The sequence below is a fragment of the Oncorhynchus kisutch genome, linkage group LG6, assembly GCF_002021735.2.
Source record: "Oncorhynchus kisutch isolate 150728-3 linkage group LG6, Okis_V2, whole genome shotgun sequence".
NCBI classification, from domain to species: Eukaryota; Metazoa; Chordata; class Actinopteri; order Salmoniformes; family Salmonidae; genus Oncorhynchus; species Oncorhynchus kisutch.
In genome coordinates, this window is record NC_034179.2 from 52,505,258 (window position 1) to 52,649,436 (window position 144,179).

Here is a 144,179-nt window from a genome sequence, read left to right on the forward strand (position 1 = left end):
ACCTGCTTTAAAAAAATATTTGCTCATTTACAAAAAGTAGAAATACCTTATTTACATAAGTATTCAGACCATTTGCTATGGGACTCAGGTGCATGCTGTTTCCATTGATCATGCTTGAGATTATTCTCCAACTTGATTGGTAAATTGAATTGATTGGACATGATTTGGAAAGGCACACACCTGTCTATATAAGGTCCCACAGTTGACAGTGCATGTTAGAGCAAAAACCAGGCCATGAGGTCGAAGGAAGAGCTCCGAGACAGGATTGTGTTGAGGCACAGATCTGGAGAAGGGTGCTAAAAAATGTCTGCAGCATTGGAGGTCCCCAAGAACACTGTGGCCTCCATCAGTCTTAAATAGAAGAAGTTTAGAACCACCAAGACTCTTCCTAGAGCTAGCAACCCGGCCAAAATGAGCAATCAGGGGAGAAGGGCCTTGGGAAGGGAGGTGACCAAGAATCCAATGGTGACTCTGAAAGAGCTCCAGAGTTCCTCTGTGGAGATGGGAGAACATTCCAGAAGGACAACCATATCAAATCAAATCAAATTCAAATCAAATTTTATTGGTCACATACACATGGTTAGCAGATGTTATTGCGAGTGTAGCTAAGATCTTGTGCTTCTAGTTCTGACAGTGCAGCAATATCTAACAAGTAATCTAACAATTCCACAACAACTATCTAATACACACAAATCTAAGTAAAGGGATGGAATAAGAATATCTACATATAAATATGGATGAGCAATGACCGAGCGGCATATGCGAGATGCAATAGATGGTATAAAATACAGTATAACCATATGGGAGGAGTGATAAAGAGATATTATTATTATTATTACATTATTAAAGTTGCATTATTAAAGTGACTAGTGATCCATTTATTAAAGTGGCCAATGATTTCAAGTCTGTAAGTAGGCAGCAGCCTCTCTGTGTTAGTGATGGCTGTTTAACAGTCTGATGGCCTTGAGATAGAAGCTATTTTTAGTCTCTCGGTAGCAGCTTTGATGCACCTGTACTGACCTCGCCTTCTGGATGGTTGTTGTCCTTGATGATCTTTTTGCCCTTCCTGTGACATCAGGTGCTGTAGGTGTCCTGGAGGGCAGGTAGTTTTCCCCCAGTGATGCGTTGTGCAGACCGCACCACCCTCTGGAGAGCCCTGCGGTTGCCATACCAGGCGGTGATACAGCCCGACAAAATGCTCTCAATTATGCATCTGTAAAAGTTTATTAGTTTGAAGAAGCGCATCTCTGCAGCACTCCACCAATCAGGCCTTTATGGTAAAGTGGCCAGACGGAAAACACTCCTCAGTAAAAGGCATATGACAGCTTGGAGTTTGCCAAAAGGCACCTAAAGACTCTCAGACCATGAGAAACAAGATATCCCACTATCCCTACGGTGAAGCATGGTGGTGGCAGCATCATGCTGTGGGGATGTTTTTCCACAGCAGGGACTGGGAGACCAGTCAGAGATCCTTGATGAAAACCTTCTCCAGAACACTCAAGAACTCAGACTGGGGCGAAGGTTCACCTTCCAACAGGACAACGACCCTAAGCACACAGCCAAGACAACGCAGGAGTGGTTTCGGAAAAACAAGTCTCTGAATGGCCTTGAGTGGCCCAGCCAGAGCCCGAACTTGAACCCGATCCAACATCTCTGGAGAGACCTGAAAATAGCTGTGCAGCAACTCTCCCCATCCAACCTCACAGAACTTGAGAGGATCTTCAGAGATGAATGGGAGAAACTCCCAAAATACAGGTGTGCCAAGCTTATAGCGTCATACCCAAGAACACTCAAGGCTGTAATCGCTGCCAAAGGTGCTTTAAACAAAGTTCAGTGTAGAGGGTCTGAATATTTATGTAAATGTGATATTTCAGATTATTTTTTAAATAAATGTGCAAAAAAACAACAACTTGTTTTTGCTTTGTCATTATGGGGTATTGTGTGTAGATTGATGGGTGGGGGAAAAAAACAGTTCAATGCATTTTAGAATAAGGCTGTAACAAAATGTGGAAAAGGTGAAGAGGTCTGAACACTTTCCCAATGCCCACAGGCACTAACTTGCAATAGCCTAAAAAGTCCTTAGATTGACACATAACATGTAAGCCAATAGTCATATGTTTGACATTTAATACAGTGATACTGCTTTTTATTAAATACAAGTCATCAGGTATTACAATGAAACACAGATTTCATGCATAACAATTGCTTAATAATTCTCTGTTAAAGGTCAATTGACGGACTGTCTATGTATTTGAATTGTTTTATCAATGTTGATTCACATTTGAATCTCAGCCTCTTGAGCCAGCGAGTGGTCTTAGTTTATGACATGGTGTCAGATTACATTACATAGCCACCACCACTGGAGACTGGAATGTCCCTCCTATTTTCTGCCTATTTCAGTCGCTGAAAGGCATATCACTTCCTGGCAAAAAAAATATGAATACGTGGCACCTGTGAAACGAAGCACAACTCTTGAAATCTATTCGCATCCACGTAAACTAGTTCTGGGATATTTCTATGACAAACACAGAAGGTTTTATATTGAATTCAAAAGAAGTGAACAGAGGGGGGGGGAGTAACACCATCATACCGGAAACCCTAGACCCACTCCAATTCGCATACCGCCCCAATAGATCCATAGATGACGCAATATCCTTCTGCAACCCGGATCCTGGACTTCCTGACTGGCCGCCTCCAGGTGTTAAGGGTAGGCAACAACATCTCTGTCACATGATCCTCAACACTGGGGCCCCTCGGGGGTGCGTGCTTAGTCCCCTCCTGTACTCCCTGTTCACCAACGACTGTGGCCAAGCACGACTCCAACACCATCATTAAGTTTGCTGACGACACAACAGTGGAAGGCCTGATCACAGACAATGATGAGACAGCCTATAGGGATTGTGGACTATATGAAAAAGAGGGCCCCCATTAACATCAACGTGGCTGTAGTGGAGCGGGTCGAGAGTTCCAAGTTCCTTGGTGTCCACATCACTAACGAACTATCATGGTCCAAACACACCAAGACAGTTGTCAAGAGGGCATGACAACATATTTTCCCCCTCAGGAGACTGAAGATATTTGGCATGGGTCCCAAGATCCTCAAAACGTTCTACAGCTGCACCATCGAGAGCATTCTGACCGGTTGTTTCACCGCCTGGTATGGCAACTGCTTGGCATCTGACCATAAGGTGCTACAGAGGGTAATGCGTACGGCCCAGTACATGACTGGTGCCAAACTTCCTGCCATCCAGGACCTATATACTATGCGGTGTCAGAGGAAGGTCAAAAAAATTGGCAAAGACTCCAGTCACCCAAGTCATAGACTGTTCTCTCTGCTACCGCACAGCAAGCTGTACCGCAGTGCTAAATCTAAGTCCAAAAGGCTCCATTGCAGATTCCACCCCCAAGCCATTCAACTGCTGAACAATTATTCAAATGGCCACCTGGAATAGTTACATTGACCCCCCCTTTGTTTTTACACTGCTGCTACTCGCTGCTTATTATCTATGCATAGTCACTTTATCTCTACCTATGTACAAATGACCTCGCACATTGACTCAGTACAGGTATCTCCTGTTTATAGCCTTGTTATTGTTGTGTCATTTTCTTGTGTTACTTTTTGAATTATTTTTTAAACTTTAGTTCATTTAGTAAATACTTTCTTAAACCTCTACGGAATCGGTGTCCCTAAACCGGGAAGGTTGTTGCTAACGTGCGTTAATGTGACTAGAATGATGTTGTAAGTAACAGCCAACTTTCCAGGACTAAGACATGTCTTATAGGTGAAGAAAGCTTACATTTTTTGTTAATCTAACTGCAGTGTCCAATTTACCCTAGCTATTACAGTGAAAAAATACCATGCTATTGTTTGAGGAGAGTAGCCACCTGGAATACTGTAGTGTATGATATAACATTTTCTACCTTTGAGTCTTTACTTTCAGTAGCAGACAGCTCAGCTGTTACTGTAGAGTCAAATGTTGTGGAGAGAGAGCGAGAGAGAGAGAGAGAGAGAGAAGAGAGAGAGAGAGAGAGAGAGAGAGCGAGAGAGAGAAGAGGAGAAAGAGCAAAGATGAGAGAGAGAAGAGGAGAAAGAGAGAGAGAGAGAGAGGTACTGCCACTGTATTGATATTTTGGCTCTATATTATATATGTAATTATAATTAGAGACATCTCAGAGGTGAGTGGAGTGGAAGGAAGGTAGAAAACAGAGAGACCCAGATGCACTGCCAGTTCCTTAATATGCTGTGCATTCGGAAAGTATTCAGACCCCTTGACTCAATATTTATTGGAAAGGAGCATCAACCTCATCACCTTGCACATTCACCACCCTGTGAAGTTTATTATAATTTATTGTAGTGCCTCCAAGTTTATTTCAGCCCAGTTGTGACTTTTTTATAGCGTCAGGTAATTAATCCACATTAAATGGTTGGAAACGTGGTTAGTGTTGTGTAAATGAACCTATGAGCCCCAGACCCAAATTAATGGAAGATGTAGGGCTCAAACAAGGATTGGGTGTTGATTCATGTAAATGGCTATAAAGTATACAAAATAAATTGTCTGTGAATGCATTCTCAGTGTGCCTCCATGCTTTGCACAAGTCATCATATTCCAAACTCAAATGATTTCTCTAACAGGTTGGGACCAACATGGTTGAGTACCTGCACCATGTGGAGGTGACCAGACCCTACCCATGTGTGTTGGCTTTTGGGGACTGCTCACATGTGTTTACAGTCATTAGTGAACAGGCATTGGAGCAAGGTACACTGCTTGGGGCACTGGATGTGTGCTTCAAGTCCTATTATGTGTTTGATATCAACTTTCCATTGGAATTGCTACAGACCATGGTGTATCAGCTGCACAGGAACAGAATCCCCTGCAGTTAGACTGTTGCAAGCATGTCTTTTTTCCACTGAACAATAGTGGATGTGTATCTGCTCGTGTATGTAACGTGAGAAGTGACAGGAGGAAGCACCTGTGTTCCTGTGAATTAATAGAAAAATGGATAGATGAGCCATGAGTGTCTCATTCCAATGATAATATGCTCTTAAGGCACTATTTCTAACTCTGATAAAAAAATTTTTTGTTTGTTTGCATCTGCGCCTTCTTTTTGCTGACAGTACTGTATGAGGCTGGTTTGTCTATAGTTCAACTACTGACGCACGTTCTGGCACGCTTTCCTTCTATCACAACAAATGATTTGAACGAAAATGGTTACATTTTGGGGATTGTGAAAAGCACTTTATGAATGAAATACAGTTGCTCATCGCTTAAGTACCGAGTCATTAGTCCGTGTCCTTAGTAGATTGACCTTCAAAATGTAATATTTTACACTAACAATGTTTGAACTCCACCCAAATGCAGACCATTTGTGTGCGTGCGCGTGTGTGTGTGTGTGTGTGTGTGTGTGTGTGTGCTATTGCTTAAGATAGCTGCAGTGTGTCAGTGAATATGAATATCTATTGGTTAGCTCTGGCACGGTATGATAGACAGATCTGTGAATAACTGAAAATAACCCAAGGATTACATAAAAAATAACCCAGCTGCTGGGTCAATAAACCAGCTGCTGGGTCAATCCCCCAACACACTGGGTTGTGTTAACCCAACAAAATATTCTCATTTACCCAGCAGTTGGATCAAGCGCTGAACCCAAGGTGCTGGGTTAGAAGCACAACCCAAACCCGCTGTGTTGGATTAACCCACTGCTGTGTTGGATTAACCCACTGGTGTGTTGGATTAACCCACTGCTGTGTTGGATTTACCCAATGCTGTGTTGGATTAACCCACTGCTGTTGTTGGATTAACCCACTGCTGTGTTGGATTAACCCAATGCTGTGTTGGATTAACCCAATGCTGTGTTGCATTAACCCAATGCTGTGTTGGATTAACCCAATGCTATATTTGTCCAATATTGACCCAGCACTGGGTCGTTGAAATGACCCAAATGTGGTTATTTTTAATCCAGCATTATTTTGGCGAACAATAATTCATTTTAGAAAAATAATATGAATTGCCATATTACGCATAACTCAATTTCTGCCTTTTATGATGCCAAAATATGAACTGTTTTCAGTATCCTAATTTAGATTGCTTTGTGTTTTCTGATTATTTCAGTGCATGCATTCAAAAAGCAGTTTAAGGCAATAGTTCTGAACTGGATTTGAAACATTGTTGTTGAAAATGTGTTAATTATCTTTTAAACTTCGATTGGTTGTAATCTATTGCTCAGTTAGCTCATGTAAATGATTCTGTAGTTATCCGTTTAAACATCCTACGGTCAATATCCCCGTAGTGTTCACATTTCTCTCATGTAAATGTATTTGGGAAATATCCAGTCTTTACAATTTTCTTCATTACCATGCTGATAATTTGAAATTGAATTTATTTTGATCAGTTAAAGACGTTTAGTACATGTTTAGTACATTTACCATATTTAGTATGTTTAGTTTTCTCTGTGAAATAAATTAATTTAAAGTTATATGTGATTTGGTTTTTGTAGATACATTTCAATGTTGTTAACACACAGTAACCAAAAACCTGATCTAACAGTAAAATGTTTGCCACAAAGTTTCCCATAATTGATTGCCAGAAGTTCACAAGTTGCCGCAAATATATCGCAACAGCTTGCTGCAAATTTGCCAAAGGTTTGCCACAGCTGTTTGCCAGAAGTCTGTTTTTCTTTTTGCAGTAAGGGAGGTACAATCGTAATATAATTATCAGCATAGTACATTACAGTAGATATACAGTACCAGTCAAAAGTTTGGCCACACCTACTCATTCAAGGGTTTTTCTTCATTTTTACTATTTTCTACAATGTAGAATAATAGTGAAAAAACACATATGGAATCATGTAGAAACCCAAAAAGTGTGAAACGAATCAAAAATATATATATGTTTATATTTGAGATTCTTCAAAGTAGCCAACCTTTGCCTTGATGACAGCTTTGCACACTCTTGGCATTCTCTCAACTAGCTTGCATTTCAATTAACAGGTTTGCCTTGTTCAAAGTTAATTTGTGACAAGGTAGGGGTGGTATACAGAAGATAGCCCCATTTGGTTCTACGGGTTCAATCCTGGGTTGGAGCCCGTTCTGCCATTCACATTACCTGAAGGTGGCACAGCCTTCCCCAGAACGTCTGCCTCAGGGAGTGAGTACGGCCTCGGATCTCTCTGCCATTCCCGCAGAGTACCATGACCTCCTGGAGGTTTTCAGCAAGGCTCGTGCTACCTCGATTCCCCCACATTGTCCTTACTATTGTGCTATTGACCTCCAGGGCACCACACCGCCTCGAGGTCGGCTGTATTCCCTGTCTGGTCCTGAGACCAAGGCCATGGAGGAGTACATCAAGGACTCTCTGGCTGTTGGGAGCGTTCATTCTTCTGCCTCTCCTGCTGGAGCAGGATTCTTCTTTGTTGGAAAAAGGACAAAACCCTGCGTCCATGCATTGATTACCGGGGCCTCAATGACATTACGATCAAAAATCGGCACCCTCTACCACTTCTCTCCTCGGCTTTCAAACCTCTCCAGAGAGCTATCATTATTTCCAAATTGGATCTTCAGAATGCCTACCACCTTGTGCGGATACGCGAAGGAGACGAGTGGAAGATGGCTTTCAACACTGCCAGTGGACACTATGAGTACCACCAACATGCCCTCTGTCTTCCAGGCGCTGGCCAACGATGTGCTCTGGGACATGTTGAATCGATGACATCCTGGTTTTCTCTCGTTCAGCCCAGTAACACATTCTCCATGTTCGACAGGTCCTTCAGCGCCTCCTGGAAAATCAGTTGTTTGTAAAAGCTGAGAAGTGCAAGTTCCACTGCTCCAATTTCTCCATTCTGGGATACATCATCGCTGAAGGGAATGTTCAGATGGATCCGGAAAAGGTGAGAGCGGTGGTGGATTCGCCCCAGCCCACGTCCAGTGTGCAGCTACAACGGTTTCTGGGGTTTGCTAATATCTACCGCGTCTGCATCTGGGTCTTGCCCTGTGTACATGTTAAGTAAATATACTTAACATGTATTAAATGACTTTAACAGAACAAAATAAATCTAATGCCATTTCAAATTATCATCATGGAAATGAAGGACATAGCAAAGACTGGATATTTCCCAATAATTTTATGTAGCTGCATCAACACTTATTTTGCCCACTACATGATTCCATATGTGTTATTTCATAGTTTTGATGTCTTCCCTATCATTCTATAATGTAGAAAATAGTCAAAATAAAGAAATACGCTTGAATGAGTAGGTGTGTCCAAACTTTTGACTGGTACTTTATATACTGTACATAGAGTATATCATACTATAGTAGACAAGCCAATTTAAAATCTATAGTTTTACCAAACGGATAAGTCATCATCAATTAAGAAATGTCGGAATAAGTAATAGCAAAATGATCTGTGTACAGTGTTGTGCTTAGAGTTGTGAAGATATACAACATACTAGTGAAGACTGCACCAAAGTGATTAAAAAAAGTGAAGGTATGTATAGAAAAGAAACAAAAAAAAGTATACACCATAATGTTACTTCAATACAAACATACAATACCCTAACACATTCACGTTATTAGAGGATCCTATAATAGAGTCTATATAGCAGTAACCTCAGCGGGTTGGGAAAGCCTTTCCAATCCAGTATAAATGTGTTAGGGGTCTAAATAGTGAGATGCCCCAAGGGTGTTATCATGGCAATAATGCTACAGTACATACCACACAAAATGAAATGCTGGACGCGGATGTCCCGGGCAGTGCAAGACAGCAGCATTAACCTAAGAGCTGCTCTACAGTGGTTGTTGCATTAGAGATAATGTTAGTCAGACAATAGATGCTGGGAAAGCCACTGTGACAGGTTTCCTCTAAATGGACTTCCCCATTGCTTGGTTGAACTTTGCACCTCATCACTATCAAATAATGAAGCAGAAAGTTGCCAACAGCAAGACTCGACAGCCTGGCGGAGAGGGTGAGGACGGGGATTAATCCGACCAGGCCATAATGATGTCATCAGCAGATTGTATGTCCTTGGTGCCTCTCATTAGAATGCATAGACCCTCTCTCACTCTGGGCCCAGTGCTTTGTTTTTGAAGTTGTCACTCGGGTCAACCTGACCGCAGGCAGATCGCATTGATCCTCTACTCAAACAACTCATCTGTTTCAACTTCCGTAATTGACTTTTGTCTCTCTGGAGAGGGAGGGGGGTTGGAGAGAGGGAGAGGAACGGAGAAGAGGGTGAGATGAAAAATGTAAATAGAGAAGGGGAAGGAATCCCTGTGCTGCAACCTGCCGTTGACTTCACATCCTGTTCAAAGAGTACTTACTTACTGTTGACTTTTTGTTACCCTTTTGTGCGAGAAAAAAAAAAGCTTGTGAGATCATGGATGTTTTTTATGTGTATGTGTGCGTGCATGGCTGTGTGTGTTGTATAATACTCATTTGTTATTTTCCCGCCATTCTGTGTGGAAAATCACTCTGGTTTTGATGTTCCATTTATGTAACCAACTATGTGGATAGGATTAGGAGTAGGCTGGGTGTGCATGGATGATGACCACTCATTTGGCTGTCGTGTACAGGAACGCTGAGAGATGGAGATAGGCGGAAGACCTTGGCATCACACCGCCCCTGCCTCCTTTGTGTCTGCATGTGGCGCATGTCACAGGCATCCATCCTCAGGGAACGATATGACACATCCATTGCTTAATTTGAGCCGTATCCTGCCGGAACAGGATCTGCCACCTCTCCGTTTTGGATTGTTTCGTTCCGGAACCTATTTGGCCGGATCTGGTACCTCTCCTGGCATGAAAATAATTGTCACTTTTTGCAATGTAAAAAAGATAATAAACACTATCAAAGTTCATTTGAGGTGCCTCTTAGTTAATTCTCCTGCCACAGAGGATAAATAGCTTATTTTAAAAGTAGCCTAGCTGTGGAGTGTAGCCCAATAACAAGGCACAGTCTACAGTCGGGAAAAAATCTGTCAGTCAACAAACAGCATGCAGATATAACTGGCCGTGTTTAAAATTATATTTAAAATAGCCTTCCTTGTGGGAAAACACAGTTTGGAAAGCAAATGGCTTCTGCTGAAAAGAGAAGACCATAATCTGTCAGCTGTAGGCTACCCAAATATTGTTTTACAAAGTAAAACAAGAGTGAGAGAGGCTTTTGGCATGAGCGCATAGGCCATCACCAGCTAGCGAGCTGCGCATCATTGGGTGAGTCAGTGAAACTGGAAAGCATTTTAAGGACTATAATTTCCTTCTCATATTGTAGCATACAATAAGTCTCTCCACACACCTAGGCCTAGGCTATTGATGGAGTCAAGACAAGGTCGTTTTCATTGATCTCAGATTCTCTGTTTGTCCGTGTCAAAGTAGCATGTCATTTCAATCATTTGTGCGGTGTTACGGTGTTTTCAACACAACTGGGAACTCTGAAATAAAAGAGGTGAAAACATGACGTCAGATATCTTCAGGTCTGAAAGTCGACGATTTAGAAAGAGGCCAGAGTTCCCCACTTGGAATTCCGAGTTGGATGACCGTTCAAAACACATTTTCCCAGTCGGAGCTTGTTTAATCCCGATTTCCCAGTTATCGTGAACGCACTGATGATATTGGAAGTCAGAGATTTTCCAGCTCAGAGTTTCCAGTTGTTTTGAAAGCTGTATTATAGAAGGTTATGCCAAAATCTCCAGTTATGTAAAATGAAATGCGTTTTATTAAAAGGACATACATTTTCAAAAGCATGTGGTGATGTCTTCACGATTATTATACAATATAGAAAATAGTCAAAACAAAGAAAAACCCTGGAATGAGTAGGTGTGTCCAAACTTTTGACTGGTACTGTATAAATGATTGTTATGTTCATTGCATTGTTGGGAAAGAGCTCTCTAGGTAAGAATTTCCACTGTACTGTTTTACACCTGTTGTATCCTGTGCAGATGGCGAATAAACTTGATACAAAAAAACTATGGGAATGGCCATTCTGTCGTCCAGGACCAGAAATATATTATTTTTGTGAGCTGCTAGACCTACGCTGTGTGTTTACAGACCATTATATAACAGAAGTTACGTAACATAATTAGAAATTCCTTCTTTTTTTAGGATCATTGCATTACATTCATTTAGTTTCCTTGTGCCAGCTGTGAATCCACAATTCGGACGTCTTGACCCCTTTCCTTGTGAACATACATCTCTAAGACAGAAGAGTAAATGTTAGGGCTTTATCTCATTAAATTGCAAGTGTAAGCGATCATGCGGATAAATAACGAATTTTCACAGTAATTGCGGCACTTTGGATACTGTGTAAAACTGTAAAATAGCACCATTTCCTTTTTTTTAATGAGGCTATTAGAACAATGCTGAACATGTTAGAGTGGTGTGACTGTTAAAGCTTGGAATACTGCACTGGGTTTTATATGTGAGTGACCAATGCCTTAAACCTGAGGGTTGTCCCACCCTCAGGGCGATACATTCGTAGAATTAGGAATTAGAATACTAGCAATAATAGTAATTTAATAGGATCTCTTTGGATATCTGACTCAGCTGGCGGGCAGTCAGCATGGGAAACGGTCGTTGGCCCAGTGCATTTGTGCAGCCTGGATCTTTAGCATGGCGGGCATGTCTGGTGTGTGTGGCCAAAGAGCTCTATTTTCATGTCACTTGACCAAAGCACAGGTTCCAAACCAAGTGCCAATGCCTTTTCGCAAACTCCAGACGTTAACATTTGTTGGATGACAACAATCTTTATTTATATAGCACATTTCAGACATGGAATGCAACATAATGTGATTCACAGGGGAGAAAATGAAGAAAAACATTAATATTTACTACACAACAAACTAAAGGCTGCCTCTCCGTGCCTCTTGGTCCTAGGCTTTGGGATACTTAAAAGGCCAGTGCCAGAGGACCTCAAGGCATGGGACTTACTGGGTACATAACTCAAAAGCATGTCTGACATGATTGGGGTTCAACAATTGTGGATTGATTTAAAAACCAATAGAATAATGTTAAGAATTATTCTAAAACTCACAGGCAGCCAGTGCAGAGACTTTAAAACCGGTGTAATGTGTGATCTCCGTCTGGTCTTGGTCAGTACCTGTGCTGCAGCATTCTGTGTGTTTTGCAGTTGATCAATAGCTTTCCTGGGTAGAACAGACAGGAGAGCGTTACAGTAGTCAAGCTTACTTGTAATAAAAGCATGAACGAGTCTCTCTGCATCAGCCTGAGAGGGAAACGGCCGCAGCTTGACAGTGTTCCTCAGATGGTAAAAAGCTATTCTGGTCACATTTCTAATGTGAGTTCAGAATCTAAAATAACACACTGTGTTTTTTACCTGGTGTTTTATCTTTATTTCTCGTGAATTAAAATGTGCGGCCAGATTATCTCAACAATAAGTACCTCGGTCTTGTCTTGTTTAAGCTGGAGGAAGTTGTGAGCCATCCAAGTATATAAATCACTAACACAGTCTAATAATTTATCCGTGGAGCAAAATTCCTCTGGTGACACAGAAATGTAAAGTTATGTATCGTGAAATTCAATAATGTGCTTTCTGATAACACTGCCGAGGGGTAACATACTATATAAACTGAACAGTATCAGACCCAAAATAAAACATAGTGGAACGCAACGTGTGATATGTATTTTCTCTGAGTCATGTTCACCAAGGGTGACAAAAAACTCTCAAATAAATAGGTCCTAAACCAATTTAGAACTGGACCGGAGAGGCCAACCCAACTCTCCAGTCTGGCCAGAAAGACATCATTGTCGCTAGTGCTGAATGCAGCACTTAAATCCAAGAACAGAGAGCTGTTTGGCGTCTGTGTTGGCTCTAAGAACATTTATCACTTTAACTAAGGTTGTCTCTGTGCTGGGCCCGAAAACCAGATTGGAATTTTTCAAAAATACAATTGGCACTTATAAAAATCATTTAGCTGTTTGAAAACCAATTTCTCCAGAAGTTTGCTTAAGAATGGAAGGTTGGAGATTGGCCGAAAATTGCTAAGAGGTGAATAATCTGAATTATTTTTCTTCAGAAGGGGTTTCACGATAGCAGCTTTCAGTGCAGTGGGGAAAGTGCCAGTGAACAGGTAGTGATTAACAACAGCTTGCACTTCTTTAGATGTGCAATTAAAAACTGTTTTGAAGAAGGTGGTGGGGATAGGATCGAGAAGGCAGGTAGAAGATTTAAGTTGTGATATCACTTTCCTCAGCATGTCTGTGTGTCAACCAGGGAAAATAAATCCATAGTGCCTTTGCTTGGTAGGCTGGGCACATGTCATCAAAATTCTCATCAGGTCTTGCTTGCCTGATACCCTAAAAAAAATGTTCATGTTATGTGATTATGCCAAGCTGCTCTCTCAGCATATCATAATGGACCTGCAACTTTGACTTTTTCCACCTCCTCTCTGCCGTTCTACAATTTCTCTGTAATTGATTTGTTTCCTCACTCATCCAAGGGACTCTCTATTTGGATGTGGCCTTTTTTGACTTTACTGGAGCTTTAGCATCAAGGGTTGCCCTTAATTTGCTATAAAAATTATCAACTAAATCCTCACAAGAGGATGGCAGAATAGGTGATGGAGTATTGTTCATACACGAAATAAAATCTTGTAACGGTTCTCTTGTGGTGAAGGAGAGTCGGACCAAAATGCGGCGTGTAGATTGCGATCCATGTTTAATAAACAAACGTAAAACACGAATCAATACAAACACTACAAAAACAAAGAACGTAACGAAAACCGAAACTTACTTGTGAAAACTAACAAAGACACTAAGGACAATCACCCACGACAAACTCAAAGAATATGGCTGCCTAAATATGGTTCCCAATCAGAGACAACGATAAACACCTGCCTCTGATTGAGAACCACTCCAGACAGCCATAGACTTTGCTAGATCACCCCACTAGCTACAATCCCAATATATACACACCACATACAAAAACCCATGCCACACCCTGGCCTGACACAATACATGAAGATAAACACAAAATACTTCGACCAGGGCGTGACAAATCTGTAGCAACTTCAGAGGTAAGATAGCGTTTCATAATAATGCGTTTCGTATTACCCTTTGATATGGGCAACAAGGTAGTAGAAAATATACAGTGTTGATCAGATAAAGCAACGTCAACAATATAGGTAGGGCAATAGAAAGCCCCTTTGTAATAACCAGGTCCAGAGTATGGCCGTTGGTAAGGTACGTTGGGAGTCGGGAAGCAAGTACAGGGAGTGCAAATGTAATAATAAATATAACATAGTACAAACAAGAAACAGGAAACGTGTACATACATGAAACAGAAACAGAGTCAACAATGCCTGAGGAAAGAACCAAGGGGAATGACAGATATTGGGGAGGTCATCGGGAAGGTGATGGAGTCCAGGTGAGTGTCATGAGGGGCAAGTGCGCGAAATGATGGTGGCAGGTGTGTGTAATGATGATACAACTGTCGACGTTGAGCGCCAGAGAGGGGGAGTGGGAGTAAACGTGACACCGCGGTTATGGGTGGGCCCAGTAACTTGTTGGATAATGTCCATAGAGTTTAAAAGATGAATAACTTCAATTGCCTTGGAGTCAGTCGCTTTGCCAACATGAATATTAAAATTGCCCAACACAATGATTTCATCATAGTTCTCTAAGAGTTTAGAGGAATCAGTAAAGAAAGTAGGGCTGTGTTTATGTGGCCTATACAGGGTTATGGCCAGCACTGGTGGCTTATAATTAAACAGTATAGCATGATGCTCAGAAGACACAAAGTCACTAAACTTGATTATCAACACATTAGTATTGAAACAGGTGTGTTAATGCTGGGCTGATATAGAGCCCTTCGCAACCAGCAGACATCCAGCAGTATTGGCCTGCTCCAATTATAATAGGTTCATATACTGAACAAAAATATAAACGCAACATGTAAAGTGTTGTTCCCATGTTTCATGATCTGAAATAAAAGATCCCAGAAATTTCTCTCAAAATGTGTGCACAAATCACTGTTAGTGAGCATTTCTCATTTGCTAAAATAATCCATCCCCCTGATAGATGTGGCATATCAAGAAGATGATTAAACAGCATGATCATTACACAAGTGCACCTTGTGCTGGGGACAATAAAAGACCACTCTAAAATGTGCAGTTTTGTCACAACACAATTCCACAAATATCTCAAGTTTTGAGGGAGCATGTAATTTGCATGATGACTGCAAGAATGTCCACCAGAGCTGTTGCCAGAGAATTTAATGTTCATTTCTGTCTAACATAAGCCGCCTCCAAGTTGGCAGTATGTCCAATCGGTCTCACAACTGCAGACCACATGTAACCACGTCAGCTCAGGACCTCCACATCCGGCTTCTTCACCTGCGGCATCGTCTGAGACAAGCCTCCCGGACAGCTGATGAATCTGTGGGTTTGCACAACCAAAGAATTTCTGCACAAACTACTAGAAACCATCTCAGCAAAGCTCATCTACGTGCTCGTTGTCCTCACCTGTGTCTTGACCTGACTACAGTTCGGCATCGTAACCACCTTCAGTGGGCAAATGTTCACCTTCGATGGCCACTAGCTCGCTGGAGAAGTGTGCTCTTCATGGATTAATCCCAGTTTAAACTGTACCGGGCAGATGGCAGACAGCATCGTGTGGGTGAGCGGTTTGCAATGTCAGCGTTGTGAACAGAGAGCCACATGGTGACGGTTAGGTTAGGCTATGGGCAAGCATGCTACGGACAACGAACAGCTGCATTTTATTGATGGCAATTTTAATGCACAGAAATACTGACGCCATCCGCCGCCATCACCTCATGTTTCCGCATGATTATGCAAGGCCAAATGTCGCAGGGATCTGTACACAATTTCTGGAAGCTGAACATGTCCCAGTCCCATGTACGGGATGCTCTGGATCGACGTGTACAGCAGCTAATACAACGTTAGCTAGCTGATTACATTTACTTCACTTAGCTAAACAGTGTGTGAAGCTGGCTAGCTAACTAGCAGCTTAGTTGAGTTAGCCTACAAAGTGGCCTACATAATGTTTTTACATGCATTTACTTACTTGAATAGGCACTCCCACTGCCTCCATTTTCTGTGCCCCTTCAAAAACTAAATAATGAGCGGTCTTCACAATGTTTTTTGTGCTAACAATGTAAAACCTGCAGCCATGCAGACGAATGGAGACAAGGAAAAAAAGTGTGTTTATCACCACAGCGGTTTAGAACGTGTTGTGACGTTTGACTTTACCAACGTAATCCACTTCCAATTTCAATAAATGTAAATCGCAGACCGTCGGCCACACTTGATAACTTCAAAACTAGCATTTGAAACTAGCATAGGCAACAACTACCCGGACGGAAAACAGTGGCGCCCATAACACTCAGAACCCCTTCTGCGGTCATGTGGGGGAGGGTTCTGGAAATGTAACAACCAGTCGACATCTTTCCGCCAACCATTCAAACTGACGTGATTTTGGAGGTGTGGCAATGCGAGACTATCTCAATATGATATTCTACCTGTGGACTCAGGGCATGAAAGCCTTGCTTATAATTTTTTTGAAGCACTGAAGCTCCAGTTGATTCAGAACACACCTTTTCTCCTTCTTCTTTTGAAGATGCAGGAACTTGGCTGGTGTTTATAAATTAGATGTAAATGAAATGTCCTCAATCACAAATCACAATTGACCCGTGTGCTCTGCTGCAGGCAAACCTTTACACACTTGCCTGTTTATGTTTATGTTATTGTTTTTTCGTCCCCCACAGACCTTTTCTTCGTCTGTTTATTTACACTGTTTGATCTGGCTCACAGCTCGCCCACCCCTGGTGTGACGACAGCCACTGAACGAGTCCGACTAGGAATCTTTAAGTCTTTATCGTGAAGCAAAAATCACATTTAGTTTGGTTGTCCTTTGACTTTGTGTGTGACGCTGTTAGAATACTGATGGCTGACTTTGAGAAGGACGCCAGTCCATATTGATTCATACCATTGCAGTTGGGTGACATCAACTCTCATAAATATTCAAATTTCAGCCGTATGACCAAACCGTTCCAACACTATTTGAGAAATGGACATTGAAAAATACTGTCGTTGAGTATTACTCAGAATGCATGGCGACCATTCCCCCTCTCTTCCACAGTTTATTACCTTTAGTGAAGGCTATGCTTTACACTGCCAAATACAAGAAACGTCGTAAGAGTGAAGTAACAAATAAAGAGGGGGAAAAAAGGCAAGTTGATGTAACAAAATGAATAGAGAGGGGGAGAAATAGGGAGAGAGAGAAATAGCAACAAATGAGGGCAGAAAAAGAGACAGAGTGCAAGAGAGAGTTTAAAAGAGTGGGAGTGCAAGAGAGAGTTTAAAAGAGTGGGAGTGCAAAAGAATGAGAAAAAGAGACGAAAGAGACAGAGGGAGCAAGAGAGAGAGAGGGGGGGGGGGGGGGCGTGGAAGAAAGAGTGGAAGAGAGAGGGAAAGAGAGGAGGAGAGAATCTCAGCAAACGCTCAATAATTCATCAGCTCATCTCACTGCAGTAAAGCCAGCAGGGGGAGTTGTTGTAATATTTGGTGGTGTGTGAAGCAATGCGTCAGGCAGGCAGACACGTACAGTCAGAGACAGCCTAGCTCCATCAATCCAGTCAATATTACCAAGCGCAGCAAGGGACTGTCAACTCAGAGGAGTTCTGTGGCAGTAAATTAACCAGGCCGTCACTGGCTGTCGTAGCTCACTGGAGATGTGCAGCCCATCTTGGCCACAGCTCCATGAAATGTTTCCTGCACTTGGAAGGCACTGACATTTTGCCTGCTATAGTTCTCTGGTCTCACAGGTGAGACTAGCTGAGAGTCTGAGCTGAGGTGTCTTTTATGCAGAGCTGTGGTGAAGGATAGCTTGGCAGTATGGATATCTGTTTGTTTGAGTTGCAGGACCGAGTTTGCGTCTGAGCTCATATGATGTGTAATTCCTTCTGTGTTCTTCTGTACCTGAATTTGGAGAAAAAGGAATTCACCCATGGTTTAGAGGAAATAGATGATATATTAATACTGCATACTGTCATGAATAACATATATTTGTGTTGTTGTTTCTTTCGGAATCATAAAAAAACATTATGCCCTGGGGTGGTTTTTGTGGGGTGATATGAAGTCTTATTTTCTATTGCATTAATAACACATGCCCAGTCTCAGGGACTCTGCTGCAAGCAGGGACTCTGCTGCTATTGCTCACTGACACTACAGCGGGAGAAGTTGATTTTTCAGCACTGAATAATGTCCCACTGCCATGTCCCAAAGGTATAATGACCACTGACATTGCTGCTTTCAACTCAATTCCAACTAAATTCAGGTCATAAGGTTTACATTGGTAAAATGTTAGCTCTAAATATTTCATTATCGCTATGAAACCTGTGAGGAGGAGACACAAATAGCCGAGTGGTGTGACGGGGAGATAACGATCTGTAAAACGCATGTGTCAAAGCTGAAATGGAGCACAAGGCTTCATTTTTAAGCCTTCCCAACACAGACTAGGCAGCAGAGTGTGTACTCAGGCTGTGGGTCCGCTGGGGCCAGACTACGGCGGGTTAGCTGCTGATTGACAGGGGATCAGATACGCCCCTGACAGGGGAGGCGAGGGCAGCGCTATCTCATGGCCCCCTCTGTTGACACGCCGCCTGTTCCCACCCAGCCCACGGAGCCGGAGATGCTAAATGCTGCACTCACCGCTGGAGTACGAGTAGTGGAGGCAGAGAGGCGGAAATATTCTAATCCAGGTTTGAACGCTCTCCATAAAAGTTCTTACCTAAATCTATTATGCTCAAGTGAGAGGGTTTCCTTTCCACTAAATTTAATCACATGGCCGAGTAATTGTTTTTTTTTCGTTGGAAAAAAGGGCCCCCTGACCGAGACAGTAGACAGCTGAGGGTTAGTCTAAGGTGTGGACCAATTAAAATAAGTGCATCTAATGCGGAGAGAAACGCTGCATATCTCAGCCAGAGCACTTTTCAACCAGACAGAGATATTGTAAATTAGGCTTAATGCATATTTGATTAACTCATAAATAACCTAATACAGCACAAATCAGAAGTTAATACACATTGCTGTCAGGGTGCATTATTTGTCATTTGTTCTGGCCAAGTACAAAAAATGACTGTGCAGCTCCAGATGTATGACTCAAACCTTCACAGTGTGAAGCTGAAATTTACCTTTACATGTGGGCATAAAAGGGGTGGTGCATAATTTAAAATCTTTCAAATCAACATTTTGGCCTTCTCAGAATTTCATTTGTAAGCATTGTGCAAATGATCATTTCTGACTCTAACAAATGGAGTCTGCCATTTATTTCTTTACTGTATCAGTACATGAATTGAAGATGAATAGAACACACTGCTAGAAAAAAAAGGTTCTAGATAGAACCAAAAAGGTTTTTATCGCTTGCTTCATTTATGGCATATATGGCACAAATGGTTCTATATAGAACCCTTTTACAGGGATCTTTGATCAGAACCCCCAGGTGTTCTTCTTCAATTAACCATATAGAACACTTGGGTTCCATATGAAACCAATTTTGGTTCTATATAGAAAACTTAAGGACGCCATAAAATATATGAAGTAAGCATAGAACCCTTTTTGGTTCTATCCAAAACATTTTTCCTAAGAGTGCAGTGTTCACTCACATTGTAAAACAATAAACACAAATGTAATATCGATGCTCTGTGCCTCAGAAGCCTTGACATGGGCTGTGCAGTTACTCAGGCACACTCCGTTAGGTGGACAGAGTCTAAATCTGAACACATGCATCACATGCCGCCTAAGGCACTTCTCCCAAATTAGACCCAACATTGTCTCGGCTTGCCAGGTGATACATGGTGGCCTGGGGTAAGGCGGCGGGCATAAAGGCACTCATCGTAACATATCTTCAACAAAGTCAAGTGCATATCTTCTCCAAAGTCAAGTTTGAGATGTGTCAAAGAATTATTAGAGGACAAACCAGTTTGTGACGCCTGGCCTTCTCAAGAGCAAAAAAAAAATCTGTCAACCTCTGTCATCTAGACGTCTAGACTTTCCATTCTCTACTGGGCCAACTAGTGTATTCAGGAGCCAGGAGGTGTATCTAAGGTCATGTCAGAGCCAGTCCTGACGTGTTCCACTTCTTCGCACCGGCACTGTAGCCAGTGATGCAGTGTTGACAGTTGGCAGGTGAAGCGAAGCCCAGGGGTTGAGGCCTCAACAAGCCAGCTTTAGCTGTACTTCTCGCATGGGGTCTTTGAAGGCCGCTGAGCACGAGGCCTAACCTTTCCCCACCTCCTGCTGCTGCACCCCCAGGGATAAAGAGCCCTTGTTACACACAGCCTAGCACATGGAGCAGCAGAGACCGAGAGAGACATACAGTATACTGCATATTTACCTAAGATGACACATTCCATTTAACTCTCTGTTTTGTAAAAAATATATATATTTGTGATTTTCTTAATTAAGTGTTTTGTGTCATGATGATGAGTAAGTAAAATAGTTGGCTTGGCAGGTAAGAAATTAAGTAATTTTGTCTGCCACCACAAAAAGAACACAACAGCTGATTATTACCTTAGCTCAAAACCCAAATCATTCCAATATGTTGTGAAACATACAAATATACATCCAACCTTGCAATTCATGAATTGAGTCCTCAAGGCGGTCTAAATTGCACTGATTAAAAATTCACATGAAAGATTATTAGAAATGCATTTTGATATTCAAAAATCAGAAATATGATGTGCCGTCTTGTGTCTCAAGATTCGATTTTTAAGAGAAAATGTTCATTTAGATTTTTTTTCTTCACATCCATTTTTTTTCTCTTCACATCCGTTAAGTGGAGACTAATATAACCTTCAACTTTTTTTCCCAGCTTTCAATATGTTTTCGGATTTAATTTCCAAAACGATTTCATGTCTGGATTTCACTTTTTTGCTGTGTTTTTGTCCTGTCTCACACCCAGACTTTTGACATTCTGCTTTGTACCCCTCTTGCAAAAATCTTGATAAATAGATATTTAATGCACCTGTTTTAAAATAAAAAGTCAAAAAAATTGAAATGATATACGTATTGAATGTGCATAAGCCATTTGTTACTTTTTTTACTCAAAATACAGTGGTCTCTAAGTATTGTGTCATTACCACCACGACAAGTAAATTACACGATAATAACCTTTTATCAAAAGTTTGTGTACTTGGTTACCATTGATATGAATAGTGACAGTGGAGCACATGGATGTCATGAAGGGAAATAAAACAATTTGCTGCCGGGATATCATAGAAAAATAAAGGTAAATAAGACCATTGTACATCATTAACAAATAGGCTATAATTTCATCAAATTATGTTAGATTTTTTTAAATTATGTTTTAATTCTGTGTATTTAGGATACATTGTATGGTAGCTGTTCAACTAGAGTTGGCATGCTGGAATCCCTACTGTTTTTTACCAAATGCCATAAGAATGTAATTCCCACCACATAATAAACTGTAATGTTAAGGACAGAATGTGGTGGTAATGGCAAAATGTATTTTTTCATACATTTTTACTTATCTTAAGGTCTGAAAAGACACACAAATGACATATACAATCATGTTGAAATGGAACACTTATTTGCTAAATAAGACCATCACATTTTGTAATATGTTAGGATGATTGAGTGATTTTAATGTCTATTTATGTGACTTACTACCTCCACTATATATATACACACTACCGTTTAAAAGTTTGGGGTCACTTAGAAATCTTGTTTTTGAAATAAAAACACTTTTTTTGTCCATTAAAAGAACATCAAATTGATCCGAAATACAATGTAGACATTGTTAATGTTGTAAATGACCAATAATGCTGGAAACGGCATATTTTTTTATGGAAAAATGTTTTTTCAAAAAGAAGGACATTTCTAAGTGACCCCAAACTTTTGAACTGTAGTGTATATACAAAACTTTGTGGACACCCCTTCAAATTTGTGTATTTGGCAGTTTCAGCCACACTCGCTGCTGAAGTTGTATAAAATTGAGCACATCGGCATGCAATCTCCATAGACAAACACTGGCAGTACTATAGCAATAATGAAGAGCTCAGTGACTTTCAACGTGGCACCGTCATAGGATGCCACCTTTCCAGCAAGTCAGTTTGTCAAATTTCTACCCTTGTAGAGCTGCCCTGGTCAACTGTAAGTGCTGTTATTGTGAAGTGGAAATGTCTTGGAGCAACATCGGCTCAGCCACAAAGTGTTAGGCCACACAAGCTCATAAAACGGGGCCTCCGAGTGCTGAAGTGCGAAACGCATAAAAATTGCCTGTACTCAGTTGCAACACTCACTACCGAGTTCCAAACTGCCTCTGGAAGCATTGTCAGCAAAATCACTGTTTGTTGGGAGCTTCATGAAATGGGTTTCCATGGCCAAGCAGCTGCACACAAGCATAAGATCCCCATGTGCAATGCCAAGGGTCAGCTGGAGTGGTGTAAAGCTAGCCGCCACAGAACTCTGGAGCAGTGGAAATGTGTTCACTGGAGTGATGAATCACGCTTCACCATCTGTCATTCCGATGGATGAATCTGGGTTTGGCAGATGCCAGGAGAAATCTACCTACTAAAATACATGAGTGCCAACTGTAAAGTTTGGTGAAGGAGGAATAATGCTATGGGGCAATTTTTCATGGTTCGTTAGTTCCAGTGAAGGGAAATCAAAACACTGTAGCATACAATGACATTCTAGACAATTCTGTGCTTCCAACTTTGTGGTAACAGTTTTGGGGAAGGCCCTTTGCTTTTTCAGCATGACAATGCCCCCATGCACAAAGCAAGGTCCTTACATAAATGGTTTGTTGAGATTGGTGTGGAAGAACTTGACTAGTCTGCAGAGAGCCCTGACCTCAACCCCATCGAACACCTTTGTGATGAATCGGAACGAATGGTCTGGTCTAAATCTTCAATAAAATTAAACATGTACAACTGTGACATTTAATGGTATTTTTCATTGGTTGTTTTATATGAAATGTAATTTCCACCACACTCTGTGTAATGGTATTTTTCATTGGTTGTTTTATATGAAATGTAATTTCCACCACACTCTGTTGAATGGTATTTTTCATTGGTTGTTTTATATGAAATGTAATTTCCACCACACTCTGTCATTACCACAAAATAAAACCATTACCAACACAGTACATATTTTTGAGGCAAAGCTGTGTTAAATTACAATTGATAGTGATGATTTTTACCATGTGTGAACATTATAATATAAGGTTCACTTGTTCAAGATAATTCCTAAAAGAACGTAAAATATTAAGATTTTGATGTGATAAATACATGTTTCTCAGTATCATCAAGGCATTTATGGACATTTAGACATTAAACATTGAATAAACATGATTAAGAAAACTTCCGAATTGTAAAAACAACAAACATGTTAAAAAAAAGCTGGTGAAATGTGATATAAAATAAATAATAAATAAATAAAATAAAATTCCTTTTCAACTAACATAGCTAATTTTAGGACATGGTGGTAATGACATTTCCCCTCAAGGTATTTGGAGAAACTGATAAACATCTTTATATTATTAAATAGCATGGTTTCAGCCACTATTAAATCCTGTTTCCAGACAGTGAAGAAAATAGTTTGATAGATAAAAAGGCGTTTCAAGAGGTTTCATTTTCAAAAACATTTCACTTCTAATTGTGCCGTATTTGCAAAATCAACCATAAATACATCTAAAGTGCCTTCAGAAAGTAGGCATTGTACGTATTCCACACTTTGTTGCATTGGAAAACCTCCATGGCCTCTGTGGTTGAATCTGTGTTTAAAATTAACTGCTCGACTGAGGGCGGGGTACAGAGATGAAGTAGTCATTCAAAAATCATGTTAACACTATTATTGCATACATACAGAGTGAGTCCATGCAATCGATTATGTTATATTATATTTAGGCTTGCCATACATAACAAAGGTGTTGAATACTAATTGACTCAAGACATTTCAGCTTTTAATTTGAACACATTTCTTCAAATTCATTCACAGTATTGTGTGTAGGCCTGTGACACACAATCTCAATTGAATCTGTTTTTGAATTCAGGCTGTAGCACAACAAAATCTGGAAAAAGTCAAGGGCTTTAAAAACGGTTTTTTATTTCATCATTTGAGTTGACCCGCTTTTCATTAAACGCTTTCTTCAAGTATTATTTTGACATAGCAGCTAAACTTTAGGATAGATCTCTATATTCAGCAGTAGAAACAGTTGTAAAAGGTTATTTATCACCTTTTTCCACTGGTGACGACAAGTGCACTCGCCTTTATCCCGTTAGTCAGGGAGAAAATGTTGGACACAAAAAAAGCTGGATGAATGAACAATTGTCGGCTGAGTAACTATTGCTGTCTGTGTTCACAGTGAGAGAAATCTATGGGTTTGGGTTAAACAAGAGTTACATAACTGCCTGATGAGAATGCAGAAAAGGCTTGGGATCTACCAAACATCTCTTGGGCAATGAATTGGATTTTCATCACATTTCTGCAGCGTTGAGAAATACTGAACACAGAGATATGTGTCATCCTCTTATTTCAAGGGCTGGTTGCCACACAGGTTGGTTGTCACAATGCTCATAACTCAACATTTGGCGGGTGCTGTGAATTGTGTGTGCCCACAGATCAGCCATGTTGGTCATGCATATCAATTTGGATAAATATTGCTGCAGAATTATTTTCCTGTTTGGAGACATGCCATGTTTATCGAAGATACTGTATTGCATCAAGACAACCCAGGGACAGCAGTGATCTGCTGACCGTTTTCTGGTGTTCTGACTTCTATGAAGGACACATTTTATTGTTATTAATTAAATGAGACACAAACAATTGCAGGCTCTACAAATTGAATTCCTCACCGTTATCTCAATGGCTTTGATGGCACATTCTGTCTTTGTACTGATTGTGGTAACATTTCAGGGCTAAATGACTTTATGATTGTCCCTCATGCATTTCCAGGCATTGGGCTCCATTTGTCATTAAAATCCAAAGCAGATGACAGTGTATGTGGGTAAATGTTCCCTGGCTATAAAAACCCAGTTACTGGCATGGGTAAAATTCATCCTCACTATTACATAAACATTAGGAAAGATCAGGGACTCATTATTTCATTTTGGTGTCATCCTACAGAATGGTGCGAAGGGTTGGAGATCATGGATTCACAAGCCAAGAGAAATCTAACTTTTCAATGATTTTTTGATGGCAGGATGCGATGTGTGAACAAGAACAAACTGTTATAGTTTCTGGAATAAATAATAGTCATTTCTGAGAGCCTTCGATATCATCCTGTCCCACTGTCAGAGGGGGTCAAGAGGTTAGTGGAGGCATGGGAGAAGAGTGGGGAAAACTAAATAATTCACCATAACTTGGCAGAGCAATACCATCTCAGAGATTGCTGCTCCAAGAAACCTGAAATGAGTCACGCTGCTCTCGAGAACTACTCTGCTGTTTTGTCGTGAATAACAACTAGGCCATACATACATGGGCACCTCATGCTCACCTCAAGAAACAGAAACATAATTATTTTACTTTAGTTTGATTGAGTTAGTTGATTAGAGACATTGACAGGGAAATTACCCTAAACCTCACTGGAACATGGCTAATTTTTTTCCATAGTAAACAGAAGTTGAAATTATATGAATTATTTTGGGCTCTCGAACCTGAGAGCAGAAATTGCATTGTACTGCCAATCTAAAAAGGTCACTGTTTTGTGTTGGTCTTGGGTATAGTCTCTATTTAAATCTGTTTGTTTGTTCTATTAGGTCTAATTGGCCCAGTCTCAGTACTTGAATGAAGCAAATACTGTACGTGGATATGAAGTTATACCTCGCATTTTCTCACTTGGTAAAGGAGTGTTGATCTTTGCAATAATCACGTATTCTTGGCAGGGGACGTCATTTTTTTCTCCAAATATCAACAGACTCCTATTTTTTACCATTTGATTAGTAACTCTTCTCATTTACATATTTATCCACATCAAACATATCTTGCTGCATGTGATGAAAGGGCAATTTAGTTCAGAGGATTATTTAGTATTATTTATGGAGGCGTAAATACTTTTGGATGACAATTCAAATAAAAGATTCATGCTGGCATCTTATTAGAAAATTAGATTGGCGTTTCATCAAGCAAACAGTTTAGTTTATGTTTCGTAATTTAGGAGAGAGTGTGGATAAAAACAAGAACACAAGGAGTTGAAGATTTAAACTTGTAATCAGAGAAATCCATAGGGTGTCGAGGAGTTTGCAATCTGCCAGAGGATATGCTAATCTTGATTATACAGACCATGAATGATCGGGAGGGAAAAAGCGCTTTGACAACATCCTAAAGCAACATCCTAAAGCAGCTGAATCTTTTGACAACAGAATTATATACTGTGTGTGTGTGTTGATATTACTTATACTGTACAGATTCCATCTTTGATTAATTAAGGGTTGGTGTAGGACTGAAAAGGCCTGCTATAGACACAGTTCTTTTTTTTTGTTTATAATACTGTAGACTACGAGACTATAAAACGTTAAAGTGGCTAATCACCTGTTCCCCATCTGTAATTTCCTTTTGGGTATAGCTAAAAAGCCTCACATACAAGGCAATAGTTATGATGTCTATTTGAATTGCTACCTCCCTACAGAGATGCCCCGCAAATAATATCTAAGCCGGAAGGAGAAACTCAACATGATCTACCTTAGGGAGGAGAGATTATACCTGCTTAATTTAAGCAGCACAAATACTGTATCAGAGCAGCAATTAAATCATCCTGCTGACGTCTCTCATAATCACAGCAAAGAAAGAGAGAGAGAGAGGTTAGAAATAGCGACGCAGGCGCCCCCACTGCTCACAGTCCAAAAGGAAGAGATGCCAGCCTTGCAGAAAGAGACACAACGTAGTGTTAGTGTGCTAACAAGATGTGCAATTTTTCCTTCAACTCCAGTTTAGGAACTTTTTTGGTCATCAACCTCTCATGACATGATTGTGTTCTTATGACTACAGTACTATCCTTGTTGTGATAGGCTACTTGGCAATTTCCAGCAGTCAAATGACCTAGTGGCCTCAATGTTATAAATAAACAGTAAAAAATGATATTATATTATTTTGAAAATTGTGTGTTTATTTGACCTTTTTTTAACTAGGCAAGTCAGTTCAGAACAAATTCTTATTTTCAATGACGGCCTAGGAACAGTGGGTTAACTGACTTGTTCAGGGGCAGAACGACAAGATTTGTACCTTGTCAGCTTGAGGATTTGAACTTGCAACCTTTCGGTTACTAGTCCTGCTCGAACCACTAGGCTACCCTGCTGCCCCAGGGTTTATGTCAAACAGCTTTTTATTTTATTTCAGTCTATAAAATGCAACATTAGGATGCAAACTCAAAATGGAATACATTTCACCTCTGAAATGTATATCTTCTTTTTTTTAAGCCCATAACCATGTTTGTGAGGTGTATACTTTCATTTCAAAGTAGATCTGTTTAAGACTGTCAAGAAACACTCTGTGTGACCCTGATTCAGCCCACTGCAGTAAAAGGTTAAGTGTTAAATGTATGTGCATCACTATACTACAGATGTGTGTGATGTCAGCACACTCAGGTGGAAGAGATGCATTGAATTTATTTAGTTTGGATAGGTTGGACCAGAGCAATACATCAACCTAGATATAGGGTGGTGTAAATATACTTCCTGGGTATCATGATATGGGTTAACAGTCTTGGGAGCAGGTTTGTTTGTGTGGTCACTGCCAAACTACTCTAGGTGCAGAGTCTTAAAACTGTAAGCCCAGTTTGCTGTCTATGCCCTAAACAGGCAGACCTCTGTGGCAGAAAATCTAATGGAATATGTACTTTTTACCTGATGGTTAGGAAACAAGTACATATTCCTCTTGATTTTATCTCAAATTTTAGTGTCTCCATTGGCGGCCCAAAAACATAAATAGTTTTTGAAAACCAACATAAAAAATGTGACATGTCGTGATCTGCAATTTTAAAGGCGGTTGATATGTTCAAAGATGAGTTTTCATAACCCGGACTGCTCAAAGATTTTGAGGTAAACTCTGTCTGACAGACAATGCATGGTCTAGTATCTCTAATGGCCCCATAAGTCCATGTACATAAGAAAGCACTCACTGGAGACAAATATGTCTGCTCCTCTCTTACCATTGGTAATTCTGGCGTTACCCTACTTTTTAAAACAATGCTCTGACTTGAACAAACTTAGTTGTGTATACAGTGCATTCGGAAAGAATTCAGACCCCTTTACTTTTCCCACATTTTGTTATTACAGCCTTATTCTAAAAGGGTTTGAATTCATTTTTTCCCTCACCAATCTACACACAATACCCCATAATTACAAAACGAAAACTGGTTTTTAGACATTTATGCAAAAAATACCTTAGTTACATAAATATTCAGACCCTTTCCAATGAGAGTCGAAATTGAGCTCAGGTGCATCCTGTTTCCATTGATTATCCTTGAGATGTTTCTATAACTTAGTTGGAGTCCATCTGTGGTAAATTCAATAGATTGGACATGATTTGGAAAGGCAAACACCTGTCTATATAAGGTCCCACAGTTGACTGCATGTTGGAGCATAAACCAAGCCATGAGGTCGAAGCAATTGTCGGTAGAGCTCCGAGACAGGATTGTGTTGAGACACAGATCTGGGGAAGGTTACCTAAAATGTCTGCAGTATTGAAGGTCCCCAAGAACACAGTGGCCTCCATCGTTCTTAAATGGAAGAAGTTTTGAACCACCAAACTACAGTGTAAATGATTCACAACCGATTACCCTCATTACAATGATCTAAGTATATCCGCCTGAAAGGCTAGTGGTGTAACCTAAGTGTGGCATCTTCGCAATGTATTCAAACTGCACAGTCTCCAAAATGGCAGCCTATCAAAGATGCATAAGAATCCCTTTAAAAGAATGCCCTTAAAAATACATGATACAAGAAAGAAAAAAACAACATTTTAAATATTGGTGATGCACTTAACGCTATGACTGGTGTTCAAAGATGCACATTGAACAGGAACAACAACCTAAAACAACAATTGACCAATTCCTTCAGTTAATCTAGTCAATAGACTGTGAAGGGGTGGTGTAGCTAAGAGGAGGCTGAAATGTAAAGTGGTTGTTGCTGAGGTGCATATCCAGGTGAGTATTAGGGAGAGAGTACAGGGAGGCACTCTTCAGAGGGAGCCCAGGGAGGGAATCCAGGGAGGTAGTACAGCACAGGTGTATGCGTGACAGGACAGATGAATGCGTGTGGAGGGAGCATTTCCTGAATCACTCTACTTCTGTGAACATTGAACCAACTCTTTCACCATGCAACCTGCCTCTCTTAAAATCCAAAATAACCTGTGCTTGACTTGACTGAGTGCCCAGACAGTGTTATGAGGTAAATCCTATCTCGGTCCATCTTCAATGGTTATTGTGTACTGAGCAACTGCAGTTGGCCTGTTTAAACCACTGTAACTACAATCACTCGTGTTCATTGAAAGGACACAGTTACAGTTGTGTGCATTGATTTTCATACACATATACACACGTGCAGTGCTACATAAAAGGTAGCTGTCAAATTGCATAAGAGGTTACTTAAATATTAATATTAATATTAAATAAATATTGAATGAATTAAAATGAGCAGCAATGACCGCTGGAAAATAAGCATCTAATCAACATCCAACCAAATCAATATCTCTGTACCATCTTTGGGGATTAGCAGTGACCTGAGCATTGTCCATGACAGTACCAATGACATGGTGGCCTGCCTGGGAGTGTGATGCTGATGCATCAGTCCCTGGGGTACGTGCTATTATGGATGTTTTCAGATGAACAACAGACTATAGAGACTAGGTCCATGTGAGCAATCAGCCAGACTCACATTAGCATACTGGTGCCTTATTATCTTGCGTTTAATGATGACAAATAGAGAGGGCTCTGACGACCTCAGAACATGGAGGCTGGGTATGGGAAGGAGTGGTTGAGACTGTACTAATACTTTTTAGACAAAGACCACAGTGGAAGTGAGTTATGCCGTGGCTGATTCTACTGAAGCTGATAAAGAATTAAGTCTATCAGTGATCTGTACAGAGGATGTTTCCCCCACTATGCAAATTAAACAAATGTTCCTATTTATACATTCATGTATAAATAGGGCCCATGTAGATAATTCATTAATCCCTCTGATATATGAAAATGCAAACAATGTATGTGACCAACTATTGGAATTCGTGCTCCACCAGTATGGTACACAGATTAGTTGACAGAAAATTGACATAAAGCCCTAGAATCTGTAAGTAAATCCAGCAATCATTCCAAGCTGTTGTAAAGCTCTTTGTTCATCATGTCTGTCCATGTGAGGTGACCAGGAGAGCTGTGTCATTTATATAACACCGAACTAAACAAGAAGAGTTGAATTAATCTGCAGACAACTGATTGATAAAGCCCTCAACCTGGGCTGTGTACTCAGGTTGTGTAATCTGCCTCCCCTCAAGAAATAACATAAAAAAATGACACAGGCTCATACCGGTATTATCTGGTTCGTTCTGTTGTTCCAGGTGACATTAAATGCTTATGGACTTTACACCCACTAGTTGTAAAAGTATTATAATTAGCCTCCAACAGAAGTTTTATTCTACACAGGTTCAAAGCTAAGTATAGACTTCTTCACTCTCCATTGGATGTCAGTGTACCATGTGTTGGCTACGGGCTAAAGGGGTCATTGCGAGAATATAAAGTAACAACGACAGTAGGAGATGAATAATAATGCTGTCCTCTGTCTTCTTTGCCCTTGTAGATCAAACCAAGACCTCCCCTCTGCACATCGCAGAGCTCTTTCACTGTACCACATATAATCTACAAAGACCTCTTTTTCCAGATGTAACTATGTATTTTGTCCAAAAACAAATGGAACAATGAAGTATTATATTGCACTGGTACCATTCAATTGTATTTATCTGTGGTTATGATATGGAAAAGATTTCAGAATCTCCTTTTTTTTAAGTCATCGAATAGAAACACAATGGAATGTTTAGGAACAAAACAGATCCAGTGGCGTTATATGGCCGGCGTTGCTGGGGAACATGAGGCTTGCCTGAGACTAGATTCTGTATTTAATTAAATCCCAATTATTTTTCAGGTCAGTGCAAAAAGCACACGTTTGCTGGGTTATATAAACATGGGCATGTGAGGTTTTTGTTATCATCACTCTAAATGTAGTTCCTCATCAGTGTAGATATGTGGGTGGCGAGGAGACTGAAACGTCTAGCTTTTCCGCATGTCGCCATGCAGTACATTGCTCGTGAATCTGATAACTTAAGCATCAGGCGCAGCTGAGAAATTGGGTTCGAAACCATTCATGTGGCGATAAAAAATATGACAGCATACTCTCTTTCTTTTCAATAAAGGTGCTTGTTGAAGATATTATTGTAGACCTGGTGAACCAGCATTCAAATTTCCCACAGATAATTATATCACTCCAAGCTTCAATTGTTACAAACGAGTACATGGTTTTGATTATTAAACCAAGGCACCTCACTATCTATGCATGACACAGGCAGCTGGTAAGGCTAGCCATTCAATGGGATGAAGTTTAACCACTGATTTGTCATTGCTAATATGCATATGAGTTGATGCAAGGAGACTGGATCCTGATGTGTATCTGAATGAAACAGTATTTACTATGCAACGTGGAATTGATACATGCAAACAGTTAATCACCGCTATCCTCATAGGACCCTCAGCGATGCGTGTCTGTTGTTGTGTATGCGTGTGGGCTAAGTGTTCAGAGGGATTTTGGCAAGCATCCCATTAAAAGATGTAGACTACTGGATACATCTGTGCCTGTTGAATTCAGATGAGAAAGATTATCTTTTTTGTGACAAAGATTTTCTGACAATGTTTGTTTTCAATTCAGCATATCTTCTTCTTTGGATACACTGAGCATGTTAGTGCTGGGCAAAAGTATTTGATTTGTGAAGGGAAAACATAAGACAAACCCTAGGACAGCACATGACATCAGGGTCAAATGTCATGTGTTGTCTCATGGTGTAGGCTATGCATTTGGTTGATTTAAATACATACCTTGTACTTTAATTGAAGCAATTTCCCATGGAATACATTCTAGAAATCTATGCTACTGGATATGCTGCTTAGATGTGCCAATGTTCCACAAATTAATTTATGCATATAGTGTACTGTACATATACTTCCAGGGAGCACAATGCTGCTTTAGATCCGAGCCAAAGTGGCAACCCTCAAAGGACTGCTAAGCACATGTGATGTCTTTGATGACATCACAAACTTGCAGACACTTCTCAAACACATTATTTTACTTTTTGGGGGGGGGGGATCTTCCCCCAGGTGAGAGTAAATGGGGACTGACCATTTAGGTATAACTGTCTCCCATCATATAATTTGTCAGACAAATTATATTATCTGATTTTATGTTATAGTAAATTACCCAAGGTGACCTCAGAATGAATTACAGCAAATAAGAATAAGAACATTAATCCCTGTGTTAAACACATTTGGATACTCTAAAAGAGACCAGTGGACACCACAGTGTTCATACATTACAGCTAACAAGACAGTTGTTAAAATAGCACTGAGCTACAAACCTCCAAGACCAAATACACTATTAGAAAAAAGGGTTCCAAAAAGGTTATTCGGCGGTTCCCATAGGAAAACCCTTTTTGGTTCCAGGTAAAAACCCTTTTTGGTTCTAATAAGAACCATTTAGGGTTCAATGTAGAACATGGACTCCAAAAGGGTTCTACTTGGAACCAAAAGGGTTCTACTAGGAACCAACAAGGGTTATTCAAGAGGGTTCTCATTAAGGGACAGCCGAAGAACACTTTTAGGTTCTACATAGCACCTTTTTTTTCTAAATGTGTAACCTGTATCAAGCCCCTTGACAACTAAACCGTGTCATACATTTTCTTACCTATGGAAATATACCCATTTGCAAAAAAAACTATGTCATAATCTAGCTTCCAGTTTGAAGATTAATAAAATAAAATCTTAATTTCACAACCATCGTAACGTAATTCTTGATAATAGGTTTGCAATCGCAAGCGGAAACCTGGGGGGGAGCTGTCCGGGGTGCTGAAAGCAAAACCGTAGGGGATCTGTACATGGTGGCAACTAGTCGCGTAGGCTATAGCCTAGATTACATTTTCAGCTCAGTGAAATACATATTGTTACCATTGTTTACTATGTGAAAGATTTAGCTATAGCATACTTCTTACCGCCATATTAGCTGTTTGCTGGATCTATTTAGTAGCACCCAATTGAATACACGTCTGTCGGACGCTCAAACCTGCCAAACCAACTCTCTCTCAACATTTTATGCGGCATTTCTAGTCTAGCAAAATAGCAACCAAAACGATTTAGGGTGCATATTTTAAGGATAGTAGCAAGCTAAGGTTTATGTTCATCTCTCCACATATCTGCTTCCGCGCGATGAAACCACGCATGTGTTGATCTGTGCTGCAGCAACGTGCATCCGTTCCTCTTTGACCCCAGAGTTAATCTGCATTCAGACTGACGATCCAATATATTTCTCAAATTTGGGATATTAGACTATTCCGGAACCGTTGTATTTATGTAGTTTTTACTATTATTTCGTATGATCGGTCAAGCTTGCTTCGATTCAATCAGTTTTGTGACCGTTTTCCTCAACACTGCAGCAGGTCTACATTTTCCCAAACCGAATGCTAACGCGAGCCGCTTATGCTATTCGCGTAATGTATCACCGTGAGGATAGACAGTAAATAAGGGGACCCGTCCATCTGCAATAAAGAGGAAAAGAAGATGGTGATAATGGCTCCTACAAATTTAGCATCTAAATGCTCGACAGCGATGGCGAATGCTTCCTTCCCTGTGAAGCTATTTCTCTGGGTGTTTTTATTCGCTCATCTTCCTACAAGGTAAGGCTTTTATTAAAATGTAGACACCAGATACATGTATGGCCGGGCGAATATGTCTTTTTTTGCTTCCTAGAATGAGAGCCCAGCCCAGTTATTTCAATATGTTATGTTTTCTCGAATTTTGGTCTTATGCTTTCTCTCAGACACGATCATACACTGTCGCTTATTATAGGGGCTTGTTACAGAACCAGAACTCGTTTAGTTAGGCTACGTGTCAACCATTGTTTTCACACATTGTAATGATATGTTAACAGGTTGGTTAGGTAGTGTTGGCCCCGCCATACGAGTTCACTGTAATGTTTAACGTGATTCCAAGAGAGCCGTTTTTGGGGAGGATCTGCAGGATGTCCATTATTTCCACGGGTGTATTCGCTGTAGAAGGAATATAATCACGGTTCTGTGGGCTACTGGGCAATGCTATTCAGAACTGAATAATATTTAAAGCCATTGCCATGAACAAATATGTATAAAATAGCATACCATATCTATATATTGAACCATTGTAAATGTAAGCTACTTTTGCATGTAATGTATACCCTAATTGCACATGTGAAGACCTGGTGAAGGCATAGACTATTGATGTATGTTCCTTATGTTCCAAGATCCAAAGCATCACCATTCCCAGCCTGTTTTTAAGGTGATGGACTGTGACTACGACCACCCTGATGTCTTAACGTTTGAGAATATTATACTGATTCACTGCCAACTCCTGAATCTGTGGAAAGAAAATGCTCAGTTGACTTGTCACGAAAAGGCAGCCATTTGCACCAAGAGAATATGAACACTTGAGAAGGAAGCAGATGGTTTAAGGGCTCACATCGCTTCTGTCTTGTGTGCTCCTTGAGGGTGAGAAATGGAGGGTGATAGATCAGTGTTCATTCAATCACCATCGTGGAAAATGTGACCAAGGAGCTCTCTGGCCCAGATTAAAATGTCTGCACTGTGTGCGCAATTGTATTCACACATATTTCGGCCTTTATTAACGTGATTCAACCCTAATTTAAAAGGATTCTGTGGTTAAGAGTTCCGAAATGTACAGTAGGATCTGTATATGCATCTGGGTACTTTGGTTATGTCATATCACAGATCACATGAGCATGTTAATTAGATGCATGACATGTAATGAACACCTTGATTGCGAAGACACCGTAAAGATGCATTCTAGTTAGTAAATTCTAGGAGGAATACTTACATGATACATACATAGACACCTGTGAAAGAGCAACACTGTATTGGCTGTCAAGGCTAGGTACAACATAAGGTTTGGCCTGTCCCTACAAAAGGCATAGGGATTTTATTTTGACACATTTATTTGAAGGGTATAGTTGTTACTACAATTTCCTTACTAGCTATTTGAATTTCAATGCTGAGTATGACCTATGAAACCACTGTTAGTAACAATAAGATATTCATAATAATAAGATACTCATACAATAAGATACTCATAACAATAACAAACTTCCACTCCAACTATTTGGTTTACAGTATACTGGGCCATGCTCCACGACCACCCATAGTTCACTGTTGGTAGCATCGGCACCCAGGGGAAACACATGCCCTCTGATGTAAACCCAGGAAGTGCCAAGGCCTTGCCAGCACGAAGTAGTGTCACAATGAGAGACTACCTGTAGCCTAGTGGCCCTCCCTTGGACCCCACCCCACCCAGGCATTTTGTGTTGTGATGTCTCTGATTTCAAAAGGCCAATAGATCATCACAGGTCAGGTAATCTGTGTTGAGTGGATTATCACAATATGATTATTAAGCCATGCCCTGACAGTGCTGGATTAAGGTGGGCCCTAGGCCAGAGGCATAGAAAACAATAGGTGTAGCTGTATCACATTGGTGTGCCTTATCAAATAAATGTGTCGTGTTTGATACATTATGCAACCATTTCAGGCAATCACACTGTACCCACACCATGTACTAACTAGATGGTCAAGTCAGAGCTCCAGTACAGCAAAAACTCAGCATGGCGCTACTGTCAAAATATCTATTGTTAATTTGCTCCTCTCAATGTGTCCTCTCGCTGTATACTCTCTTTCATCTCACTTGACATAGTCAACAATGTTGGATGTATGTTGGACAGGTTGAATAGCCTTTTGTTAAAGATGACAACAATACACAACTACAGTATGACATATGGAGGACATTTGTCAACGGGCTTATAGGAACCAAGGGCTTAAGTCATGTAAGTCACTGTATGGGCATGCCAGAAGCATTGCCCTGGGTTGGAGCCCATGTTGCCCATTGGGTTAAACTGGCCCTGATCATAGCATCTGTTGCTATTACACAACTCATATGTCAGACAAACTGCATCTATAGTGTGATCCCTCAGAATGTCTATGTTACAATGACCTACAGGTGTCTCATGTCTCTACAGGGCAAAACTTCAATGAAGTGGCTGGCTCTTTCTGTTTTCTTTGATGGAAGGAATTGGAGATAGAAAGGCCTGTAGGTTTGGCCATGCACATCTATTTATGTGCTTTGGGTATGTCTGCCTTATTTTGGGAACACATTTTTACAATTGTTCACAAAATATGAAGAGATTAAGCTTCTCTCTCCCTGGTTGAAAGCATTTATATGTGAAGAATGTAATGTCATATATAGGTAATGTAATGTAATATATAGGTAATGTCATGTCATGTAATGTATAGGTAAAACCTGAGGGGACTTTACTTCTCCGCCATGACTCGAGTTTGTTCTCTCAGATACCCATAGGGGAAATGTGAGGACAATTTTTGATTCTGGGATACGACTGTGATTTGGGTCTCAGTGTTGAACTAATAACACATGTAGCCAGGACCTTCCAGTCGGTATTACAATAATCCTGAAGTAGGACCATAGGGATTAATATATACTTTTACATTAAACACTTCATTTTCCTGGTGCATAAGATACCGCTGACTGTGAGGTATCTCAGGATGGTCACTGCTGTGTTAGCCTGCGGGTAGTGTTTTACAATTATCCTGAAAGACACTGGATATGGGCCGCTGGGCCTATTCTTAATCCTAAAAAGCAAGTTTATTTTCAAAGGGCACAGGGCATAAGCCTACTGTAGTGGGTAAACTGAGGTTGATACTGTGAAAAAGCATTTATATAACCTACTTCCTTAAATTCCCACCTGCATGACACTTAATGTGTAGGGAGTTACAGTAGGCCTTACGTAGTCCCATCTTTCAATTGAACTGTTCTGTTTTAACCTATCAGCTTTCAGGCCTTCTGCTATCACTTTTGTTTTGTTTCAGAATTCCCTGCATGTTATGGGAGGGCTTGCACATTCGACCCGTCACCGTACTATTTCCGCATAAAAAAATCTGTTAGTCACAATATTATCGCAGAAAACTGACCCATCACCGCAGTACAAAAATAAAGCTTGCAATTTCAACCAATCGCCGCACATTTACAGCAGAACATGGTTCAATCAAGCGACTCGTCAACAAACGTTTTCCTTCATCAACGCATTTTTTTGCGACAAATTGGACAAAACCATTGCATATTTCCATGCAAAAATGTCAGAATTGCTGCAGCAAAAACATTTTTGCCCGCAAATATCACAACAAATCCCAGAGAAATCCTGGAGGGACTGAGCTTCAGTGTGTTATTGGATTTTGTCTGGGATTTGCCATCTTCTGCTAGCTAGTTGTCACGTTCAGACCTTAGTTCCTTTGTTTTGTCTTTGTTTTAGTCTGGTCAGGGCGTGAGTTGGGGTGGGCAGTCTATGTTCCTTTTTCTATAATTTGGGAGTTCTGTGTTTGGCCTGGTATGGTTCTCAATCAGAGGCAGCTGTCAATCGTTGTCCCTGATTGAGAACCATACTTAGGTAGCCTGGGTTTCACTTTTGAGTTGTGCGTGATTATTTCCTGTTTAGTGTTTTTGTCATTCACTTTACGGGACTGTTCGTTGGTTATTTATTGTTTTGTTCAGTGTTCCAGTACTTCATTAAATGCTATGAACACTTACCACAGTGTGCATTGGTTCTCCGGTCCTTCCTACTACTCCTCTTCATCAGAAGTTCCCTCACAAACCTGTGTGTAGGCCTTCTGGTCCTTTTTTCTTATCTGAACTGTTGATACAAATGAAACCCAGCATCCTGTGCCTCTCAAATTGGGCTAATCTGCCCTAGGTTTTATTTCATCATTGTTAATTTAGTTATTTAACCTTGATTTGTCCAGGTTAGTCTCATTGAGAACATCTTTTTTCATTTTTTTTTTATTGTTGGGAAACAAATCCTCATGTTTCTAATCTGTCTGATTCCATTTAGTTAGGATCATCTGAGTCCACGAATATCGCTGCTGCAAGAGGTGAGCTAATCACGGCAGGCCACCACAGGTCAGTTGATCTGTCACTAATAGCTCTGTGTCCTCAGGACAGGGCACCAGGAGGGAAGCCATTTTATAAAATCTCTGCTAAACTGCAATCTCACTCTCCATGAAATGAACAAACATAGGCATTTTCACCTTGTTCCACCAGGGATATCCTAGTACCTTCACTATAGCAATAACACGCAAAGTGGTATGAGGACCTCCATTAAGGCAGTTTGTGTTATTGTATTTCATTAAGATTCTGCTAGCTAGCATAATGAGTCTTCATTAGGTGTAATGATTGTAAGATCATGGTGACTAGTGACTAGTGATTGCCTAGTGTCTTGTGTGTGGTTGGCTACATGGGAAGAGAGTTCGGAGGGCCGTGCCAGCATTAGCCACAGTCACAAACACAGGGAAATGATAGCTTACGGAAATGTGACATACTATCAACAGGGAAGCAGGGATTTTTCAACATGACAATATTATGCTCAAGAGACCATTTTAAATATACATCGAAATTACCACCGCCTTTTTTGTGACATTTGAAATGATGGTTTAGTCACTGATTTGGGTGTCCTAAATGTATATTGGTATTTGATTAATTATTGGTTCTGATAAACATTTAATCAGGCAGCATATTTAACAGTACTCAAGTAACCTGCATTTTCAAATACATCCTAAATGGTTTCGCGAAGACCGTGTTTCACATGCTGACATTTGAGTTCTCCTTTCATCTGATAGCAGTTTTCACATGATGCAACCACCGTAAAGGACAATTTAAACATTTGAGTATACAATAGGAAACAGCCTTCTTGTGGTTAGCTAGGCCCTTCTCAATAGAGGGAGCTACAATAATATTAGTGCACTCCAGTGCACTCCAGCATCACACTCTAGCTTGGACATATTGATGGGCCTCCCTTTACCAAATGAACCACTGATACTTCAAATCTGTCTGAGGTACATGCACAGATTTCTCTTTCACCCAGCCACTTCTGGAGGATTTCCATTGACAGCACAGAGTTCTGTTAAAACCGAGCCACAGCACCTGAACGCCATTGGCTCAACTCTGTATTAGATTAAAACCCACAGAACTAAAATGTTCATTCTATTTCAACGTACATTCTAGTTCTATGATTCGAATCAGATCCATTTACAGTGTCCAAGATAGCCCAAAAAGATCCAAGCCGTCCTGAATCCATCTATGAAGTTTTAATGTGAGGTGGGTGACGCCATATAGGAATATTGAGCACTTAACGCTGCCTGAGGAAGACTGGTAGTCAAAACACGATATCCTGCACCATACCTAAGTGCATGAAAAAGCCATTAGAGAGATATGTGATGTGTGTCTTTTGTTTTTGCACCATGGAAACATTTTTTCCAAGCTCAAAAGCCTCTCTGCTCAAAGGGCTTCCGGTGGCTGGCTGTTCTCAAGGTTGTTTTATTATATATCGCTCAGATTCCATGGTTACTGAGTTGGGGTGAGCTCTGGAGCTGTGAGTTTTGATACAATCTATATCCTTCATATTCCATCGTATTGTGCCATTGGCAGTAACAACCTCCCAGAACCCACAATCTGTGTTTGTTAGGCTGATCACACACTTCATGGCAGTTTGTTGCCGTTAGCACTTCTAGATCAAGCTCATCTGTGGTGTACTCCAATGCACCATTATTAGCCTATGCATGTCTCCAGCCTCAGTTTCCCAGACCCATTGCAAAACACCTTTTTATTCTGCATGCAATTCAGTTAGCTGACTCTTGGCTGAGTGAAGCAAACATTTATGAGGATTGTTGAGACATCTTAATGCATTGAGATGTTTTACAGATGTGAGCCAAGTCACAAGACTGACCCTTCTGCTTGAGCACTGAAAAGAGTGCAGAAAACCAAAGAATCCTTTTACAAAATCTCACAAATGGAACACTGTCTGTACCTTGCATTTCTTCAGGGATGTGGAAGGGTTTTGATAACGGAATTATCTCTCCCCAAACTGGGTTTTTGGGGACTACGGGCACTCTTGGTTGTCTTTACAAAATCTCAGAAATGGAACAACAGATCAAATGTTTGTACCTTGCATTTATTCAATGTTTTATGAAAGGGTTTTGGTAACGGAATGTTCTCTCGTCCAGTTTTGCCTCACAACTGTGTTTTTGGGGACTATGGCACTATTCATTGCCGTCATCCTCAGTTCCAGCTGCGCTGTGGGACTGGTGTCAGTTTGTGAGGACGTTCATGTAGGGCAACACATAGAGATCAGTGGCAATCAGCAGGAGTTCTGCCCTTTTATCCCGTTTCTGGCTTGTCCTTTGGTTTCAACCAGAGGGAAGTGCACATTTGTAAGAACGGAGCCTAAACGCATAGCAAGCTTAGCCTAGTGTGATGTCGTGGTCTTTGCTGTGCTGATGTTGTGGAAAGTCGCTGAGTTTCCCTCTTTTCATTTGACCTCGCTGCTTATAGTGCTGGTGGAAAAATAATTTATTCATATTTCCTCTGTTCCCATTTTCTCTCCTCAGCTCCATCCAGACTGAAAACGACGATGATGAAGTGACAAACAAAACTTGGGTGTTGACTCCCAAAGTGTACGAGAGCGATGTCACCAACATCCTAAACAGCCTACTAGATGGCTACGATAACAAACTGCGACCAGATATAGGAGGTAGGTGTCATATCAACGCACATTGATTGGCTGCTGCTGCTATGGCCGCCCTCCCCGTTACCAATCTCCATTCTCATCAACATCGTCAACACAAGCTATGAGGGAAGAACAGACACCATCATCACTGATAGCATCGTCAAAGACAGCCCTCTCATTTCAATGAGCCTATTCAGACTACAGACCATAGGCCCACCACAGTATGACTCATGTAGCATTGTTATGCAGAGGCAGCGTCAGCTGTGAAACCTGGACGGGCTGGTAATGCATCATGGGCCTATTAGCATTGTCCGTCACTGCACTGCTGTGGGCCAAGTATAGAGCCAGTGAAGTAGCTTTCTCTCCCTTCACTTTGACTGGCAGCTGGGCTCAGCTCCCATGTTCAGACAGAGAATGCATATATACGGGGGTAAGATCTTAATTTGACCCGTATCGTCGCAGGAAAATGATTCTGCAGCGACAGGATTTGAATGTTTAGTCCATAATGTTGCATGATCAGTGGTTAGGCTACTAGCTGACCAAAATTAGGCTACGAGAAAAGTGCAATAATGTTAATGTAACCATGCGTTAGTGCAGGTGTTCAGTGAATTTGTGTATGTCATTAAGCTCATCTGCATTTCCTGCGGTGCAGGACCATTCTCAGCAACAACAGAGTGATCAATTAAGATCCTACATCTGTAGCTGCAGTATATCTACACTCATTCGGCTGTCCCCATAGAAGAAACCTTTTTGGTTCCATGTAGAACCCTTTTTAGTTCAAGTTATAACCTTTTTGGGTTCCATGTAGAAACCTCTGTAGAAAGGGTTCTACATGGATCCCAAAAGTGTTTTACCTGGAACCATAAAGGGTTATACAAAGGGTGCCCTTAAAGGTTCTAGATAGCACTTTTTTCCCCCTAAGAGTGTACTGAGGCAGCCGCCACCATCTTACCATCAAACATGATCTGATTTTGCACCCTGTCATGTTCTCCCATACTGTCAGAGTTACACAGATACAGTGGTGGAAAAAGTAACCAATTTTCATAACTGAAGTAAAAGTGAAGATACCTTAATAGAAAATGACTCAAGTAAAAGTGAAAGTCACCATTAAAATACTACTTGAGTAAAAGTAAACAATTATTTGATTTAAAATAATACCCGTATCAAAAGTAAAAGTATAAATAATTTCAAATTCCTTATGTTAAGCAAACCAGACGGCACAATTTTCTTGTTTTTGTTTTATTTACGGATAACAAAGCCTGTGTGTTTAGTGTGTCCGCCAGATCAGAGGCAGTTGGAATGCTAGCACATACCCATAGACTTCCAGTCATTGTGCTAACGCTAGTTAGTCATTTCTCTAGCAACTTCCTTCAAACTGCACACGGAGACATAAAAATGGTCTCAACCAGTTCATCTGACTCTGGGGAAGTAGATAAAGGGCTTCATTGCCAAAATCCCAAAGTATCCCTTTAAGTACTTTAAATCACTGCACAGATACAGTGGGTTATAATTAGCTAACAACAACCAAGAGCGCTTTTTCTCCTCCAAGCACTGAAAACGGGGATTTGGATTCATTGCAGATTTTGCCACAGTTCTTTTGAAGTCCATTTTGCAGCTCATTCAATTTTAATGCTGCTGCAGTCTATGTATAGCAATAGCGCAAACAAGAGAGGTGGACGGGGGAAGACATTTTCCTTTCCTCGATTTATGATATCACAAGGGCACAGGCTGGATTGTCGTTATGGGTGAAAATAAATGGTGTGGTTCATAGAGTGCAGGTATAAACAAGATATAATATGGAGCCATCCTGGAGTGAAATGAAATCGGACATCCAAATGGACGTACTGATAGTTTGCTTCATTTATTGTTTTGCTTCAGGCTTTACACGTCATTGCACCTTTGATGAGTATTCCCAGGATGTAGAAGTTTGTTTATATAACCGCATTAATGTTATCATTCTCAGAAGTGGTGGGGAATGTCTTTATTTAATTTAGTGTGCCACCATATTTTGAGTGTTTTTCAAAGACTCTCTCTCTCTCTATATATATATATATATATATCCACTGCTCAAAAAATAAAGGGAACACAAAAATAACACATCCTAGATCTGAATGAATGAAATATTCTTATTAAATACTTTTTTCTTTACATAGTTGAATGTGCTGACAACAAAATCACACAAAAATAATGAATGGAAATCAAATTCATCAAACCATGAAGTTCTGGATTTGGAGTCACACTCAAAATTAAAGTGGAAAACCACACTACAGGCTGATCCAACTTTGATATAATGTCCTTAAAACAAGTCAAAATGAGGCTCAGTAGTGTGTGTGGCCTCCACGTGCCTGTATGACCTCCCTACAATGCCTGGGCATGCTCCTGATGAGGTGGCGGATGGTCTCCTGAGGGATCTCCTCCCAGACCTGGACTAAAGCATCCGCCAACTCCTGGACGGTCTGTGGTGGATGGAGTGAGACATGATGTCCCAGATGTGCTCAATTGGATTCAGGTCTGGGGAACGGGCAGGCCAGTCCATAGCATCAATGCCTTCCTCTTGCAGGAACTGCTGACACACTCCAGTCACATGAGGTCTAGCATTGTCTTGCATTAGGAGGAACCCAGGGCCAACCGCACCAACACATGGTCTCACAAGGGGTCTGAGGATCTCATCTCGGTACCTAATGGCAGTCAGGCTACCTCTGGCGAGCACATGGAGTGCGGCCCCCCCAAATAAATGCCACCCCACACCATGACTGACCCACCGCCAAACCGGTCATGCTAGAGGATGTTGCAGGCAGCAGAACGTTCTCCACGTCGTCTCCAGACTCTGTCACTCTGTCACGTGCTCAGTGTGAACCTGCTTACTTCTGTGAAGAGCACAATCTTGGTGTTCTCTGGCAAATGCCAAACGTCCTGCACGGTGTTGGGCTGTAAGCACAACCCCCACCTGTGGACGTCGGGCCCTCATACCACCCTCATGGAGTCTGTTTCTGACCATTTGAGCAGACACATGCACATTTGTGGCCTGCTGGAGGTAATTTTGCAGGGCTCTGGCAGTGCTCCTCCTGCTCCTCCTTGCACAAAGGCGGAGGTAGCGGTTCTGCTGCTGGGTTGTTGCCCTCCTACGGCCTGCTCCACGTCTCCTGATGTACTGGCCTGTCTCCTGGTAGCGCCTCCATGCTCTGGACACTACGCTGACAGACACAGCAAACCTTCTTGCCACAGCTGTGCCATCCTGGATGAGCTGCACTACCTGAGCCACTTGTGTGGGTTGTAGACTCCGTCTCATGCTACCACTAGAGTGAAAGCACCGCCAGCATTCAAAAGTGACCAAAACATCAGCCAGGAAGCATAGGAACTTAGAAGTGGTCTGTGGTCGCCAGCTGCAGAACCACTCCTTTATTGGGGGTGTCTTGCTAATTGCCTATAATTTCCACCTGTTGTCTATTCCATTTGCACAACAGCATGTGAAATCTATTGTCAATCAGTGTTGCTTCCTCACTGGACAGTTTGATTTCACAGAAGTGTGATTGAATTGGAGTTACATTGTGTTGTTCCCTTTATTTTTTTGAGCAGTGTATATAAGAGAGAGAGAGAGAGAGAGAGAGAGAGAGAGAGAGAGAGAGAGAGAGAGAGAGAGAGAGAGAGAGAGAGAGAGAGAGAGAGAGAGAGAGAGAGAGAGAGAGAGAGAGAGAGAGAGAGAGAGAGAGAGAGAGAGAGAGAGAGAGAGAGAGAGAGAGAGAGAGAGAGAGAGAGAGAGAGAGAGAGAGAGAGAGAGAATTCAGTTCAGGGTATGGTAAAGTTTATTTTCAGCACCATGGGCAGCTAACACCATACCATAATTTCACACTCACTAACTGCTACAGCACCACAAGCTATGTAGCCTCGATGTAAGATAGACAGAAAGATAGAATACCCATATCGTTCATCGAATGTGCATCATTACACTTGTTTTTTCTTCTTTCAGTCAAACCAACCGTGATCCACACGGACATGTTTGTGAACAGTATCGGCCCAGTAAATGCTATCAATATGGTGAGTATACTCGTCCTCTCTCTCAAATTGCGCTCTGATGCTACAGTATTTTATCTCGGTAGCTGGTGAATTGTTTTTGTTTTGTTTTTGTTTATCGTCTCATCATTGCACTTGTTCCATACATTTGGTGTCATGGGTACATGTGTTGCATACACCAAATACACCAAACTTGAGATAACATGTTCTCATTCCTGCTCAAGGTAATATCATGGCTTTTGTTGCATTTCCTTGGCTATGGTTGTCGGATAAACATATAGAATTAAATGGAGTAGGCCCATACAAACTTGATGGAATAAGCTATTTGTTGCTATTTGTAGACGGAGTACAGGTATTAAGCTGGGCTGTAAAAATAGGGCAGGATGGGTATGGCTTGAAGAGCCTGTACTCTAACTGAAATCCTTGCTGAGGATCATATTTCATTGTAATTCTGCACAACAATCTCTCATCTCCATCATCGGCGAGCACCAAACCACAGAAAGTCTTAGCACAAGTGTGGCTCTTTTACTCTCATCACAGGGTTAAGAGACAGTCAATGTCTTGATCTCCTGTTAATCACCTTGAGGCTGTGTATGTGTGCGTTTGTCTGCATGTGAGCATGCCTGTGTGTGTGCATGCACATGCATGTGTAAAGACCACATTGATTACTGTACATTTAGAGGTAATCAGTGCTGTAGGTACGTTCACATGAAATCACATGGCTGTTGTTGAGGAAATTGTGGTGAGGATGCAAGCTTTTCTAAAGAGAAGAGGATTATGGGTCGACTGATGATGCAGGGGTGTCTCAAAGCATGAACATAATGGTGAATAGTATGGTATGCACTAGGACTACTCACTCAGCTCTTAGGATCGTCCGTTTGGAGCAAGGCCTGCTTGGGTGGGTCGTCAGTTGAAATGTCCTGTACTAAGATAGTTTCAATGCTTTTGTTGTCATATGAATGCTTTCTTCCAGGTTCCTTCTCGACAATGCAACAACAATAATAAATAATAAAATAAGAATATCAACATAAAGTAAATGGCTAGTAGAATAGAATAGACATTTTAGCACAAGTATAATTACAGGAAGACAACATTTATAGTCCAATATTTACACGTGTCAGGGAAGGGGGGATTGGATGAAAAAGGTTTAAATTCTACAGTATTAGTAATAGTAAATAAGAGTCTGGTGGCAGTAGTTGTGATGTGTGTGTAACATGCATGTACTGTATATACAGTATGTGTGTGTGGGTGTGTGCATGAGTGAGTGCATGTGAGTGCATGTGTGTGCATGTGTGCTAAGGTGCAGGTGGTCAGTCCAGTTCAAGTGTTTAGCAGTCTGATGGCTTGTAGATAGAAACTGTCTCTCAGCCTGTTGGTATCTGACCTCATGCTCCAATATCGTCTGATTGGTGGTAAGGGAGTGAAGAGCTCATGGCTGGGATGTGTCGGGTCTTTGATGATGTTGGGGGACTTCCCAACACACTGTTTCGAGTAGATGTCCTGAATGGGTTAGAACACAGCCCCAGTGATGTACAGGACCATCTTCACCGCCCATACCAGACCGTGATGCAACCGGTCAGGATGCTCTCCATGGTGCAGCTGTAGTATTTGGAGAGGACCAGGGGCGGCATGCCAAATTTCTTCAGCTGTCTTAGGAAGTAGAGGAGCTGTTGCGCTATGAGAGAAAAATGACAAGATTATGTTATAATGCTCTCTCACCTGTGTCTATCTGACTGAGTTGGGCCTCTGGGGGCTTGAGCTGACAATTGAGTTACAGCCTGTATTCCATAGACATGATGTGGTGGGTATAACCGAGATTGCGATAGCCTAGGAGTAGAACAATCCCTCATTGTTCCTATTCATTCTTGTATTTGGGAAACTAAACCGGATGGGGTTAAAACAACACCATGTGCAGATAAGCACGAGATGAACCCAAAGTGGCATATGATGCCCCATGATCTGCATGGGAGGGGTGGAACCAGCCATGACTAAGCATTCTTAGTGTCAGCTATATAAGAACCCGGATTCCTCTGTAAAGTTTAAGCTCTCTGCAACACACACTTTGGAGTGTGTGGTCGACCAGCTACATTATTGCAATAATTAATCAATATTAAATAAAGATCATTTTTTAAAGAATTGACAAAGTCTCAGTATACATGACTTTCCACGCCTTTGCCCTCTTGACAAAAGTGGTGGTGTTGTTGGTCCATGTTAAGTGGATGCAGAGGAACTTAAAACTGCTGACTCTCTCTACTGCAGTCCCGTTGATGTGGATCGGGGCGTGTTCCCTCCTCTGCTTCCTGATGTCAACAATCAACTCCTTTGTTTAGCTGATGTTGAAGGAGAGGTTGTTGTCCTGGCACCAAAAGCCAGTTCACTTACCTCCTCCCTATAGGCTGACTCGTCGTTATTGGTTATCAGACCTACAACCATGTTGTCATCAGCAACCTTGATGATGGAGTTAGCTTTGTGCAAAGCCACACAGTCATGGGTGAACAGGGAGTACAGCAGAGGGCTGAGGACACACCCCTGGGGGCCCCTGTGTTAAGAGTTAGTGTGGAGGAGGTGTTGTTGCCCAGCCTCACAGCCTGTTGTCTGCCCATCAGGAAGATCCAGTTGCAGTGTCCAGAGCTTGGTGTGGAGCTTAGACGGAAGAATAGTGTTACATGCCGAACTGTAGTCATTGAACAGCATTCTCACATAGGTGTTCGTCTTCTCCAGATGTGTTAGGGCAATGGAAATGGCATCTTCCATGGATCTGTTGGAGCAGTGGGCAAATTGGAGAGGGTCTAGTGTGCCTGGCATGCTGGCCCTGATGTGGGCCATGACCAGCCTATCAAAACACTTTATGGTGACAGCGGTAAGTGCGACGGGGCGATAGTCATTTAGGCATGTCACCTTGGTTTTCTTGGGCACTGGCACAGGGGCAGGTTTAAGATGTCCGAGAAGACGCCAGCTGGTCATCACACACTTTGAAGACGTGGCAAAGGATACCATCTGGGCTGGAGGCTTTGTGAATATTTACTATTTTGAGAGCGAAAGCACCTTGTTGTCCAGAGCAGCGAGAGTCTTCCTGGATTGCTCAATATTGTCTGCCTCAAAGCGAGCATAGAATGTGATAAACGTATCTGGGAGGGAATCTTTGGTGGGCACCACACAGCTGGATTTGCCTTTGTAATCCGTGATAGCCTGTAGTCCTTGCCACATGCGTCGTGAGTCTGACTTGTCGGACATCGATTCAAGTTTGAGTTTGTATTGTTTTTTTGCATCTCTAATGGATTTGTTGAGCTCGTACCTGGTTGCCTTGTACATTTCACATGCCAGCGAGTCATCAGGGTTCGTTCTGCTGACATTGAATGCTGCCTTACGGGCTCTCAGCATGGTACGGATTTCTCTGTTCATCCAGGGTTTTTGGTTGGGGTATGTCCGGATTATTGCGAGTACAACATCATCAAATCAAATCAAAATCAAATCAAATTTATTTATATAGCCCTTCGTACATCAGCTGATATCTCAAAGTGCTGTACAGAAACCCAGCCTAAAACCCCAAACAGCAAGCAATGCAGGTGGAGAAGCTCAACACATTCCATAATGAAGCCTGTGACTGATTATGTACTGTATATTCCTCGATGTTGATAGATGAGTCCTGGGTGGATGAATCTTACAATTAGTATTCTCAAAACAGTCCTGCAGCATTGAGTCTGCCTTCTCCGTCCAGCATCTCACTATTCTTCGTGTTGGTGACTAATACTTGAGTTGCTGCTTGTAGGCGGGGAATAGGAACAGAGAGACGTGACCTGATTGGCCAAAGTGGGGGCGGGGGATGGCTTTGTAAACATCACGCATGTGTGCGTACACATGGTCCAGCACATTGTTTCCTCTCAAAGGGCAGGATACAGTTGGTGATACGTTGGAAACATTTGTTTTAAATTTGCTTGGTTAAAATCTCCCGCGACAATAAAGACTGCTTCCAGGTTATACATCTAGTTTTGGGTTTAATGTGTCAATGTGTCGTTCATGTACATGAATAATAAATTCATTTAATTACTGTTTTACCTTAGCCACGGAATCCCTTGTTTGATATGAGACGGACATATTTTTTAAGCTGTAGGCAGACGTTTTTCCAACATAAGTGTCATACGGAATCTGGGCAAGCCCCTTGCCATTTGATTGACAGCCAGCAAGCAGCACCAGAAGCGGTGTGTTTTCCCTTTACGAGACAGACAGCCTACAGTATTCGACCTAATAACTATCAGTAGTTAAAACAAATATTATCAAGAAAGAAACATGTCAGCCGAACAGGTAACGTAGAGGTTATGCATAATACACCACATTACCAAAAGTATGTGGACACTTGTTTGTCAAACATCTCTTTCCAAAATCATGGGCATTAATACGGTTTTGGTCCCCCATTTGCTGCTATAACAGCCGCTACTCTACTGGGCAGACTTTCCAATAGATGTTGGCACATTTCTGCAGGGACTTGCTTCCAATCAGCCACAAGAGCATTAGTGAAGTCGGGCAGTGATGTTGGGCGATTAGGCCTGGCTCGCAGTCGGCGTTCCAATTCATCCCAAAGGTGTTCGATGAGTTTGAGGTCAGGGCTCTGTGCCGGCCAGTCAAGTTCTTCCACACCAATCTCGACAAACCCTTTTTCTATGGAGCTTGCTTTGTTCACGGGGGCATTGTCATGCTGAGACAGGAAAGGGCCTTCCCCAAACGGTTGCCACAAATTTGGAACCACAGAATCGTCTACTGCCAATGTTTGTCGATGGAGATTGCATTGCTGTCTGCTCGAAGTTATACACCTGTCAGCAATGGGTGTGGATGAAATATCTGAATTTGAAAGGGGTCCACATACTTTTGTATATATAGTCTATGTTTTCATTCCAAATGTAGAGTATTATTTATGAACACGTATTTATATATTGACGTATATTTTACAACAACAATTGTTGTGTATAGAATGCTTCTTTGCTAAATAAAGTAGCTTATTCTTAAAAAAAAGAAATGCTACAAAGTATGTGATGTAAATGTTATACTGATGTACAGGATCAGCAATGCAGGATGGACTGGATTGATTTCTGAGGCTTCATGTACAGTAGGCCTCGATATCCTGACTGTTTGATTATACTTGTTTTTTAGACTGTGAAAGACCATTAGCTCTGAGACATAGATCAGGCTGGGGTGGAATGGGATGGACCCCACTACTGTGTTGAGAGACAGAGGTGGGAAAGGGAGCAAATTTGAGCTCCCTCTTGGCAAGGCCCAAATGAAAAGGCATGAGAGCCATGTCATTGGCTTTGGGCTGTCTGTTGATTTATATATTTTTTATATAGCCTATTGAATCGGCATACGTGTGTTCTGGGTAACAGAGTTGCTTTTTATCTCGTTTATGACTCTTTGGTGTGGATTTGGGCTTTATTGTTGGGCTAAGCTTTGTAGAAAATGTAATGCCTCTTTGCCCTCTCACACACACACACAAGTCCCCAGATTTTTCTCTACCCACACATCACTTTTGAACCTCAGGGCTCTACCGTTCCATAAAACATAATGAAAAAAATAAAACTGTCAAATATTAATCAAATAAGATACCCCCTCTCTGCCCATCTCTATATTCTCTCTTTCGCGTTCCCTCTTTTTCTGCCTTTATCTCCTCTCTCTCTCTTTCTGAGAGAACCCAGTTGGGTTAGGAAAGATGACTGTATCTTTGTAGTGACTGGGTGTACTGATACACAATCCAAAGTGTAATTTATAACTTCCCCATGCTCAAAGGGATATTCAATGTCTGCTTTTTTAACCCATCTACCAACAGGAGCCCTTCTTTGAGAGGCATTGGAAAACTTCCCTTCAAACACAGATTCAACCACAAAGACCAGGGAAGTTTTCCAATGCCTCTCAAAGAAGGGCTCCTGTTGGTAGATGGGTTAAAAAAGCAGACATTGAATATCCCTTTGAGCATGGGGAAGTTATAAATTACACTTTGGATTGTGTATCAGTACACCCAGTCACTACAAAGATACAGTCATCTTTCCTAACCCAGTTGCCGGAGAGGAAGATACCCTCTGAGGGACTTGACCATGAGGCCAAAGGTGACTTTAAAACAGTTAGAGTTTAATGGCTGTGCTAGGAGAAAATTGAAGATGGATCAACAACATTGTAGTAACTCCACAATACTAACCTAAATTACAGAGTGAAAAGATGGAAGCCTGTACAGAATAAAAAATGTTCAAAAACATGCATGCATCCTGTTTGCAACAAGGCACTAAAGTAATACTACAAAAAATGTGGCAAAGCAATTAACTTTTAGACCTGAATAAAAACGTGTTATGTTTGGGGCACATCCAATACAATACATTACTGAGTACCACTGTCACGGACGTCCTCCTCTTCATCTGAAGAGGAGAGGCGAGAAGGATCGGAGGACCAAAATGCGGCGTGGTATGCGTTCATCATGAATTTTAATAAAGAAAACACTGAACACTGAAACACACTATATAAAAACAATAAACAAAATAACGACCGTGAAGCTATACATGAGACCTGTGCTGACACAAGCAATCAACATAGACAAACGAAAAAGGGATCGGTAGCGGCTAGCAGGACGGTGAAGACGACCGCCGAGCACCGCCCGAACAGGCAGGGGAGCCAACTTCGGCGGAAGTCTTTACAACCACTCCATATTTTCAAGTATAGTTGTGGCTGCATCATGTTATGGGTATGCTTATAATTGTTAAGGACTGGGGTGTATTCCAGGGTAAACAAAATCAATTGAATGGAGCTAAGCACAGGCAAAAAGATTCCTAGAGGAAAACTGGTACAGTCTACTTTCCACCAGACACTGGGAGATGAATTCACCTTTCAGCAGGACAACAATCTAAAACACTGGAGTTTCTTACTCAGAAGACAGTGAATGTTCCTGAGTGGCCGAGTTAAATCTGCCTGATATTGGTTGTCTAGCAATGATCAACAACCAATATGACATTGCTTGAAGAATTTTGAAAAGAATAACGGGCAAATGTTTCAAAATCCAGGTGTGGAAAGCTCTTAGAGACTTACCCAGAAAGAAACACAGCTGCAATTGTTGCCAAAGGTGCTTCTAAAAAAGTATTGACACGGGGGTGTGAATACTTATGGTACCAGTCAAAAGTTTGGACACACCTACTTAATACAGCGTTTTCTTTATTTTTACTATGTTCTACATTGTAGAATAATAGTGAAGACATCAAACTACGAAATAACACATATGGAATCCAGCAGTAACGAAAAAAGGTGTTAAACAAATCAAAATATATTTTATATTTGAGATTCTTCAAAGAAGCCACCCTCTGCCTTGATGACAGCTTTGCACACTCTTGGCATTCTCTCAACTAGCTTCATGAGGTACTCACCTAGAAAGCATTTCAATTAACAGGCGTGCCTTGTTAAGTTAATTTGTGGAATTTCTTTCCTTCTTAATGCGTTTGAGCCAATCAGTAGTGTTGTGACAAGGTAGGGGTGGTATACAAAAGATAGCCTTATTTGGTAAAAGACCAAGTCCAGATTATGGCAAGAACAGCTCAAATAAGCAAAGAGAAATGACAGTCCATCATTACTTTAAGACAAGAAGGTCAGTCAATACAGAACCTTTCAAGAACTTTTACATTTTCTTCAAGTGCACTTGCAAAAACCATCAAGTGCTATGATGTAGCTGGCTCTCATGAGGACCACCACAGGAAAGGAATACCCAGACCCTGCTGCAGAGGATAAGTTCATTCGAGTTAACTGCACCTCAGTTTGCAGCTCAAAAGAAACCACTACTTAAGGTCACCAAAAAGAAGAATAGACTTGTTTAGGCCAAGAAATACAAGCAATGGACATTCGGCCGGTGGAAATCTGTCCTTTTGTCTGATGAGTACAAATTAGAGATTTTTGGTTCTAGCTGCCGTGTCTTTGTGAGACGCAGAGTAGGTGAACAGATGATCTCAGCATGTGTGGTTCACACCATAAAGCATGGATGAGGTGTGATGTGTGGGGGTGCTTTTCTGGTGACACTCTGATTTATTTAGAATTCGAGGCACACTTAACCAGCATGGCTACCACAACATTCTGCAGCGATACGCCAACACATCTGGTTTGCACTTAGAGGGACTATAATTTATTTTTCAATAGGACAATGACAAAAAACACACCTCCAGGCTGTGTAAGGGCTACCTGGTCCAGATGACCTGGCCTCCACAATGACCCGACCTCAACCCATTTGAGATGATTTGGGATGAGTTGGATCGCAGAGTGAAGGAAAATTTGCCAACAGGTGCTCAGCATATGTAGGAACTTCTTCAAGACTGTTGGAAAAGCATTCCTCTTGAAGCTGCTTGAGAGAATGCCACGTGTGTGCAAACCTGTCATCAAGACAAAGGGTGGCTACTTTGAAGAATATCAATTATAAAATAGATTTTTATTTGTTTAACACTTTTGCTTACTACATGATTCCATATGTGTTATTTCATAGTTTTGATGTCTTCACTATTTGTCTACAATGTAAAAAATAAAGAAAAACCCTTGAATGAGTAGGTGTGTCTAAACTTTTGACTGTTCCTGTGCACATTAGATATTTCTATAGATATGTTAAATTTGCAAAATGTATGGGATATTATGGGATTTTGTGTGTAGATGGGTGAGAGCAGAAATATGTTAAATCCATTTTGAATTCAGGCTGTATCATAACAAAATGTTGAATAAGTCAAGGGGTATGAATACTTTCTGAAGGCACTGTATGGATGTCACTGACAAAATAAAGGAAACACTTGTGTAAATGAGGGATTCGATGTATATTGAAAGCAGGTGCTTCCACACAGGTATGGTTCCTGAGTTAATTAGGCAATTAACATCCCATCATGCTTAGGATCATGAAGAGTTCTCAGTGACTTTGAAAGAGGGGTCTCAAAGGAGCATAGGGGTGTTCAAGGGTGTGTGTGTGTGTGTGTGTGTGTGTGTGTGTGTGTGTGTGTGAGTGTGTGTGTGTGTGTGTGTGTGTCTCGGTCACCAGATCTCAAACCAATTGAGATTCCGGGGTGCATCTGAGACAGATTTTTCCACAACCATCAACAAAACATAAAATTATGGAATTTCTCATTGAAGAATGGTGTCGCATCCCTCCAATAGATTTCCAGACACGTGTAGAATCTATGCCAGGGCGCATTGATGCTGTCCTGGCAGCTTGTGGTGGCCCCAAGCCAGGAGGATGAGAATGAGGGGAGGAGGAGAGAGAAGGACTGGAGGAGTTGTGAGAAGCGGAGGAAGTTACCTGTATATCCCAGCCCTGTTGAATGTGAGACAGTGATCACTGCAGAAAACACTTTTCAGGGAGGTTATGAGGCTAGATAATGTTACTGCTTTACAATGGAAAGTTAAGATCAATGTATTTGTCAATTGCACACAAGATCCAACCGAAATGTGACTTTCACTTTTAAACCAACCCCTCCGAAAGACACACACAGGTTTTGGAGAGATCCAGTGGGCTGCCACTTGTGGGGGGTTAGGCACCTTACTCAAGGGCACAAAAGCAGGCAATGACTTCTAGGATTTGATACCCTCTGGTTGCCAGCTCACTTCCCAACAGATTTTCTCCTGTCAGACTCAGAATTCGAACTGGCAAGCCTCCAGTTACTGGCTCGCTAAGCTACCTGCCGCTCCAGGGAAGCCATTCTTTGCCCCGTTAAACATTTCAATTTCAGGTTGAGATGGTCCAGTTCAGCACCACTATTTCATCAGGACAAAGGATTCATGGCCTGAAAGGAAGCCATTTTTCTTAGAGAAAGTGCTCTTCCAACATATGGCAGGCAGCATTACGCTTCAATGTCGTTGTAAAACTGCCCTCAGAATAAACGGTTTTGGTGGAACCTGGAGAGTGATTTGTAGTAACAGTTCTGGATGACTCTCGTTCCTGTTCAGGGTCTCAGGGCACTCGGATCTAGTTAAGGATCCCAGGGTGCTCAATGGTAATGTTTTTATTTCAACACAGACTTTAACATGTATATAAAGGATGACTGTGGATGGAATTCATTCAAAACTGCCATAGTGATGGGCTTTGTGTCTTTTGGCACAAAGCCCAATAGTTTATGAACTTCTGCCTGTGCACGTAGTTCTTATTCTGAAATGGGATACATCTACCTGTGAGGGTTGTCTACATTGTAGTACTAGCAGGTTGTTACAGTAGCAAAAACATTCTCTGATCTCATTTGGCCTTAGGAGAAATAGCTACTGTGTAATACCGCAATGCCGGTTTGATTGAATCGAGCCTGTGTTGTTTTTTTTTCTCCGCAGGAGTACACCATCGACATCTTTTTTGCCCAGACGTGGTATGACCGGAGATTGAAGTTCAACAGTACCATGAAGGTCCTGCGTCTCAACAGCAACATGGTGGGCAAGATCTGGATCCCCGACACCTTCTTTCGCAACTCCAAGAAGGCCGACGCCCACTGGATCACCACACCCAATCGCATGCTTCGGATCTGGAACGATGGACGGATACTCTACACACTGCGGTGAGATTTCCAATGAAGAATCACCGATGGATGACCCTGACACAAATGAGGGAACAGAGACTGTTTCCAGTTGACTGTATCTGACAGGCGGTAGTTCTCTATCGGCACTGGTTGAGCTTTGCACCACGTTAATTATCCTAATTTGGTGCCCCCGGTTAAGGGGCCTGGCAGTACTTCAGCCTGGCAGTACTGATGTGGTCTAGTCTAGAGAATGCAGTGGTCTAGGATGAACAGTATCTACTATCTAGCTAGATAACTCTCTCTCTCATACTGTCTAATTAGTGGAGGAATTATGCTGGACTGTACTCCTCAACCCATCTGTGATTGATGTTCTCCCAGAATGCAACCACAGTTCATTAATTCGTTAGGGAACTCCAACCTCACCAATGGCTAATTGTATCGTCCTAATGCTGAATAGAATGATACATGACAAAAGTGGATGGATGAGTAATGTCATTATTGCCCATTTTGTCATTTAGAAGGTTTAATGAGTCTGACTTTCAAGTCCACTGAATGGTAGAAATCAGACAGGATTTGTAACAAAACAGAGGTATGTTAGATGCTTTGTTGACAACCCCAACCAGCACAGTAAGTGGTGTGTCTTTCTGTTTGCAGGTTGACTATTGATGCCGAGTGCCAGCTTAAACTGAACAACTTTCCAATGGATGAGCACTCCTGTCCCCTGGAGTTTTCAAGCTGTGAGTCTGGCCATATGCTCTCCACTACCCCACCGTCTCGCTCACTCTCTCTCTTGCTCACACACACTCTATATATCTCTCTGCATGGCGTCCACATGCCCGCTTCCAACTGCAAGAGCAGTGGCAGCCAAGAACTAGCACCATGCCATGCTGATGAAGACATCAGCACAGTGGACATAATGCTCCCATGTTTTTTCCCCCCTTTTTACTATTGTGAGATAGGGGGAAAGGAAAGAGACAGCAGTACATTTTGAGAAGGGAGAAGCGATAAGTTTTTTACATTGACCTCCAAACCGTAGAAGTTTAGATCCAGTACAGTAGCAGTGGTGGAAAAATTATCCAATTGTTGTACTTGAGTAAAAGTAAAGATACCTTAATAGAAAATGACTCAAGTAAAAGTCACCCAGTAAAAAACTGCTTGAGTAAAAGTGTCAAAGTATTTGGTTTTAAATATACTTACGTATCAAAAGTAAAAGTATAAATCATTTCTTATTCCTTATATCAAGTCAACCAGACGACACAATTTTCTTGTTTTTTACAATTCATGTATAGCCAAGTGCACACTCCAACACTCGGACATCATTTGCAAATGAAGCATTTGTCTTTAGTGAGTCTGCCAGATCAGAGGCAGTGGGGATGACCAGGGATGTTCTCTTGATAAGTCTGTGAATTAGAACATTTCCCTGTGCTGCTAAGCATTCAAAATGTAACGAGTACTTTTGGGTGTCAGGGAAAATGTATGGAGTAAAAAGTACATCATTTTCTTTAGGAATGTAGTGAAGTAAAAGTAAAAGTTGACAAAAATATGAATGGTAAAGTACAGATACTCAAAAAAACTGCTTAATTAAGTAGTACTTTAAAGTATTTTTACTTAAGTACTTTACACCGCTATACAGTAGCCAGGCAGGCAGGGTTGGTGAGAGAGACCACAGCCAGAGAAATCAGTGTTCCTCATGAGGAGCTGGTGGGGATGGGGTTTGTGGTAATGTGCCTGTAAGTGAGCTACAGATGCACCATGGGACGGTCTTGGGAGAGAGAGAGAGAGAGAGAGAGAGAGGTTCCTAAATACCTCCAGGGCAACAAGAAAGAGAAATGAGAGTTGAAGCCCTAAAAACAGAAGAGAGAAACACATTTAAAATTGATAAAAGCCACGGATGATTCCAATGGCTGAAATCAGTTTGAAGTGCATTAGCTCCCCTCAGTTGCAGCACACGATGCAGCATATATTTTTTTCAGCACGCACTGAGAAAGAGTGCCTCATTGACTGCAACCATACCATTTTGTAATGTATCCTGAAAGCATAGCCATGGAAGCATCTTTGGAAGGATAGAATGGCCTTAATGAGGACAGCAGATAAAGACAACAACCTTCAAAACTATGTGTTTAAGCATTTAAAAACCCACTACAGCTTGCGCTTGGGAAGGTTTGAGGTGCATTAAAATACCCCATTTAGCATGATGTAGCCCTATGCATTGTTGTTATCTTCTCTGGACAGAAATCAACAAAGACTTGAATCGAGGTCAGTCGCTATTAGTGTCCAGTCACTATTTAGGATTGCACCGTATGATGTTACTGAATATTCATTGTCCACTTTACATTACAGTGGCCTTAAAACTAATAACCATTGGAGTGCTACAGAAGTACATAGTGTAACACATTTTAATATGGGATGAATTCAGTCATAGACCACCAGGTAGTAATGTCCAGAGCTAACGGTCAACCCCCCCCCCCCCCCCCGTTCAGATGGTTACCCCAGAGAGGAGATAGTGTACAAGTGGAAGAGGAGCTCCGTGGAGGTGGGAGACATCCGCTCCTGGAGGCTCTACCAGTTCTCCTTTGTTGGCCTGAGGAACACCTCCGAGATCGTCAGGACCGTGTCAGGTAATGGTCTCGTTCTTTTTCTCTATCTCTTTCACTCTGTCTCTCTGAGCTTCCCTGTTCTGAATGTGCTGTGGTTTACTCAAGGAGCCCCCCTTTCTGGCACATGCAGCGTGCATGATATGTGCACCCTGGTGAATTAAAATACTCTCTGCCTAGTAACAGAGGAAAGCATACGCATTATTTTAGGAGACAATCTTATCCAGAGCGACTCACAGCAGTGAGTGCATATATATTCGTATTCTGTTTGTATTGATCCCCCATGGGAATCAAACCCACGACGTTGGCTTTGCAAGTGCCACGCTCTACCTACTAAGCCACACAGGACATTTTGCATGCACACATTGTCTGTTGGCGCATTCCGCTAGAAACAAAGCAGGAAATGAATTAACCTGAGGAAAATGGCTCCTCAGCAGCTAAAGTTTATCAGATGCTGTTTTTAGTTGTTGAATGCTTGATATATGTGGCGGTGTGTTAAGAGGCTTGTATAGAAATGCGTGGATTGGTTGGGTAGTCACTGTGATATTCTTTGGTGTACAGCCTGACAGGGAGCTTTACCTTTGGCCCACACAAAATGGCTGACAAGTTTCCTCTAAAAGGCCAAACCTAAATAGTGACAGTCATGAAGATATAATGCCATTTTAGCAGTTATTTCCCCTAAATGGCAGCTACAGAAGAAGAAGTGATAACCAGAGGAAACACAATCTGTTACAATTATCATGAAACATGGCAAGAGTCTTTTTGGCTTCTGGGGGGAGGGAATGCAAATTAAGAAAGATCTTAAAAAAAGATACTCCATTTATTTAGATGTTTCGCTTAAATGGATATTGATCACGCAGAATGGATCTATATTTCATCTGTTTAGGACTATCTCCCTGGCCTAAAGAAACAGACGTGATTGTATCAGACATGCTTTAGTAGAGCAATTAGGTCTTACATTTTCTTCAGATTACATCTCTGTGTATTTAGAAGGCAATTGTTGTTGTACCGAAAGGTACACATGTTGCTATGCTCTAAGACACTTCCGGTTAGTTTTCCATTTACTGCAAAGGGGACATAAAGTACCATTTTCATTACACATATGATTGTTAGGCTACACTCTTAGAAACCTAAAAGGGTTCTTCTGCTGTCCCCACAGGATAACCTTTTGAATAACCGTTTTTGGCTCGAAAAAGGGGTTCTCCTATGGGGACAGCCGAAGAACCCTTTTGGAACCATTTTTTCTAAGAGTGTACAGATGTCAGATGGCCTATTAATTTCTCAAAAAACTCTGTGTCGTGGTCCTAACTAGTATTGTGAAAGATGAACAGAATGTCTTTGATGACAACAGATCCAACTCCTTTTGGCGTATAGCCGTTATCAGGAAGTTATGTTTGAGGTACTCTTTTAAGTAGCCTGTATATCATGTCAACTATTGCATGTATAGATAGTGAAATGTGACCTGAACTGTTGGAAGTGTCAAGCTGTGTATGGTGGAGATAAACTGAATGGGCAGCCACAGTCATTCAGACCTGTCAGTGTCTGCATGCAGTGTGACAACCTGGCACACCTCATTTTCGTAGATTAAAAACAAATAATAAATGACAAAGCAGCGCTCTATATCTACCATGCGCAGCTGCTCCGACAGCTGTTGCCTTTTATATTCACATGCTAGCCTCGGATCCCTGGGATAACACTTTCTCTGAAGTCAGTGAACAAAGAGAAAAGGTACTTTACAATGTCTTGGAAAGTCACTCACTGTCGATGCAACTGAGAGGTAATTACATTGATTGGAAATAGTATACTATAATCAGACTGATTTTACTTTCAAGCGATAGATGCTGTGTGGGGGAGGACTAAGTGGAAAGTATTTGTCTATTCTTTTGACATATTGGTTAGATAAACAAAATAGGTGTTCTGTAATGGTGTAGTCCATTGTGGAGTTTGCCTTTGTTTAAGATTCTGGAACACACCATCTGGTGAAAATGTATTCAGGAGGTAGCAGAGGAGGGATCATGCCCTTGCACTCTGTATTTTAACTACCGTTCCATTTGTGCTGATATGGGAAATGTTGACTACTGGTAGGGCATTAGGTATATTGTACATTCAGTGCACATAGCTGGAGTTTTATTTTAAGTTTGGCCATAAGCACATAAAGGTTAGAGTCACTTGATTAGCGTGATTTTTGAGTTCTATACCGGTTGTAAAATAGGTCAGTTAGGGGGAGCACAAGGACACAGAGAAACAAGATGCTTGTTTCTTACTAAGGTTTGCTTTATAAGGAGGCTGTGTCCGCTTTGATTTGGTGTTCATCCTCTGGCAATGTCAACAAACTTAGACCTTCACTATGTCACATCACATCAAGGCCCCTCCAGGGCCACCAGTCTACCTGCGGATCCCTACGTCCTCCTCAGACAGTGTCCTGATCTAGCCCCCTGCTGTTGTCCATTGCTGCTGACAACTAAGGAACTAGCTTTACATGGGCAAGCAGTCCGAGAGTGAGAACCAGACAACACACTAGAGGATTTGTCTGTAAGTCATTGCAGTGTCTGCCTCCATACTTGGGTAACCTTAATGCAAACTCAACCTTTTAGTCACCGGGTTAAGCCGGGGGTCCAGTGCTGCTAAACAGGCTGTTTCAGAGATCAATGATGGAGAGGTGGGGGCGGAGGGTGAGCAGGAAGAGAAAGTTGTTTGGGAGCAAGTTGTGTCAGACGTTGTTGTTTTCTTCCATTTGGTTTGTCCCTTGCCAAACACAAGCATTCATTTCTGGGCATTTGCGTTGACCCATTTAGTCCCATTGGTCACCATAGTGAGAGAACATGTTTTGTTGTACTTTACAGGCTCTAGAGAAGATAAAGTTGTACTTATCAACAAATAAGTCCTATACTATGCATTATTAAGGTTATCACAATCAAAAAGCTGCACTTTTACAGACTAATTTGGCACCGCAAGTCACTATTCAACAGCTTAAAAAACAAATACATTGTTGACATTTAAAAAATATTTTCTTTGTAAATACAATGTTTAAAGGGTCTAGTTTACATACGGGCCTTCATGTTCAATAGATTGAATCCATGATGCTTGTGGGATATGAAAATATAATTTTTGCCAATGGGAAAATACAGTGGCTCTAATTTATTATATACAGTATATTTAATTATAGCAGATTATATATTTTTTTTTACCTTTATTTAACTAGGCAAGTCAGTTAAGAACAAATTCTTATTTTCAATGACGGCCTAGGAACAGTGGGTTAACTGCTTGGGGATTTGAACTTGCAGCCTTTCGGTTACTAGTCCAACGCTCTAACCACTAGGCTACCCTGCATTTTTTTTAATGTTGGGTTACGGATATACTTGATCAAGATGATGTTACAGATGATTGTACCATCATCCATTTGCCTTTACATTTGTTTAAATCAGTGGTTTTGACTGTAAAATGCCATATTTTGTTATTTGAGGGGGAATTGGCCATGTATAGACCCATACACTGATCTTGGGTAATGACTAACCACATATTTAATGTCAATAGGTTTCTTTAGTGTCTTTTTCACAATGTTAGATCTTGCTGAATAGCCACCGGTGTAAACCTGGTTCGTATGGGTTTTTGGGGCTGAGATATGTAGATTGTAGATTGAGTTCAAGCACAGGCGCAGACTTTGTAGGTAAGTAACTTGGAGCTGAAATACAGGTGTAGACCTGATTTGTATGAATATTGGGGCTGAAATGCAGGAGTACTCCTATTTTTATGACAATTGAGGATGACATGTCGCAGTTGACCTGTTTTTTTGTATATTTTTTGTATCAATATTAGGTTGGACATGCAAGTGTACGCCTGGTCTGTAAGAATACTAGGGTAAACCTCTTCTATATGAGTGTGGCCATGGATTTACCTGCTTTATATGAGTAGTGACACACAAGGCTCATACAGGTAAAGGGTCTGGATGGATGTCTATTGCTCATTTAAATGTAGATTCAAGATTGGGGTAGGAAAAAAGTGAATGGGGTTGAGACATGTGTTATACCACTGCGCTATGAGTTATCTATAAAATGATTAGCGTGTACAGGTCGGAGGTCACAGGACTAAGATATGCAAATAACAGGATTAGGATGTGCAGCAAATAGCTGAATAGATGAATTGGAAAACCGTTGTTTAAACAGAGCCCGGGTTGGAGCTATACTCTCAACCGTAAAAAGAATCAGCCGCATTCGGCATGTTTCAATTTCCATATTCCACATTCCCCCCTCTATCTCTTTAAGATGAATCATAGTATGGTTTTAAACAGCGTAGCTGATGGTTAATTTGTTATGTATTTGTGTGTGTGTTTTTTGGGGGCGAGTGCTATTCTTAGAGTGACCTTTTAGATGCTGTGGCGTGCAGCTCTGTTGTCAGTGTGCGTCAGTCTGTGTGATTTAGCTGGAGTCAAAAAAGCCTCGGGACACATCATCATCCTCCTCCGATTATGGAGCCCCACAGTTTGCAGATGAAATCCGGAGGCATTGTGGATGAAAGGAAGTGGTCGGGTCGAAGGGTGAGGGACGAGGGACAAGCACAGCACACAGGGCATAACGCCGCCCGCCCGCCTGGTTAATACGTCATTGTTCTCTCCCCTCTTTAGCCCTTCAGTCCTGCAATGGGGGCCCGGGCAAAGAAACAAACAAAACCCAAATACCAACACGGGATATTTTCTGAGGCAATCCCCACTTAGGGTGAAGAGACAAACCTTGTGGAAATATAGTGACTGTGGTGGGGAGAGGTTTGGGAATCATCCCAGGGGCACTGTGGTCTTCGTCATGCACCAGGTTCGATAGAAGTAATCAAAAGCAGATTAAGGAGAGAAGGTGCCAGGCTGTTAAAGAAGATGACCAAGAAGAAGTGAAAGCTCAAAGTTGCCCTTTCACAGGGCAGTGGAATGAATGAAGTAGAAATAAAATAACATATTCCTGCCAACAGATATTTCCACGTGGAACACAAGTGCATAAACTATACTTATACAGTACATCTACACTATTTCAGGTTCTCCTTTCCAGATAAAAACATTTACTCAGCGATGGCAGTAATGTGCCTAGCACATTTATCTATTTATCACATTTATCTATTTAGCATATTTATTTGCCTTTAATCTGGTAAAAAAATCTAATCAAATGTTATTGGTCACATACACATGGTTAGCAGATGTTAATGTGAGTGTAGCGAAATGCTTGTGCTTTTAGTTCCGACAGTGCAGTAATATCTAACAAGTAATCTAACAGTTCCCCAACAACTACCTAGCACACACAAATCTAAAGGGGTGAATGAGAATATGTACATATAAGTATATGGATGAGCGATGGCCGAGCGGCTAGGCAAGGTGCAATAGATGGTATAAAATACTGTATATACATGTGATATGAGTAATGTAAGATATGTAAACATTATTAAAGTGTCAATATTTAAAGTGGCATTGTTTATAGTAACTAGGGATACATTTATTAAAGTGCCCAGTGATTGGGTGAATGGCTCTCAATGAAGGCAGCAGCCTCTCTGAGTTAATGATTGCTGTTTAGCAGTCTGATGGCCTTGAGATTGAAAAACAGCTTCTATATCTCGGTCCCAGCTTTGATGCACCTGTACTGACCTCGCCTGTACCCGGCCTGCACCTGTACAGACTTTCCACCTTCTCCACTGCTGTCCCTTCGATGTGGATAGGGGGGTGCTCCCTTTGCTGTTTCCTGAAGTCTATGATCATCTCCTTTGTTTTGTTGATGTTGAGTGAGAGTTTTTTTTCCTGACACCACACTCCATGTGCCCTCACCTGCTTCCTGTAGGCTGTCTCGTCGTTGTTGGTGTTCAGGCCCACTACTGTTGTGTCATCTGCATACTTGGTGATTGAGTTGGAGGCGTGCATGGCCACACAGTCATGGGTGAACAGTGAGTACAGGAGAGGGCTGAGCACACACCCTTGTGGGGTCCCAGTGTTGAGGGTCAGTGGAGTGGAGATGTTGTTTCCTACCTTCACCACCTGGGGGCGGCCCTTCAGAAAGTCCAGGACTCATGTACCCTTGTGTTAAAAGGGTTAGGAAGGATACACACTGTATGCAGTGCATTGGAAAGTAATTCAGACCCCTTCCCTTTTTCCACATTTTGTTACATTACAGCCTTATTCTAAAATTTATTCTACACACAATACCCCATAATGACAAAGCAAAAACAGTTGTTTTTATGTTTGCAAAAAAAATTAAATATCACATTTTCATAGGTATTCAGACCTTTTACTCATTACTTTGTTGAAGCACCTTTAGCAGTGATTACAGCATTGAGTCTTCTTGGGTATAATGCTACAAGCTTGGCACGCCTGTGTTTGGGGATTTAATATTATTCTCTGCAGATCTTCTCAATGACTGTCGGGTTGGATGGGGAGCATCGCTGCACAGCTATTTTCAGGTCTCTCCAGAGATTTTCGATCCGGTTCACGCAAGGACATTCAGAGACTTGTCCCGAAGCCACGCATGCATTGTCTTGTCTGTGTGCTTAGGGTCGTTGTCCTGTTGGAAGATGAACCTTCGCCCCAGTCTGAGCTTCTGAGCGCTTTGGAGCAGCTTTTCATCTTTCCCTCGATCCTGACTAGTCTCCCAGTCCCTGCCGCTGAAAAACATCACCACAGCACTATGCTGCAACCACCATGCTTCACCGTAGGGGTGGTGCCAGGTTTCTTCCAGATGTGACGCTTGGCATTCAGGCCAACTATTTCAATCTTGGTTTCATCAGAACAGAGAATCTTGTTTCTCATGGTCTGAGAGTCCTTTAGGTGCCTTTTGGCAAACTCCAAGTGGACTGTCAAGCCTTTTACTGAGGGGTGGCTTCCGTCAGGCCAGTCTACCATAAAGGCCTGATTGGTGGAATGCTGCAGACATGATTGTCCTTCTGGAAGATTCTCCCATATCCCCAGAGGAATTCTAGAGCCATCAGGTTCTTGGTCACCTCCCTGACCAAGGCCCTTCTCCCCTGATTGCTCAGTTTGGCCGTTCGGCCAGCTCTAGGAAGAGTCTTGGTGGTTCCAAACTTCTTCAATTGAAGAATAAAGGAGGCCACTATGTTCTCGGGGACCTTCAATGCTGCAGAAATGTTTTGGTACCTATTCCCAGGTTTGTTCCTCAACACAATCCTGTCTCGGTGCTCTACCGACAATTCCTTCGACCTCATGACTTGGTTTTTGCTCTGAAATTCACTGTCAACATTGGGACCTTATATAGACAGGTGTGTGACTTTCCAAATCATGTCCAATCAATTTAATTTACCACAGGTGGACTCTCTAGGATGATCAATGGAAACAGGATGCACCTGAGCTCAATTTCGAGTCTCATAACAAAAGGTCTGAATTACTTATGTAAATAAGATATTTATTTTTTAAATTTGCAATAAATTTGCAAAAAATTCTAAATGCCTTTTTTCGCTTCGTTATCATGGGGTATGGTGTGTAGTGTCACGTTCGTCGTAAAGAGGAGACCAAAGCTCAGCGTGTTTAGAATACATTTTTCTAAAAGGAAGAACACTTAACAAACTTAACTTACAAAAACAACAAAACGAACGTGAAGCTATAATAAACCGAGTGCAGACACAGGCAACTATACATAGACAATAACCCACAAAATACCCAGGGAATATGGCTACCTAAAAATGGTCCCCAATCAGAGACAACGATAAACAGCTTCCTCTGATTGAGAACCAATCTAGGCAACCATAGACATAAAAACACCTAGACTAGAAACAACCCCAAAAACCCTAGACTCGACAAAAACACATATCACCCTCGTCACACCCTGACCTAACCAACGAAAACAAAGAATACTAAGGTCAGGGCGTGACATGTAGATTGCTGAGTAAATGTTTTATTTAACCCATTTAAGAATAAGGCTGTAACATAACAAAATGTAGAAAAAGTCAAGGGGTCTGAATACTCTCCGAAGGCACTGTATGTATTTTCTTTTAAAATTGATGTAGTTCTGTTCTTGTCTATTAATGTTCTGTATTATGTCATGTTTCATGTTTTATGTGAACCCCAGGAAGAGTTGCTGCTGCTTTTGCAAAAGCTAATGGGGATCCTAATAAAATACCAATACCAAACTCATATTCATTATATAAATAAGCATGTTTTATTTTGTCTGGCTTGCCATTCCAAATAAAGTGAAAAAGGGAAGAGTTCTGAATACTTTCCGAATGTACTGCATAATCAATTTACCAAGGCGGAACAGCTGTGCTCCAAAAGGAGCAGGTCTCTGAACCTCTGTCTTCCTCCTGGGTGATGCCAGTGATGAAAAGAGTAGATGAGTGGGAGTGGAGACTGAGGCTGTGATTCAGACACAATCCTCTCTGCTGACTAAAATACCTACCTATACATCCAGCTTGTGACAGTCTAATAAGCCTATAATTAACACCTGGACATTGATGCTCCTGATAAGCCAAAGCAGAGATTGAATTGGGAAAATAACCGCTTTGTTTTCCTCACTATTGACTTACACCTGCATATTAGGAGCTCCTGTAGCGCCAGAGAGGGGGATATTGTGAAACAGCGAGTAAAGGGAATAGTGAAATAGAGAGAGAGTGGAACAGGGAGCGGGGGGCTAGAGAGAAACAGACAAATTGAAATTTGAAATTCCGAACAGTTTTGACTTTCCACTGATTCTCTCCCTCATTTTCTGAAGTGTAACCGCAGCATCCTGCCTCGGCGCGAGTCAGAGAAGTAAACTAGGACACAGGAATACATTGAGCAGAAAGAAATCATTTGTGAGTGTGGGACATTTTGAGGCTGCGTGACAGTTGTTTGTTGCTGGCGCGAGATGGAGGCTGCGAGGCGAGATGGGTATAGTGTATAAACAGGCCAGGCTGTTAGGGAGCTGCTGGTTGGCCCGCTCCCCAGTGTCTTCTGGTGCAGTCTGCAAGGCAAGGCTGCCACATCCTTGCATATCATTATCTTAGCTGGGAGAGCTGCACTGGGGACCATCAGGGGGTTAGACTAGCCCAGCCAGCACACACTTTAATATCACTTCATGTAGCAAGGCTCATGCCACACAAACCTGAGATTACACCTCTCTAAGCCATCATTTGGCTGATTCAGAAGTGAATAATGAAAGAAATATAAAACGGAACATGCAACAATTTCAACGATTTTACTGAAATAAATTCATTAGGCCATAATGACTGGTGAGGGGAGCAGCCATGGGGAGCCAGGCCCAGCCAATCAGAATGAGTCTTTCCCTACAAAAGGACAGAAATGCTCCTCAGTTTCATCAGCTGTCGAGGTGGCTGGTCTCAGACGATTCTGCAGGTGAAGAAGCCAGATGTGTCGATCTTGGGCTGGCGTGGTTACACGTGGTCTGAGGTGGTGAGGCCGTTTGGACGTACTGACAAATTCTCTGAAACAACGTTGGAAGCAGCTTATGGAAGAGAAATAAACATTAAATTCTCTGGCAACAGCTCTGATGGACATTCCTGCAGTCAGCAGGCCATTTGCACGCTCCCTCAAAACTTGAGACTTCTGTGGCATTGTGTTGTGTGACAAAACTGCACTTTTTAGAGTGTCCTTTTATTGTCCCCAGCACAAGGTGTACCTGTGTAATGATCATGCTGTTTAATCAGCTTCTTGATATGCCACACTTATCAGGTGGATGGATTATCTTGGCAATGAAAAATATATGAGAAAAATTGAATATTTCTGGAATGTTTTGTTTCAACATGACACCAACACTTTACATGTTGCGTTAATATTTTTCAGTATATTTGTCAACTAATTTTCAATTCACGGTTGCATTCAAAATAGAAACTGACAATATTCATACTATTACATGTGCAAATCACCTTTTCTCCTGGACTTTACTATTGGGAAAAGTGTGAAACGATGTCACAAAAGAATCGGGGCTGTCATCAGAAATTGTAGATATAAAAGTTTGATAACACTTTATTTGAAGCATCATAACATGTTATAACAGTCTAAAATCATGTCATAATTTGTCACAACAGCTGACATAACTTGTCATAATCACTCCTAATATTGTCATAACACTGTCATGACGAATACATTTAGACCTATTTAGACCTATACTGGCTACCCCACAAGGCAAGTCATTCCATTATACCATAGCCTACATGTAAACAGTATGTATGTTATATAATAACGTGTATTTACTTAGTCCAATTAAAGTGCCACGGGGTGGTCATAATGCTTCTTAACAGTGTCATAAAGTGTATTTACTTAGTCCAATTAAAGTGCCACGGGGTGGTCATAATGCTTCTTAACAGTGTCATAAAGTGTATTTACTTAGTCCAATTAAAGTGACACAGGATGGTCAAAGCGTATTTACTTAGTCCAAGTAAAGTGACACAGGGTGGTCATAATGCTTCATGACAGTGTCATAAAGTGTATATACTTAGTTCAAGCTTTGGGTTACTAGACTTTCGTGTTATATGCCCACCCTTCCTTTCTCCCAACCAACCACCCTTGTTTTTGCCTTAAGTAGCCTTCTGTCTTAAGTAACCATACCAAAGGTAATATAACTACTAATTTCAGTGTCCCGGAATTACATTTACTATGCTACGTCTAGTCTATGGGATCAGGCTGCAACACAGCATGTCGCGCATGCAGTGATTTTGATGTTGTTGTTTTACACTGGTGCACTTTGTGCAGGCCCCTGACTACTTTTTACTTGTGCATGGTGACTTCAGATTTTCTGTGAACACAGTGAACAGTAACTTGACACTGTGTTGACCAGTCACACGTTTGGATTATAAGAATGACTAGAGAGCAGAAGAAAGAGTTTATGTCGGAGCTGGAATTTATTCTACACATGTTTGAAATAGTGATGCTGTCAGTCAAGTATGCACAACTGAGGTCCTGTTTACGTGTGCATTTGGGATTCAGCCGTTTACTATGTGGTTCATAACTAGCTTACCGTTTCTTAACAAAACTATTTACTTTCTTGACTATGGTTTGAGTGGTCTTGGTTGTTCTTTGAGGAAATGTAGCGTAACTAACTGCAGTGTTTGACCTGTCTGAAATCTGGCTACCTCATTTTACCGTGCTTAGCTTGGTCTGTGCAATGCAAATGAACGTGAGTAGCATGGCAGCTTCCCAAAGTCTGGTGGTTTTAAACTTAATGCTTTGTGTAAGAAAGTATAATCTATTGTGGTGCATACACTGGCCAGACACATTAGCTAATGTTCCAATCCTATAATGGATACGGTTACTTAGCTAGCTGAAGTTAATTGGCTATCATAGCAGCCAATGACGTTCACAAGTTTATTTGTACATATTTGTTTGTGCTCCAATTACACACACGTGTCTAGATCAGCAGTTTACACAACGTTAGCTCTCATCTGACTGGTATAACGTTCCATTAGCTAGCTAATCAAAACAAAAACCCTTCATTGGCTAGTTACCTTTATTTGCCTGTGTGTTAGCTAGCAAGCGTTCAACTGACTACTGTTAGCGAGGTACATAAGCTATCTGCTAGGCTTTGTACAATCAAGTTAAGGTTAGCTACGTAAAATTTGCTTCCTAGTTAATCAAAATATCTGTTTGCCTTTATTGATTCACCTAAGCTTGAATACCACCATATAGCCAGCTATTAACAGTAGCCTAGGTTTGTTCACATACACTTCTTATGACTAGCAGTGGCAGCGTTGTGCAAGCAGCTGTGTTGTTGCCGAGCAACCAACCCTGTGTTAGAGTTTCGGCTAAAAGAGAAATGCTACAAAAAGGTAGCACATAAGGTAGCACATAGTTTGTTCTTAACGGACAGAAATGAGCATATGAGAGCAATAAATTATACATTTAATAAAAATGTTGCACCTACAAACTTTTTTTGTTGTCCAATGGTCACTTTATGGATGCTATAGTCTTGTTTTAATCAGAAGTCTAGAATTTGAGCTGGGTAAGCGCAAGAAATACTCAATTGCTAATGACCCTGTGAAATCAATTGCTAATGACCCTGTTAACAAATACGGTATGTGGTTTTTGGTAACGACTGAGCGGCTCATGAGGAGTGTGTTGTGTACCTCCAATCAAGTTGATTAGGATTTTTCATCGAGATTGGTGTCATATGGGTTTAGATGTGGTGAAAGGAAGATTTTAATTTAACACTGAGCTTCATCCAATCCCTATAATTGACGCGACTATCTTCGCATCTTTAATTTTTCCATGTGGCTTGTCTAAAAGAGAACAGAATAATGTATCAAAAAACGAAATGTTGTTGAATGAATGAAAGCATCAAACCCAGTCATAAAATAACTATACTGCTTCAGAAAGAGTGTTCAAGACCTTGGCTCCTTGGATGCAGATCTCCAAATGCTCTGGATTTTGATCCCTCGTCCATTTGTTGACCACAAAGACCTTCAACGCATATTGATAAAGGTCCTCTTGGATCATATAGTCTTCAGCATCCTGATTAGTTAAAAAACTAAGTAAATGCACATAGGGAAAGCTACTAGATCCATGATATCTCAGATCACGACAACAAAGAATAATGATCAATCATTACATTGATTATTGAACTAATGTAATTCTATGTGAGTGGGCTGGCACAGGCCTTCTGTCGTTGAGGTCACTCACAGGAGGTTAGATTCAAAGTTTGTTTCTAGCATTCTCCCTCAAGGTCTTCACCTCCACCCCTGGATGCAGACACAACTAGCTACTTTCTCAAAGAAATAGCTAGCTAAGTAAAGAACAGAAATTACAATAATGGAGTGTTACCACTAAAGAAATATACACTGAAAGCTAAGACTAGATAACAATAGCAAACACATGCACACATTCTTAAATACAAAAAAAAAGTGTTTTTCTGAATGTCTTCATGACATATAGCTACTTTAGCTCTCAACTATTAATTTAGCTAGCTAGCTAGTGTTTGTTAATCACTAAAGATGGTGGTGTCCAATACCACCTGCTAGCTAAATATACACCCATGCATTGTATAGGCAACAACAGTACATCTAATTAACTTTATTTATACAGTGATAATTGTACAAACAAATTGTAAAAGACACCTCTGTATTAAATGTATCAAAAACCCATGGACAGCTAACAACAACATAACCTAGGGCGAAATGGTAGCTAGCTAACCTTAGCAGTGCACCGTTAGATAAACATTTCATGAAAAGTAACCTTCTAAAATAGATATATTTGGCGTGGTTAATATATACACATGTAAATACACATAATATGAGCCATCATTTGTAAAATAAAACGATGTAAGAGCTAAAACTCCATTTTGTTTGCGTTGACTTAGCTAGCTAGCTTGGCTACGCTCATATGAATGGGAATGTCTGACAAGTTTTTCACTCTGTCAAACATCTAATATAGGCTTCGAAATGACATGACAACTCACAGGTATATTAACAAGTTATCTCTAGATTTTGAAATTGAAGAGTTGTCTTTTTTTCAATGGACTTCTCGTTCTCTCTCTTTCCGTGTGTGTGTGTGTGTGTGTGTGTGTGTGTGTCTCAGTCACCAGATCTCAACCCAATTGAACACTTATGGAAGATTCTGGAGCAGCGCCTGAGACAGTGTTTTCCACCACCATCAACAAAATCTCAAATTACAGAATTCCTTGTGGAAGAATGGTGTCGCATCCGTCCAATAGAGTTCCAGACACTTGTAGAATCTATGCCAAGGCGCGTTGATAAGGCGCATTCTGGCGGCTCTGGCAGTTCGTGGTGGCCCAATGCCCTATTAAGACACTTCATGTTGGTGTTTCCTATATTTTGGCAGTTATCTGTATATATTGTAGCGGTCCTCACTATATGGGCCACGTTGCAATTCCCACCAAGTGGGTTAACCCTATTGGTGTGATGCATAGGAATGTTTGCCCGTCAAGCCAGTGACCCGGGATCACTTCCCTGCCCCGTCGTTCGCTACACTGGTGTTAGAAGTGGGATCGCGGTCATGAGGCATCGGAATGCATGGCCCAGACATGTAAGAGGGCTCAGGAGTCAAAGCAAGTGGACTTGCTTTCCCGTTCGAAAGGGGCAGGTTAGCGATCCTCGCTATATGAGCCATGTTGCAATTTCCACCAAGTGGGTTAACCCTATTGGTTCAATGCATAAGGTGTTAGCTTTTCACACCAACGACTCGGGGTTCAACACCATAGTGCCCACAAAGCTCATCACTAAGCTAAGGTCCATGGGACTAAACACCTCCCTTTGCAACTGGATCCTGGACTTCCTGACGGGCCGCCCCCAGGTGGTAAGGGTATGCAACAACACATCTGCCACGCTGATCCTCAACACTGGGGCCCCGCAGGGGTGCGTGCTTAGTACTCCCTGTCCCCTCCTGTACTCCCTGTTCACCCACGACTGCGTGGTCAAGCACAACTCCAACAACTGACAACGATGAGGCAGCTTATAGGGTGGAGGTCAGAGACGACAACAACCTCTCCCTCAATGTGAGCAAGACAAAGGAGCTGATCGTGGACTACAGGAAAAGGTGGGCCGAACAGGCCCCCATTAATATCGACCGGGCTGTAGAGGAGCGGGTCGAGAGTTTCAAGTTCCTTGGTGCCCACATCACCAACAAACTATCATGGTCTTAACAGACCAAGACAGTCGTGAAGAGGGAACGACAACATCTATTCCCCCTCAGGAGACTGAAAAGATTTGGCATTGGTTCCCCTCAAAAAGTTCTACATCTCCACCATCGAGAGCATCCTGACCAGCTGCATCACCGCCTGGTATGGCAACTGCTCGGCCTCCGACCGTGTCAACATCCTGGCAACCAGGTTTTGGGCTAAAATATCCTGGTACTTGATAAAGTTAATGATACCATCGCATTGACCCTCGCATGCACTGTGTATACAGTTTGGTCAACTGTAAGTGCTGTGATTGTGAAGTGGAAACTTCTATGTGCAGCAACGGCTCAGCCGCGAAGAGGTAGGCCACACAAGCTCACAGAACGGGACAGTTGAGTGCTGAAGCGCGTAGCCCATAAAAATCATCTGTCCTCGGTTGCAACACTCACTACCGAGTTCCTAACTGCCTCTAGAAGCAACTTCAGCACAATAACTGTTCTTCGGGAGCTTCATGAAATGGGTTTCCATGGCCAAGCAGCCGCACACAAGCCTAAAATCAACATGCGCAATGCCAAGCGTTCTCTGGAGTGATGAATCACTCTTCACCATCTGGCAGTCCGACAGATTAATCTGGGTTTGGTGGATGCCAGGAGATTGCTACCTGCCCCAATTCATAGTGCCATGTGTAAAGTTTGGTTGAGGAGGAATATTGGTCTGGGGCTGTTTTCCATAGTTCGGGCTAGGTGTATCGACTCTCGTAGGTTGAAGAAGGAGACCAGGGTGTAGCGTGGTAGACGTTCATGATTTGTAATAAACTGAACACCGCAACAAAATAACAAAGTAGAAAAAACAAAAGCGCACAGTTCTGTCAGGCAACAAAACAGCTAAACAGAAGATAACTCTCCACAAAACCCAAACGGAAAATCACAACTTATATATGATCCCCAATCAGAGACAACGAGAGACAGCTGCCCCTGTTTGGGAACCACACTAGGCAAAAACAACAAAGAAATAGAAAACATAGATTCGCCCACCCGAGTCACACCCTGACCTAACCAAACATAGAGAATAAATAAGGATCTCTAAGGTCAGGGCGTGACACTAGGCCCCTTATTTCCAGTGAAGGGAAATCTGAATGCTACAGCATACAATGACATTCTAGACCATTCTGTGCTTCCAACTTTGGGAAAGTCCATTTCTTGTTTTAGCATGATAATGCCCCTGTGCACAAAGCGAGGCCCATACAGAAATTGTTTGTTGAGATCGGTGTGGAAGAACATGACTGGCCTGCACAGAGCCCTGACCTCAATCCCATCGAACACTTTTGGGATGAATTTGAACGCCGACTGCAAGCCAGGCCTAATCTCCCAACATCAATGCATGACCTCTCTAATACTGTTGTGGCTGAATGGAAGCAAGCCCCCGCAGTAATGTTCCAACATCTAGTAGAAAGCTTTCCCAGAAGATTGGAGGCTGTTATAGCAGTGAAGGGGGGACCGACTCCATATTAATGCAAATTTTGGGGGAATGAGATGTTTGACAAGCATGTGTCCACCAACAATCACGCAATTGTTTTATCTTTCCCCTATTGTCAAATAAATGTGCATTGGTTTATTCTAGATGATTCAATTATTTCCATATGTTTGTGAAAATAGTTGGTATTTTAAAACATTATTATTCTATCAGTATATTAACAAAACATATAAGAGCACCATATACAGTGGGGCAAAAAAGTATTTAGTCAGCCACCAATTTTGCAAGTTCTCCCACTTAAAAAGATGAGAGGCCTGTAATTTTCATCATAGGTACACTTCAACTATGACAGACAAAATTAGAAGAAAAAAATCCAGAAAATCACATTGTAGGATTTTTTATGAATTTATTTGCAAAATAGGGTGGAAAACAAGTATTTGGTCACCTACAAACAAGCAAGATTTCTGGCTCTCACAGACCTGTAACCTCTTCTTTAAGAGGCTCCTCTGTCCTCCACACGTTACCTGTATTAATGGCACCTGTTTGAACTTGTTATCAGTATAAAATACACCTGTCCACAACCTCAAACAGTCACACTCCAAACTCCACTATGGCCACGACCAAAGAGCTGTCAAAGGACACCAGAAACAGAATTGTAGACCTGCACCAGGCTGGGAAGACTTAATCTGCAATAGGTAAGCAGCTTGGTTTGAAGAAATCAACTGTGGGAGCAATTATTAGGAAATGGAAGACATACAAGACCACTGATAATCTCCCTCGATCTGGGGCTCCACGCAAGATCTCACCCCGTGGAGTCAAAATGATCACAAGAACGGTGAGCAAAAATCCCAGAACCACACGGGGGGACCTAGTGAATGACCTGCAGAGAGCTGGGACTAAAGTAACAAAGCCTACCATCAGTAACACACTACGCCACCAGGGACTCAAATCCTGCAGTGCCAGACGTGTCCCCATGCTTAAGCCAGTACATGTCCAGGCCCGTCTGAAGTTTGCTAGAGAGCATTTGGATGATCCAGAAGAAGATTGGGAGAATGTCATATGGTCAGATGTAACCAAAATAGAACTTTTTGGTAAAAACTCAACTCGTCGTGTTTGGAGGACAAATAATGCTGAGTTGCATCCAAAGAACACCATACCTACTGTGAAGCATGGGGGTGGAAACATCATGCTTTGGGGCTGTTTTTCTGAAAAGGGATGAGGACGACTGATCCGTGTAAAGGAAAGAATGAATGGGGCCATGTATCGTGAGATTTTGAGTGAAAACCTCCTTCCATCAGCAAGGGCATTGAAGATGAAACGTGGCTAGGTCTTTCAGCATTACAATGATCCCAAACACACCGAAGGAGTGGCTTCGTAAGAAGCATTTCAAGGTCCTGGAGTGGCCTAGCCAGTCTCCAGATCTCAACCCCATAGAAAATCTTTGGAGGGAGTTGAAAGTCTGTGTTGCCCAACAACAGCCCCAAAACATGACTGCTCTAGAGGAGATCTGCATGGAGGAATGAGCCAAAATACCAGCAACAGTGTGTGAAAATCTTATGAAGACTTACAGAAAACGTTTGACCTCTATCATTGCCAACAAAGGGTATATAACAAAGTATTGAGGTAAACTTTTGTTATTGACCAAATACTTATTTTCCACCATAATTTGCAAATAAATTCATAAAAAATCCTACAATGTGATTTTCTGGATTTTTTTTCTCATTTTGTCTGTCATGGTTGAAGAATACGTACCTGAAAATTATAGGCTTCTCTCATCTTTTTAAGTGGGAGAACTTGCACAATTGGTGGCTGACTAAATACTTTTTTGCCCCACTGTATATAATATTTGACATTCATTTGAATATATGAAGTCCCACCAAAATGTCTGGAATCCATTCATTTTCTGTCTCTCATTATCCAATAGTTCATGTACTATAATACTGTCAATATTTCATGAATTTTTTTAATAAAAAAATAGTTGAGTATCTTACTCCATTATGCAGCTGTTACATTTATCAGACCTGTATTTTTGACCATTTATACATGTTTATGATCGTTGCTACTTAAATGTCCTCTCTCCACTCCTAACCCTACACTGTTGAGACAGCACAGCAGCCAGCCCGGTACCAGTATCCTCAGTACATTGTTTTAAGCTGCAAGAAGCAGTGCAGTCAAGGTAGGAGGAGAGGAGAGTCGTAGAGATAATTATCAATTTATCCAGGCAAACAGATTTTAGCTTTTTTCTTGCAATCTAGAACCATAATCATTATGTCTCTTTTTCCTCAAAGTTTGTCTAAGCATATCTCTCTATCTTTTTAATTGTAATTTTTATTCATGTTGCATGTTGATTCTTTAAGAACTTCTAATCATTAGAAGTTTAGTAGAATTACCACACTGGTATATAGTATCATAACCAAATAATTACATTAATTTTAGTCAATAATTATGCACATATTTATTGTAATTTCAGTTTTGAAAAGAACAATCTAAATGCCTTTCAATCTCTGTCTATGAATTTCCACCAAATAAAATTGCTCAGTGGCTAGTATTACAGAGAAAAAACAAAAACAAGTTTGTTTTATTTATTCATCACGGAATCAATAGGCTCCATAGCTGGATCAAATTCATTTACAAACGTACCCCCTGCCAATCACCAGCAGCTAAAATCAAATCCAACGCTGTGAGTGTCACTCTATACTCTCTCTCTCCTCCTCCACTGACGATACTGCAGACACTCGAGCATCTAGCGTCCGGTATCGTTGTTTCCGTGCACTACTTACTCGGGAGAATGGATTATGATAAAGCATGGGTTTAAAAATGAAGTTCAGTCAAAACATCTGAAAAAAATGTAGAACAGGACAAATCTGAGGGGGTCACGTGCCTTAGTGCCCCCTATGGACACGACACAGGAGTCTATGGCTCGTTACTCACTCTAGCCCTCATGGCTCTCCAAGCTAATAAACAAGGAAATTATGAGGCGAGAGGTGACTTGCTGGTCTCACTATAACTTGTGGCTCGCTGATTCGTTTATGACATCATTTTTAAAAATAGTTTACCTCAAAAGAAAGTGTGCTCCGTAGTACTGTGATGTAGTATGTCATCTCTTCCTCACATGTCCGAGACTATACATTAGATGTCAGATCACTTAGACTGCAGGCAATGAGAGGATGACCTTTCTCTAAGATAGTGGTACCAGATACATTCAACGTGAATCTCTGCGATATAATTCCACGACTACAGCTGAGCTGTCGTGTAAGCTATTTTGCACCTTTCCCATGTCCAAATGAAATGTGAAATATTCTCAGCATGTAGGAGCTCCTCGAAAAACCCCTCTAAATGTATTACTTTGTGAGGATGGATCCGTGCGTAGAGAAAATATTGCTATGACAACTAGAAAATGACAGCATGTGCAGTACAGTATGAGTCTGATTGAACAGACCCCATGCCTTCTGTTTTGGGTTTGGAAAGCCTGCCCTAATTGCACTGTGTGCTGCATACCTCTAAGCTATAAGGGTGCATCTCTTTACTGGCGAAGCGCCAGGTCTACCGCCAACCACCGCAATGGCTTGCCTTCACTAATTAGATCTTGTCTTTTTGAATTGCAGATTATCTTATTTTTCCTAGCACATCTGGGATTAGAGTTTGCTCATCAGTGCTCTGATTGTTCTGTGAAGGGGATAAGTCTCCCCTAAACCAGTTCAAATGGCTAGCAAGCGGAGGAAGATAAGGAAATAAATGTATTAGATATGGGGAGTGGGGACTGACTGGACTGGGAGTTAAAATTCAGATCTGGGTGGTTACGTAAACCCCAGATGTGGTAGTCCGATCCTGGACCTGAGACCATGGTGGTAATCTCTTTGAACAGCGGGCACACTATTCCCTGACTAAGACATGCTGTATAATCCTCTGCACATAGGCATTAATAAAGACCCTAGACAGACACTGTAATGGCTGTGTCCCCACTCCCCAGTGTATTGTGCTGCTCAACATCCCCTCTTATAGTGTGGCTGAGCCCACAGTCATGCTTACCATCCTTTCTCATAGACTGTGCTCTGTGGTTATGCATACCGTCTCCTCTCATAGTCGACCCTTGACAGCGAGGCTGAGGCCCTAGCAAGACATCATGCCATCCTGTCACCAGATGCCTCTGACCGTGGGACGGCCAACATGTGCCGCAGGTCCAAGCCTGCCTGTCTCCATCTTGCCAATTTATAGGGGGTGAGAGAGATTCTCCTGTGGCAGCAGCTTTTCTACTAGTCAGCAACCCAAGCTGGGATTACCATATCCCATCTCCTGAAAGCAGTCGCCCCGGCAATATGCAGCCAGCAACATTCCAGGGACTGATGTTTCAGCATTTCCTCCGCCCATCCAAAGACAATATTTCTTTCCATCTACAATAGGAAATTTAACTTCTTTTTTACCACAGTAATCTTGTTGCAGTGGGATCTGGGATGGTAGGAGTACGAGCAGAGCGAGGCCTGTGTTGTGTGTTTAATTCTATCTAGCAGTCCCAGAGGTTTTAACAGTGTGCTCTGAATGATCTTCCTTGCCAAAACATTATTGCATTCCATAAATCTTTACAGGAGAAGACGATTACATCTGTGAGGTTTCTTACTAAATTGCCTGCATCAGGAAAATGTGCAGCTATACTAATACAAACACAGAAAGCAATATCTCAATATAAACAATGAGTTCGATTTTGAGTCATTGTTTAGGCAATATGGTGGATTTTTCACAGCATTATAATTTTTTCAAAATGTTTCTGTTTTATAGAAGAGCAAGAGGTCTATTTTGAATAGAACAAAACAGAAAATCTCCAACCAATAGCCCACCAGTTAGGCTAACCATTAGACGAGGGAGAAATATTTTAACCCACATAGGCTAAATGAATCCAAGATCTTCGGTATCTCAACCTGCACATGGAAGAGGCTTCATCTTCATTGGCATCACCCAACCAAAACCATTGAGCCGATTTCCAACCATCTTTAATGTTCCTGGATAAGGGCCTTGCATTTTCATGCGTCAAAGAGAAGTAAAATAAATATTATAAATATATTAGGTATAATCCCACCAGAAGAGTTGCCTGCCTGTGAGAAGGAAGCGTTGCTTCATGCATTCCCACGGTGTGAAGATTAAAGGAGGACAGGCATTTCTACACCTACGCCATTTGTTCCATTATCTTGTGGGCTGACAGATCAGATCTTCTGACAGAAAGAGAGGAGCTTTGAGGTGTGTGTGTGTGTGTGCGGACATTCGTGTGCACACGCTAGGCTGTCATTAGGGAGAAGCAGACAGGGCCCTTTGATGTCCTGGAGTGCACTGAGAAATGCATTGGGATGAGCCGGCAACTTCCCTCACAGAAGCTTTGTAGATTTTGTGGAGGGAGAGAGAGAGAGAGAGGGAGACCTATGCAGCACATGCCAAGGACACAATATTACATTTCACTAAATAATTTGGGAGGGCTATTTTTAGGGCTTTTACTGAAACACAGAAAAAAGAAAAGAGGAGAGCCAGGAATGGTGAGCCGTGGGCCATGATAATGTGTGATGTGTCACTGCTGCCGTGCCGTGCGCAGCCCCATCAAAACATGATTGGGTTGTGTTGATCAGTGGTGTGTGTATCAAACGTTACACCCTATGTACTTTGTTCATCACAATGTCTACTGCACTCATGCAATGCATACATGGGATTAACCAGATACAGTTGAAGTCGGACGTTTACATACACCTTTGCCAAATACATTTAAACTCAGTTTTTCACAATTCCTGACATTTAATCCTAGTAAAAATTCCCTGTCTTAGGTCAGTTAGGATCACCACTTTTCTAATGTGACATTTCAGAATAATAGTAGAGAGAATGATTTATTTCAGCTTTAATTTCTTTCATCACATTCCCAGTGGGTCAGAAGTTTACATACACTCAATTAATATTTGGTAGTATTGTTTAACTTGGGTCAAAAGTTTTGGGTAGCTGTCCACAAGCCTCCGACAATAAGTTGGGTAGATTTTGGCCCATTCCTCCTGACAGAGCTGGTGTAACTGAGTCAGGTTTGTAGGCCTCCTTGCTCGTACACGCTTTTTCAGTTCTGCCCACAAATTCTCTATACGATTGAGGTCATGGCTTTGTGACGGCCACTCCAATACCTTGACTTTGTTGTCCTTAAGCCATTTTGCCACAGCTTTGGAAGTTTGCTTGGGGTCATTGTCCATTTGGAAGAGCCATTTGCAACCAAGCTTTAACTTCCTGATTGATGTCTTGAGATGTTGCTTCAATATATCCACATAATTTTCCCTTCTCATGATGTCATCTATCTTTTGCACTAGTCCCTCCTGCAGCAAAGCACCCCAACAAAATTATGCTGCCACCCCGTGCTTCACGGTTGGGATGGTGTTCTTCGGCTTGCAAGCCTCCTCCTTTTCCTCCAAACATAACGATGTTATGGCCAAACAGTTATATTTTTGTTTCATCAGACCAGAGGACATTTCTCAAAAATGCACAATCTTTGTCCCCATGTGCAGTTGCAAACTGTAGTCTGGCTTTTTTATGGCGGTTTTTGTGCAGTGGCTTCTTCCTTGCTGAGCGGCCTTTCAGGTTATGTCGATACAGGACTCGTTTTACTGTGGATATAGATACTTTTGTACCTGTTTCCTCCAGCATCTTCACAAGGTATTTTGCTGTTGTTCTGGGATTGATTTGCACTTTTCGCACCAAAGTACCTTCATTTCTAGGAGACAGAACGCATCTCCTTCCTGAGCGGTATGACAGCTGCGTGGTCCCATGGTGTTTATACTTTCGTACTATTGTTTGTACAGATGAATCTGGTACCTTCAGGAATTTGGAAATTGCTCCCAAGGATGAACCAGACTTGTAGAAGTCTACAATTCTTTTTCGGAGGTCTTGGCTGATCTATTTTGATTTTCCCATGATGTCAAGCAAAGAGGCATGAGTTTGAAGGTATCCTTGAAATACATCCACAGGTACTCCTCCAATTGACTCAAATGATCAGAAGTTTCTAATGCCATGACATAGTTTTCAGGAATTTTCCAAGCTGTTTAAAGGCACAGTCAACTTAGTGTATGTAAACTTCTGACCCACTGGATTTGTGATACAGTGAATTAGAAGTGAAATAATCAGTCCGTAAATTGTTGGAAAAATGATTTGTGTCATGCACAAAGTAGATGTCCTAACCGACTTGCCAAAAGTATAGTTTGTTAACAAGAAATCTGTGGAGTGTTTGAAAGCAGGTTTTAATGTCTCCAACCTAAGTGTATGTAAACTTCCAGCTTCAACTGTATATCTAGCTATCGTATCTCTATTTTACCTCTCATTCATTTGCTAGCTCCACTCTTGTGTTGTCCATTGAAGGAATAATAATGTTTGCCGTGGTGAGAGATAATGGAGTTCTGAGCTACACAAATTAACAAGGTGATAAACAAGAAAGCTGAGTGTTTCATGACAACAGGAAGGCATTTTTGAATTGCTACTGATACATTCGCCTTGATCCCTAATGGAGGAGGTTGTCGATATCCTCACCTCAAGTCTCTATCAGGAGAGCACTGTTCTCTGTAATGACTGTAGGAAACACTGCCAGAGATGTTCTGTACTGTTGTGCAGCGGGGGTGTCTTGCACTAAGGTAGTATTTGAGTCCGTTGGCGAAGCCCATCATTATAAATAGTGGAGGGTAATGCAATGTGGCTAGGCCACTGCTGACCAAGCTCAATAAATGTATTAACTGGCAGTTTCTCAGCTGCCAGGGGCTCTCTGTGCAACTTCCAGGCCTTAACGTATGTAATGTTAATAAAAAACAAATAGTGGACCACAGACCCCTCAGATCATCCTTCATGTCTCTCTCTCCTCCTACCAACTGCCTCGTCGGCAGAAAATAGCATGGAGATATGAGCGGTAATGGTGCTCTTTCTCCCTCTCTACCACTGTACTCGGCTATCTAATGATGCCATCAGTGTGGAGGTGAGGAAAGGTGTAACCTGGGATTGATCACAAAGTCCTGCTGTGTGCACACACAGATGTTGGTGTTTTGCAGAAATGGCAGACAACGTGTGTTTCTTTTTCTTTCTTTTTTTTTTTACTCGTGAGATAAATTACCAGGTTGCCAAATTGCTTGGTGCTTTATTAATAAAGCCAGCTGTTCTCATTCCATCCGAGGTGCAGCGCTGCCCCACTCGCGGAGCAGAAAAGGGGCTAGGAGAGTATGCTCGATGCCTCACAGGCTTACGAGCACAAAACTATAGTAGGGGACAGGAGGGTTTCTGACACAGCTTACATTGTGGTGTTCATCAATTAGTGTACAACATACGGTGAGCTCTCTGTAAACCTACACATGCAGTGTGAGCTGCTTGGCACTCTCACAAACTTTGTAACTCCATATAGCAGACAGAATAGAGCAGATCCCGGAAGGTGTAGGAGGCAGGGATACCCTGTGATGAGGGAAGATGTAGTCTTCAGGATGGATGTTGTGATGTTATGTGCAAATCGGATTTCCAGTATACGCAATACTAAAATCCCACATATTTACCTACTCCTGTCTACTGTTTATGTGTTGACTGTATGGCATTTATGTATTTCTCTATGGTAATTCAAGTTGTATTGACTGCATTGCCTTCCTGCATATTATGTTTACTGAACAAAAGAATACATGCAAATGTAACAATTTAAAAGACTTCACTGAGCTACAGTTCATATAGGGAAATCAGTCAATTGAAATTAATTAATTAGGCCCTAATCTATGAATTTCACATGACTGGGTAGAGGTGCAGCCATGGGTGGGCCAGGGAAGGCATAGGCCCAACCACTTGGCAGCCAGGCCCACCCAATGGGGAGCCAGGCTTTATTACAGACATAAATACTCCTCAGCAGCACATAAACCCCCCCCCCTCCCCCCTCCCCCTCCGCAATACACATTGGCAAAGGACAAATGCTCCCCAATAGGGATGAAAACACATTTGTGCATACCATTTGAGAGAAAGAAGTTTTTTGTGTGTATGGAAAATGTCTGGGACGTTATATTTCAGTTAATTGAAACAATTGCAACACTTGTTGCATTTATATTTTAGTTCAGTGTAATTTCCATATGGTGATTCAATGTTCGCTTTCTCTCTTGTCGTCTCTCGTCTTTAGGAGACTACGTTGTTCTGACAGTCTTCTTCGACCTGAGCAGGAGGATGGGTTACTTCACCATTCAGACCTATATCCCCTGCACCCTCATCGTTGTCCTCTCCTGGGTCTCCTTTTGGATCAACAAGGATGCTGTACCTGCTAGAACATCCTTAGGTAACAACAAAGCAATACAAATCTCATCAATCGAATTCAAGATAAATAAACAGAGAGAATAAGAGTGATAATTCTGCCTCTCTCCTGTATTTAATCTCATCAGATTCACAATCAGCCAACCTAGCCCCAACACAAACATAGGTTTTTGCACCTTTATCAGTAGAGTTCATTAGCAGTGTGGTCCCTAATTAATCTCGGTCTCTCATAAAATAGGACTTGTTGTGGTCCAGACCGACCTTTAGCGCCCAGAGAGGGCAGCTGCTTCAGTAACTAGTCCATCTTGATTCTATGAGCCCAGCCGAACGCATATGTTTTATGCAAAGCTCAGGGGAGATGCAGCATCTACGTAAAAATGCAGGGGCCAAACTTTGCTTAAAGCAAAAGGGGGATGTGTGAGGAGAATGTGTGAGCTATTGAACCTGCCCCTGTCTCCGAAAGGGTGGCCATCTTCAGAGAACGTCGTCTTTTAGTTACATATTCCTTAGTCAGCTGCTTGTGCACCTCCAAGCCTCTCGACCCTGACCACAAGCACTCACACCAGGATCTTTGAAAGTATTGCTGAATGTAAATCAATCCAGTTCACGGTGTAACGGTTTTCTTCTGACCAAAATGCAGCGTGGTTAGTGTTCAACATATTTAATAAGGACAATAAACGTGAACACTACAAAATAACAAATGTGAAAACCAAAACAGTCCTATCTGGTGCAATGACACAAAGACAGAAGACAATCTCCCACAAAATACCCAAAGAACATGGCTGCCTAAATATGGTTCCCAATCAGAGACAACGATAAACACCTGCCTCTAATTGAGAACCAATCTAGGCAACCATAGACGTCCATAAACACCTAGACTTAGGGAACACACCATAAACATACAAAACCCCATAGACCACCCAAAACACATAAATCCCCCATGTCACACCCTGACCTAACCAAAATAATAAAGAAAACAAAGATAACTAAGGCCAGGGTGTGACACACGGACATCCACTTCTTATCATAGAAGAGCTTTTTGACTTTTAGAAACAATGTTATACCCTATTACTGTGAGAGGTTGATTTATTATTAAATGTACTGCCAGTGTCTATATCTTATATATATATATATATATTTTTTTTTTATAATCTTCATAACATTTTACTAATATCATGACAAATTGAGTTGCCTGCCAAAATGTAAATGGAGTCAAATAGCTTAATTTCCTTCCCAAAGATAACAGGGAGGTAAATGTTGGTTAGCTAGCTGGAAGGATTAATGGCTGTGACATAATTCTTAATCCTTCAGTGCCATCCAACCAAATATCACAATCACTCCAGGCACCCCTATGGATATTACAACATTAATCTTGAGGCATGATGATGTCTCTCGTTTTGAATAAAAAATTGATAAATAACAACCAGATTAGCCTAAAGCCCTCATGATATATTAGAGTGACTTGTTGAAGAGCTGGAGTGTGTGTTTGAGGCAGGGATGTTGGAAGATGTACACGATAAACACATATCTATGCTATCTGTGTGCTTCGTTAAAGGGTTTCCCCCGATGAAGTATCTCCCTCAACATCATCATGTCTCTTACATGCACCAGATGGCTGGTGGTAAGGCATGGTATGAACATATTGGCTGAATTCGAAAGCATGGATACGTTGTGGATCAAGCGAACCAAAACAGCTGGTCCCTATGCCATCCGTTATGGGAGACTACACGTCATACTGTGTCAATTGGTTGCAATTAAACAGACAGTGCATTTCATAATCCTTTAGTTTTGTGTAATCCAGTACTCTAACCCTTTCCAGAATATTTTTTTCTGATCACTATACTAAATTATATTGTTTCATTGGGTTCCTTTATATTTGTGGTATAAGTATGATATGGATTATGTGTCCAGATAAAGCACTTTGGTATAACCTGCTGGAATGAAGTATGTAATGCATTTTAAACCCATAAGGATAAAATAGCAAGCTCTATTCATTTACAGAGTGCTAAAATTGTTCAACCATCCCCACTGTATATCATGCATATTTTATTTTGTTCAACCAGTCTGAGATTCTTCCATTCTAATATGATAAATACATTTTTGTACAGAAAGTTTATTTAGAGTTTTTGTATCTTTTTTTCTCACATCTCTGAGACCATTGAGTAGTAGATCAATCCTCAATAAACAAAGGCATACTCTCTCACAACTTTTCATGTTATTCTTCTACATCTCCTACATTGTTTAATGCCTCCAATGCACAAAATCCCCAAATCCTAGAATCCAACATCCCTAAAAATGTGACCAACATCCCTAAAAATGTGACCAACATTACTAAAAATGTGACCAACATCCCTAAAAATGTGACCGACCACCTCGATTAGGTGGTTGGTCACAGCTAGCTAGCTAAATAATGAAGTTAGCTAGCTAAACATAAACCATAATCCCAACCCCATAGCTACAGTACAAACTGAATGTCATAGCTAGCCACCATGCATGAAATGCTGTAGGATGATTCTGCAGGTAGCTAAAGCTAATCAAGTAGGTTCAATGTTAGTTAGCTAACATTAAGCTATAACTAGCAATGTAAATGGTTTTTTGAGATACTAATACAATTACTACTCAGATTATAAGCGTAACATTAGCTTGCGAGACAGCAAGCATTTTTTTAAAGCTAGCGAACAGTACGATTTAACTTGCAAAATAACGACTGCCTGACAAAATTATGAATTTACAATATCTGAAAACTTTATGGCAGACTGGAACCACTTTAAATAAGACGTCCTGTGTCTTTTCTGTTTAAATTGTAGCTAGCTACAGCTTGTTTGGCCCTTTGTGTCAAGTCACTCCAGTTTACACTGACCGTGTGCGAAAAGTAGTCTATCACAAATTTCTCCTTTTCCCCATCTTTGACGATAGTGCCTGCTAAATTAAGTACAGTAATTTTGTTGAGAGTAGTAGCAACACCACCATGGCTAACATTAAATCTTTTAAAAAAAGCAGTGGTAGCAAGGATTATCTACACATACTGAGCAGTTCATGTTAGACAGACGCGAGCTGCATGGCAGACTAATCCAAACCTATCACTCGGCATGTCAAGCCCCCCGTTATCTCATTCAATAATGGCTGGCGGGAAGGTTCCTGACTTTTTCCGTGGCTAAACCAACTAGGCTTGTAAATTAACAATTGTATTCATATTTACAGATGGCATACACGTTTGTTATTAAGGCACATGGGAGTTCACATGTTCAAGAAGGCACTTCTCTATCTCAAGGCATTCAAACTGTTAAACAGCCATCACTAACACAGAGAGGCTGCTGCCTATGTACAGACTTGAAGTCATTGGCCACTTTAATAATGGATCACTAGTCACTTCAATAATGCCACTTTAATACTGTTTACATATCTTGCATTACTCATCTCTGTATTTTATACCATCTATTGCATCTTGCCTATGCCGCTCGGTCATTGCTATTTATATATTTATATGTATATATTCATATTCCATTCCTTTACTTAGATTTGTGTGTGTTAAGTAGTTGTTGTGGAATTGTTAGATTACATGTTAGATATTGCTACACTGTCGGAACTAGAAGCACAAGCATTTCGCTACACTCGCGCGATAACATCTGCTAATCATGTGTATGTGACCAAAACTATTTGATTTCTGCCAAAAATAATAATAATAACATTTAAAAAAATAATTATCCTGTGAAATTATGACGTGTTGAAGTCGGAAGTTTACATACACCTTAGCCAAATACATTTAAACTCAGTTTTTCACAATTCCTGATGTTTAATCCTAGTAAAAAGTCAGTTAGGATCACCGATTTATTTTAAGAATGTAAAATGTCAGAATAATACTAGAGAGAATTATTTATTTCAGCTTTTATTTCTTTCATCACATTCCCAGTGGGTCGGAAGTTTACATACACTCAATTAATATTTGGTAGCATTGCCTTTAAATTGTTTAACTTGGGTCAAACATTTTGGGTAGACTTTTACAAGCTTGCCACAATAAATTGGGTGAATTTTGGCCCATTCCTCCTGACAGAGCTGGTGTAACTGAGTCAGGTTTGTAGGCTTCCTTGCTTGCACATGCTTTTTCAGTTCTGCCCACACATTTTCTATAGGATTGAGGTCAGGGCTTTGTGATGGCCAATCCAATACCTTGACTTTGTTGTCCTTAAGCCATTTTGCTTGGAGTCATTTTACATTTGGAAGACCCATTTGCGACCAAGCTTTACCTTCCTGACTGATGTCTTGAGATATTACTTCAATATATCCACATAATTCTCCTCCCTCATGGTGCCATCTGTTTTGTGAAGTGCACCAGTCCCTCCTGCACCCCAAAGCACCCCCACAACATGATGCTGCCACCCCGTGCTTTCACAAGTGGTATGGTGTTCTTCGGCTTGCAATCCTCCCCCTTTTTCCTCCAAGCATAACGATGGTCATTATGGCCAAACAGCTCTATTTTTGTTTCATCAGACCAGAGGACATTTCTCCAAAAAGTACGATCTTCATAGTCTGGCTTTTTTATGGCAGTTTTGGTGCAGTGGCTTCTTCCTTGCTGAGCAGCCTTTCAGGTTATGTCGATATAGGACTTGTTTAACTGTGGATATAGATACTTTTGTACCTGTTTCCTCCAGCATCTTCACAAGGTCCTTTGCTGTTGTTCTCGGATTGATTTGCACTTTTGCACCAAAGTATGTTCATCTCTAGGAGATAGAATGCGTCTCCTTCCTGAGCGGTATGATAGCTGCGTAGTCTCATGGTGTTTATACTTTCATACTATTGTTTGTACAGATGAACGTGGTACCTTCAGGCATTTGGAAATTGCTCCCAAGAATGAACCAGACTTGTGGAGGTCTACAATTCTTTTTCTGAGGTCTTGGATGATTTCTTTTGATTTTCCCATAATGTCAAGCAATACATCCACAGGTATGCCTCCAAATGACTCAAATGATGTCAATTAGCAATCAGAAGCTTCTAAAGCCATGATATCATTTTCTGGAATTTTACAAGTTGTTTATAAAGGCACAGTCAACTTAGTGTATGTAAACACTAATTCTCACTGTAATTGTGATACATTGAAATATAAGTGAAATAATCTGTCTGTAAACAGTTGTTGGAAGAATTACTTGTGTCATGCACAAAGTAGATATCCTAACCGACTTGCCAAAACTACAGTTTGTTAACAAGAAATTTGTGGATGGTTGAAAAACTGACTCCAACCAAAGTGTATCTAAACTTCCGACTTCAACTGTACGCCTGTACGCCAACTGCTCAATTGTAGCTTCTTAAATAGGTCACAAATGGTATATGTTACCCTTTGCTGCTATAACCTCTCTTTACCCTCATCTTGACCCTCTTGTCCATTGACAGGCATTACCACTGTGCTGACCATGACTACGCTGAGTACCATAGCCAGGAAGTCGCTGCCTAAGGTATCCTACGTGACGGCCATGGACCTCTTTGTGTCCGTGTGCTTCATCTTTGTTTTCGCCGCTCTGATAGAGTATGGAACACTGCACTACTTTGTGAGCAACAGGAAGCCAAGCACAAAAAAGGACAAGAAAAATAAAAACCCGGTGAGTGTTGTATATCCAAAACAAAGTAGGCCCACAAGTGGTAAATACAAAATTGTCAGATTTTCTCTCAGGGAACTTATAGTATATGTGTACATTTCTCCTCAAAGAATTTAACATTTGAGCTTAGAGTGTTTTCACAGAGTTCTAACCTTATTTCCAGCCTCTGAAAGCTTTACCAATCACTCTCACTGTATTACTGTAATGTATAGCCAACTACTACTAGGTTCCCTTAAGGGAGAAGTCATTGTGAGTGCCATGCAGTCTGCGTGAGAGGCACGGGATAGATTGAACCTGTACTTAATCCACACCACAGCTGTGCAGTTGTAATTTAGACCTTTGTCACATGACCAGACGTTTTCTTATGGGCTACAAATCCCCACAACATCATGGAAGCTAAAGTGAAAGCACCTGAGTTAGCTAGCAAGGTACTTAACAGGCTGTGGGATGCTGCTGTTTCAGCTTTTTTGTAACTAAGATTTGCTTTTGGATATAAATGTGTGCAGGATGAATGAGTAATGATCTGGATGTTCTCACCGAGGTTGTTCTCACTGAGGTTCTTCACATGGTCTGCCAAGATATGTTGCAGAAGCCTTTGACTGAGCTCCTTTTGATCTTCATGAATAGTTAAGAATAAAACAGGAAATCGAGGAAATAACATCCTTTAATTTCTCATAGGCTTTGGGTGTAAGGGTCACTCAGTGAGGGTGATGTGTGCTACTAATTACATATTATATGTCGACTAAACTGGTCAAACTAAGTGCAGAATCAAGCTTTAGGATCTTTTAAACGTGTAAAACAATGATCAGCGCGAACAGACAAACCGACATCAATTGGTGTTTCATGGAAAAAGAGAGAGCTCCAATTCAGACGCACGCAATAGAGTGCATGTATTTTCGTGGGACCCGAACGTTTTAGCCCGCCAAAGGACGAGGGCGCGCGAGATTCTCACAATGAATGCCCCATTTGAAAGCAGACATCGCGCTGAAGACATAGAAACTGTTCCTGGATCCGTAGCTGGTTGGGAAGGGTGGGGGCGATGACGTCAAAGTTGTCCCAACTTTTCTGTTGCCAAGAGAGAGTTTCGGAGAATGGCTGCCCTGAGAGTTCTGCTTTACATACAGACATAATTTAAATGGTTTTAGAAACTTTAGAGTGTTTTCTATTCAATAATTATTATTATATGCATATATTAGACATTTTGGACAATTTTTGTTTTGTTTACTATGGGCACGCACTTCCTCCAAAGGGGGCAGTATTCAGCCCGATCCCCAAGAGGTTTTAACAGGCTGTGTGATGCTGCTGTTTCAGCTTCTTTGTAACTAAGATTTGCTTTTGGATATAAATGTGTGCAGGATGAATGAGTAATGATCTGGATGTTCTCACCGAGGTTGTTCTCACTGAGGTTCTTCACATGGTCTGCCAAGATATGTTGCAGAAGCCTTTGACTGAGCTCCTTTTGATCTTCATGAATAGTTAAGAATAAAACAGGAAATCGAGGAAATAACCTCCTTTAATTTCTCATAGGCTTTGGGTGTAAGGGTCACTCAGTGAGGGTGATGTGTGCTACTTCCGGCGCCGACAGAGATGGCCGCCTCGCTTCGCGTTCCTAGGAAACTATGCAGTATTTTGTTTTTTTATGTGTTACATTGTTACCCCAGGTAATCTTAGGTTTTATTACATACAGTCGGGAGGAACTATTGGATATAAGAGCAACGTCAACTCACCAACAGTACGACCAGGAATACGACTTTCCCGAAGCGGATCCTCTGTTTGGCCTACCACCCAGGACAATGGATCGGATCCCAGCTGGCGACCCAAAACAACGACGCCGTAGAAGGGGCAGACGGAGCGGTCTTCTGGTCAGGCTCCGAAAACTACTCGCCAATGTCCAGTCTCTTGACAACAAGGTAGACAAAATCCGAGCAAGGGTAGCATTCCAGAGAGACATCCGAGACTGTAACTGTAAACCACATATCCTGAGGCTGCATTTATTGTAGCCGGGGATTTTAACAAAGCTAATTTGAAAACAAGGCTCCCCAAATTCTAACAGCATATCAATTGTGCTACCAGGCCTGGCCAAACCCTAGACCACTGTTATTCCAACTTCCGCGATGTATATAAGGCCCTCCCTTCGGAAAAGCTGACTACGACTCCATTCTGTTGCTCCCAGCCTATAGAAACTAAAACAGAAAGCTCCCGCGCTCAGGTCTGTTCAACGCTGGTCCGACCAATCGGATTCGACTCTTCAAGATTGCTTCGATCACGTGGACTGGGAAATGTTCCGCATTATGGCGAACAACAACATTGATGAATACGCTGATTCGGTGTGCCTCCGCAAGGCAATCAAACAAGCTAAGCGTCAATACAGAGACAAAATGGAGTCACAATTCAACGGCTCAGACACGAGAGGTATATGGCAGGTTCTACCATCAATCACGGACTACAGAAGAAAAACCAGCCCCGTCGCGAATCACGGTGCCTTGCTCCCAGACAGACTAAACAACTTTTTTGCTCACTTTGAGAACAATACAGTGCCACTGACACGGCCCTCTACCAAAACCTGCGGGCTCTCCTTCACTGTAGCCAACGTGAGTAAAACATTTAAACGTGTTAACCTTCGCACGGCTGCAGGCCGAGACGGCATCCCAGGACGCGTCCTCAGAGCATGCGCAGACCAGCTGGCTGGTGTGTTTACAGACATATTCAATCTGCTGTCCCCACATGCTTCAAGAGGGCCACCATTGTTCCAGTTCCCAAGAAAGCTAAGGTAACTGAGCTAAATGACTACCACCCTGTAGCACTCACTTTCGCCATCATGAAGTGCTTTGAGAGACTAGTCAAGGACCATATCACCTCCACCCTACCTGACACCCTAGACCCACCACTCAATAACCTCACACTCAATGTCAACAAAACAAAGGAGATGATCATGGACTTCAGGAAACAGCAGAGGGAGCAGCCCCCTATCTTCATTGATGGGACATTAGTGAAGAGGGTTGAGAGTTTTAAGTTCCTCAGCGTACACATCATGGACAAACTGAAATGGTCCACCCACACAGACAGCGTGGTGAAGAAGGCGCAGCAATGCCTCTTCAACCTCAGGAGGCTGAAGGAATTTGGCTTGTCACCAAAAACACTTAAAGTTTTACAGATGCACAATCGAGAGCATCCTGTCTGGCTGTATCACCGCCTGGTACGGCAGCTGCTCCACCCATAACCGGAATGCTCTCCAGAGGGTAGTGAGGTCTGCACAACGCATCACCGGGGGCAAACTACCTGCCCTCCAGGACACCTACAGCACCCAATGTCACGGGAAGGCCAAGGACAACAACCACCCGAGCCACTGCCTGTTCAACCCGCTATCATCCAGAAGGCGAGGTCAGTACAGGTGCATCAAAGTGGGGAACGAGAGACTGAAAAACAGCTTCTATCTCAAGGCCATCAAACTGTTAAACAGCCATCACTAACATTGAGTGGTTGCTGCCAACATACCGACTCAACTCCAGCCACTTTAATAATGGGAAAATTGATGTAATCAATTTATCACTAGCCACTTTATATTATATCATGTTTACATACCCTACATTACTCATCTCATATGTATATACTGTACGCTATACCATATACTACTGCTATACTACTGCATCTTGCCATCTTGATGTAATTAAATGTATCACCAGCCACTTTAAACAATGGCACTTTATACAATGTTCTCATACCCTACATTACTCATCTCATATGTATATACTGTACGCTATACCATCTACTGCATCTTGCCATCTTGATGTAATGTATCACTAGCCACTTTAAACAATGCCACTTCATATAATGTTCTCATACCCTACATTACTCATCTCATATGTATATACTGTACTCTATACCATCTACTGCATCTTGCCTATGCCGTTCTGCCATCCCTCATTTATATATTTTTATGTACATATTCGTATTCATTCCTTTACACTTGTGTGTATCAGGTAGTTGTTGTGAAATTTTTAGGTTATATTACTGCATGGTCGCTACACTTGCATTAACATCTGCTAACCATGTGTATGTGACAAATACATTTGATTTCTAACCATTTTATGAAAAATAAAACATAATAATGTCCTGTTTCATGTTATGATGGTATTTGTTCAGATATCTGCATTATGCATGAGAACAACAACAGGTAATTTATAATCAATCTACTAAATGTATGCGTACTGGAACTGATTAGGTAATCTAAGGTATTTTAAGTTAGATGGAGAAAGAGTATAAAGCACTACAAATCCATATTCAATGTGTTTTATCTAGATACAAATGCCATTAACTGTACAAAAAAATGACATTGTCTTGTTTTGGTGTAACGGGTCAGCTTTGAGCCTTACTAGGATCAATATCACCCCTAAACCATTGATGTCAAGTTTGTTTTTATCATGGATATAGCACATCTCTAAAGGTAGATTTGGCTGGAGATCAACCTGGTCTCCAGTGTGATGTGTCCTGTCATGCACCTTCCCCCTTCTGAATGTGTGTGTCTCTACAGTATACTGTTCTCTTTCTACTTTTGATGTTCTTTTGATGTTCTCTATGTTTTTGTTTATTACATGTGTTCTTTTTTGTGTTGTTCTCTTTTAATTCCACATATTCTCTGTTTCCTGTTGGGACAAAAGCTCCTCCGGCTCTTTTCCTCAAAGGTATATTGGCTTCAGTTTCAACTATTGACTGCATGTGTCTGCTGCATTTAGCCTCTTTCTGGCCCCAGCTAGCGCATTGCACTGCTACTTGTCTGTTTTAGATACCCTTTCCTTACCTTTACCTCAGAATCTCTTCCGCAATACCATCACACAAAGTGCTCACAGGAAAGTGCGGAGGCAGCCAGACGTACTTGTGTAGTGACAATATTACGCTCTTTCAACCAGTCCACACACGTCGCTAGTAAAAAGATGGCATGCAATGGTTTCATTCTGGCTTTTTTTCCCATTTCTTTCTGCCTCACACTGTGCAATTTTGACTGTAAACCGGTGGCATCTTTTTCTCCGCTATCATTTAACCTGCCTGTGTATTTGTGGGGCTTTTAACCTGACGCTTCCTCTAGAGTCAGCAGAGCCTTAACAGACTGAAGTAGACAACCCCTACACTGTGCTAGGCCTCATTAGTAGTGATCATCTTAACGGCTACACACGCAGCAGAGTAGATTCAGCCCCAGTAATCTTCATACACTCACAGTGCAGAGGGTGCTACTGAAGAGCTATATTTAACACTCAAGTAAAGAAGATGGTGTGCTTTCAAAACCTGAATCACCCTTAATCTATGGTATGAAAGAACATTTCTTAATGGGGTCATTTGACTGAATTTAAATACCATTAGTCAGAGAATACTGTAAGTCAACATTTGAACCAGCCATTTATAGGAAGAGCATTTTCTATAGCTATTTGAAATGGACAAACAATCAAAAAAAAATGTACTACAGCTGACACTAAGCTTAGATTAAAGTGGTACGGATCCAGAGCAGAGGCCTGTGTTTCCTTCAATCATTCCTCCCTAGAGGTTGTCTACTTTCATCTGGTTAAAGCTGCAATGCCACTGTTTTGTTTTGCAAACCCTGGCCACGCTGCAGTATCTGTGTTCGTTACACTGCTTGAGCTAGCTCCTACCACACCCTTCCTTCTCCCGTGCAACCCCACTTTGGGAACCGGGTCACATGACCTGATGCTGCTCCCTGCTGCAAATCCCCCGGCGGCTGTCAATCAATCAGGCAATATTGTGGAACCAGCCATGTATCGTTTTCAAAGGGACGACAATAACCCTTGTGTTCTAGTGCTGGGCAAATTTGAGCTGCAGGGAGTGAGTTAAAGTCAAATCAGTGTTTTGAGCTTTTATGATGACACATGCCTTAAAAACAATTTACCCCAATGCTTATGGCATTTGAGAAGTGGTACTTGACACACATATGATTCATTTTTATAAAGACCAAACATTCGGAAAGCAGTATGATTACCTAAACATAGTACTGGCACGGCATCACATTGTAAATATAGCTACAGTAAAGGCTCATGAAGAGCAAAAAGGCTTTTGAAAGAGGCTTTGGTCTCCATTCAGTTAGTAGCGATTCCATTCAGTTTATTTTAAGCGGGGCAATACATGTAACTACGTCATTATATTTCGAAGTGACTCATACAGAAAATATGACGCTGAGTCAGAGAAAGCTCATTATTAAAGTTGATCATGAGAGTTAAAAAAAAAAGAATTAAAGGTGGCGTGTTGTTTTGCGATAAAAGACCATGAAAATGCCCTGTTTGAATGCTAATTGTGCCTCTTTTGACTGATGGAGCAAAGGACCCGCTGATGTCACTGACCTATTTTAGGAATCATCTGAAATAAAACGCTGTGCCCTGAAGTGGTGAGCAGGCTTAAATGGAAGATGATTTAACCCATTTAGGGACAGGAAATGGAGGATGGAGGAACAGTGAGTCCCTGCTCAGGAGTCTTTCTTATCATACAGCTTAAATCATAAGCGATTTACAATAAATTCCCATTTCCTCCCTCTGAAATCCATACAAGGGCATCCACGTACAGAACAAGAATTGGTCCCGCTTTATTTGAAGTGCATCTCATGAAGTCTTCATAAAGCCTTCATATAGACTTCATAAGCACTACATAGATGCTTCACAAATAATCTATTAACAAATGTCATGCTCTATAAAGATTCATAATGTGGCATACGTGTGTGACGTAACCGTACAGATATTTGTTCACATTTGCATGAAATACGGTTAGAGATGATTTGTGACCCATTTATGTAGTGCTTACGAAGCCTATTTAATTGCTTTATGAAGCCTTCCTTAATATTCACTTCAAATAGTGCAGGACTGATGTAATTTGAGTGAATCGTAATGCGAAAAGGGACTATGGTTTAGCTTTGGGACTAATGATAACCACGATACTCCTCGTGTTTTCCCATGACGTGCAACAGCAGAGCTTATAATGGGTTGCCCAGCACTAGCATCATCTTTCTGCTAAACAAAGTGAAACTACACAATGTTTCTGACAGAAGCTAAACTTCTTTACCCTAAGGTGTAATTTACATTACGTGTTCCAATGGGAATAGTCCATTGTCATCTTTAAGCCACTCTAATTAAATGCAGGTGCCACTGATAAGTAAACATGTATTTGCTGACATGCTTAAAAAGATCCCATCGGCAAGTGAAGATGCAAATTACATTTTGTATACTAACATAAAGAGAGACTAAATTAGGTCCCCTGTGCTGCCTCTTAGACTCTAGTCGCTAACTGTGCTCTCTTTGTTATAAGCAGACACCTACGGTGGACATACGCCCTCGCTCAGCCACCGCCATCCAGATGAACAACGCCACCCACATGCAGGAGCGGGATGAGGAGTATGGCTACGAGTGCCTAGACGGCAAGGACTGCACCAGCTTCTTCTGCTGTTTCGAGGACTGCCGCTCCGGGGCCTGGCGGCACGGGCGGTTGCATATCCGTGTCGCCAAGATAGACTCGTACGCTCGCATCGGTTTCCCCACCGCTTTCGGTCTCTTTAACCTGGTTTACTGGATCTCCTATCTCTATCTCTAGATCCAGCGTGTAGCCAGACTTAGAATATATGTTCTGCTCCAACTAGACCATTTTATCAGAAGGGGACCCACTGAAATGTTTTCCTTTTCCTTTTGTTTCTGTTTGATTTTTCTATGTTTGTTCATTCATATTTCTCATAATTTCTTTATATGGTTGAAGCAAAAGTTGTAGCAAAACCATTAGGCATGCAGGGATCTGGAGTCCGATAGTGGGTACTACGACTGTGCTTCGGGTAAGGCAAGAACCTAAGTTCACCGTAGTGATTCTGCAGGACTACATTTTCCAGATTCCCTTTGATCAGATAATTGGTTTACGTAGAAGGTAATCACAGTCAGGGCCGCTTCAATGTTGTTGTATCTGCCCTTAGTCAGTATATTAGATCACAGTAAACATTTTCACGGTAAACAAACTTCATTCAAACTGAAAAAGTATTAAGGCATGTTCCCGATTTCTTGCATTAACAAGTCACGCATGCGCCGTAGAAGACAAACGGAAGATTTGACATCAGCTTATTTTCCCCATCTTTTAAAATATGCATTTACTTATTGCTGTATTCCATCCATCCAAAATACAAAATAAGCTAAATCTCAAGCACTTTAATAGCTATGTAGGTCGAACAGTAAGTATGATTTTCAATGATAATTTGATAGCTAGGTTTCTTTCATCTAACTGTGAAACTTTACTTTTACACAGTTAAACATGCATTTTTTGAATGTGTGGTCAGGAGCGCTAGAAAATACTGTTTATGGTCAATGGTCAACTGTACAGACACTGTATATATTTTATTATTATGTAGTGGTTTTCATTTATTGCATGCACCTTTCAGGCCCAAAATCAACACGTTTTAAAGGGGCAATCCACAGTTGTTACATCCATTTACCGACATATAAATTAATGATATTCTCATTGATACTTGAAGTTATAAAGGCCTCATGAGCTTACTTCAACTGTCCTACCCCATCCCAACTCAGCATATAAGCTCGTTTTACTCCAATGTTTGTGAACATTGTAAATGTAAACAAACACTGTTTAGCCTCAAAATATGTTTAAATCCATCATTTAGATTTCATGGATGGTCAGTCCTTGTATCAATAACCCTGTCTGTAAATTTAAGAGTGGTTACATTTCTTCAGGCCCATCCCTCAGCTTTTTACAAAGACAGAGGTGGGGTCTCTGTTTGTTATTGTTTAAACTGTGGATAGCCCCTTTAAGGTCTTCTATTGTTGGCTATGGATACAAAAAAAAGAACACTGCTGATTATCCATCTGGATTTCGTCTTACTTTTTAGGAAAAGTAGAAAATGAGACAAAGTCAGATTTTGTCTTATAAATTAACGTTAATCTCTACCAGTATGTATTACAAGAGGATCAATCCAGACCTTACTGGGAAAACGTTGGTATATCAACTTTTATTAACTTGTCGACTGCTCTGAGAAACTCTTCCCTTTCAAACACTTTGCTATTGTTGGCTATCTTCAATTGACACACAAGTATGGCTGTGCTGGCTCCTTTGGGAAGTGTGTAGATAAGAAATAGGCATCAAAATCAAATGTATGGTTTTCTTACATCAAAACATATTTTCTTACATCAAAACATATTCTGCTCCCTTTCTCTCCCCCACAACCACTCGGTGGAAGTGAATTTCATGCAAACACATCAGGCAGTGTTTTACTTCATTCAGCTGGCACGTTGAGTGTCTACAATGGAAGCGGCTGTAGTTCTGAATGCGTACACCCATCAAAATGCCAAAACTCTCAGTGACAGAAAACAAACTCCCATTTGTCATAAGACTGAACTGCATTACTTAGTCACTGCATTAAAACAGGATCCATTCCATCTGTCTCCATGGGTGGTTTAGAGGGACTTAAGGCAAAAACAAACCATTTAACTTGAGGAATATTGATGAACACGACGGCTCCATGGAGAAGAAAGCATCTGCTTGTGACCAGACCAGATGCATAAGCCTTACTCTCTTTGAAGAGAAACACTGTGGAAATTACAATGATCTGACGCTGAAAATGTATTGAAAGATCTGGGAGAAGTTCAGGAATTTTTTGTTGTTGTTTGTTTTGCTTTTCTGTGTTTACAATGGATCATTAAATCATTCATGTGTCAATACATCATCACTCATTTATAGTGTGGCACATTGTGAATGTCAACATAAGTACTCAAACTATTTGTGCTTCACATCATATGCTAATGGAACGCTTACAATGCAACTTATGGGGTACTTGTATACCCAAATCATGGCCAACCTGTTCCAAAAGAGTACCTTAGCTAAAGGCAGCCAGAGGATGTTAAAGCAGTGCTTTAATCTAGACCAGGGTTTCCCAAACACGGTCCTGGGGCCTCCCATGGGGGCACATTTTGTTTTCTGCCCTAGCACTACACAGCTGATTTAAATAACTCATCATCAAGCTTTGATTATATGAATCGGCTGTGCAGTGTTCGGGCAAAAAACAAAACTTTCCCCCCTGGGAGGACCCGGGACCAAGTTTGGGAAACCCTGATCGAAATGAATAAGTCATTTTACTGTACATATTGTAAATCACATGATATTGTGTACATAGTAGATCACAAAAGGAAACAAACACTTATCAAACCCTTCAATTTTTGAAAGGGGCAATGATATGTTTCATTTTCTTCATGTATCCCCTTTCATTGATATCATTATTATCATTGCATTATGCTGGACTGTGTGGGATAATGTAGGGCAGGTGTATTCTACGAGGTCCGGAGCCTGCTGGTTTTCTGTTCTACCTGATAATTAATAGCACCCACTTGGTGTCCCAGGTCTAAATAAGTCCTTGATTAGAGGGGAACAATTAAAAAACTGGCTATGAGGTCCAGAGTAGAGTTTGAGTGTTGTAGGGTATTTTTCAAGGAAATCGCCGTGTTTCCCTATTTAGAAAGCCCTCAACGAAACAGAGATGGAGAATGTCCTTTGTCAACAATATCATAGAGACATAATTTCGTTCTATAATGAATTTATCTTGTTGTTGTTGTATTTTCTATGTTGTGGTCTACATAGGCTCTAAAGACCAGTAATAGTCTGTTCACTGAATGGTATGACTAAAAAGATAGGTGGCAAAGTTACTTATTACAGCCTCAATTGACAATATCTTTTCAGACATTCAACTGTGATATTAGCTACTCCCTGAGGTACTGAAAAGACGTGCTACTCTAGTCTAAAGTGACCGTCAGAGTTTCTACATTAAATTGTAAAGTTTCTTAGCAACAACTGTACTACCCATTTTCAATTGAATGAAGTGGAAAGTGAGTGGATTTTGAAGCTCTTCCCCTTGTGCATTCACTAGTGGTCCTCTATTTTGTACCTGTTGCGAAGCTATCACTCAGTACAAGGTTTTGTCTTAAGGGTGTGTGTGTGTTTTTTTTCTCACTTGAACAGAAAGGAATGGATTTTTTGGCCACTTGATAGTTTACTTCAGTTGAAATGGAGAGGAATGTAAGGGTGTGGAAGAACAACTTTAAGTGCCAAACTTTGACACAAATGTGATACATCCATTCAGAAACCCATAGTGTTCAATGATCTCTTAGTCAAAATGAACTGTTATTTTGCGAAATATGTTCGAAATGGGAGAAACGCGCTTTGTGTTCTTCGAGAAATAATATTTAACAGATATAATTTACTATTAACACATACATACACGAGACATTATTTGTATACCTTCATTTACCATTATTACATTTCACAGACGCTGTTATCCAGATCAACTTGCAGTAGTGAGTGTGTACACTTTCTGTACTGGTCCCCTGTGGGAATTGAACCCACAACCCCTGGTGTTGCAAGTGCAATGCTCTACTAACTGAGCCATACGGAACATTATCTCATGGTCTATAGCTTATGAACAAATATCAAAGCACAAGGACCAAACTGTGCATTAGCTTTATCTTAATGCCTCTGTCTCAGAGACACACTTTCATCCATTCAAGTATAACCTTTGATAAAGAGAATGAGATAGCATCTTTTTTTGTTTGTTTGAAAGAAAGGCTGAACGAGCACATTCAGAAAGTAGAGATGTTTTTAACTGTGAGAAAGTAGTTACTGAGGTATCAAGTGTATGTATGTGGTTTATAAATACCCAATGACCAACCAGTCATATTGAACGGTGCTGGCATACTAAATTTGATTATTTATATCAACTATTTAAATGTTGCTTTACTATACACACAAAAAAACATTATATTGTATTTTTGTGATTTCTTTATTTTCTTATGTTAGTTTACACACATATGGTATGGTACATACAGTATTACACATAGTTAAAGGTTTTGGAATTCTCCTGGTACTTTGAAGGAGATCATCATAAAAGATAGTGTGCACACGATGTATAGGTCAATCACAAATATGAATATATTTAACATTTAGTTAATGTGGTATTGCTCAGCTTATTTTAATTTGGCCTCCATCTATTCGACCATCTCATGACCTAATTTAGGTTAGAGGAGGACAGAGCATTCAAAGATAAAAGAAGACAGAGATATTTTATTTTGGGGAAACTACAAATAAGACCTATGTGAAGAGCACATGTAAATAATTTCTATAGTTATATACTTTGTCAGACTGGAGAAAAAAAATATACCAGTCAAAAGTTTGTACACAGCTACTCATTCCAGTTTTTTCCCCCCCACTATTTTCTACATTGTAGAATAATAGAGAAGACATCAAAATTATGAAATAACACATATGGAATCATGTATGAACAAAAAAATATATATATATTTTATATTTGAGATTCTTCAAAGTAGGCATCCTTTGCCTTGATGACAGCTTTGCACACTTGGCATTCTCTCAACCAGCTTCACGAGGTAACCTGGAATGCATTTCAATTAACAGGTGTGCCTTGTTAAAAGTTCATTTGTGGAATTTTTTTCCTTCTTAATTTGTTTGAGCCATTCAGTTGTATTGTGACAAGGTAGGGGTGATATACAGAAGATAGCCCTATTTGGTAAAATACCAAGTCCATATTATAGCAAGAACAATTCAAATGAGCAAAGAAAAATGACAGTCCATCATTACTTTAAAACATGAGGGTCAGTCATTCCGGAACTGTGAATGTTTTTCAAGAGCAGTCGCAAAAACCATCAAGCTCTATGATGAATCTGGCTCTCATGTGGACTGCCACAGGAAAGGAAGCCCCAGAGTTACCTCTGCTGCAGAGGATTTCATTAGAGTTACCAGACTCAGAAATTGCTGCCCAAATAAATGCTTCACAGCGTTCAAGTAAAAGAGACATCTCAACTGTTCAGAGGAGACTGCGTGAATCAGGCCTTCATGGTCGAATTGCTGCAAAGAAACCACTGCTAAAGGACACCAATAATAAGAAGAGACTTGCTTAGGCCAAGAAACCCGAGCAATGGACATTAGACTGGTAGAAATCTGTCCTTTGTTCTAATAAATCCAAAGTTTTGATTCCAGCCACCATGTCTTTGTGAGATGCAGAGAAGGTGAACGGATGATCTCTGCATGTGTGGTTCCCAACATGAAGCATGGAGGAGAGGATTTGATGGTGTGGGGGTGCTTTGCTGGTGACAATATCAGTGATTTATTTAGAATTCAAGGCACACTTAACCAGCATGGCTACCACAGCGTTCTGCAGAGATACGCCATCCCATCTGGTTTGCGCTTAGTGGGACTAACATTTGTTTTTCAACAGGACATTGACCCAAAACACACCTCCAGGCTGCTTAAGGGCTATTTGACAAAGAAGGAGAGTGATGGAGTGCTGCATCAGATGACCTGGCCTCCACAATCACCTGACCTCAACTCAATTGAGATGGTTTGGGATGAGACAGACCACAGAGTGAAGGAAAAGCAGCCAACAAGTGCTCAGCATATGTGGGAACTCCTTCAAGACTGTTGGAAAAGCATTCCAGGTGAAGCTGGTTGAGAGAATGCCAAGAGTGTGCAAAGGGTGGCTACTTTGAAAAATCTCAATAAAAAAAAATCTAATAGTTTAACAGTTATTTTGTTACTACATGATTCCATATGTGTTATTTCATAGTTGTGATGTCTTCACTATTATTCTACAATGTAGAAAATAGTAAAGATTAAGAAAAACCCTGGAGTGATACGTGTGTCCAAACTTTCCACTGTTACTGTATACAGTATACCACACCATAATTGCAGTACTGGGTACCTGGGTTCCAAAAACAAAATACATCTATTATGAATTCCATTCATATCTTAGTTGTTTGCCATCTCTGTATATTTATTGAGTATTGTACAAAAGGGACACTGATTAATTATTGTTAGGGTCTGCATAATATACTAAATGTACTGAAAAAATCCTTTTCATAAGGGAATTGCACACAGTTGTGGAATTTTGCAATAAAATGATTGCATTATCAATGTGTCTTGTTTGTCACATTAATGACTTGTGTTAGTCTATGGAATGGCATGCTATAACAAAACAAATGTGAAACATGACATCAAACATGACAAACTAACATTTGCTGCTAATTTCTCACGCTGTATAGACCATAGAATACTTGTGAGAACAGGTTCAAATCCTTATTGAACTGCGATAAAGTGGTTGGTGCTGTTCCTGAACAAAACAAGATGCATATTGGGAGGCATGTGAACCATTTTTTGGGTTTGCGAGTTGAGGTGTGGTTGACTGTTCAGTGATGTAATGGGAGCATTAGCAGGAGCCCAGTGTTTGATGTGTTTCAGGGCAGCAGCGTGCTAGGCTGGCTGGTGCAGGGAGACCTCTGCTTTGGCACCTCATCCCCTGGGTTGAGTCGCAGCTGCTGGGACAGAGATGGCAGCGAATCCCCCTGGTTATTACACAACGCACTATCAAAGGTAGTCTTTCATCTGCAGAGGTACAAGCTCTTCTGAAGAAAAACTGGAACTACAAGGGTCAACCATTAATAATGCAACACAGCCACTCATTTTTTAATTAACATTATTATCATCTTGGTGCCAAACATTCTGCTATCTGGTCCATGGCAAGGTGAGGCAATATCCAGGATTTATTATGCTGCCGGAGTTACATTTCACTCTTACAGTACGTTGATTGAAGTGTGCATATCCCTGGAATGTTGTCATAAACTCACCCCTATAGGACTTGCTTTTCACCGGGATTGTAGCTTTCCATAGGCTTGGCAAGCCAAGATAGAGGTTAACTAACCTACATAAGCTAGGTGGTTGGAGAGCAAAGTAATTCCAGGGACATAACAAAAGAGGGATTCTAGTCATGTGAAATATAAGACATTCTGAACTTGAAAGAAGTTTGTCCAAAAAATAAATGTCTCTGATCCTACAGGCTACCTATAAAATACTGTATGGGCCTGGAGAGTCAATAACACAGCATTTAGATTTATAGATTAAATTAAACATGGTTGATAGCTCCATTGAGCATGTTTTAGTCAAAGATGTTGCTTAATCTATGTCCAGGAAAAAGTTCCCTAGACATAAGTTGTTTTGAGTAGATCCCTCCCAGAATTGGGGGGGAAATCACCCTTTCCCACTAGCACTGACTTTGCTGATAAAAACTTTGTTTGAGGGAAAATTGACATGAAACGATTCAGATGTGTTGTTGTCTCATCTAGCAATCTTAAAATGAATGCACTAATTGTAAGATGCTTTGGATAAGATCGTCTACTAAATGACTCAAAGAAAATAAAAAGGAAATAATAAAGCAGCCTAAGCAAAGGACCAGATTTGGTAAAATATTTGAAAGCCTGCTGTGAACAGCACACACATTTCATAGTTATTACAATGGGTGTGTGTGTATATATATATATATATATATATATATATATATATATATATATATATATATATATATATATGTATATGAGAGAGAGAGAGAGAGAGAGAGAGAGAGAGAGAGAGAGAGAGAGAGAGAGAGAGAGAGAGAGAGAGAGAGAGAGAGAGAGAGAGAGATTTCCCTCAGATTACACAGATCCACAAAGAATTCGAAAACAAATCCAATTTTGAAAAACTCCCATATCTACTGGGTGAAATTCCAGTGTGCCATCACAGCAGCAAGATTTGTGACCTGTTGCCACGAGAAAAGGGCAACCAGTGAAGAACAAACACCATTGTAAATACAACCCATATTTATGCTTATTTATTTTATCTTGTGTCCTTTAGCCATTTGTACATTGTTAGAACACTGTATATATATATAATATGACATTTGTAATGTGTTTACTGTTTTGAAACTTCTGTATGTGTAATGTTTACTGTTCATTTTTGTTGTTTTTCACTTTATATATTCACTTTGTATGTTGTCTACCTCACTTGCTTTGGCAATGTTAACACATGTTTCCCATGCCAATAAAGCCCTTGAAATGAATTGAGAGAGAGAGAGAGAGAGAGAGATGATAGTGGTGTGTAAATTAGTAAACACAAGATTGTGCCTATTAAAACTGAGCACAAAAAACAATAGATTCAGAACCATTGACAGCTACGTATACGAGCCATCGAGGAGAAAAGCGCTCAGTGCAACAAGCCTACATGTTTGATTTAATTACATTTTAGTCCTCATTTGGACTGATCTTCCAAGAGTCCTCAAGCAATTAAATACAATTTATAATACGATCACATTTTCACATATTGACCAGATAAATACTCTTAACAGTTTGAAAATATATATTGATTCCTTATTAATCTACCACAGTCCTTGGTTCTAAAGTACATATTGAAAGGTTTCTGGTTTGCTCAGATAAATTATTCATTTTCTTTATTCATGTGAATCAAAATGTTATTTAGCCTATTTCTCTTGTCTGTTTGAATAATTGATGGTGGACAATATATTCCAAGTATTTACTGAATGTCTTTTTTAAACGTTGTACATTGTGAAATAAAATAAGCATGTTTCTTTTCCAATTATCTTGTTGATTGATGACCAACCAAGAGCATTGTGCATGACATCTCCACCTGAAAACAATCCTTGCTGCTTTGTTCTGTGCAATCTGCAGCCTCCTAATTTCACTTGCTGATGCATTTACCCAGACCACAGAACATTAGTTCACCTGACTCCTAATTAATGCTTGGGCTGTTTGCTTAAGAATATTTCCTGGTAAATATTTAGCTATCCTTCTGGTCATGCACGCATTTAAAAGTTGTCTAGCTGCACCCCTAGTAGTTTACTTTCTGCCACTTCCTCAGTTTGTATCCCATGCTGTGTTGGCCTTTTCCTGGTGGAACAGACCAACATAACCTTGGTTGTCTTTGTGTTCAAAAAAAGTTTGTTCCGGCAAACCCACTCCCTGATATTTCCCAGATCTACTTGTAGAGCAGCTGCCCTGCGCTATTCTACAGGTTATAGCACGAGGGGAAGAAAACGACCCATTGATAATAGGTGGACTGTTTCCTGTCAGTTAGATATGACTGTACCCAATTCAATGCTACTTTCTAAACCCATAATTCAATACTTTTGTCAAAAGGATTTCATGTTCCACTAAATCAAATGCCTCACTAAAATCAAAAACAATAGTACACCCACAAACCTGCCATTATCGCTAGCATTGAGCCACTGGTCAGTCATGTCAATCAATGCAGTGTGGTGGAATGGTTTTTGTGATAAGTATGCTGTGATCAGATCATTCTTTTCCATGTACGCACATATTAGTTTACTCACGATACCCTCCAATATCTTGCTGAGTGAAGGGAGTAGACTAATTGGTCAACTATTGGCAGGAATAATGGGTTCTTTGCTGTCTTTCGGGATTGGACACAGTTTAGCATGCTTCCATACATTTGGAAATGTCCCCTTTTCCAGTGACCAATTAAATATGTATTTCAGTGGAGCTCCAATCTTGGGAGCATAATAGCGAAGTAAAAAAATGGCCATAAAAATCATACATCTGTAGATTCACAGTACAATTGGTTAAGAAATTCAATAGGTTTAACACCTCTGCTAACACCATTTGTAGACTAAAAGAGCATATTTTTTTGCTCATGATGTGATCATCAATCCATTGGACAGTAGTTTGTTGGGAAGAATGGGTGTTTACATTATTGCTCAGTAAATACATTTTCTTTGTAAGAAAAATCAGCAAGATTATTGCCAATATCAGCTGGTTTTGTTATTGTTCTCCTGTCAACCTCCACATTAGATGGGCATGGTGAGATAGATGTACCAAGTAAGCCCTCAACTGTATTCCATACCTTTTTAGAATATTTTTTTTTACAATCTGTCACGTTCTGACCTTAGTTCCTTTGTTTTGTCTTTGTATGGTCAGGGCGTGGGATGGGCAGTCTGTTTGTTTTTCTATGTTGGTTTTTGTGTTTGGCCTAGTATGGTTCTCAGAGGCAGGTGTCGTTAGTTGTCTCTGAGAATCATACTTAGGTAGCCTTTTTCCACCTGGGTTTTAGGGAGTTTATTTTCTGTCTTTGTGTTATGTGTATGTCATCAGACAGGACTGTTTCGTTTCGTTCGTTCAATTTTTTTGTTGTTGTATTGATTCAGTATTCAGTACTTTCTTTAATTAAAATTATGAACACTTACCACGCTGCGCTTTGGTCCTCCTCTCTTTCTCCCGAAGATGATCATTACACAATCAATAAAAGCATTTTTGTAAAATAATGTTTTTTTCTTACGATTTAATTGAACTGCATAATTACGTAGTGTTCTATTTTTCTGTTCATCATTTTCTAGTTCAGATTTGGCTGCTGAGACTTTTGTCAAATTTCTTTGAGAAAATACCTTACCCAGTAGATCATCAATCCATGGAGATGGACGAGCACCAACTGTATTCTTTCTTGCTGGGGCATGATGGTCCATTACCTCAGTGAGCAAATCAATAAAACATTTGGTATTATGATTTAAATCATTCTCTAGATAAATCAGCTCCCAGGGTACAGCAGCCAAATCATTTTGAAATAGCTCATGATTAAATGTTTTAAAATGTCGCTTGACCAAAATCCTTGTTTATTTCTTTGGGACCTTGGTGTTCATGGTTATGGTCACAATATTAACATGGTTCAAGCACACCAAGACAGTCGTGAAGAGGGCATGACAAACCTATTCCTCCTCAGGAGACTGAAAAGATTTGGCAATGGTCTTCAGATCGTCAAAAGTGTTTTACAGCTGCATCATCGAGAGCATCGTGACCGGTTGCATCACTGCCTGGTATGGCAACTGCTCTGCCTCCGACCACAAGGCACTACAGAGGGTAGTGCGTACAACCCAGTACATCCCCGGGGCCAAGCTTCCTGCCATCCAGGACCTCTATACCAGGCGGTGTCAGAAGAAGGCCCTAAAAATCAAAGACTCCAGCCACCCTAGTCATAGACTGTTCTCTTTGCTATCGCACAGCAAGCGGTACCGGAGCGCCAAGTCTAGGTCCAAGAGGCTTCTAAACAGCTTCTACCCCCAAGCCATACAACTCCTCAACAGCTAATCAAATGGCTACCCAGACTTTTTGCATTGCACCCCCCCCCCCCACACTTCTACACTGCTGCTACTCTCTGTTATTATCTATGCATAGTCACTTTAATAACTCTAGCTACACGTACATATTACCTCGACACCGGTGCCCCCGCACAATGACTCTGTACCGTTACCCCCTGCATATAGCCACGCTATTGTTATTTACTGCTACTCTTCAATTATTTGTTATTCTTATTCTTCCTGTTTTGTATTTTCCGAACGGTGACCTAACTTAGTTGATGATCTAGTACCGTCATTAACCATTTGTTTCAAACCACAGCTCTCGTCATATCTCATTAAAGTAGTTATATTAGAATTATTAGGATCCTTCCAATTGATATAAAAATCACCCTCAATAAATATATCTCTGTTACTATCTGTGGCCTGGTCAAATCCAGTGCATAAGTCATCCAGATAGGACATCTTAGACTAGAACTAGGAGGTCTATACACACATCCTACCAATATGGGTGCCTGGTGAGTTAGATATACTTGACATACATTAAGGTCATCCCTCCTCTTAAAAGGTATATGATTCTGAATGCACAGTGCTACACCCCCACCATTCCTATTCCTGTCCCTTCTGTATTTATCTTCACTTGACAAGAAAAGGGCTGCATATAGCTCAGGTCAATGTATGTAGCCTTCCTAACAAAATACATGAGGTTGTTAACTTATAGTCTAATTTGTAAATAAATTCATTAGAAATCCTACAATGTGATTTTGTGGATTTTTTTTCTTCTTATTTTGTCTGGCATAGTTAAAGTGTACCTATGATGAAAATTACAGGCATCTCTCATCTTTTTAAGTGGGAGAACATGCACAATTGGTGGCTGACTAAATACTTTTTTTGTCCCACTGTAGATGATGTATTCGTTATAGTTGAAGTTGTCATGATACACTGCAACAAACAAACAAAAATAGCCAGGGGGTTGCTCTAGAGTTCCGATACAGTTGGATTAAAATAGCCAGGGGGTTGCTCTAGAGTCCCGATACAGTTAGATGAAAATAGCCAGGGGGTTGCTCTAGAGTTCCGATACAGTCAGATGAAAATAGCCAGGGGGTTGCTCTAGAGTTCCGATACAGTTAGATGAAAATGGCCAGGGGGTTGCTCTAGAGTCCCGATACAGTTGGATGAAAATAGCCAGGGGGTTGCTCTAGAGTTCCGATACAGTTGGATGAAAATAGCCAGGGGGTTGCTCTAGAGTCCCGATACAGTTGTCCGTTCGTGTACATTTGATCCATCACCAAGGAGACTCGTTGGTTCAGGCAATGCTTTTCTTTCATGATGGGATACAGTTTTTTTCTCCTTTCATTGATCTCCGTGGGGAAGTGATCATTCATTCAAAAATCAGTGTTTTTGAGTTTTCTGCCCCTGCTCTTCCCCACTTCTGTCAGTGTTCTAGGTGAATGGAATAAGGCGGAGTCAGGCGCAGGAGACAGGTATGAGTAAAGCCACGATATTTAATCAAATTCAACAATAATCCAACAAAGATAAACATAAACAATCCAGATCACGTACACGGAACAACTTGACAAAAACAATCATGCACAAAACAACACGGGAAGCCAGAGGGTTAAATAAGGAACACTGATTATGAAATGGAAACCAGGTGAGTATAATGAAGACAAAACAAAACAAAAATGAAACATGACTAGAAAGCCGGTGACGTCGACCTCCGAACGAGGGACCAACTTCAGCGGAAGTCGTGACAACTTCCTTTTGCTTAAAATGTTCAAAACATGCAATAATAGCCCAAATGCCTTACCCATTCTATGGACTCTGGAGAAGGTGACATAACGCACGACATCTGTGAGCAGTTTCAGTTGAGTTGACATAAAAGCTTGAACCATGTTAGATATCAAGTTTGGAAAGTTTTTTCATTGATGGATTTCAACAAGTCAACATCTCTATCAGTAAACCTCTCCCCACTCTCCACACGCGCCCACGTGCTTGGGGATGGTTTGATGCCATCATTGATACCGCTTGTCCAACTTGGATTTGGTTTGTTTTGTTGATTGGATTTGTTGTCTTTAACAGTGCTTGAATTCTCCGAAACCAGTCCCTTGTTTCTTTGAGCTCGTAACTATCTCTCGTCGATGAATCGTTCGAGCTCTTCAATGGATTCTGAATCATCAAATCAAATTTTATTGGTCACATAATGTAAGAAATAATACATAAAAACTAAATACTGCACAGAATCATCCAGCGTGTTTGCATGCAGAGTAAAACAAAAAATAACAAAACAACGGATCTTTCCAGACCTATACAGGCCGTTGGTAGATACACCCAATACAACAACACAATCAAATGATTGTGTACTCACTCCTGCCTGCTATATTGAAATATTTGCCGTAAACAATTAACCAAGTCTGAAAGACGTGTTTGACATGGACCGGAGCAGGCATGCAAGCCGAGGGTGATCGAGTGCCATGCTCCTTATTTAAAATGGTTCCCATTCCCTTTTTGCAAAGTTATAAGAAAACGGAAGTAATAGAACTAATAGAAAATAGAAGTAGGAGACTATTGTGAGCACTGCTCCAGATCACCACAAGAGAGAGAGTGAGGGGGAGGGGGACAGGGAGGACGGAGAGAGACCCGACTCAAACTAAACTGTCTATTGTACAGCAGAGCATGTGTCTGACTCCAAACCCCCACAACTGAGCATAAATAGATAAGAGCATAAATCATGACCACACCGCTTAAAAAACAGAGATGTGAGCTCTCCATGCAGAATCAGGCTGGTGCCACCCAACTAAATCAAGCAAAGTGTCTCACTTATCAACTGAAACTCCCACCAACTCCCAAGCACACAATCATTAGAAATAATTGCTAAACAAACCATAACACAACAGCGTTCAAGAGGAAATGCACTAATTTCAATAGCTAACACCATACTTTCAACAAGCTATTGTGCATGGTGCACAAGAGTAGCCAACACATTAACATTGTAATAATATGACAGTTTGTAACACAGCAAAAAATAATAATAATATTAATCCTCAAATAAAGAATATTAACCGCAGCAGTCATAAAACAGTTAAGTTAGTTAAAACCGGTTGAGGCGATGTGTTCCCCTACGGGAACTCCACCCCCCCGTTCAGCTGAAAAGGTGGCGCAGGGAATGCAAAAATATTCTTTAGAAATATTTAACCTCCACACATTAACAAGTCCAATAACTCAAATTAAAGATAAACACCTTGTTCATCTACCCAGCGTGTCAGATTTTTTAAATGTTTTACGGCGAAAACACAACATATATTTATGTTAGACCACCACCAAACCAAAGAAAAAACGTAGCCATTTTTTCCAGCAAAAGATAAAAATCACAAAAGCTGGATTTTTTAAAAATCAATCACTAACCTCTTGAAAATCTTCATCAGATGACAGTCATATGACATGTTACACAGTACATTTATGTTTTGTTCGATAATATGCATTTTATATCCATAAATCTCGGTTTACATTGACGCCATGTTCAGAAAATCCTCCAAAATATCCGGAGGAATTAGAGAAAGATACGCCAGATAACAGAAATACTCATCATAAACTTTGACTAAAGATACATGTTCTACATATAATTAAAGATACACTGGTTCTTAATGCAACCGCTGTGTCACGTTTTTTTTTGACGTTACGGAAAAAGCCTAACATTGCAATAATCTGAGACGGCGCTCAGACGTAACAATATTTCTCCGCCATGTTGGAGTCAACAGAAATACAAAATTACAACATAAATATTCCCTTACCTTTGATGATCTTTCATCAGAATGTAGTGCAAGGAGTCCTAGTTCAACAATATATAGTTTTGTTTCATAATGTTCAATTCTAGTGTCCAAGTAGCAGCATTTGCTACCACTTTCAGCTCACCAAAAAATGACTTCTGGTCCAGGATAACTTTGCATCAAAACTTCCAAAACTTCCAAAAGACATATTACAGGTCGAAGAAACTGGTCAAACTAAGTGCAGAATCAATCTTCAGGATGTTATAATCATATATATCCAATAGCATTCCAACCGGATCATTCGCTTTCATTTGGGGCTGATTGGAACAGCCGAAGCACTCAAAGACAAACGCGCCACAACAAAATGGTATTCTTTTGCGACACCAACTACTTTCCTTCCCATTAGGTCAAAGTTCACAGCAAATGCTCCATTACACTTTCTACTGAATGAGGACATCTAGTGGAAGACGTAGGAAGTGTTTCCAGATCCATAACTTGTTGGGAAGGGAGGGGGCGATGACGTCAAAGTTGCCCCAACTTTCAGGATTTCAAAACTTGTTTGGAAGATTGCCTGCCCTGTGAGTTCTGTTATACTCACAGACATAATTCAAACGGTTTTAGAAACTTCAGAGTGTTTTCTATCCAATATTAATTATAATATGCATATCTTAGCAATTTAGGACAGATTTTGATGCAGTTCACTATGGGCACGCAATTCATCCAAAGTGAAAATACTGCCCCCTATCTGTAAGGAACAAATTCTTATTCACAATGACGACCTACCCTGGGACAATTGTGCGCCACACTATGGGACTCCCAATCACAGCTGAATGTGATTCAGCCTGGAATCTAACCAGGAACTGTAGTGACGCCTCTTGCACTGAGCTTCGTTAAATAGCACCCGCAAAACACCAGTGTCAACGTCAAAATTGAAGAGGCGACTCCGGGATGCTGGCCTTCTAGGCAGAATTGCAAAGAAAAATACATATCTCAGACTGGATGGGCAAAAGAACACAAACACTGGACAGAGGAACTCTGCCTAGAAGGCCAGTATCCGGAGTTGCCTATTCACTTTTGACATTGAGACTGGGGTTTTGCATGTACTATTTCATGAAGCTGCCAGTTGACGACTTGTAAGGTGTCTGTTTCGCAAACTAGACACTCTAATGTATTTGTCCTCTTGCTCAGTTGTGCACCGGGGCCTCCCACTCTTCTTTCTATTCTGGTTAGGGCCAGTTTGCGCTGTTCTGTGAAGGGAGTAGTACACAGCATTGTACGAGATCTTCAGTTTCTTGGCAATTTCTCACATGGAATAGGATTCATTTCTCAGAACAAGAATAGACTGACAAGTTTCAGAATAAAAAAATTATTCTGGCCAATTTGAGCCTGTAATCGAACCCACAAATGTTGATGCTCCAGATACTCAACTAGTCTAAAGAAGGCCAGTTTAATTGCTTCTTTAATCAGGACAATGGTTTTCAGCTGTGCTAACATAATTGCAAAAGGGTTTTCTAATGATCAATTATCCTTTTAAAATTATGAACATGGATTAGCTAACAAAACGTGCCATTGGAACACAGGAGTGACGGTTGCTGTTAATGGGCCTCTGTACTCCTATGTAGATAGTCCATGAAAAAAAATCTGCCGTTTCCTGCTACAATAGTCATTTACAAAATTAAGAATGTCTACACTGTATTTCTGTTCAATTTTATGTTATTTTAATACACAAAAAAGTGCTTTTCTTTCAAAAACAAGGATATTTTTAAGTGACCCCAAACTTTTGAACGGTAGAGTATATACACTGTATATATATATATATATATATATATATATATATATATATATATATATATATATATATATATATATATATATATATATATATATACGTATATACAGGTGAAGTCGGAAGTTTACATACACCTTAGCCAAATATATTTAAACTCAGTTTTTCACAATCCCTGACATTTAATCCTTGTAGAGATTCCCTGTTTTAGGTCAGTTAGGATCACCACTATATTTTAAGGATGTGAAATGTCAGAATAATAGAAGGGAGAATGATTTAATTCAGCTTTTATTTCTTTCATCACATTCCCAGTGGGTCAGAAGTTTACATACACTCACTTAGTATTTGGTAGCATTGCCTTTAGATTGTTTAACATGGGTCAAACGTGTTGGGTAGCCTTCCACATGCTTCCCACAATAAGTTGGGTGAATTTTGGCCCATTCCTCCTGACAGAGCTGGTGTAACTGAGTCAGGTTTGTAGGCCTCCTTGCTCGCACACGCCTTTTCAGTTCTGCCCACAACTTTTCTATAGGATGAGGTCAGGGCTTTGTGATGGCCACTCGGCAGTGTAGCCTAGTGGTTAGAGCATTGGACTAGTAACCGAAAGGTTGCAAGTTCAAATCTCCGAGCTGACAAGGTACAAAATCTGCCGTTCTGCCCTTGAACAGGCAGTTAACCCACTGTTCCTAGGCCGTCATTGAAAATAAGAATTTGTTCTTAACTGACTTGCCTAGTAAAATAAAGGTAAAAAAAAAAAATACCTTGACTTTGTTGTCCTTAAGCCATTTTGACACAACTTTGCAAGTATGCTTGGGGTCATTGTCCATTTGGAAGACTCATTTGCGACCAAGCTTTAACTTCCTGACTGATGTCTTGAGATGTTGTTCCAATATATCCACATAATTTTCCACCCTCATGATGCCATCTGTTTTGTGAAGTGCACCAGTAACTCTTGCAGCAAAGCACCCCCACAACATGATGCTGCCACCCCCATCCTTCACGGTTGGTATGGTGTTCTTCGGCTTGCAAGCCTTCCCCTTTTTCCTCCAAAGATAACGATGGTAATTACGGCCAAACAGTTCTATTTTTGTTTCATCCAACTGGAGAACATTTCTCCAAAAAGTACAACCTTTGTGCCCATGTGCAGTTACAAACCGTAGTCTGGCATTTTCATGGCAGTTTTGGAGCAGTGGCTTCTTCCCTGCTGAGCGGCCCAGGTTTTGTCGATAAAGGACTCGTTTTACTGTGGATATAGATACTTTGTACCTGTTTCCTCCAGCATCTTCGCGAGGTCCTGTGCTGTTGTTCTGGGATTGATTTGCACTTTTTGCACCAAAGTACGTTCATCTCTAGGAGACAGAACGCATCTCCCTCCTGAGCGGTATGACAGCTGCATGGTCCCATGGTGTTTATACTTTCATAGTATTGTTTGTACAGATGAACGTGGTACCTTCAGGCATTTGGAAATTGCTCCCAAGAATGATCCAGATTATAGAGATTTTTCTGAGGTCTTGGCTGATTTCTTTTGATTTTCCCATGAGGTCCAGCAAAGAGGCACTGAGTTTGAAGGTTGGCCTTGAAATACATCCACAGGTACACCTCCAATTGACTCAAATGATGTCAATTAGCCTATCAGAAGCTTCTAAAGCCATGACATAATTTTCTGGAATTTCCCACACTTGTTAAAGGCACAGTCAACTTAGTGTATGTAAACTTCTGACCCACTGGAATTGTGATACAGTGAAATAATCTGTCTGTAAACAATTGTTGGAAAAAATAGTTATATATATATATATATATAGTACCAGTCAAAAGTTTGAACACACCTACTCATTCAAGGGTTTTTAACTTTTTTATCTACATTGTCGAATACTAGTGAAGAAACTGTGAAATATCACATATGGAATCACGTAGTAACGAGTAGCAACCGTTGATGACAGCTTTGCACACTCTTGGCATTCTCTCAACCAGCTTCATGAGGAATGCTTTTCCAACAGTCTTGAAGTAGTTCCCACATATGCTGAGCACTTGTTGGCTGCTTTTCCTTTACTCTGCGGTCTGACACATCCTATACCATCTCAGTTGGGTTGAGGTTGGGTGATTGTGGAGGTCAGGTCATCTGATGCAGTACTCCATCACTCTCCTTCTTTGTCAAATAGCCCTTACACAGCCTGGAGTTTTTTGGGGTCATTGTCCTGTTGAATAACAAATGATAGTCCCACTACTGGATGGGATGGCGTATCGCTGCAGTGTGCTGTGGTAGCCATGCTAGTTATGTGTGCCTTGAGTTCTAAATAAATCACTGACAGTGTCACCAGCAAAGCACCCCCTCCCACCATCACACCTCCTCCTCCATGTGGGTGGTAACTACACATGTGGAGATCATCCGTTCACCTACACTGCGTCTCACAAACACACGGTGGTTGGAACTAAAAATCTCTAATTTGGAAAGGAGAGGAACAGATTTCCATCGGTCTAATGTTCATTTCTCGTGTTTCTTGGCCCATGCAACTCTCTTCTTATTATTGTTGTTCTTTCGTAGTGCTTTCTTTGCAGCTTTACGACCATGATGGCCTGTTTCACACAGTCTTTTCTGAACAGTTGATGTTGAGATGTGTCTGCTACTTAAAATCTGTGAAGCAACAGGGCCTGGCCTATGTTAAAATTGTTTTAAAAGTACAATGTTTTGTTTGGTGTTAAACTTGTGTTAAAAGATGCTTAAAATGATTACAAGACAAAAAAGTGAATGTGATTGTGTTGAAATGTGTTTGCTTTTAAAAATGTAGTGGTAACATTTAATTCTGTACAGAAATGTGTAGGCTGCTTTACTTACTCAGTCCCGAGGCTCAATTTACCCTGGGGAAAGCCATGTTTTCACAATTTTGCTGTTTACATGAATTCTGATTATTTCCAGGGATACACAACATCGTGAAATATATTGTAGCAGGCACAAGGGTGTGGGGTTTCCACATCACCAAGCTCAATAACCAAACACGCACAAGAAGCACAACTAGAATGCAAATGGGAAATTTATTAGGGATATTTGCACACGGTGGGAATCCAGCAACCAGCTCACAATGGGTAAATGTACAGATAATTATCTCGCTTCTCACACTCTCCATAACACTTGTTTCCCTCTCGGTCCTCTCCCTCTTTGTGCAGCCTGCTTCCTCTTTTATGGCTTAACGAGCCACTGGCTTGCCTCGATGGGGCAGGAAGTCCATATAAGGCTTGGGGGTGAAGCCAGCGGGCTGCAAGATATCTTTCTTCAATCACCACTCCCCTCACCTTTCCATACCGTCTGCCACAATATGTAGATATCTTTGTTTGAAATAATACTATATTTCCCTTGACGGAGTGATGCTGAATCAACTTACACAACTCTCCCCTACGGTGCATTCGGAAAGTATTCAGACCCTTTGACTTTTTCCACATTTTGTTAAGTTACAGCCTTATTCTAAAATGGCAGTCCCATAGGATGGCACACATATAGCCCAGCATTGTCCGGGTTAGGGTTTGGCCGGGGTAGGCTGTCATTGTAAATAAGAATTAGTTCTTAACTGACTTGCCTAGTTAAATAAAGGTTAAATAAAAAATTATAAAATATTATGAAACTTTGTAACTGCCTGAGAACCCATTTAGGTATAAGATCAAAGTCCACAAGATACTTTCCGTATGCCCTTAATATCCCTCTAAATGTCTATTTTTGAAAGCAAACACATTTGGAAGTTCAAAGAGGAAACCTGTGGCGCTCTCCAGTTATTAAGCCTTTCATTTTTTACATACTAATTGAACCTCTGGTGATTATGTTCACGAAAACAACATCAGTTTAATGGTAGGAGATAGGACGCACCAGCCACTCTAGCCACCATGCCATAGGCAGTGATCGTACATTATGATAAACACATGATAATAGATAGTTTCCTCCAGAAGACATAGTGCACAGTAGGTGAAGACACTTGAAGGGAGAGAGCGTTAGTGCTTTTCAATTTATAGACCCACCTGACCCGAATCCAGATGGTAGAGTCTTCTGCTCATATACCATGAGAGCCAGGCATGATGCCTTCTCACCTGTGAACAGACTTTTCCCAGTCTCCTAAAGCACTCAAGGGCCACAGAAGTTAAATGAACCTTAACTGAACAAAACTAACTCTGAGATCCGTGAGCTATTTAACTTTCCACTTTCATTGCAGTTTCCAAATGTTTTCCCAAAGTGTTTGCTCGTTGTTATTTGTTCATGTGATTATGATTAGTACCATACTGTGCAGTATGTGTTGCGATTAGGGCAGCAGTTAGCCTAGTGGTTTGAGCGTTGGTGCCAGTAACCAAAACTTTGCTGGTTTGATTACCTGACAAGGTGAAAAATCTTTCAATGTGCCCTTGAACAAGGCACTTAATCCTAATTAGCTCCAGGGCTGCCATACTATATTGGCTGAACTTGTAAAAACATCTTTGATGCAGTTAATATTGATGACATCAGCTGGTGTTTTGTTTTGAACTTGAATGTTTACTCTTAGGGTGATAGTCAGAAAACAGTCGATGCTGCTTTCGCCTGCTGAATGACTTGGCCAATACAAAGTTTGTCACATTGAGCAAAATAATACAAATAAGATCCCATTAAACTTTGGAGTGAAAAATAAGATGTGGAATTCATGGCTTTTTTAAAACCTTTATTTAACTAGGCAAGTCAGTTAAGAACAAACTCTTTTTTTCAATGATGGCCTTTCAATGGTGAGTTAACTGTCTTGTTGAGGGGCAGAACGACAGATTTTTTTTACCATGTCAACTCGGGGATTCAATCTTGCAATATTTCAGTTACTAGTCCAACGCTCTAACCACTAGGCTACTTGTCGCCCCAATTAGGTAGCTGTCAACGGCATATACACCTGTTTGTATGTAAGCATCTCTAACTTATGTTATTCCATCTTGCTTTTGGGGAAGTTCATAATTTATCCAATTTAACATTTTATGAAAAATGTGTCCTCAAAAAGAACAGGATGGAAAGAGACCATGGAGGGGACTGACAACACTGCCTAGCAAGCATCAGCTGCCACTCCTCACGGAGAGACACTTGGGAGTTGCAGAGAGGCAGACTTTCTACCTCATTGGACTTGCTGTTTGGATGCCAAACATGCACATTTGAATTATTATATAATTCAAAGGCAAATAGCTGTGATAAACTTTGGATACGATTTCATGGTGGGTTGGTCTTGTGTATATTTATATCATGCTACTATGGTGGCAGCTGACTGACAAGTGCACTACTATGTCCAAATAACTAACATCCACGTCTCATCAAAACTACAGACCAGATGCCATCAACACTCCCATAGAAAGATGTAGGCAATATTGTCCATACAGTGCATGGATATCTTATTCTTTAAACAAGAAGCATCAACCTGTAAAGGGAGTCTACCTGCTATGTTTACTATGCAAAAAAAGAACAGTCTGTGAATTTTATGTGACATGGGGAAAAAAGTGTTTAAATATGGGAGGTGTGTGTTTGACTTCATTGCAACCTATATCCCCAAGCCATGAAAGGTGTTGAACAGGCATCATCAGATTCAGTTCACATGTTGAAAATGAATGAATGAAACCATATGTCAAATACATATGAAATGTCTATTCTGGTACCGCACACTTTTACAGTTCTTTGGTATGAGCATTGGTTTAACTTTGACACTTTGTGAAAGCTACATCACAGGGAATAAATAATATAAAGCGGTGTTTCATTTTCTTCAGATCTGAAGTTCCATCCATTTTTCTGATATGCTGCTTACATAGAGATAGATAGAAGACTCATCTTTGTATCTGTGCCCTTATAGCGTCCATGACAACATGGGCAGCGGCATCTCCATTTTGAAGTAGTCCATTTTCTTTTTCAGGATTGGCTGATCCCTCCTGATAAACTGGTTGGACATGACTAGAACAGGGTTACCAGGAGGGATCAGCCAACGAAGTTGGAAGTCCCATCCAGTTGACTACATAAACATGGTGGAAGCTCTCAATGGCGCTGCCTATGCTAACACAGGCTTTAGGACACTAGAGGCCTCTATCATTCTCTATGGCTGCTTATTATGCAAATGTTTTAATCCATAATCTGCCAGACTGCCAGCAGTGGCTTCCTCACTATGACTGAACCTGGAGAAGTTAGAAGTTACAGAACACAAGCTCTGGATCAGTCAATGCTAAAGAGGTAATGTTATTACAGGACATTACATACAGTCAGGGTAATGTTAATTACTGCACACTACCAAAACGTTTTCCAATGAAAACTAGAGTTTCTTAGTGGACAAGTTCATAGTTCCTCCTTGTTTCGGTAACATTTTTCTATTTGGTTGCTAGTGAATATGACCCAGGTGGGAAGATCACTGCACTGTTTCTGTCTTCTTTCCTGTGAGAGCAAGCACTTCCAGTTGTGTCTTGTCTTATTGTTATTTATAACTAATGAAATAAGACTCTCCAAACCTGGTCTGGGCAGCACATCATTTCATGCTCAGCGTTGGGTGACTATTTAAGATAATCAAAGTTGGATAAGGCAGGCAGACACCATTACCAACTGTTTCACATGTTGGGTTCAGGATGAAATATGGCAATGAGCTTTGGCAGGATTGATGGGGCGTGAGGCCAGGAGTGACAGAGCGCTTTACACCCCTGTAGCACCCGCCCGGGCTCCACGTCAAAGGGGAAATCAAATCTGCAGCACAGTGAAACGGCAAAGGCCTGTGTTTACTGCCCATGCACCCGGGAGTGGAGAGTAAACATAGGGCTCTATTCAATCCGTAGTGCTAACGATCCACTTTATTGCGCGATTGATAATTAAGGGCAATGTTCCTGCAGTCGTGGAGACTGCATTCATGATAAATGCTGCATACCCCAGCTCAATCAGAAATTACCGTTACATTTTAGCTTGGACCTTCCTCGAAACTTCAACTATACGGATTTTAATCTAACCCCTAGTTACTGGCACCACAGCGACATCAGACAGGGCTGCATTGTTAACCTACTGTAGGTTCTAATCTATGCTGTCTGGATCCTGTAAGCAGCCATATCACACAGGCTGAGGAGATCCGCTAATGTATTCATACACGTATTTTGTCATATCAAATCTTATTGCTCACATACACATGGTTAGCAGATGTTAATGCGAGTGTAGCGAAATGCTTGGACTTCTAGTTCCAACCATGCAGTCTAACAATTTCACAACTACCTTATACACACAAGTGTAAAGAAATGAATAAGAATATGTACATATAAATATATGGAGGAGCGATGGCTGAACGGCACAGGCAAGATGCAGATGGTAAAGAGTACAGTATATACATATGAGATGAGTAATGTAGGGTATGTAAACATTATATAAAGTGGCATTGTTTAATGTGACGAGTGATACTTTTATTACATCCAATTATTAATTATTAAAGTGGCTAGAGATTTGAGTCAGTATGTTGGGAGCAGCCACTCAATGTTAGTGATGGCTGTTTAACATTCTGATGGCCTTGAGATAGAAGCTGTTTTTTAGTCTCTCGGTCCCAGCTTTGATGCACCTGTACTGACCTCGCCTTCTGGATGATAGTGGGGTGAACAGGCAGTGGCTCGGGTGGTTGTTGTCCTTGATGATCTTTTTGGCCTTCCTGTGACATTGGGTGCTGTAGGTGTCCTGGAGGGCAGGTAGTTTGCCGCCGGTGAATAGTTGTGCAGACCTCACTACCCTCTGGAGAGCCTTGCGGTTGTGGCCAGAGCAGCTGCCATACCAGGCGGTGATACACCCCGACAGGATGCTCTCGATTGTGCATCTGTAAAGTTTGTGAGTGTTTTTGGTGACAAGCCAAATTTCTTCAGCCTCCTGAGGTTGAAGAGGGGCTGTTGCACCTTCTTCCTCACGCTGTCTGTGTAGGTGGACCATTTCAGTTTGTCCGTGATGTGTACGCCGAGGAACTTAACACTTTCCACCTTCTCCACTCCCGTCGATGTGGATAGGGGGGTGCTCCCTCTGCTGTTTCCTGAAGTCCACGATCATCTCCTTTGTTTTGTTGACGTTGAGTGTGAGGTTATTTTCCTGACACCACACTCTGAGGGCACTCACCTCCTCCCTGTAGGCTGTCTCATTGTTGTTAGTAATCAAGCCTACCACTGTAGTGCCGTCTGCAAACATGATGAATGAGTTGGAGGCGTGCATGGCCACGCAGTCATGGGTGAACAGGGAGTACAGGAGAGGGCTGAGAACACACCCTTGTGGGGCCCCAGTGTTGAGGATCAACCGGGTGGAGATGTTGTTTCCTACCCTCACCACCTGGGTGCGGCCCGTCAGAAAGTCCAGGACCCAATTGCACAGAGCGGGGTTGAGACCCAGGGTCTCGAGCTTAATGACGAGTTTGGAGGGTACTATGGTGTTAAATGCTGAGTTGTAGTTGATGAACAGCATTCTTACATAGGTATTCCTCTTGTCCAGATGGGTTAGGGCAGTGTGCAGTGTGATTGCGATTTCGTAATCTGTGGACCTATTGGGGTGGTAAGCAAATTGGAGTGGGTCTAGGGTGTCAGGTAGAGTGGAGGTGATATGATCCTTGACTAGTCTCTCAAAGGACTTCATGATGATGGAAAATGTGTTAACAGAAGGTCTAGTTACAGCAGGTCTAGTTATTGCAATTTATTAGCATACCAACAAAAGGCTTATGGGCCTAACTGGGGCTGTGTCCTCAGCATGTTGCTAGGTTTATGTCATTCTGGCATTCAATAGCCAGAGTAAAGGTTATTCTAGACTTTGTCCTCCAAAATAAATATATTTTCATATTTCACCGCAATAACTATTCTGATGTGTAACAAACAAAATAATGTACTGTATATAACATTTTCAAGCTTGATGAAGATATAGATGTTTCATTACTGCATTTTCTTAGACCTTTCCAAAAGATACAAAGGCTTAGGAAGTATTCAGACCCCTTTACTGTTTCCACATTATCTTACAGCCTTATTCTAAAATCTATAAAATTGTTTTCCCCCTCATCAATCTACAAACAATACACCATAATGACCACCATAAATGTTTGCTAATTTGTGACCCGTTTCAGGAAAGTAGGGGTATGTCGTGGGTCACTACTTCACACGAGAGCCATTTGAACATAAACTTTAAAAAAAAAATCAAAATGTGTTTTTTTGGCAGAAATGCCATCTCGAACATATGAGCTTTCATGTGCCTTAAAAACAAACGTGTATGCCATCTGCAAATACGAATACAATTGTTAAGTTACGAGCCAAGTTGGTTTAGCCACAGAAAAAGTTGGCAACCTTCCCTCTAGCCATGATTGGCTGAGATAATGAGTAGGCTGGACATGCCGAGAGATTAGTTTGAATTGGTCTATAGCACGCTTCTGTCTATTTGAACTGCTCAGTATGTATAGGTAATCCTGTATAAGGCATTTAAAAAATGTTTTATCACGTAGAAAAACTGCATAAGTATTGCTCTCCACTTTCAGAGGACCGAATTTTGAAATCAGTGGAATTCGAGTATGATAGCTAAGGAGATGGAGAAACACCTGTCTCCAGATTACATCTTCAAACTAAGGGCAACCATGGCATCCGTGACAGGAGACGCATGAATCCATAATGTTTACGGGTAGGATAGTCTAGCTAGCTACATTTTCAGATATTACACCAGACATAGCATTTTCCTTGATGGACAAAAAGCTAAGTTTTTGTCTCATCTGACCAGAGAACCTTATTCCATATGTGGAGTTTCCCACATGCCTTTTGGCAAACACCAAACGTATTTGCTTATTTTTTTCTTTAAGCAATGGCTTTTTTCCTGGAGGGCAGGTAGGTAGGGGGCAGCATTTTCACGTCCGGATGAAAAGCGTGTTGAACACTTATTGGTTTTTACCATTCATAGTTTTGATGTTTTCACTGTTATTCTACAATGTTGAAAAATGCTAAAATAAAGAAAATCCCTAGTAGGGTCATTGTCCTGTTGGAAGGTGAATCTTCGGCCCAGTCTGAGGTCCTGAGCGCTGTGGAGCAGGTTTTCATCAAGGAACTCTTTGTACTTTGCTCTTTTCATATTTTCCTTGATGCTGACTAGTCTCCTAGTCCTTGCCGCTGATTGGTAGAGTGCTGCAGAGATGGTTGTCCTTCTGGAAGGTTCACTAATCTCTACAGACGAACTCTGTCAGAGGGACAATCAGTTTCTTGGTCACCTCCCTGACCAAGGCCCTTCTGGCCCGATTGCTCAGTTTGGCAAGGCGGCCAGCTCTTGGAAGAGTCCTGGTGGTTCCAAACTTCTTCCATTTAAGAATGATGGAGGCCACTGTGTCCTATATTAGACCATACAGTTGACAGCACATGTCAGAGCAAAAACCAAGCCCTGAGTACGAAGGAATTGTCCATAGAGCTCCAAGACAGGATTGTGTCGAGGTACAGATCTGGGGAAGGGTACCAAAAAAATCCTGCAGCATTAAAGCACCCCAAGAACAGCCATTTGTGTGCCTTTCCAAATCATGTCCAATCAATAGAATTTACCACAGATGGACTCCAAAGAAGTTCTGGAAACATCTTTAGGATGACCAATGGAAATAGGATGCACCTGAACTCAATTTCGAGTCTCATAGCAAAGGTTCTGAATACTTATGTTAATAAGGTATTTCTGTTTTTTATTTATAATACATTTGCAAAAATGTCTAAAAACCTGTTTTCACTTTGTCATTATGGGGTATTGTGTGTATTATTGCTGATAATAAAAAAAAAAATACATTTTAGAATAAGGCTTTAACGTAACAAAAGGGGTTTGAATACTATCCGAAGGTACTGTATTTCACACTCCCTTTCGTCTACTTGAGCACTGTACACTCTTAGAAAAAAGGTGCTATCTAGAACCTAAAAGTATTCTTCAGCTCTTTCCCCATAGTACAATTCTTTGAAGAACACTTTTTGGTTCCAGGTACCCTTTACACATGGAACCCAAAAGAGTTCTACCTGGAACTAAAAAGGGTTCTACCTAGAACCAAAAAAGGGTTCTCCTATGGGGACAGCTGAAGAACCCTTTGGAACCCTTCTTTCTAAGAGTGTTATCAGCTAGTAGTTTGAAGGCCTTGTTACTTTTGAAAGGTTGTGAAATTCATGAAAGTTTGAAAGCATGTCATCAAACCCAAAACTTCATATAATTTCTCACTTGAAGTGTCAAAACCTTCATGAAATGTGATGTTCATTTGATTCAATCTGAAAAAAGGATTAAAGCTGTGTGATCCCAATCATATCTGACAGTGTGACAGCAAGTGTCAGCAAGTTGCATTAGTTTTTGGCTGATAGGCATACATACATACATAAAAGGGTATGACTCACAACCTCACATATAGCAGAGACATACTCCTCGATTGGAGATCCTTAGATAATCTGTGTCTGTGATTTGATTATGAGCAAAAAAAAGGAATCCAGAAATGTCCGGACTCCAGGTTCACATTACATCTGAGCTCTGAGTTTCATCAGAACTGTTAATATGGTGGTTTTTCCACCACTGCCATCTTAAGTGCAGGTGACACATGACTCAAAAGCCTAGGGGGGCTCCCTCTCCTATCATTCACTCCCCCACCTCCAACAAAGCCATCCCCGCCAGCTGCCCCTCACTATCTGTCAGCAGAACTGACAGGTCCAGGCCTGATTATGGTGGGCTTTCTGGTCCACAGACAGCATGCTCACACCCAGTTCATCACAGGATCATGCTGCCTCTGGACAACGCGGGGTCTTGGCTTTGGTTATCTCAAGCCCATAACTGCAGAGACAGAGGAAAGCCCCCAGAGACATACACTAAATCCCCACCCACTGTCCACTTGAGGATAAACCACTGCTTTGAAAATGCACGTCCACAGAATTGGCCACTGTGGATGTTGCCCTTGCTGCTTCCTTGTACCACGTGAAAACAAGGGCCATGGGCTCTGTTGCTCCAACGCCATCTCTGTCTGCTTGTGCTGGACTGGAACTCTGCCCCGAGGCTAGGGTCCATGGTCGGGTGCTTTTATGTCTCTTCCACTGCCCGTCTGCTGCCCCCAGGACCTCTGAGTCACCCAGCTGACAGCTGAGTCACTTCTACAGGGTCCAGATAGTCTCCCAGAGAGGTGTGTTTGTGAGTGTCTGTGTGTGGATTTTGTGTTGTGTTTGTGTGCATGAGTATGTATGTGTGGGTGCGCGCATGTGTGCGCATCACACGCATGTTATGGTTATTTTTACTTGACTTGCGTATGCATCAATATCAAATAATATAGAATTATATTTGTCACATGCGCCAAATACAACAGGTGTAGACCTTACAGTGAAATGCTTACTTACAAGCCCTTAACCAACAATGCAGTTGTAAAAGTAACAAATAATCAAAGAGCAGCAGTAAAATAACAATAGTGAGGCTATATACAGGGGGTACCTGTACAGAGTCAATGTGCGGGGGCACCGGTTAGTTGAGGTAATTAAGGTAATATGTACATCTAGGTAAAGTTATTTAAACTTCTTATGGCTGAGATCCCGCTAATGGGATCTATATGACAACAGCCAGTGAAAGTGCAGGGCGCCAAATTCAAATAACAGAAATCTCATAATTAAAATTCCTCAAACATACAAGTATTTCACACCATTTTAAAGATACACTTCTTGTTATTCACAAAAAGCAGAAATAGATATAAATGAATCACTAACCTTTGATGATCTTCATCAGCTGACACTCATAAGACTTCATGTTACACAATACATGTATGTTTTGTTTATTTATAAATTTATTTATATCAAAACATCTCAGTATACATTGACGCGTTATGTTCAGTAGTTCCAAAAACATCTGGTGATTTTGCAGAGAACCACATCAATTTACAGAAATGCTCATCATAAATGTTGATGAAAATACAACTGTTATTTTTTTATTTTACCATTATTTAACCAGGTAGGCTAGTTGAGAACAAGTTCTCATTTGCAACTGCGACCTGGCCAGGATAAAGCATAGCAGTGTGAACAGACAACACAGAGTTACACATGGAGTAAACAATTAACAAGTCAATAACACAGTAGAAAAAAAAGAGAGTCTATATACATTGTGTGCAAAAGGCATGAGGAGGTAGGCGAATAATTACAATTTTGCAGATTAACACTGGAGTGATAAATGATCAGATGGTCATGTACAGGTAGAGATATTGGTGTGCAAAAGAGCAGAAAAGTAAATAAATAAAAACAGTATGGGGATGAGGTAGGTAAAATTGGGTGGGCTATTTACCGATAGACTATGTACAGCTGCAGCGATCGGTTAGCTGCTCAGATAGCAGATGTTTGAAGTTGGTGAGGGAGATAAAAGTCTCCAACTCCAGCGATTTTTGAAATTCGTTCCAGTCATAGGCAGCAGAGAACTGGAACGAAAGGCGACCAAATGAGGTGTTGGCTTTAGGGATGATCAGTGAGATACACCTGCTGGAGCGCGTGCTACGGGTGGTGTTGCCACCGTGACCAGTGAACTGAGATAAGGCGGAGCTTTACCTAGCATGGACTTGTAGATGACCTGGAGCCAGTGGGTCTGGCGACGAATATGTAGCGAGGGCCAGCCGACTAGAGCATACAGGTCGCAGTGGTGGGTGGTATAAGGTGCTTTAGTGACAAAACGGATGGCACTGTGATAAACTACATCCAGTTTGCTGAGTAGAGTGTTGGAAGCTATTTTGTAGATGACATCGTCAAAGTCGAGGATCGGTAGGATAGTCAGTTGTACGAGGGTAAGTTTGGCGGCGTGAGTGAAGGAGGCTTTGTTGCGGAATAGAAAGCCGACTCTAGATTTGATTTTCAATTGGAGATGTTTGATATGAGTCTGAAAGGAGAGTTTACAGTCTAGCCAGACACCTAGGTACTTATAGATGTCCACATATTCAAGGTCGGAACCATCCAGGGTGGTGATGCTAGTCGGGTGTGCGGGTGCAGGCAGCGAACAGTTGAAAAGCATGCATTTGGTTTTACTAGCGTTTAAGAGCAGTTGGAGGCCACGGAAGGAGTGTTGTATGGCATTGAAGCTCGTTTGGAGGTTAGATAGCACAGTGTCCAAGGACGGGCCGGAAGTATACAGAATGGTGTCCTCTGCGTAGAGGTGGATCAGGGAATCGCCCGCAGCAAGAGCAACATCATCGATATATACAGAGAAAAGAGTCGGCCCGAGAATTGAACCCTGTGGCACCCCCATAGAGACTGCCAGAGGACCGGACTGCATGCCCTCCGATTTGACACACTGAACTCTGTCTGCAAAGTAGTTGGTGAACCAAGCAAGGCAGTCTTCATAAAAACCGAGGCTACTGAGTCTGCCGATAAGAATATGGTGATTGACAGAGTCGAAAGCCTTGGCAAGGTCGATGAAGACAGCTGCACATTACTGTCTTTTATCGATGGTGGTTTTGATATCATTTAGTACCTTGAGCGTGGCTGAGGTGCACCCGTGACCGGCTCGGAAACCAGATTGCACAGTGGAGAAGGTACGGTGAGATTCGAGATGGTCAGTGACCTGTCTGTAACAGTTTGGGTCCAGGGTGTCTCCCCCTTTGAAGAGGGGGATGACTGCAGCAGCTTTCCAATCCTTGGGGATCTCAGACGATATGAAAGTTAGGTTGAACAGGCTGGTAATAGGGGTTGCGACAATGGCGGCGGATAGTTTCATAAATAGAGGGTCCAGATTGTTAAGCCCAGCTGATTTGTACGGGTCCAGGTTTGGCAGCTCTTTCAGAACATCTGCTATCTGGATTTGGGTAAAGGAGAACCTGGAGAGGCTTGGGCGAGTAGCTGCGGGGGGGGGCGGAGCTGTTGGCCGAGGTTGGAGTAGCCAGGCGGAAGGCATGGCCAGCCGTTGAGAAATGCTTGTTGAAGTTAGAAAGGCCTGCTCACAGAAGTGTTTTAGGGAGCGTTTGACAGTGATGAGGGGTGGTCGTTTGACTGCGGATCCGTAGTGGATACAGGCAATGAGGCAGTGATCGCTGAGATCCTGGTTGAAGATAGCGGAGGTGTATTTGGAGGGCCAGTTGGTCAGGATGACGTCTATGAGGGCGCCCTTTACAGATTTAGGGTTGTACCTGGTGGGTTCCTTGATGATTTGTGTGAGATTGAGGGCATTGTAGGACTACCGGTGTGTTAAGCATATCCCAGTTTAAGTCACCTAACAGAACAAACTCTGAAGCTAGATGAGGGGCGATCAATTCACAAATGGTGTCCAGGGCACAGCTGGGAGCTGAGGGGGGTCAGTAGCAGGCGGCAACAGTGAGAGACTTATTTCTGGAGAGAGTATTTTTTTAAATTAGTAGTTCGAACTGTTTGGGTATGGACCTGGAAAGTATGACATTACTTTGCAGGCTATCTCTGCAGTAGACTGCAACTCCTCCCCCTTTGGCAGTTCTATCTTGACGGAAAATGTTATAGTTGGGTATGGCCTTCCTGAGCCAGGATTCAGACACGGCATGGACATCAGGGTTAGAAGAGTGTGCTAAAGCAGTGAGTAAAACAAATTTAGGGAGGAGGCTTCTGATGTTGACATGCATGAAACCAATGCTTTTTCGATCACATAAGTCAACAAATGACAGTGCCTGGGGACATGCAGGGCCTGGGTTTACCTCCACATCACCCGCGGAACAGAGGACAAGTAGTATGAGGGTGCGGCTAAAGGCTATCAAAACTGGTCGCCTAGAGCGTTGGGGACAAAGAATAAAAGGAGCAGATTTCTGGGCATGGTAGAATATATTCAAGGCATAATGCGCAGACAGGGGTATGGTGGGGTGCGGGTACAGCGGAGGTAAGCCCAGGCACTGGGTGATGATAAGAGAGGTTGTATCTCTGGACATGCTGGTTGTAATGGGTGAGGTCACCGCATGTGTGGGAGGAGGGACAAAGGAGGTATCAGGGGTATGAAGAGTGGAACTAGGGGCTCCATTGTAAACTAAAACAGTGATAACTAACCTGAACAACAGTATACAAGGCATATTGACATTTGAGAGAGACATACAGTGAGGCATACAGTAATCACAGGAGTTGATTGGGAGAGCTAGCTAAAACAGTAGGTGAGACAACAACAGCTAATCAGCTAGCACAACAACAGCAGGTAAAATGGCGTTGACTAGGCAGAGAGGGTCAGATTAACTACACACAGAGCCTGAGTGCGGCTGGGGCCGACAGATAAAACATAAACAAGCAGAATGGAGTGCCGTGATTAATGGACAGTCCAGCGTGCATCAGCTATGTAGCCAAGTGATCAATGGAACTTTAGATACACTTCGCCTGTAAAAACCTTTGAGGATCTGAAGACCCTTGATCTGAAGACGATTGCCAAATCTGTTCAGTCTCCCGAGGAGGAATAGGTTTTGTCGTGCCCTCTTCACGACTTTCTTGGTGTGCTTGGACCATGTTAGTTTGTTGGTGATGTGGACAGATCTCAACCTGCTTCACTACAGCCCCGTAGATGAGAATGGGGGTGTGCTCGGTCCTCATTTTCTTGTTGTCCACAATCATCTCACTTGTCTTCATTACGTTGAGGGAGAGGTTGTTGTCCTGCCACCACACATCCAGGTCTCTGACCTCCTCCCTATAGGCTGTCTCATCGTTGTCGGTGATCAGGCCTACCACTGTTGTGTCATCAGCAAACTAAATGATGGTGTTGGAGTTGTGCCTGGCCATGCAGTCATAAGTGAACAGGGAGTACAGGAGGGGACTGAGCACCGACCCCTGAGGGGCCCCATTGTTGAGGATCAGTATGGCGGATGTGGTGTTACCTACCATGACCGGGGGGTGGCCCATTGTGAAAGTTCAGGATCTAGTTGCAGAGGTAGGTGTTTCGTCCCATTGTCCTTAGCTTAGTGATGAGCTTTGAGGACACTATGGTGTTGAATGCTGAGCTGTAGTCAATGAATAGCATTCCCTCATAGGTGTTCCTTTTTCCCAGGTGGGAAAGGGCCGTGTGGAGTGCAGTAGAGATTGTATCATCTGTGGATCTGTTGGGGCGGTATGCAAATTGGAGTGGGTCTAAGGTTTCTGGGATAATGGTGTTGATGTGAGCCATGACCAGCCTTTCAAAGCACCTCATTGCTACAGACCTGAGTGCTACGGGTCGGTAGTCATTTAGGCAGGTTACCATATTGTTCTTGGGCACAGGGTCCATGGTTGTCTGCTTGAAACATGTTGGTATTACAGACACAGACAGGGAGAGGTTGAAAATGTCAGTGAAGACACTTGTACTTGTAACTTTGCAAGTGTTGCTTTTAAAAGGAGGAATTGTGTTAATTGTGTTTGTCTGTAGCTCCATGGTGCTAAGTTGCAAAATCTTTTTTTTTCTGCTCAATGTTGGCATTTGTTGTGTTTATTTGTTGTGTTTGTCAAACCAAATGACATTGCATAAAGAACCAACCAACACCTACCGTCAAACTTTTTACAGTCAGCTAAGAGTACATCAATTCTTTTTTGAACCAATAATTTTTTTTCCATACATGACCAAACGACAACCTTGTTGAAATGACCTTGCAGACTGAATTAAATGTTATCATAGTCCCAAAAATCCATTCCTTTTAGATTCAGAGAGAGAGGTTAAGTGGACCAGACAAAAGTGTAGGACAATACAGGGAAGATTCAAATGTGCTCCTTGCTCCCTCTGTCTGTCAGTCAATCCCCAAGGGTCCAACAGACAGTGTCTGCAGCTGAGGCTCATGGTAGGAACAGAGAGGAGTGCTGTAGCGCTCCAATAAGCTTTCCATCATAGAGGTGTCATGGTAGACCTTCTTTCACAGCTCCCAAATAAGATCACAAACACATCAGACAGGTCTGAGTGCTCCTTCACCTCACACAGGCTCGCAGACAAGATGAAATCTCAAACCCACAAACAAGGTTAGAAAGATAAAACATGTACTTGACGTTTTTGTGTGTGGTGCAGGCTTTTAAAAACAAAGTTGTATTTTTCAGGCGAGAGTTATTACTGAGTCTGCAAAAATAATTAGGCCTTCATCCTTTCTTCTTTTCACTATGTGTGTTTGGTTTATTTGATTTCTGTGGTTCTATTTTTATAGGTAGCGTAGCAATGCTTTGATTAATGTTTTCTTGTCTATACCTACTTACTGTTTATTATAGCTATGCTCACAATCTAAAACGTCATGATACAAGCCATCTTCCTATCTGGAACATAGCTGGGAGCTAGCTAACAAATAATAGAAAAATGTGTTTTCTCATGTCCACTTGTGGCTCACCAAGCAACAAAATACTTGTTGTTGTGTTGTCTGAGAGTAGCCTACATTATAGCTTACTGGGATTCTACATACAGCCATTTCATGATGACATCATAGAACGCACAGCAGCTGTGGTGTCCATTGGTCCAAAGGAGACAGAAATGTAATGTGAAAGCAACATCTGTGCTGAAAGGTCAGGGTTGTGAACGGTCACTGCCTCATTTTGCCTCGGACTTCAATGCACCTCATTTCACTCTGAAAAAGTGCAACAAACTGAATAACGATGATATAATAAACTGAACCATGCTTGCGATATAGTTGACCGCAACAACTGGGAAGCCTTGAATTTCATTACGTGTTTGACATTTCCATCTACTGCATAGATAAACTCAAGGTACAGAGGCATGTATTTATAATCTACTCACATGTCATCCTATGTGTCCATGTATCCATCCAGTTATATATCTTACATGTATTTCATGGTCCTGATGAGGAACTTATGAGTTGCAATACAGGATCAGCATCTTTACATTTGTGTCGATAGCCTATCTAACAGAATCTCATCACTCAGTGATGAATGCATTAAAGGTCCAATGCAGCCATTTTTATCTCAATATCAAATAATTACTTGGTAACAAATGTATATAAAGCACAGGAACATACATTTTTAAGACTGCACTGGGCCTATAATCATCTCCAAAAAGCCAGCAGCCAATGTACTGTACAGGAACTGTTGACATGTAGAGTGAAGTGAGAATAAATAGCATCAGTCCCTCTGACCTTTACCAGATGTCAAGAGTCCCTGCTCTGATATGACACTCTGACACTCACTCATGCAATGCACGAGTGATTGACCATGACATTTATGGCTGCATGTAAATTATTATGACAGCTTATGATAACCCTCACTCTATGACAATAACTTCAAGCCAAATGGGACCTGAGAGAGGAGAGAGGATACCCATGTGAGAATCCTTGACCTCCTTACTATTCACTCATTCCCCCCCCCCCCCCCCCCACACACACACACAGTCCAGACACAGCACACCCCGGAGCACACTACATTTATTTAAATCTTCCAGGAATTAGCCGTCCTGCAATCTGACTTGACAAAGACAGAAGAGGGGGGAGACATCTGGAGAGCAGGGCTTATATAACAATCAGGTTCAGGGAGGGAGGGATGTATGGAGGACAGGCAGGCCATTCACCCCCTGCCTACTGTATGAGACGCTGCCTGTCTGCCCAGTCACTTCCATTCCTCTGCACAGAAAAGAGGGTTCCCCCAGGGTTCTTTGGGAAGGGCGAACCATAATGACCCACAGAACCCTTTGAGCCCTTCAATGGTTCTTTGCAGTTCACAAAAGGGTTATTTGCAACTTTAAGCGATAATTAAAATGTATAGGTAGAGGTATATTTTGGGGAGTGGTTTGTACACAGCTCTTTTTGTGCAACCGTGAGTGAGTCTGTCATTCCTGTCATCTAATCCTTTGTGTTATGAAATCACATATTATAAATGACCGTGCCAATAGTGGTGTCTTGTGAAAGACTAAAGTATGGTCTTCTAGAGTAAAAAACCAGAGTAACCAGAGTAAAAAAAAAAACTGTATCGTTCTTAAGAATGATCTACAAAGAACTGTCCTTAAGGAAAAACCACATGATTTCACATGCAAAACTGTCACGTTTTTTTTTTTTTACATTTTACGAGGCAAGTCAGTTAAGAACAAATTGTTATTTTCAATGACAGCCTAGGAACAGTGGGTTAACTGCCTGTTCAGGGGCAGAATGACAGATTTGTACCTTGTCAGATCGGGGATTCAAACTTGCAACCTTTCGATTACTAGTCCAATGCTCTAACCACTAGGCTACCCTGCCGCCCCAACAAATACAAATGCCGAAACCCGGGATTGAACCAGGGACCTTTAGATCTTCAGTCTAACGCTCTCCCAACTGAGCTATTTCGGCAATTCGCACATTATCATTTTATTTCACGTGAAATTCCACATGTGAAACCATGTATCTTTGGAACATTTCACACAATGATATTTCACATGACGTTTCACATGTGATCACATAGCCTTCACATGTGGATTCAAATTTTCACTTGTGAATATTTTTCACAAGATTTCACAGCTGGTGCCCTGCAAACAAAAATGAGTTTTTAGGATGCACACACAAACAGTGCCTGTAGTGTTTTCAATGTACAAATTTGACTGTGTATGTTTATTTATAGAGTAATTACTATTCAACATGTCCTCAAAAGGGATTTTAACTGACAACCTTGATTCACAGTGTTCTGATATTCCTGCTACACAAGCATGTCTGTGTCAATGACTGAATTCACCACCTATGCATACACTTTGGACTTAATTAATGTAAACCTCAGCTTTGTTAGAAATACACTCAAGAAATTATCTCATATTTATCATAGTGTTTCAGGAGTAACATTAACATAGAATAATATGCCCACCAACATTAAACAACTATACAGAAAACCCCTCATATTGCTGAAATAATTCATTTAGATCAATGATCAGAGAATAGTCAGATGAAGTGATAACTAAAATAGAAGTGCAGATGACAGAGTGCAGAGACGTATTATTGGTAATGAATGTGTAGAGGAATGCTGCAGACTTTGCAGTGCAGCATAAGCTCAGCATACCCCAAATCCAGATGTTGTCATTTCAAATCCCAGGTGGGGTCATGTTATTAAAAAGTTGGTACTAAGCGATCCTATCAAATGTAATCATATTGTCATTTATAAAAAACATTTTTTACACAATGTTAGCTGAACATCATACCACTTACTTTAAAAACCCCCATAGAATTGAATTCCCTTGAAATGTACGTGTCATTTGTAGTTTCACATGTGAACATTGCATTTTTCATGGTAATTGCAATGTGAAAATCTCATTTGCACTTTCACATGGGAAAAACTTTTACATGGGAAAATCTAACTCTAACACGTGGAATAGCATTTTCACATGTGAAAATCGAATATATATCTATATATCTATATAGGTAGCCAAGCAGTAAAAGAGTGTTGGGCCAGTAACTGAAAGGTCGCTGGTTTGAATCACCATGCCAAGGCACTTAAACCTAATCGCTCAGGAAAAGAGCCAATAAAGTGTTCTTTATAGCACCACAAAGGTTCCAATTTGAGCTGTATGAGCATGGTTCTTATGGAACCTTCAAAAATAGGTTATATTCAGCACCAAAAGAGATCCACTATGGTTGAAAGCCAAATAACCCTTATTTGGCACTATATAGAACCATTTGTTTTTAGTGTGTGGGACAGACTGATCCTGCATGGAGAACCCAAGCTGGGTTTCTTAACTCCACGATATGTATAGCACATTGGAGTTGGGTTGTGACGACTCTGGGCAGAGTGTAACTCTGACTACATTGAGTCGCTGTCAGATGACACGAGGAAACAGTTGGTGGTTGTTTTTGACAAAAGTTGTATTAAAAAGTATGTATTTCAGCAAACAAAGGAAGGCACGCAAGCTACAGAGGACAAACATACAGTGGGCACAAGGCAAGGGTTTAAAACATTTACAAGTATGGACTGACAGCGACTCCATGTGGTGGGAGGTTCAGTCCGCCCACAGTCATCTCCGCTCAACTTCATTGATGTGATGTAAATGGTGGAGCTGAGAAAAGTTTGGCTAGGTGAACCCATGCACACTGACAATGACCGCTGTATTTGACACCCTATTTATCTTCTCATGTCAAATTCTAGGAAACGCATGAAACGATGTACTGTCCAAAATGTTGTAGTACTTTGGCTAGTTTTGCAAAATGACTTGGGTTCATAACAAAATGTAGACCCTGGTAATGACGACAAGATTAAAAGAAAAACAAACATGTTTGACCCACATTTACTCCACACACAGAGACGAGTACAAAGCTCTCCCTCGCCCTCTATTTGGCAAATCTGACCATAATTCTATCCTCCTGATTTCTGCTTACAAGCAAAAATTAAAGCAGGAAGCACCAGTGACTCGGTCAATAAAAAAATAGACATATGAAGCAGATGCTAAGCTACCGGACAATTTTGCTAGCAAAAACTGGAATATGTTCAGGGATTCTTCCGATGGCATTGAGGAGTACACCACATCAGTCACTGGCTTCATCAATAAGTACAGCGACTGTACGTACAAACCCCAACCAGAAGCGATGGATTACCGGCAACATCCGCACTGAGCTAAAGGGTAGAGCTGCTACTTTCAAGGACTTTGAAAAAGTCGCAAAAAAATGCATGTGCTGTTTCTTGTCTTGCTGCACACGCTGGGCATCCTTCACATGTGATAGGCTAATATTGTCACCTACTGTATCAGACTATTGTTAATGTAATCTTTACATATACTAAATGATAGATGTGTGAAATTAGTTTTGATTTAGAATGGACCATTATCAGGCACCTATCTAGGGGCAGGGGAAGAAATATATGTCAAATATGCACTTAAATAGCGAATAGAAGACGCTTTTCCCGTGGTTTATTTTCATGCCAGACAGGTATGCTATACGCCTGTTGTAAAGTGAAGCAATGTGCTTAATATTAGGAAAGTTGAGAAAAAAAAATTGTAAGAATATAATAAGCTGATGAGATCCTCCTCTTTTTAATAGAGGCCATCAAAACTCACACAATTGCATAGCTCTCATGGGCTCTCGTGTAGTGTTTGATTTTATTTTATTATATTTGCATTGTTGTCATCGTAATTAGAGGGACAATAGAGTGCTGGGCAACAGGCAGATAGCAAGTTTGGTAGGCTGCTAATGACAGTGACTAAACGGTCATATGGAATTTGACTGTGGTCATGACTTGTGACCACCGGTGTGACAAATACAATTTGATTTGATTTGATTAGAGAACATCCTGGCTCTGCTGTTGAACCATTCAGAGACCTATTTAACCAAGGCTGCTCTTCACTATGGTATCTAAGCCACCTGCCATGTCTGAAATACAAACTAATGATCAAAGCAATCCTATATTTCAAATCTAGCCTACCTCTCCCATGTTAAGATAAAGCAGTTTTTTCACTCTCATTTTTCAGTTGACCATGACTAATTGGTGGTAATCAAGTCAGAGATGTTGACAAAAGGTTTGTTGTCTAATCTGATGGAACTGACAGTATTAAATCTGTCTTAAATCTCATGAACTCTTTGGAGCTCTCATCAATTTCCCTGTCACATACTGCATCTTCCTCAGTGTCATTTCATTTAACTCTGTGGAATGCACTGAACTCATTTAAAAAAAAGATCCCTTCCTGATACCATTATTATTTTATCAAACCCGTTATGCCTTACCACAATCTGAGATTTGAGATGTCTTGTGAAGGTAAAGTGTATTCACCTTCAGCCCTGGCGACCCTGTGGGACTGGCTTATCCTGTCTGTGGCTTATTATCAATACCCTTGCTAGACCTACTCCTGTTCCTGCTCTATGTGCTGCTGAGGTAGTGATGTGGTTAAAAATTCTGCTGGTGTCGAGCACAGTGTTGTTAAAATAATGATAATTAGCCAAGGTCAAAGGCCTTTTGGATGACCCGCCAGGACGCGTGCTGCTCTTAATAATGTTGGGAGAAAACAAAACATCTTACTGGCTTAACATGCTGGTTAATAGATTCCTGCAGTGGGGATTGCATGTTGAATAACAAATTGGCTTTGTGAGAATAGTCACAAATGTCTGTTAGGATGGTTTACACATTGAGAGTACAATGTTGTTAAGTTTTATTCACTGGCTCATGTGTCACATCTGTGGTATTCAAAGTCAGGGAAATACAGTGGGGTCAACAAATTGAAAGGAAAATGAGGGGGGCAGGGACAAAAGTACAGATTGTATTGTATAATATACACGGTTTTGAGAAAGATAATATGAAAAATAATATGTTATTGAGTTCATGTATTTATTGGTTCTCTTAAAGCTGATAAGATCAAATAAAATGTAATTCATTGAAGGTTATTTGTTGATGTTAAAATCTAAATGTACACATTTTAAGGTTGTGACGTAAAATTTGGGGTGGGGTTGCCAGAAATTCTGCGCCCTCCAAAAATATTGAGAAAAAAGTTCCCCAGAAAAACTTTACTTTCGCGTTCTATATTTGTATGTCAATATTCCGTTTAGGGGCTTCTAACTTCTGAGTGCACCTCTTTAATCTTGCTGTAAAACCCTGGAAGGGTGTTAGTGAAGGGCGGAGGGGAGGGGAGACATCTGAGGGAGATCTGAGGAGACAGTGGCCCTAGGACTGACGGCGCACCTGTCTTGGCCTGCTGCCAGATGAGAGCGAGGCTGTAGCTAGCTTTAGTAGAAGTGATGGGCGGCCTGCTCTGCCTGCTCCACCCTACAGATGGGAATATCCTTTGGGTGAGAGGCGAGGGGGAAGTTCAATTCCGTCCAGGAGATCAAAGTTGGGGGCCGTTAACGATGTGCGCTGCCAGCTTCTGCTGCTGTTGCTGCTGCTGACCCATCTAAAAGTTTCACTTGGGTAAGATAGATGGCATTATTTACACATCCTTTGCTAGGGGCAGGCGTGTTAGCAAACAGGACATCAATGCAGGGGCCAACGGTGCACTCAGCTATGGCATCTCAATATCACAAGCAATTGACTTTGTGCACTGGCAAAGTACAACAGACACTGGTAATGTGGTCCAGTTTTCAGATAGAGGATCGAGCAGCTGTTTGCAGAGCCTAATAACTTTTATGAAGACACAACAATTCACGCATAGCACAATAAACACAACTAAATATAATATATATTTTGCATTCATATACTTAAGAGGTTAAGGAAAAGTCTGCTTGGTCTGTTGTGATCACTGCCAAGACTATACTGTTCATACATGTTTTCAATGGCAGTTTATGATATTTATTTATTTATTTTAATTTTACCTTTGTTTAACCAGGCAGGCAAGTTGAGAACAAGTTCTCATTTACAATTGCGACCTGGCCAAGATAAAGCAAAGCAGTTCGACAGATACAACGACACAGAGTTACACATGGAGTAAAACAAACATACAGTCAATAATACAGTATAAACAAGTCTATATACAATGTGAGCAAATGAGGTGAGAAGGGAGGTAAAGGCAAAAAAGGCCATGGTGGCAAAGTAAATACAATATAGCAAGTAAAACATTGGAATGGTAGTTTTGCAATGGAAGAATGTGCAAAGTAGAAATAAAAATAATGGGGTGCAAAGGAGCAAAATAAATAAATAAATAAAAATTAAATACAGTTGGGAAAGAGGTAGTTGTTTGGGCTAAATTATAGGTGGGCTATGTACAGGTGCAGTAATCTGTGAGCTGCTCTGACAGTTGGTGCTTAAAGCTAGTGAGGGAGATAAGTGTTTCGGAATATTTCGGAATATATACGGAAGAGTAAGTAATCAAATGATGTCTACTTCCCCCACATCGGACATTTTCTGGATATAAGAACACAGATATGAAAATCAGCAGATCAAGCCATATGAAGGACGAAAGAGAGATCCTGGGCTCTATTCAATCATATCCGCTTCAATCGGATTCACATTAAGAGAAAAAAATCCCATGCAGCCTTGTTTACAAGATCCAACACTGGAATGTGAGATGTAATCAAAACCTTGATTAGGCTGATAGAAATCCTCATTATTTTGTTGAATGATTTCCAATTTGGCCATCGTTTCTAAATAGCTTTCTCGTTCTAAACTTCTAATGTGAGTGGGACGGGTGTGGCTTCGCGACAATGACCAAGAGCAGCTGCTCACCAATTGGACAGCTCCAACATGTACAGTAGTGTTAGTGAGAAAGCGCCTGTCATCTTTTCCTCAAAGACGTGTCACCGAAATGTGGTGCGGATTGAATGCTTTTCACATAACACAAATGTACCTCAACTTTTGTCAATTGGATCAACAGTGAATCATTTATAACATACGAGGAGAGAACTCATAGTCACAGTCCTTGTGCGCCAGGGGACGTATGAGGTGGCAACAAAGGAGATAGTATCGTATAACGCATTGGCCTATATGGTAATCCGTTTTTCCCCCCAGGCAAGATGGTAGTCTCCTGAGCGCCACACTAAAGGATTGAGCCAGGGGTAATTTCATGGTAAACTAATGACTCCTATGCCATTTAAACAACGCTCTACAACCCTCTATGAACTGTAGGTTTATGTTCTGTCAATGAATACTTGATAAGCACAGACACACATAGTAGTCACAGGCAGTCAAGGGTGCATGTGGATATGGATGTGTGCGTACTAAAATCCACAATGATCCTAGGAAAGTTAAATGCAATTAATGGATCATCTACAGTCACAATAATTGAAATGAAAGTCAATGTTTGCAATTGAAGTAAAAGTAAAAGTGAATGAATGGATATGTACAGTATAATTATCTTGACTAGCTCCCCTTTGTGATTACATAATTGGCTTTCATCGCTAAGCCTTAATTGGGAGGCGCTTGGTTTGGCACATACAGGGGGAGAACAGAAAAACACATTGCTGCCAGTTTCTCATAGCTTCAATCTTTTTACGCAGACGATTATGCAACTAACTTATTGAAATAATACGGCACAATATTGCCTTGATTTGTGAACATATGTTTGAAACGTTCTTCCTCAGTGAGGGAGTCGTGACTTGCTTTGACACCCACATTTCACATTCACCACATCAGAATGGGGGCAGTAAGGTATCATCTTTAGTATCATTAAAAAGTACATTTACATTTTTTTTTTACGAAATACACTTTGTGATGGTGCTGGAGATTATAACTTATTCGCATTTCTTTCTAATGAGTAAACACTATTGAATGTTTACTGCTCAATAAAGACGCCAGACTGCAATGGCATGTAAGTATATTTTCAAGTTATAGTTATTGAAAGTAAGAGGGTGTTAGCTAAACATAATCAGATAGGAGGTATAGAACAGAAAAAGAGTAGTCATATATAGTAGAAAAAAAAGCTGTGTCTTTATTTACATTGTCATCACTAGCTTTCTCCAACACTGACATTACTATACACAACTAGAATCTCACCCTGTGACAGGAAAGGTAGGAGAGTTAGTATTCCACACGTATTGCACGCACACAATTACACTTAGCTGTGTTGTGAAATGTGATGGTTAGAGTGAAAATCTACCAGAGAATAGAGCTCCAGGAGGATGGTTGGTGACCACTGCCCCTACACACACTACACATGCGTTTTAAAATAATCATACAGTCAATCACATAGAGAGCCATAGTCCCTACCCATTGACAGTTCCTACTAATCGGTTATATGGCATGGTTCAACCACTACACTCTATGAAAAAAGTAATATATAGAACTTTTGTCCACATAGCAGAACAGTCTTGGGTCCCTACAGATGTAGGACCTTCATTTGAGACAGTTTACGACACAATGAAAATAATTCTGCAGCAACAACAAATGTGAATTATTATGTGGATAATTATAATTAATGGACATTTTTTGTAGGGGTTAATACATTTCTCATTAAGGCAAATCAAGTCTGACATTTTGAAGTGGAAATCAACTTTAGAAGCCCTTTTAAACCTCAAATACACTATGAGAATATTATCAGCAACAAAAGAGTGATCAAATTAGGATCCTACATATGTATAATACTCTTTTTCAGTCCAAGTAGTGGCTAAAGCATGCCCTTTGCCAGACTTAGTAGGAATTGTCAATGGACAGGGGCTACTCGTCTATCTGTAATTGGCTGTATGACCAATAGAAGACATTGGTAGTCATTACAGGTATCTGGCCTATAGGAGCTTTGACAATTGGTGCTGTGTCTATCTGGGCCTTAGGAACAGAGTGGTGCTGCAGCCAGCGTAGTCTATCACCCACTTACACCTTACCTTTTGATTATAGAATGTGGTGACATAAAAAATAGATATTGGTAAGTGGTAACCCAATCAACAGCCAAAGTGTACTTTTATATTTATCTGAAGGAAGTATGGTTTGAAGCGACTGAAATGATTCAGATAAAGATATTGGGAAGTGAATAGAATATCACCAGGCAATAATTGTGTATGATCTTTTGTGTAGAAAATATAATAATTGACATGGCTTTCAATGATGTGGTGATGGTATGCTCTGCACCGTACTGTGACATTTTGTTGATAGCGATCTATTGTTGCCTTGTAGTCAGTATACTACACAATCTCACTTGCATTTGACCATACATAACTAGCTATCTCTCCAGTGCATGTCAACAATTTGACCGGGTGGGACAATGGTAGGGGATATGGAAATCAAAGATGAACTGTCATTGGTCTATTACAATCAGACCGCCGGGTGACATTATGCGGCGGCCAAAAACACCAACCCACCTGAACGTGAAAAATTGCAGCCATTTAAAAAAAAAAACTCTTACAAAAAAAAGGGCATTATCATAATTTTCACAACACCAAAGTGTTATTTCAACCTCATAGTGTGGAAATATCCTTATAAAGCAAGTAATAGACGTTTTAGACTTTACTGCCCCTTTAAATCACGATCAGACGACTTTGTTGAATGGAGAACCTCGCAAGGTTTGCCTGTACATCTCCCCTACATCTTATCTGTAGCCACTGTTTTGAATGACCTTAGGATCATGACTCATAACCAGCATGATGCACAGTATGGTACTCCTCAAAGATGCAGGGCCCAGTTAACCAGAGGCATATTAAGGCTAAGTTAATAATTAGAACCATTGAGTTCAAAGGTTTTAATGAACTTAAAGCCTTAAGATGCTTTTGGGAACGCGAGCCCAGGTCTATTCTGTGGCATGGTGGTTCAATTAAGGTTTCTGGGCAACATTTGGGGTTGTGTGCACATGGCTCTGTATATCTTCTGGAGACAGATGACGACAGATGACTTTGCATAATCACATAGGAAATGTGTGGCAGTAGAGTCTAAATTTACTTATGTTGAAATTAAAGCTGATAATGAGACACATGGAGGTAACAACGTGTCCTATACACATTTCGTGTCGCAAGACGTAGATGTGTGTGAGTGTCATGAAGAGAAGCACAAGCATGACAAAAATGCTAATCCAATTCCAAAATTCTTTAGCTAATACTTTGAGGAGAACTGTTTGAAAATATGTTCAAAAACTATTTTTTAAAAGCCTCTGGTTCGTACCGGACAGTTGGAGACAATGGAGAATGCACACCGAAAGATTTCCAATCACTCAAGAAAGCACAAGTTCAAGGATCAAAGGCAATTCATACAACTCCATGGAACAACAGATAGTCAACAAATAAATCAAAAGGAAGTTTCTTCTGTCTGTCCTATACCTGAAAGATATGACAAAGATCAGGAAACTATTATCATTATTTTCGTGCCATGTATTTATCCCCTTATTTCAGGCACATATCGGGTATCAAAATAAGACCCAGATGCAGAACCGTGTCGAAGTAACAATGTTTATTACAGCAACAGGGACAAAGGTACAGGACGGCAGACAGGCTCAGGGTCAGGTCAGGCAGAGGTCGATAATCTAGAGGTGGGGCAAAGGTACAGGACGGCATGTGGGCTCAGGGTCAGGTCAGACAGAGGTCGGTAATCTAGAGGTGGGGCAAAGGTACAGGACGGCATGTGGTCTCAGGGTCAGGTCAGGCAGAGGTCGATAATCTAGAGGTGGGGCAAAGGTACAGGACGGCATGTGGACTCAGGGTCAGGTCAGGCAGAGGTCGATAATCTAGAGGTGGGGCAAAGGTACAGGACGGCATGTGGACTCAGGGTCAGGTCAGACAGAGGTCGGTAATCTAGAGGTGGGGCAAAGGTATAGGACGGCAGGCAGGCTCAGGGTCAGGCAGAGTGTTCAGGCGGGTGGGTACAGGGTCAGGGCAGGCAAGGGTCAAAAGTCGGAAGGACGAGAAAAGGGAGACATTTTTTAGATGTATTTTTTATTTCACCTTTATTTAACCAGGCTAGTTGAGAACAAGTTATCATTTACAACTGCGACCTGGCCAAGATAAAGCAAAGCAGTGTGACACAAACAACAACACAGTTACACATGGAATAAACAAGCGTACAGTCAATAACACAATAGAAAAAAATTAAGTATATATACAGTGTGTGCAAATGGCTTGAGGAGTTAAATAAATAGGCCTTAGTAGTGAAGTAATTACAATTCAGCAAATTAACACTGGAGTGATAGATGTGCAGATGATGATGTACAAGTAGAAATACTGGTGTGCAAAAGAGCAGATACATTTTTTTAAATAATATGGGGATGAGGTAGGTAGATTGGATCGGCAATTTACAGATGGACTATGTACAGCTGCAGCGATCGGTTAGCTGCTCAGATAGCTGATGTTTAAAGTTAGGGAGTGAAATATAAGTCTCCAGCTTCAGCAAATTTTTGCAATTCGTTCCATTCATTGGCAGCAGAGAAGGTGGCCAAAGTAGGTGTTGGCTTTGGGGATGACCAGTGAGATATACCTGCTAGAGCGCGTGCTACGGGTGGGTGTTGTTATCGTGACCAGTGAGCTGAGATAAGGCGGAGCTTTACCTAGCATAGACTTATAGTTGACCTGGAGCCTGTAGGTCTAGCGACGAATAGGTAGTGAGGGCCATCCGACTAGAGCATACAGGTTGCAGTGGTGGGTGGTATATGGGGCTTTGGTGACAAAACGGATGGCACTGTGATAGACTGCATTCAGTTTGCTGAGTAGAGTGTTGGAGGCTATTTTGTAAATTACATCATTGAGGATCGGTAGGATAGTCAGT

At 41.2% G+C, this 144,179-nt stretch overlaps 1 protein-coding gene and 1 non-coding gene across 4 annotated transcripts; one reads left to right on the forward strand and one right to left on the reverse strand.

The window, feature by feature from the left end:
- The first annotated feature begins 33,157 nt into the window (after positions 1-33,157).
- Positions 33,158-99,753, forward strand: gabrg2 (gamma-aminobutyric acid type A receptor subunit gamma2). Of its 3 annotated transcripts, none has more exons than XM_031826929.1 (10): positions 33,158-33,909; positions 40,723-40,865; positions 44,809-44,876; positions 55,158-55,378; positions 55,994-56,076; positions 57,820-57,957; positions 83,083-83,235; positions 88,596-88,801; positions 93,457-93,480; positions 96,098-99,753. In XM_031826929.1, exons 1-10 carry the CDS (start codon positions 33,794-33,796, stop codon positions 96,377-96,379), a joined length of 1,434 nt encoding a protein of 477 aa, XP_031682789.1. In that variant the 5' UTR covers positions 33,158-33,793; the 3' UTR covers positions 96,380-99,753. The 3 variants fall into 3 exon arrangements, with proteins under 3 accessions (XP_031682789.1, XP_020341490.1, XP_031682790.1); XM_020485901.2 differs by having other exon boundaries at positions 33,159-33,909; positions 96,101-99,753; XM_031826930.1 differs by lacking the exons at positions 88,596-88,801; positions 93,457-93,480; positions 96,098-99,753 and adding an exon at positions 84,766-85,407 and having other exon boundaries at positions 33,163-33,909.
- A 33,630-nt stretch (positions 99,754-133,383) lies between these two features.
- Positions 133,384-133,456, reverse strand: trnaf-gaa (transfer RNA phenylalanine (anticodon GAA)). Its single transcript has one exon. It is a non-coding gene; the product is annotated as a tRNA-Phe (tRNA).
- Between the last annotated feature and the right edge of the window lie 10,723 nt (positions 133,457-144,179).

Coding starts and splice junctions, on each gene's coding strand:
- gabrg2 (XM_031826929.1), top strand. CDS start 33,794: ATGGTGATAATGGCTCCTACAAATTTAGCATCTAAATGCTCGACAGCG. Junction 40,866..44,808: donor ACTGCGACCAGATATAGGAG/GTAGGTGTCATA, acceptor TTCTTCTTTCAG/TCAAACCAACCGTGATCCAC. Junction 83,236..88,595: donor ACCTGCTAGAACATCCTTAG/GTAACAACAAAG, acceptor GTCCATTGACAG/GCATTACCACTGTGCTGACC.